The following is a 144,179-nucleotide window of genomic DNA, read 5'->3' as shown; positions in this document are numbered from 1 at the left end:
AGTTGATTACCATTTTGTCAAAGAGAAAGTTGTGCACAAGGAGCTTTGTGTTCGATACCTCAACATTAATGTTGACACAATCAAGGCTTTCCAAATCTGACCCTAGCTAGTCAATCACATAGCATTTCCAATTTTCCAAGATTTATTTTCCTTATAGAGTTTTTTTTTTTAATTTTTTTCATTTAATTTGAATATGTTAGCTTTGTATTATAAGTAGACTTGTAAATGAAATACAGTACTAGGAAGGTGAAGCACATAATTTTAAACCTATCTCCTTATTTTGTTCACCAACCAGACAACCATATTGTCATGTACCAACAAAATCCGATCCGACTGTCATTGGTCGGGCTTAGCCTAGCCCACAGAGTGGGCCATTTTTTGGCCTATTTGAATCTCAAATTTAACTTGCTTTTTATTTTTTCCACAAATTCTTAGATCAAACAAACTTAAAAATGGAGATGGAGACATGCCCAAGCTGTCGGTCGACATGGTCCCATTATGCTTAATTTCTCACTGGACAAAATTTTTTTTCAAACTGGTCGGGATAAAATATCTTTCAACTTACGTAAAATAGTACTAAGCATTTATAAACATTTGAAATATACATTAAATTATTAACCTCGTTAATAGCAATTTATTAATTTAGACTAAATTTAATATACCTTTTAAATGCTTACGTCTTCTAGCATTATTTTACATAGATAGGAAGATAACCGATTTAGTGGAAATTTCTGTCTTTCCTCATTGGCCCCAGAAATGAATTCCGTCCTCCCTATACGAAATTATCACAGCTGGGATTGGGACTTGGGAGTGAAGGGTGAAGAAGGTGGTGGAAGAGATAGGATAGGGCTCCTCATTGCCAATTTAGGAAATTAATGGTGAATAAAACGACGTAGGTAGAGAGGATAAGCATGTACGACAGAAACTGGCATACGTTTTAATGGCTCGACTGTCTGGGTCCATAATAAAAGTAAGGCCCAACCACTAATTTTTCGTAGTTTGAGTTGATTTTGATTGATTGAGCCCTATTACCTATGGCTATGTGTGATGGACTGCAGTCTATTGCAGCTATAGGCCCCTAAATAAATGGGGAAGTTATGATTCAAGAGAGAGGTTGGTGCTATATATATGTATAGGGGAGAGGCTTACATGCTATATATATATGTATAGATCCATTGGTCCGAAAGGAGTTCGAAATTATTTAAAAACACTGGGTACAAACTATATATATGTATAGATCCATTGGTCTGAAAGGAGTTCGAAATTATTTAAAAACACTGGGTACAAGCTATTTATATGTATAGATTCATTGGTCTGAACGGAGTTCGAAGTTATTTAAAAACACTAGGTACAAAATTAGTTGCTCCCAGTCCTGGCTAAGATGTTCAGGATGTTCATAATTATGGGTACCACATATACCGTGTAGAATAGGTTGGTTGGAAAAATAAAATCCTCTTTTTTGTTACCTTGTTACTTGGTTTCGTTTTGATTGTATCTACATTGTTTTTTGTAGGGGTGTCAAAAATTACCAGGGAACCGGAACCGGAACCGGAAAACCGGAAACCGGGGTCCCGGTTCCGGTTCCGGTTTGAAAAATCTAAAAACAGGGTACCCCGGTTCCGGTACCGGTTTTTGGTACCCGGTTTTTACCGGGAATACCGGAACCGGGTTTCCATTTTATTTAATAATATTTATATATTATTATATTTATATATTAATATATATATTATATATATTAATATTTTTTACACTTAGGTTTAGGTTTAGGGTATTTTAAAAAATTAAATTTTTATGTCTAAGGCTCAAATAGGCAAAAAATAATGATTTTTTAGGATTTTTGGACTTTTTAAGGTTTATTTTTTAATTATTTGGAACAATCACAACAAAGCCCTTTTAATTTAGACAAAGAAACTAATAAATTTTTAAAAAAATGGGCCAACTTATAAAAAAAAATTGGCTTATTTTAGGCCCAATACCTAAAATAAGCCCAAAAATCAATTTTTTTAAAAAACCGGTTACCGGACCGGGTAATACCGGAACCGGCCGGTAACCGGGACCCCGGTTAACCGGGGTCCCGGTTCCGGTTCCGGTTTCTCGAAATTGAGAACCGGGGTACCCCGGTTCCGGTTCCGGTTTTAGGCCAAAAACCGGGAAACCGGACCGGGTTGACACCCCTAGTTTTTTGGTTAGTTTTGGACTGTTGTTTGAGTCATCTACCCTTTTTGTTTTGTATCCTGTTGTAATTCTCCATTTCTCACTTTTCCTTATTTGATTAAAAAAAAAAAAAAATCATCTTTTTATTTAGGCTTTTGGGTAAGCTAATTAAAGAGATTATGGGAATTTATTTAGAAGACCAACATCTCTTTTGATAATATATATATTTTCACTACACACTTCACACTTCGACAAATTTTTTATTCTTCTTTTAGCTTTTTTAAAATATTATTTTTTATTATATTATTGCCAATACTCATATTTTCTAACTGGCGTGCCCCGTTTTGAGAATAAGGGAAACGCGAACTTAGTCTCAAGGCAACATAACAAAGCAGGAGATTAAAACTTTCTTATATACAGATTTTGTCATGTTAGACAGTACTACAGAAGGCAAGGGGCTCAAAATACATAGTTGCAATACTATGTTGAAAGTAATCTAGGGTCCATAGAGAAGAATTATTGATGCTACATTGTATCTTCAATAACAAAATCTCTGAGCACCTAAGAAATGAACAATGTTGCTACAAGGAAATTGTTGGCATCTACTCCTTAGCGTTTGCTTTACATTGTCTAATTAAAGTTGTACAAAGACATGAGTATCGATGCCTGTAAACAGAGTTTACGAGTGAAAATTGTAGGTTTCACAACTCCAGTAAGTAAACACAAAATATAAGTAGAATTATATAACAAAATATTAAATTGAATGAAAATTTGAATCACAGGTATCATAAATACCTTTGGATGGAGTAACATCATTTGCTTGCAAAACAAAATCACATAAGTGGAAGATTAAATCATAGAGCAGACTGTTGAGAATAAAGCCAATATTTTTGCTATAAAATATTTCAAGACTTCATTCCATTTATTTTCATTTTTGTAAACTATTTATGTTTTACTCCTTGGGCCATCTCTGCACTTCTTAAATCATGAGTGGTGCAGGTTGACTTGTTCTGAATGACCCTTGTGAGCTCATCCTATGGCCACAAGAATGCTGTCTGCCGTGGAGATTTTTTCAGATAATCAGAAGAAGGACACCTTTGTGTATCTATCATTTGATGTGATGTGTTATGCTATCTTTTGATAACAAGTGTCAAGTGATCCAAAATATGTCATAGACATGTCATGTGGTGCCAGAGGGTTAAACTTATAAAATATAGTACACCTGCAAAAATTTCATAAGAGCATTTTCAGTAGTACTGGCTATTTTAGTTATTTAAAATACATATTTTTCAATTTTAACTACTCATTTTTAATACAAATTTAAACTTTAAATATTATTTTTATTAAAAAGAAGAAAAGAGAGAGAAAAGGGAGAGGAAACGAAGAAAGAAAAGAATAAAAAATTACTTCAATTTGTTATAGTAACACTTTATACCGAGACGTTTTATGTAGCACAAAGTTTTTATTTTGAAGCATGTATTGGAGACTAAAAATGACCCATAATATTTAGTTATTATCAACTATAGCATGTGCAAATTCATGTATAATGAGAATTCTCTTTTCTAAGATTCATAAACAATTGTAGTATGTGCAAAGTGTTGTTGAGAATGAATAAAATAAATAAACATTTTGCTACAGTAATTACCCAAAAATTACTAACCATTATAGCAAAAAAAATATGTTTTACCTAAGCTGAATAAAACTGTTAAACCTAATTTTTACCTCATATTAACTAAATATATATACAAATTTTTTTTAAAAAAAGGAGCTTGGAACTTGTGGTGATCCGACCATAGTATTACTACCATGGACACAAGAGACAGAATGTCATTCCATGTGGTCTCCACTCACCCACGCCACGTGCACTCCAATTAAACCAAACAAATAGAAAGCTGTGTTTGGGGGAGAATCAAGTTGAAACGATCGAGTGACATTTGCAGTCAATTCAAAAAAAAATTGAAGGGACTTTTGTATCCTTCTGGCTTCTACTTTCGATTTATATGATCAAAAGCCCTACACCGACAATGAGACCACAGATATATAGCATTTTTAATAGCATTTTCAAATTTGTTATGTATCGTTTTTAACATGTGAGAAGCATTTTTAATAGCATTAATAAGAAAATATGTGTTTCTCATATGTTTTATAAACATGTCATTTTATTAGACTGGCGGTTTGTACCTAAATTTTGTCATAAAAAAAAAAACACACTTCAAAATCATCAAAATTGTTAATTTCTTAATGGATAATTAGTTAGAACCGAGTAAATCACTGTTTGTCCTAATAGTTTAAGCTAATAAAAGATATTAATTATGTTTATTAGGTGATGCCCGACTAGTGAAATATTTAATTAAAATTACGATGAATTGTGAAGTCAGAATATAAACTCATAACCTATCTCTAATAACATGTTATGTTGTTACTATGCACAACAATAATGAATAATATGAAATCGAAGAGAAAGTCGAGATATAGATTTATATGGTTCGGCAATGTGTCTACATCTACATGAGAGTGACTATATTTTACTATTAATGATTCAAGGTTTTACAATATATACAACCACTAGTATATAAGAAAACCCTAATTGTACGAACGTATTTTGAAAATTTTCGTTTTGTCTATTCGGCAAACCACTAGTATTTCAGTATTACTCTCTATACTTAAAAAAATATGAACCACTAATTTCAACATGTTAAACCGTCACTTGTTCCGAAAGTAAGACCGATAAGAAGAGAAGAATTTGTCATATACTCCCTTTGGCCGTTTATGAGTAATCTGATTCCTTAGGTATGCTATGGGATAAATGTCCAAGTGTATGTTTTTTTTTTTTTTTTTTTGCCTGGTCCTTACGGAATATGAAAAATATCTTGGTGGACCCAACTAGGAGACACAATTGAAAGGCAACGGTTGAAATGCCCTATTCATGAGAGAACCTCTCCTCCACAATCTACACTGTTGAAACCAGCTCAACACAAGAACCACCACCCATCTTTGGTCGACGCATGTGGACGAGATTTCAACCTTAAATTCTTCCACCTTTTGAAACTTGGGGAGCCCAAATTCTTGGGCGCACGTGGCTGTGGTCCTTGCTCTATATTATAGACCGTAGGGGGGGGTGTAGACTAGAGGGAGTAATCGCATTCATGACGAGCAATGGCTGGAGAGGGAGTAATCGAATCGTATAGGTGTGGTGGGTGGCAATCACCGTATACTGTCTGGCGCGGGTTCAGCGCTGCAGGTGGGAGGGGGAGGAGAGGTTGGGGGGGGGCTCGTGGGCTTGCCGGGGATGACGTGAAATCCGCGTGGGTTTCTTTCAACAATCTTCAAGCCTTCTGACACGAACAGAGAGTGGGATTTGGTTGAATTTCCGGGGGGCAAAGTTGATTTGTTGGAACTGTGTTTTATTGCGTATGTGCAAGAGGGACCATACAACAACTATTTTTGTATTTCTGTCATTGCGACCAACCCATCAAACAAAACCAGAACAAAGCAAGGGAACATGTGTATCTAGTTTTCTAGCATTTCTTTTTTCTCTCTCTTAAACAATCATTTTTTTTATCCTTAATCCACGTGCTAATAACATTTTACCATAATGATGGTACAAAATCGTTCATCTTTATCTAAAGGGTGTTCTTTAATCATAACACGTATCCTATGCTTGGAAAAGACAGGCCTCACGAGCCAAATAAAGAAAAGCGCGTAAACAATTTCTACTCTCGCACTTTTAAGTGCATTTTCTTTTATATGTAAATAAAATTTGTTGTTAAATTCAAAATTTAATAATATCTTTTACTATTCTGTTAAAAACAATGTGCATTTAAAAATCTTCAAATGTGTAGCGTTTTTGGAAAGACTAGGGCATGTTCAACAAAAGAAGTTGAGTGGGCCGGACCCACCTGGTTCCATCGGTTTGACTATCAGGCCAATAACCGACCGGGAAAAGGAAATGGAAATCTAGAGTCTAGAGTGTAGACCCTAGAGATGCTTTCTTTCAATTAATTTAATGGGCCCGCAGTGAGACAGAAAGAAAGGGCACTGCAGTTTCGCGCTTCTGTTGGGAGCGTGAAGACAACGCTCTACTAACTAAACACTTCCTTAGATTTTTATTTTTCTATACAACCGCTGTTTTTTTTTCTCTTTTTTGATATGTTCACATAAAGGAAGGAGAAAGATTCGAACTAATGACCTTCGCTGCATGAGACGTGGTCCATAACCGATTGAACTATCCCTTTGGGACCATACAACCGTTTTTTTCTTTCTAGTCTGGGCAAAGTTTTCAAAAAATTGCAATAAACCCAAAAAAAAAAAAAAAAAATCTTGCTTTTACCTTTATTTTACTTCTCCCTCTTTCATTAATTGTTCTCATTCTATGCAAACCAAAAAAAAAAAGCACAACAACAACAGCAAAATCTTGCTTTTACCTTTATTTTACTTCTCCCTCTTCCATTAATTGTTCTGATTCTATGCTAAGCAAAAAAAAAATCTCAATTTTGAATATGTTATTTACAAACAAAGTCCATAATGGCAAGCGAATAGTTTGCTTAAAATTTGAACATGTAACAGGATTAATGGTAATTTTTGATACAACGTGAAAATTGAGCAATCTAACTGGTTTAATTAAAGAATAATACTATAAATAAAATTTTTGTCCTACTTTTATCCTCCAAAGTTTATGTTGTATATAACTTTTAAAATTATGATAAAAAAATCAATCTAATGATGGTTTTGACATGAATTTAATATAAAATTAGTGAGTTAAGGTCGAACAGCAGCTCTCACTCGTTTTAATTAAGGGAAATTATATATAAACTTCTTAGGTCAACGCGCTTTTTTTTTAAAACTTCCTAAATATTTTTTTTAGAAATTTAGTCTTTGGGTCACTCAAAACTACTAAAAAAACTCCCTACCATCAATTTTTGTTAACTGCCGTTAGTCCACTCAAAACTCTCCGTTTTATCTGATTAAAATATTCATTTTTTATTAATTTAATTTAAAAAATTAAATCTTAAAAAAAAAAAAAAATTGATGGAACCCCTAACGGCCACCCCCAGGTGGTTTGGGGTGGCCTTGCCCACCCCTGGGGTGGCTTGCGGCCACCCACAGGTGGTTTGGGGTGACCTGCGGGTCACTGCAAACCACCCATGGGGTGGCTCGCGACCACCCCCATGGGTGGAAAGGGGTGGCCGTGAGCCACCCCATGGGTGGTTTGGGGTGGCCCGCAAGCTACCCCAAACCACCTGGGGGTGACTGCAAGCCACCCCAGGGGTGGGCAAACCACCCCATAGGGGTTGAGGGGGTGGCCAGGGGTGGCGGCCACCCTTCAATTTTATTTTATTTTTTTTAGATTTAATTTTTTTTAATTAAATTAATAAAAAATGAATATTTTAATCAGATAAAACGAGAAGTTTTGAGTGGACTACGGCAGTTAACAAAAATTGACAGTAGAGAGTTTCTAGTAGTTTCGAGTTACCCAGGAACTTAATTTCCAAAAAAAAAAAAAAAAACTCAGGAAGTTTTTTAAAAAAACACATTGATCTAAAGAGTTTATATATAATTTCCTTTTTAATTAAATAAGTTGAATTAAGATTAACTTTATAATCTTATATATTTATCAAGACATGATTTAAATTTATCATGTGAACATGAATTGTCACCATTCACATCCACAAGGGTATCAACGAATACCCGATATTGAGTTCCAAAGCATGAGATTCATTCAGTTCCCAAAAGCATTCATAATTTCGATGGAATAGAATTCTGTGTGTTTCAATCCCAATTGAATTTGAGATTCACCGACAACAAAATTCGGATGGAGAACAATATAGTGTGCGCAAAGTCACGTGGCTTTAATGCGCGTGGGTAGCTTTAAACAGGGTAGTGTTGGGAAGGTTCAGAAAACAATGAACAAAGGAAACATCCGGGCAACTGGGTCGGCCAAAAGTGGAGCATTGATACGGACCCCTTTCCATTTGTTTCCAACACCCTGTCCCACGCCCCGCCCGCCCCGCCATTCTCTCCCTCTCTCTCTCTCTATATTAAAAGCCCCACTACCAAGAATCCTACATTGCTTAACTCGATCCTTCGCCCTTTTGCTTTCACACTCCTTTCTAGTTTGCTCTTGCTGATCGATCTCCTGATTATATTATTGCCTTCTCCTTGTTCTGTTGTTGTTGTTGGATTATAGCCATGGAGCTTCAGCTGGGTCTTGCTCTTCCGACCAATCCGACCAAAGGCTTCGATTTAAATTACTATGGTTACGAGCCTAAGGAGGTCGTGGTCTCGGGGCTCTGGTTCGATGGCAATAATTGCTACGTGTCTAGCCACCAAGACATCAATATTGACGACAACAAAAAACGTAGTTTTTCCCAAGCCTTTGAGAATAGTAGCACAGATAGAGCCGTGCCTCGAACGCTTCCTTTGCTGCTTTGGAACAACCGTCCCAACGAGGAAGACGATCCCAAAGACCCCAACAATCATCACTCTTTATTCGCTTTTAACAAGTACGTTAACTGTCATCTCTTTTTCTTTTTCCTTTTTTTAATTTAATTTTCATTTGATCATGGGATTCAATTAAATATATGTGTAGAAATGATGATGGGGATCGAGATGGTGTGGTGGGGTGGCCGCCGATCAAGTCATGGAGGAATAATAATAATAAGAGGGTTTGCCACGACAACCAAGGTGGTCGGAGGTTATTGGAGAATGCGTATGCTTATTGTGGAGGCAGAAGATCAAACTCCATGTACGTCAAGGTGAAGATGGAAGGAGTTGCAATTGGCAGAAAAATCGACTTAACCCTCCATAATTCCTTTCAAACGCTCACGGATACCCTCATTGACATGTTTCAGAAATGTAAGTATAGTTAATTATAATTCATTTAATTAAATATGTTAAATTCTTGATTTTTAATTCATTAATTTTATATTAGATCATGTTAAATTGAAAATCTTGTAAAAAATTATCAATCCCGGAATCGAAATTCATTTAATTCTTTGTAACTTATCAAATTAGTGAAAACTGTCAGCATTACGTGAAATAAGGAGGCATGGGATTGACACGTGCGTTTTTGGTTTTGTTTTTAAGGGTTGTTGGAAACAGGTCAGAAAAACTCGAACATCTACAAGCTCGCTTACCAAGACAAGGAAGGAGACTGGCTGTACACTGAAGACGTATCTTGGAGGTAAGCAATTGTAGGAAAGTTACAGTACACAAACCATTTTCCTTCTTTATTATTGTCGGAAATATTTCACTTAAAAGTGGAAAGGGAAAATAAAAAATCATAGATACTGTTTGGGTTATGCAATTCTTTCAATTAACACCTGAAATTTCTGGGTTTTTTTTCTTTTCTTTTCTTTTCCAGGGCTTTCATCGGGTCTGTGCAACGTCTCAAGTTGCTGAAGAGCAGCAGTAAATGAGCAACAGTACTTATCGTAACCCGCAGCGTTTTAGCTCTATATTTAAAGGGTCTGTAGACTCTCGTATGGATTTTGTGACATGAATTTTGGATGACTACGTAAATATAGTTTATTTAGAAGTAGAACATCCTAGCTAGTGCTATAACCTATGGATAACCGTTTACCCCAAAGTAAGAGGGGAAAAAAAAAAAAAAACATAATTATAGTTAGATCTGCTTAAAATTTCTTTCTTTCCTTCTTGTTAATGAATAATTAGCTGGAATTTCTTCTTTATTCTTTTATGCATTGATAACTTTCATAGAATACTTTGACTAACCAATGATAAAAACGGTAGTGACATTTACGCTATTACTTTAAAATGACTAATTAATTTAAAACTTCGTTATAATCACTTATTAAGTTTAGGTTTATCTAGTACGTAAGTAATGTGAAACTTAACACTCGTAAATATCTTTATAAATCATTGAGTTACTTATTTTTTCAACATGAGATCGAGGTGTTACAAAGGCTCTTTGAGCTGTTTAAATTGCATGTAATTTGGACGGTTTTGCAATCATTTATCTCTATTGAATTGCTTAAATTACATGCAATTTGAATAGTCAATCGTAGAGAATTTCAAACCTTTTCGAAGTCTATCAAGGAGGACTTCTTTTATCTTTGAATGTCTTCCAATGAGGACATTTTCTTTTCAATGTTCACCTGCCTAGGGATTATACGCTCAAGATAGGTGGGTCTGTAATTCCTTTTGCGTAGAATTACTTAGATTAAGAGAAAACTTCACTTATTATCTCTAATGTTTTATTGCAAAAAAAATGTCAACCATTCCGTTTAAATTTAACTTTAAATTTTAACATAATAGTGAAATTTCCAAAATACCCTCATCTAAATTCAAGATTTTTTTTTTTTTTTTTTAATAACTTTATAAACATCTAAGGATATATTGTAAATTTCACTTATCAAACTATTTGATTTAACCCTGAATTTTGACGGAGTGATTGACATTGCAAAGTGCAAACTTCAGAAAGATGATAATTTCATAATGACATTTTTAAAGTTTAAGAGTATTCCTGTAAAAAAAATAAAAGATTATAAGTAGTAAATGAAGTTTTCTCTCAAACTAATTACTAGAGATTTCAATCCTTTTAATGTGTACAAATGAGTGCTCTTTTTTTTCTTTTTCTTTTTTATTTAAATTGTTAAGAGACCTCAACCCAATTATTCTTAAATTTTAAATATTTCAATCACATGTGTACGATACTCAATCATTGTACTAGGTTATTGTCGTTCACTTTCTATCAAAATCATTCACAAGAATTGGCCATATGGTATATGTGAAGGATGATTGATCATTATCCTTAACAGTATCTCGCAACTCACTCCCTCACATGTTTCTATAATCACTCTTAATAAAAAAAAATATAAATATATAAAAAACTTAAAAATTTAAAAATTAAAGAAATCAAAAACTTAAATTTTTTTTTTTTCCTAAAAATTAACTTTGGACCATAGGCTTATTCTCATATAATTGTTATAAGCCATGCAGAGATGAAGCCAGCTCCGAAAATGGGCAGGGGCCATGACTAAAAAATTTAGCTAGTAAGGGCCTATTAGCAAAAAAAATAAAATTTAACCATAAATTTTTTTTTTACCTTAAAAACTTTTTTTTCTTGTCATTTGTGCGGGGGCCTGGTCCCCCCTTCCTCCGTCACTGAAGCCATGACTATCATATATACGTAGCATACCAAATCATATGCTCGCACGATGCAACATTTCATTTCCAAACTTTCTTTTTACACTAAAAGCAAAGTTTACAATGTTCGGAAAGTATATATTTCATGTGAGTATTAAGCATGCATATTTGATATATATAATAAGCATGCTATAAAAGAGCGAGAACAAGTATTTGTGTGAGTTTAATTAACTCACCGTAGTTGTAAAAGTCTCCTTAATAACCGCCGTCCTTGTTGTAATCACCAAATTCAAAGTCTGCAAAAGAATCTAGCATTATTCTAATTCGTTTTAAGCCGTAAATTGATTGCCCAACAACCTTACGTACAACTCATTAGTGTAAAATACGAATGAGATAAGCCAAACCCTAAAAATGAAGAGAAGGTTTAGTTTCCATCAAAATAGTGATTGGTTTGTTTTAGAATGACCAGCTAAAAGAGGCTTAATTTTAAACCTAAAATGTGGTGTGGGCCGTGTGGCCCCTAAATGATGCTATAAATTGCAGGTTTTGTGGGGTGCAGTGATCATACGAGAATTCAATGCCCCCCACAAAAATGCAATAATGTAATTCATAAATTTAATAATATAAATTGGGCAATTGTCTTCGGTCATCGCCATAGCAAATCTAAACTATGTTATGGTGGAATGATAACGATACATATATTCTTATTTTTATATTTATTTTTATAAACTTATAGATGATTTTTTAAAATCATTATTAAATTTAAATTGGGAGAATAATTTCAATCAGGTCATTATGTAAATCGAGTGTCTTACACCCTCGAATAGAAAGGACTAAGGAGACTCCTAAGCTTAAAATACCAAAAACTATTTAACCATTCATACCAAATAATTTTTTTTCTCTTAATTAACAAAATACACATTGACAAAACCACCGACAAAACCATCGGATCTATCATTTTGGTTAGTTTTAAAAACTTTAGTGTCGGGAGTTCAGAGGTGGGTGGAGGGTTCAGTGGTGGGAGGTGAGCGTTGGGTTACAATGAATGGAAAAATCCATGGTATTGATTTGAATTAAAGATACAGTGTTTTCATCTCTATTTTATTTAGTATTTTTACCCAATGTGTTAAATTTTTATTAAAAGCTATAAAATGAGGTTTTGCACCACATCCCAATAAAAGAGACTCTAAAATCTAATAAAGATCTATTGTGATGATAGTTTTAAAAGCCACCTATGAATGTGAAAATATTGGTGTAAGAAAGTGAGAGTATATATAGCATTTAGGGGTATACAACCAGTTGCGGTAGCAGTTATTTCCTCATAATTAACCACAACTGGTTTAGGTAGTTATTCCATTTTGAATAGCCGCAACCGCTAGCTCCAACCGGCGATTATAAAGTTATTGAAGACTGGTTATTAACCGGTTTTCATAAATAACTTCATCATTTGTTTTGTTAATATAAAACTTTAAATTTGTTAATTCAAAGGAGAAACAATGTTCATATTTCTTAATATATTGTTAACTCAAACTATTAAAGTATTAAGGCCATTATTTATCTGTGATTTATTTCATATCTCATATCTCAAATATGATCCGAAAATTATATATGTTAATTCATAATTCAAAACATTTACAAATCTAAAACAATTACAAATTCAAAATCAATCTAAAACCAATTTCCTCTACAAGGCTTCCATAAAAACATTAAAAATCCAAAACATAAAACAACATTACAAATTCAAAAGTGGATGTTGATGACAATGGATCTATGGCTATGGACCTACGGTTTTAAAGTAATTTTATCAAAAATTTTGTGTATAATAATAATAGTAATAATAATAATAACCTGGTTACCCAGTTATTAACCGGATTTCTAAATGCCTATAACAAGTACCACAACCAGCCTAGGCAGTTATCCGGTTATTCGGTTGCAGTTATTTCCAGTTATCTAGTTACTCGATTATCTGATTAGTAGTTTTAGGCGGTTATTTAGCGGTTAGCGGTTAATAACTGCCTCGCTTGTACACCCCTTAGCTAGGTTATTACATAAATTTATTATTATTATTATTATTATTTTTAATATGGTATAATTATTACATAAAATCTCAAACTCGAGAACAATATGAAATGTGAATATGGGCCAAGAGTAATGCTATAAGTCTTTCTAAAGTCATCCAAATGTAATGTGGCTTTTAAAATCACCAATAGATCAAAAGTCAATAAATCATATCTCAAATTCAACGATGATTTTAAAAGCCACATCACATTTGGGATAACCCTAAGAAGACTTATAACATTACTCCTGGGCCAATTTGAATCTTATGAGCAACTAGACAGACTACTGCTTACGCTCGATCGCTTGTTTGCCTGATATGCTTTAGTGCTCTCTGGAAGTGCGCTCGAGTTCTCTGATCTTGCGCTCGAGCGCTGACACGCTTGATATCCTTTAACACAAACAGTGGCCGGTTTATGATGAATGTATGAAGTACTAAGTTTTTACTCTAGAAATTTGTAATTTTTTTTTTCTTCTATTATCAGTAACTTAATAATTTTGATGAATTATTGAAAATGTTCTCTCAAAATTATTTTTCTTTTTCGTTGTAAAATGTTTATTAAATATGTAAAAAAAATGTTCATAGAAGTGTTTTCCTATCAGTCAACGGTCAAACCCAAACAAACCATTCTCCAAGCCAAACAATTAGATAAAAAGAATTGATTATAACAATTGGATAGTATAGGAAATATGATTAAAAATTGAAAATTCAATCGTACCAGTCAACGGTCAACCCAAACAAACCATTTTCCAAGCCCAAGGCATGCAGCTAGGACCATATAATTCCTGGCATAAAACGCTTGCCGGAATCCATGCGCCACTGTGGGGGCGACTTCAACAGCTGTCATTGATCCTCATGCAATGTGGCAAAAGAAAATGGCATGTGGCATGTCCTAGTTGGATTTTCTAGACACCGTATTTGCTTTTTATTAGACATTCGTCACCCCATAGCCACTTAAAAACATTAAAGAGCGAGTTATTTGATAATATTGCAAACCTTAATAAGCCATAATTTGATAACTTCTAAACATTAAAAATAATTTTGATTAAGGATGAAACCTTGTGGACCACCCGAGTATTTTTTTCTTATTTTACTACTCTTAGTGTTATATGTATAATGGATAATTTGAGTTATGTGTCGGTTACGTGATGAACTTTTTGTCTAAATTAACAGAAAATGCTATGGATGCGATAAGTTGAAAATACTTGGTAATTTGTTACTTTTTAAAATTTAGTAGAATAATAGTGAATAGGGTGTCAATTTGAGGAGATAAATGTAACTTCTTCATAATCTTTTACATGTATAATTGATATTTAGGTTAAAGATATTTCGGGTATATGTGGTTTAACGCAAAATCTAACGAACCCCTCGGTTTCAAACATATCACACATATTACTTGTATATATTCAATAAACGCAAATGATGCTTTCGTATAATAATTTAACGATTCGCCATGTCAAACCAATAAGCAATTACCAAGTGTATAACAACATCATTAATATCATTTTAATATAATTTAAAATATATATATATATATGTAGCCACCCTAATCGCCAACCAAGGGGTGGTCTCCCCCTATCCATTTGGTGGGTAGTTTTGGCCACGCTGATTTGTCCATTTGTGGGTAACCGAAACCTTCCCCAAACGGTCACGAGTGGTTTTGGCCATCCTATTTGATTGGTTTGGTAGTGGCCGAAACCACCACCAAATGGCTAAAGGTGGTTTCGATCACTCATAAACGGCAAAATGATGATTTGGCTACCCTCATTTATTCATTTGTGGATGGTCGAAACCGCCCCCCACTTGGCGAGCTCCATCTTTAATAGATTTGCAAACATGGTTATACATTTATTATTATCAAACACAGTTATACATTTATTATCAAAAAAACTTGCAGTAAAAATGAAACTTGCAATAAAAATGTGTTGTATTCATTGACTTCTCCTAAGAGGTTATTATTTCGTCTTATCAAATATGTAAACATTTGGGCATGGTAGAATTTGACGAAAATGTATATTGAGGCGGACAGAGACGGAGGGAGGGGGGACGGGGATGGGCCATGGTCCCCCCCAAAATAAGGAAAAAAAATATTATAAGTAAAAAAAATAATTAAAAAATTAAAAAAAAAGTAAAAAAAAGTAAAGTTAAAGTTTTAATTTTAGTTATTTGGCCCCCTCAAAAAAAAAAAAAAAAAATTGGCCCTATTTTTAATTTTGTTGCCCCATACCCACTAAGTTTTTTTTTTTTTTTTTTGGCCCTTACGGTAGTCTTTAGTTCATAAAAAACAACCAAAATAATTTTTTTTGATAAAAAAAATTCTAAAGAACCGAAAAAAAAAATTTGGTTGGCCCCCTCCCATAAAATTTCCTGGCTCCGTCCCTGGAGGCGGAGTTAAGATAAAAACTTGAAAGACAAAAATTAAAATCTTTGCAAAAGTTACCTATTGCTTTTTGCTGATTAATGATTATGTTCATATCATTGCAATTGGAGACTGTTGAAGTTAAGAATAAAAATAAGAAACAACTCTACTTCAACTCAAACTCAAGAGATAAGAATGTTAAAATGGTATGAAGACCTCTTTCCTATTCTTGGTATTGAGATCTTAGAGATATTTCGAGATCTTATTAAGAAAAGAGAACTCCCTGATCAAGGCTCTTCTGTTAGAGAGGTTAAATTGCAATGGCATACCCTCCCCTTTGAAATTTCTCACTAGGCTTAGTAATTCATTTGAAGAGGTCAAGTCAAATTGTAAGGGATGGGTTAAACTAGATGGGTGTGCAATGTCAGTGAAGGTAAGATACACATTTGAAAGAAAAGCAAAATCTTTCCAATAGTGACCCATTGTTTATGTTAATTAATAATTATGTCCATATTACTGCAGGTGGAGACTTTTTGTGATCCAAAACTTTATGTGGATCGTATTGGATCAAATGAAAAATATCCGGCGGTAAAGTGTTAAATAATTCATTTCATTCATTTAGTTCGCTTGAATTTTATATTCCAAAGATGAGTTTGCAAATATTGGTAAAAATTCAATTAATTAAATTTTTGTGATTTAGGGAAAACATGGAATGATACAATGGCTTAAGGACCAAAAAATAGAACATTTCAGCACTATTGTTGTCCTTACCAACACAACGTTCGAATCATTAGTAAAGTTGAAACTACTGTTTAATTGAATTTCAAAAATTACAATTAATTATAATTATAATTAGATATTAATTTGTATAAAAAATATGTATTAAAAAAAATAATGTAGTGAGTTAATTTTAATTGGCATGAAAAATTAATTTTAATTGGATAGAAAAATTAATTTGATCATATATGTATAAATTAATTGGTATATATGTATACGTATATATCACATGCATGCCAATTAATATCTCACACACACATATATATCTATATATTATCATATGTGTACATGCATAATCATACTATTAATGTATACCAATTAATATCATATATATATATATATATATATATATATATATATGTGTGTGTGTGTGTGTGTGTGTGTGTATAGATGCATAATCATACTATTGTATATATACCAATTAATATAATTATCACATGCATGCATATAAATCAACCATTTCATTAATATTAATTTGAATATGATATTACCATGCATAAATCAGTCTAGTAATATTAATATGATAGCCATATTAATTTTTAAAAAATATATAAAACATACCGAATACATTTATTTTATATGACCCAGTAACTTCACATGAACTCGGCCAACACAAAATATGTGGTCGGTGAGTGGATTATTGAGACCTCATTAAAAAATGAATTTAATTATTTGTACATCTTGAATATTAATTTATTTATTCTCTAATTAGTTTTAAGTATATTGTATGGATAATGTATTATATAAGAGAAAAAAATGATATAATAGAACAAATAAATGATATAAATTAAAATTTAAAAGTTTAAAAATTTAAGTTGGTATTTTTGATGTGTCAGATATGACACGACAAGAAGTTCTTGACGTGTCACATGTGGACACATCAATAAATTTTGACGTGTCAAAATGGCATGTCAAAATTTTTTGATGTGTTTCATAGGCACATCAAAAAATTTTGACGTGTCATTATTAGACACATCAAAAATTTTAATTAACTATAATTAAAATTAATTAGGTAGTAAAAAATTAAAATTTGAATTGGTATGAAAAATTAATTTTATCGTATTAGTATAAATTAATTGGTATATACGTATATATCACATGCATGCCAATTAGCTAGTATCATAATCATACTATTGTACAATTAATATTATCACATGCATATGAATCAAATATTTCATTAATATGATATGATATGATATTATCATGCATAAATCATTATAATAATATTAATGTGATAGCCATATTAATTTTTAAAAAATATATAGGACACACATAATACATTTATTTTATAAGACCCGCAAATCCCACATGAACTCGGCCAACACAAAATACAATGTTCGGTGAGTGGATTATTGAGCCCTCACGAAAAAATGAATTTTATTATCTGTACATTTATAATATTAATTTATTTATTCTTTAATTAGTTTTAAGTATATTGTATGTATAATGGGTTATATAAGAGAAAAGAAAATGATATAGATGAAAATTTATATCATTTTATCTTGCAGTTCTTGATGTGTCACATGTGGACACGTCATAAAATGGTGACATATCATTTGAGAACTAAATTTTGAAAAGAAAATTTGGGATATGTAACACTCATCTGTTTTGCAATTAAAATATATGTTAATAATAAAATAATTTAAATAATTGAAATACTTAATAAAATATATGTTAATTTAAATAATATAATAAAAAAATATATAGTTGCGCCTTCCCTCTTTTTTTCTTTTTTTTTTTTCCTCTCTTTCTTTCTCTCCCCCGCGCACGTTGCGTACCAGACCTCCGGTCCCTCCGCCATTTTTTTTTTCAGCTTCGACCGGCCGTGCTTCACACAACCCTCCCCTCTGCATTTCTCTCACCCCCGTTCTCTCTCTCTCTCTCACTGCGTACCTAGCTCGCTACCGGCCGTCCTCTTTTTCACGTTCTCTCTCTCACCGCTCGTCACTGCCGCTGCTCCCTCCGACAACCACGAGCTCAAACTCCGGCGGCCTCTCACGGGTTCTCTGGCTCTCGAAAATTAGGTATATATATATATATATATATATATATATATATATATACTAATTTATTTATTTATTTATATATTATATAAATAAATAAATATATAATTTACAGTGTATATTATTATATATTATTGATGTAGTTATATTAGCAAATTAATTTTACATGTTAGCTAATTAATTTATTTGTTTGAGATATATGTTTTGTATTATTTGTTTGACATATATGTTTTGTATGGTGAGACTTTTATGGAGTTGGGCTAAGCACGTCATTTATCATCACTGTTTGTTAAGTTTTATATATATTTTGTTTATTGGTTTGTATATAGCCGTTTGTTGATGTATATAGTTAGATCAAACTATATGTTTGTTGAGACTAATTGAAACTTATTTGTAACAGATAGTCCAGAAGTGTTTGATTGTTGGAACGTAGTATATGTGTTGAAATTTTGTTTAATGAAGTTGTGTTGAAATTTCATATGTATTGAATGTATTAGAAATTGGATAAGTATTAGATATTGGATATTTGATATGTATTGCATATATATTGAATATTGGATATGTATTGGATATTGGATATGTATTGAACATATATTTGATATGTATTAGATATTGGATATGTATTGGATATTGTATATATGTTGTATATGTATTGGATATGTATTGGATATTGTATATTGGATATTGGATATTCGATACTGGATATTGGATATTGTATATTGGATATGTATTGAATATATATTGGATATGTATTGGATATTGGATATGTATTGGAATTGTGTTGGATATTGGAATTGTAATATTTAATTGACACGTCAAATATATATATATATATATATATATATATATATATATTTGACGTGTCAAACGGAGTGACACGTCAAAAAACATCTTCAAAGATACTGCCACGTCAAAAAAAAAATTTGACGTGCTAAAATTCAACACGTCAAAAAAAATTTTTTTTGACGTGGCAGTACTACCATGTCAAATTTTTTTTACATTGCACGGTAGACACGTCAAAAATATGAAATTTTTAACCCCTCGTTTTAACCATTGAGAAACGTCAAAAGGGGTTTTTGACGTGTCAATACCATTAACACATTAAAAACTCTAGTAAAAAATTCACTGCATTTTTGTAATGTCAACCCTCTCCAATTGCAATGATATGAACATAATCATTGTGCAATATAGTACGAACAAGCACCTGACCAATCACCTATATACATTGTAATAATACATGAGCCCTAAGAAATTATCCAATGGAAATTTGTCACATTTGAAGCAATCGAAATTCCCAACCTCGCAAACAATACCGACTTCCAAGGTGATGGTGTTGGCAAAAATGAATCTTGTTAAATACGTTTTGGAACTTCAAAAATAAATCTTGCTTTAAGTACCTAGTGAATGGTTTCAAACAATTCAAAGACATAAAGAGGAATGCTATGTCCGAGCCTCGTATTGTATGCGTTTTCTCACTGTTTGTTTGTCCATAAGCAAACATAGTGCCTACAACAAAACAAACATATATAAATGATAAAATAATGCCAATGATTAAAAAAAAAAAAAATTATTAAAAAAAAAAATCACAGCCAACGGAGCAGAAATTGTTGTTCCAAAATAAATAGAAATAGCTCGGCGTACCGTTGAAGCCACGAACTGCTGTGGCGACTACTTCTTTGGTTCGAGCCTGATAGAGTCTTGCAATTTTTTTTAAAAGAAATTATATTAATATTTTTATGTTGTGAGTGAAAATTAATTTTATAGGTTAATATGATTGAATTGAAAAATATATATAATATTTGTAAATTTTTATACAAGCGAAATGCCAAAACATATTTTATGGGAAAATATTTTTTTAAAAGAGGACAATTTTTTTTTTATTATAAAAAAAAAAATTCATATAAAAAAACAAACAGAGCCTAGGTTAATTCCTAACTTTATTTAGTCTTCTTTCCTAATTATCCTCTGGGTCATCCTTATCCTTTTTCTTGTGAGCTCCTCCTACAGAATTTCCTTGTAGGCATTTGATTTTCTTTCTTAAATGTTAATGGTTTCCTTCATCCTACTGCAAGCGCTGCAATTATTATTATTTTTTTTCATCTGATTTATTTTCTTAGATACAAAAATGGTTTTGCCCTGCACATGGAGCTAAGACAAAAACTGGAACCAAAAAAATTAAAATCTTTACAAAAGTTACTGATTGCTTTTTCCTGATTAATGATTATGTTCATATCATTGCAATTGGAGAGGGTTGAATTTTAGAATAAAAATAAGAAACAACTCTACTTGAACTCAAACTCAAGATATAAGAATGATAGAATGGTATGAGCACTTCTTTCCTATTCTTGGTATTGAGATCTTTATATCTAAGTGAGATCTCAGAGATATTTTGAGATTGTTTTTCTTTTTTTTAAAAAAAAGAGATATTTTGAGATTATAGTAAGAAAAGAGAACTCCCTGAGCAAGGCTATTCTGTTAAAGAAGTAAAACTATAAAATGTAATTTTTATTCGCAACATAAAAATACTAATATACAATAATTTAAAAAATCAAACTAAAAATTATGGTTAGTTAAAATATACAAATTAACTAACAATAATCATATAATTTCAATTTAAGAGAGTCATAAATAACATTCAACAATACATTTAAACTACTGATAAAAGTTCAATCATAAATATCAACTTTAATTCAAATTCAACCACAAAATCTTATAATGTTTTTGCTTGTGCACTACCATCTAAGTTAACTTAATTAGTATCGTATTACATAGATAATACACAAATTTTAACTTTCATGGCTTCTGAAAAAGTTGTCCAACCAAAACTTTCTAAGCTTAGCATTCTTTGCCAGAAATGCTCTTGCAACTTTCTCATTTCCCATCAAATGATCAAATGCAGATGCAAGCATAAACTTGTCATATCCTTCAACCTTCATCACTTTCTCACAAAGTTGATTTGCATCGACTCCCTTATTCAGAACTTTAAGTGTTAATGCAACATCTTTCAACTGTTTAGATATCGCACTATGACTATCTTCACTATCATCACGGCTTCCTTTCTTGTGAACTTTTGGTTGAAGCTGAATCGGAGGAAGCATCCCCCTTTCCAAATATTCATGTTCTTCAAGCTCTATATCATTAAAAGACTTTGCGAAACTGCTTGTCGCCATATCTTGACCAACAACTATGGCCATCTCATCATACATTTCAATTTTTTTTATTTAAATATTGCTCATGCTTAGGATATGCCTCTTACAAGAAAGAATATAATTTCAAAAAAAAAAAAAATTCAAGACTAATATAACTTTTATAATAATAATAATAATAGGAAAAATTACAGTTTACCCCCCAAAGTTGATAGCGTTTTTCAATTCAAACACCAAAGTTTCAATTTTTGCAATCCACCCCCACAAAGTTTCATTTTTTTTTTCAATTCGACCAATATTATCCCAAAATTCCCATATTACCACTAATTTTTATTTTTTATGAAAAAATAAATAAATTTGGGTATATAAAAATGGCCAGATGGCTAAAGAGGTGGCTACGGCCACCTCGAATTTTTTTAAAATTTTTTATAAAAAATAAAGATTAAAAATTAGGGGCAATATAGGAAGTTTTGGATACAATTAGTCAAATTGTAAAAATTTGGAACTTTGGGGGGTGAATTGCAAAAATTGAAACTTTGGTATTCGAATTGAAAAACGCTGTCAACTTTAAAAGGGTAAACTGTAATTTTCCAATAATAATAATAATAATAATAATAAAGTCACGTACCATCAATTTCTCATCATACACATTCTTCTAATAAGTAATCATCATCAAATTTTCATACTATTCAAAGCCACTTTGGTTACGGAGGGTGTTGATGATATTGCACATGTTCATGATGGTTCGAAGGCAGTTGTCCACATGGTCTATTACTCATTTAATTCCGAATTTCTCACTAATTGGCTTGGCAACTAGCGCAAACGACGCAAGTTTGAATGTGTTTGAAGGCTTATTTCCTTTAGTAGCCTCATCAGCAAGAATTTCAAGTAACAAGTTATGCATAGGTTTTGACCACCTAAATTGCTTGTTTGCCATGTCCTTATCCTTTCCTTTGCCCGTTGCTACAATCACAAACATATGAATGATAATTCAAGATAAAAACATACAATATCTCATAAAAGATAGAAATATAATGCAAGATAAAAACAAACTCATATCATAAGCTATATTAATTATCAAATGTGTATCATACAATTAAATCATTAAAGATAGAAACATAACTGTCTTTAAATATGACTAGTTCAAAAAATATACATTATAACATCAACCATATGAAATCTATAAATTTTTTCTATTTTTATAATCATCCCACATTGCGTGACATATTATATTCATTTTGATTATCCATTTTTTACTTTCCTCTTAAACTTTCCTTCGTGTTTGGTAGACTCTACCACTTTGATTTTGAGATTCAACATCACAAACATCCTCTTCCATAATATGATTGTTGTGAGTGCACTTGTGAATGTTGTGTCCCACATTGAGAAAATATAAAAATAAAAAATGAATAAATAATAAAAAAAAATAAAAAGAAAAAAGAGGGCTTAATATACCTAAGTGGACCTTAGCCCATTAGCTTAGGCTTTTGGGCTAGAGTTGTGTTTAGTTATGTATATTAATGTACTCTTGGTAAAAAAAAAAAAAAAAACTCCATAATCACTTCATCTCCAAACAAATGGTATCAGAGCCATGGTTACCTTCCTAGGAGGAGTGTTTGGACGCATCAGGTTTAGAGTTGTGTTTCCATCCGCAACTCAAATTTAGAGTTGTGTCTCCATCCGCAACTCTTGATGTGAGACACTTTTGAAAATATAAAAAGACTCACAAGCGAGGGGGAGTTGAGTCAATGTGAAGAGACTCACAAGTGAGGGGAAGATTGTTGTGAGTGCTTTTGTGAGTGTTGTGTTCCACGTTGAGAAAATATAAAAGAAAAGAATACTTAATATACTTAAGTGGACCTTAGCCCATTAGATTAGGCCTTTGGGCTAAAGTTGTGTTCAATTATGTATATTAATGTACTCTTAGTAAAAAAAACTCCATAATCACTTTATGAGAACCATCTCCATAATCGCTTTATCAGAACCATCCAACACACGAAAATGTTTCTTCAAAATTTCAAATCCTTAAATGGTAGTTCTTAAGGACAAATGGCGAAGATTAAATCACATACAAAATAGAACTAATAACTCTGAATTTACAGTTCATAAAGTTAAATTTAGAACGCACATATAATACATCCAGTTCTATGCTAGAACTCACATACAAAATAGAACTCACAATTCTCTTCAGGTGACCATAAACTCCTCCTATTATGAACCATGCACCCAACTCAGTGAGGGTGAGTGCACTAATTACACAAACTTATTGTTTGTTGGATAATTATGCAGGTCATTTCCTTCCCGAGAAGGATGACAAGTTTCTTGAGAGAGTTCAAGCTGCGGTTGAAGAAGAGGAGCGTCAGGCAATTGCTGCAGCTGACACAGATGCTGCTAGGGATCGATGCCATTGCAACAGCTGAGGAATCTAGGAAACCCCTCCAAAGTCACGGGCCTGACTCAATTCTAGTTTAATTAACTGCTTCCTGGATGGTCATGTAATAGATAGCCCATGCGCATACCAGCATCTGATTTTGTTTAGATTTAAATCTAATTACACCAAGCACCTCCTCTCTCATTTTTAGCTTTCTTTCTCTCTCTCTTTTTTTTTAGCCTGTGTTCTTTGCAAGAAGTTACCAATATCCCTCTGTTTTATCCTCTACTTTTTCTTTTCCTCTCTCTCTCTCTGATAAAACCCTGCTTTATTATTCCCTTTGAACTCACCCCTAAAAAGAGGACGATCCTCCCTCGATCCTCCTTGTGTTCACAAACAACATCCCCACCCTTTCTGATCTGTCTCTCTCCCTCTCTCTACTTCAAACCTAAAGAAAGAAAAAGGCCAAACACTCTCTTTTGCTCTTGTTTGTTCCCGCATAACTCTGTTCCTATTTGTGCTATTAGCAAATAGTTTTTTTTTTTTTTTTTTCTGAAAAATCTATCAAACCACCTTAATCATCATCAATTTTGGATCCAACAGTGACATCCCCAAGTCCTTAAAGCTCTGATTCTGAATCGAAATGAATGACTATCTAACAAGTATAGATCCGAACTATGCAATTAAACCCCACAGTATCCGAAATCATCAAGCTCAAACAAACTCCAACACAATTTAATAATTTTAAGCAAGAATTACAATAAACTTCTCAGAACAACCGATTCATTCCAAAACCTGCATTTACTTCCTACCGTCAGAAGTCGGTTGGTAATCGGCTAAGAATTTTTATACCGACGTCAGTTCAATTTGGTTAATCGGTATAAATATTTTTTTATACCGAATTAACCGATAATAAATATTTTTTTAGTAGAATAATGATTACGAGGGCATTAGCTAGGTTTTTTTTAGTAGAACATATTAGTTGGTGGATTCTATGACCAATTTATTAGTAGAACATATGTATGGTGAACTCTTATTGTGTTAATTAATGGGCCTATTTAAAATTTTGCTTGGTTCAATAAGCTACGTTAGCCCAAAAAAACAATTTGGCCTCCAATATAATCAATTTTTGGCCCAATTAAAGAAGCCTTCGGTTAACCGATTAACTAAATCGATTTTAACCGAAATATCCATTTAACCGAAACTTTTGAAATAAATTCTTATTGAAATGTAATAAATTCTTATCGAAATGTAATCAATGAATTAACCAATTTAACCATAATTTCGAAAATGGCTATACAACAATTTTTTTTTTTCTTCTAACTAAACCCTAATAGTCTTAAATGGAAAGGAATCCTCTCTATTTTAAATCATCTATATTTTCTTCATTTAGTGCATTTTGAATAGTAGTACATTTAATGCACTACCATCACTAAAATTTTTGGACAACACTATCCTTCAAAATGCATTAAATAGAAAAAATTGAGTAAATTTTAAAAGGAGAGAATCTTTTTTCGTCTTAAATACTTTCAATGGGTTCATTAATCTTTCAATGGAGTTCATTAATGAACCGACTAAAAGTATTTAACACACCAATAAGTTGTATTTACTCTAAATGGGTTCATTAATATATGGAGCTGTGGGTATTGGGTAATAATATATAATAATTAGGGAAAATTTCAGAAAGCCCCCCTAAACTTCCAGCCAATTTGAAAAAACCCCCTGAATTTCCAAAACTCTCATTTAGGCCCCCTGAACTTTGATTTTCTCTCACTTTGGACCCTTTTAACATTAAATTACGTCGTTTTGTATCCTAAAATTAAACACCTACCCAGCTCAAAAACGACGTAGTTTAATGTTAAAAGGGTCTAAAGTGAGAGAAAACCAAAGTTCAAGGGCCTAAATGAGAGTTTTGAAAATTCAGAGAAAGTTTTTCAAATTGGTTGAAAGTTCAGGGGGGCTTTCTGAAGTTTTTCCTAATAATTAAGTAATTTCCTTGCTTGTTTGAAGTCTTTGTCGAGTGCAAGTCATTCCTATGGATAATGTAATATTGCACGCGGCGTGCCATTCCTAAACGTCATTTTTTGGCTCCCCAAGTAAACAGACAGACTAGTCATTCATACTTATACCGACTTTTGGCACCTCCCACAGCATATACTCCAAAATATTCTTCTTCTTCTTGTTTTTTTTAAAAAAAAACATAATGATTCGTATAACGTTGGACTTCCGATAGTATCAAACAATATAAACCGTTGGTAGCATTAAACCTTAACAACACGTTAGCATGTTCGCGAACGTGGAGCCACATGAACGTGATGTGTGGAAGTGGCAGTGTTGACTGGGTGGTCGTGAAGAAAACGCGGTCAACTCGCTTGGGGCCGGGGTACGATAGTTGGTGCTTAAGATTATGTCCTATAATGTTGTATAAAATACTTATTAATAAATTATTATTATTAAAGTCTAATCCTCTATTTTAATTACTATTTTTCTATACACATTTTGAGTTTGACAGATTTTTTTTTTAAAAAAAAATTATTTCTTCATCTCTCGTTCATCTTTTTTTAAATCAAACAAATCCAATGTTGATTTGAAAAATAAAAAATAAAAAAAATAAGGATGAATGAGATATGGAGAATTATCAGGTCTCTTTTAATTTTTTTTTTTAGAAAACTTCATTTAAGACCTTTGAATTACTACATATTTTGAGAAGACTTTCTCAATTTTATCATTTGTCCTTTCAATTTGATGCAATGTATTTCTTTCAGTCAAATTTTAAACGTTAAAAGTGATAAAATAACCTTTTATGTCTCTAAATTTTTTATAAAATTTTAAATTTATCTTTAATTTCAAATTAAAAGTAAAAAAAAAAAAAAAAAAATCGAAAGGTAATTTAATCTTTTTAATAATTTTCGTTAGAAATTAATGACTAAATCTGATATAATGTCTCGCAAACATAGCCAAAAAAACAAATTAGGTCGTCTTACATTAGTTTTGATTTCAGCTTACATACGGCTTTAATGGGTCAACAACCTTCTTATCGATGAGGAGTGCCGATTGAGTGATTTTGCTAAAGTGTTGTAAAGAAGAAAAATAATAATTAAAAATAATAAAAACATTTGTCTGTATTAAGTAAATATATAAAATATGAAAAATGTAGAGAATATGGCGGAGATGCTCCAATAATCCGATCCTTCTGCGACATCTCCAACAGCTAATGTGGCCGCTGCCCAATTCCTCTTAGGTCTTGGGTTCATCGCCAGTCAGAAACAAGCACGTGACGAGCAACGCGATGAGACGTCGATCTCTTCCACGCGTCGTCTCCTTACTGCAGTAACTGCAGGGTTGCAACTGCAGAGGATGAAGACTTTCCTTAAGTTCCCGATGTTCGTTGCTCGGTCGTCTCTCTCTGTCTCTCTCGGTGGAGCTGGCGGGAATGTTGTGTTCAGGGCCAAATGCCGAAAAGCGGGGCCTCTGCAACTCTGAAAAGTAAGCATCATCTTATGGCCTAATGTTGGGTACCCTTTACGGAGTTATTGAAAAATCGTTCATTAATTGCACGAATTTATTTGTTGTTGTTCCTACGCCCATTTCCATTTTGGGATGAGATATTGACATATAGTTAATGATTAATGATTGTTTGAAATTTTGCTCCTTTATTTGACTGTTAAATGTCTTCATTAATGTTGGGAAACAATTTCCAAAAAAGAAAAAGGGTTTTATTTCCTTTTTGGTGCCTTATTTTGCTAATTTTGATTAACTGTGCTTAGGAATTGGAAGCATCGGTTTCAATGCCTTGCGCTTTGAGCTTAATCATTGTACATTAAGGATTGTTTGTAAAAGATTTGAGCTTTGTGTGGTCAATTATACGTTGAAATTGTGCGACACACAGCACAAATTCCAACTCGGGCTAAAACGCACTGGTTCAGCTTGCCTTATTTATTATTATTTTTTTTTTTTTTTTTTTTTGTGGTGTGGAGGATATTTATTGGAGCCCCAAGGTTGTTTTACACGAACATAAAGAAGGGAATAAACATCAAAGGAAGAATTCTCTTTAGTCAGAAGAACAGAGTAACATATTTACTGAAAAAGATAGCAATAAAGAGGGAGTTTTACACATAATGATATAAGGGTTTCAGTACTCTAGCACTGTTTTGATGCTTCTCTCTCTTTTCTTTTGTTCTTTTTCTTTCTTCTTTTCTTTATGAGCTATAGTAACCATGTCGAGTCAAATTTTTCTTTGTGATTAATGGCATTTAGTCGGTTGTTCCTTCAGATGCCTGGTAGTTTATTGCTCCAATCTCATCACTTGGGTCACTAAGAATCCTGTGTGCATGTAAAGTTGGAGTTGATATTTAAGTTTATGTACCACATGATCCACTTAATGACTTATTGCTGTAGAAGGAGTATCTTTTCCTTTTTCCTCTTCTTTTTGGTGTCAGGATTAAATCCACTAGCATATTACACTTTGTTGTATTCATGATAGAAACACCAATGGAGTCAGGTATAATCTGATTCCTTGCTGCTTGTGTTTCAAGGGTAAATTTTTGTCTCTTACGGAGATTATTTCCTTGCTTGAAATAAGCAGATAAGGCACCATGGTCTATGTGAATCAATCATACTCTTCTGGTTGGTTGAGCATAATGCCTAATAGTCATCTTTTATGCAGGAATTATCCTTGCAGTTGTGAGAAGATGATAGGAAGCTTGGTATTTGTGAGTACTTTTTGAGCATAATAATAACATATCTTCAGTCTCAAAAAGGATGGTTCTGATAATGCAAACCATACAATCATCACTCATGATAATTTGGATCATGATATTAGAGATTCCCTTAAGTGGGTTGCATGTAATAATGGGTCGTATGAATTAACTCATCCTCAAATTGCATCAAAGGGACAAAGTCTTAAATCTTTCTTTATCAACATTTTTCAGTACTTTCATCTAATATTAGTCTTGACATCTTTCAGCTCAAACAGTCTTATTCAATTATGCAATTGCGGTCAAACACAGGAAGTAGGCTAGCAACTAGATTTAGAAGGTCGAAAGAACTACAAAAATGAGTCTTTACCCTTAAGTTGCAGTTTGTAGTTGCACAAGCTTTCAGGCTTGCCAAGAGACTTTGGAGCACTGTCAATTAATTTTAAGGAGTGCACGGTTGAGAAGGATGTTTTTTGAATAGATAATTCTAAGCTGCTGAACTGTGTGCTTTCAGTTGTTGTACTATTGTTTCAGTCGAAAAAAGTCAAAAAGGAACTTCTTTTGCAGTTATAACGAGAATTGCATCATTTGTTGTCTCTGGGGGGAAGAAAAGAATTAATAAAATGAAATCATGAGAAAATTAATAGACCTCAGTTCCGTTAACTTGAAACGATATTTGGTTTCTGGTGCTAACATTGTCTATATCTTATTATTGGCAAGGACATTTAAGTTCTACCTGGATTCCCTAGGAATGAGGGATATATGTTAGGTTTTTAGCGTTGGCATATTTGATGCTCAAAACAGTGGTTGTAAATATTTATGAATTAGAGTTTTGGTTGTCCTCAAAGTGTTGTGCATTTATAAAGAACAGTGAACTCCGCCAGCAAGCTCGTCAGTTGTGGCATCCTGACAAGGTCACATTTGAAGGCTACCCGAGAGCCTCGTCAGCTAAGGTGTCAGCAAGTCGTCCTAACAAGATGGATTTTAGAAGAACCACAGAGAACTTCATCATCTAAGGTGTTAGCAAGCTGTCCTGACGGGATCTTTTAAAGAAGCCACATAGAGCTTACTTAGCAAGACATCCTAACAAGAGCTGTTTTAATGAACTTCCCGAGAGTTCGCAAGCTAGGTCGTCAGCAACCTGTTTTGACGTGAGCTGTTTAGAAGGACTCCCGAGAAGCTCTTCAGCTATCTCATCAACAAGGACGTCTTGACGCCGCCACTGTTAAGCTATGAAATCCTAAAGTCGTCCTGACGAGTTCTTTATCTGTCCTGACACTATTGTGATATCTACATGTTTTGAGGTTTCACTTGACATGTTACACTAGGGTTTTTTTCTTGGGCTATATAAGGACTACTAAGCACGACTTCGAAGGTATTAGGCTGTTTGTTTATTTGTGCTAAGAGAGTCCTTTGTTTTTTAAGATGTGACTGTTAATTTTGTCTTGGAGTTTTGTTAAACCACACCAAAACACAAACCATAAACCTTCAGCCATCAGAGTTCCAGTAAAGGAGATCAAGTAAAGAGTTATCCAAAGGTTCTAGAGATGTTACTGTGGTAGAGAGCGAGTGAGCCACCTGTCTAGTACAAGGATGTGTTAACTACAACCTTTTGTAAGTGTAAACAATTTGTAATCTCTTAAATTTTATAGTGGGTTGATTTCCTGAGTTTAGTTACCCCAAAGTATTTTACCTTGGAGGAGTTCTTCAAAGGGTTTACGCCATCACCAAAATTGTGTGTTATATGATTAGTTTATCAGTTTCATTATTTTGGCGATTGTTTATGTGTGGTGCTTATTCTGCTAGTGGTGTATTGCTGCATAATTTTTTTAATTGGGCATAATTACTTCATAACGCCTATTCACCCCTCTTTAGGCTTGGTTGGGTCAAAACTGTGTTTTTCAATGTCTATCACTAGATGAAGCTTAACTTTATATCACTATACTAGGTTAAGCATATAAAGAATAATCAAAGATGTTCTACCATTTTGTAGAGGTTCCTGTTCAGCTTTGGTTGTAGAGTATCTGCTATTACATTTTCTATCTTGTACAGTTATGCTATGTGTGGTAACCAATGTAAACCTAAAAATTGGATGAGTAATTCTCGGCTTAGGTGGTAAAAGATAGGATGGGATGGATTGACTTTAGGTTGAAACACTACCAACAAAATAAAGAAGTATCAAGTTGTATTACCTATTCCAAGGAAAGGCGCAAGCAGAAATGCCAGAGGATCACGGACTGCATAGGGCTGCATCTAAATATTGTTCAAATAACTAGTTAACAGATTTCTGGCTTGGCCTTAATAATTAATAAAAAATAATGGCCCTCCATGGAGATCTCATTTAAATGGCATCCAATGTGATTGATAAGATAAGAGGCACTAAATAGATATGGAAAATTCAAAATTATTTTGATTGGCAAACTGTTATTCTATCTCCTTTTAAGGAATTGCTACGAGATTTTGAATGTTCTCACCTATGTAATCTTTATGGTATAATTTGATCTGTCCTAATGTTGAAAAAGTAATCTGTGATTCCTACATTTTTTGCTTTGCACTGGCATTTGGGTGTGTGCACCAATTATTATTCTGTAGATCAATTTCAAAAGAAACACACAAAGGCTGGTATGCTTTATATAGGATTTTAATCACTTGGCTGTCTAGAATGTAGGAATGCTAATATATTGTGAATTTTTCCGTCCATATTGGAGAAGAGATTGCTTGTGCTTTGATGATTGGACGATATTGTACCGGAAAAGTTCCTTTCTGTAGGCATTTTCCTTTCTTTCTACATATTTCCAAATGCTGGTCATACTGGCTAGCTTCTACGTAATTTTATGTAGAGGTAATTAGTAGTCTCTGACATACATGTTTTTATGCAGGCTAACGATATTGGACGAGCCTTGATTTTTTCGGTAGTTGAATTGGCACAAGCATGTTAGGTACTTGTCCTCCTAATCATTCTCCTTCAAGTCATGGCAACAAGACCTTTCCGTCTCTCCTCCAGGCGACCACCACCTAAGTTCCTATTCATCATACTCCTGATACTTGTTCCTATCTGTGTGATTGGAATTTTCACCTATGGCCAGAAAATATCCTATTTTTTTCGTCCACTTTGGGACAGGCCCCCGCCCCCTTTCAAGCGCCTCCCGCACTATTATGGAGAAAATGTATCAATGGACCACCTTTGCCGCCTCCATGGCTGGTCGTTGCGTTCCCAACCCCGCCGTGTTTTTGATGCTGTCATCTTCAGCAATGAATTGGACATACTGGAGATCAGGTGGCGCGAGCTTTATCCCTATGTCACAAAGTTTGTAATCCTCGAGTCCAACACCACTTTCACAGGCATTCCCAAACCTCTCTTCTTTGATTCAGACCGGTCCCGATTTGCTTTTGCCGAGGGAAAGATTGTCCATGATGTATTCTCCGGCCGAATTGCAGCTCGGGGATCGCATGAAGACCCTTTTGTACTTGAGTCTCAACAACGCCGGGCTATGAATGGATTGCTTCGCCGTGCCGGGATTTCCTACGGTGATGTTCTCATCATGTCAGATACTGATGAAATACCAAGCCCACAGACTGCAAAACTAGTGCAATGGTGTGATGGGGTGCCGCCGGTAATGCATCTTGAGCTCAAGCACTACATGTACTCATTCGAGTTCCCTGTGGACTACAGCAGCTGGCGGGCGACAACCCACATCTACGATCCATATACCTTCTACCGGCATTCACGCCAAACTGATGTTCTCTTCTCCGACGCTGGATGGCATTGTAGCTTTTGTTTTCGGCACATTCAGGAGTTTGTGTTTAAGATGACTGCTTATAGCCACGCAGATCGTGTGAAGCGGAGAGAATTTTTAGATCAGTCCAGAATCCAGAAGTGCATTTGTCGAGGAGATGATCTCTTTGATATGCTACCTGAAGAGTACACCTTCAAGGACTTGATTAAGAAGATGGGATCAATACCTCGTTCAGCTTCTGCAGTTCATCTTCCTTCCTCCTTGATAGAAAATGCAGATAAGTTTAGGTTCCTTCTACCGGGAGGGTGTATAAGAACACCGGAATGAAGGGTTTCAGGCCAGCCAAGTTTTAGATTTAGTTCAGTATGGAGCTTTTAGCTTTCATAAGGGGCATTAATGCTCTTGAAAAACTAGAGTTGGCCTGAATTTTTTTTTCAAGTAAATTAGTGGGCTACAAAAGGGAAGCCCTTTGATCTTAAACGAAATCCTCTCTTTATAGATGATTTTTTTTTTTCCAAATAACTTGTACTGTTGAAAGGTATATGACTCGCTTTGTTTAGTGTATATTTCACTCCATCTGCAATTTGATATGAGCATACGCACTTTTCAGTTCTTGCAGAAAATTGTTACTCACTGACTTTTGTGCCCCAAGTTTTGGATTACTTTGTTTGACTTTTTATTCTCTTTTAAAAACACATAATTTAAAAAACAAAGCATTCAAAATTATTTTTACTTTTGATTAATTCCCTCAAGTTTGGTCGTTCAGAAAATAAAATGAAAAAATCCTTATTTTCCACTCACTAGTGCCACAGTGACAACCATATCTCATCGTTTCGACTTATGCACCAAATTCTCCTAGAATTTTTCAATCGTTCATCTCATTTAAGTATTTAAAATAAGCAATGCTTTAGCATTTAATGAGGAAACGTAGCTTATTAAATTTTTTGAGGGTAGCTTCCTCATTAGATGATGAAACATGGCTTATTAAATTTTTTGAGGGTAGCTTTCTCATTAAATAATAAAACGTTGCTTATTTTAAACGCTTAGATGAGATGAACGGCTAAGATTTATGAATTCGAGAATCTCAAATTTAAAGAGAATTCAATGGGATCTCAATCTGAAGTTGGGACCCATCGAAGTTACATCGAAATCATTGGAACATAAGGGGAAAATAAGCTATTGGAGGTGTTTGGCTATCGAGCTACAAATTCAACTCTTTAGATTGATGTAGGTTGATTAAATAGTTTACGAGAATTCAACATTAGCTCAGTTGTATAAAAATTGAATAAGAGATGAGTTTTTAGAATTACTCTTAGCCGCCAGATGATTTTTTTTTTTTTTTTTAACAATTTTTTTTTTTTTTTTTCAAATTTGTAAAAGCATTTTTGTCTTTTGAAAATTTTTAGGGTTTTTTTTTTTTTTTTTGCCAGCCTTGAGGACATTTACAAAATTTAAAGAAGACAATGATACTGATAGTTTGGAGGGTACGTTAACTAAAAAACAAAAAAGGTAACTTCACTTACCCATAAAATTTCACGCGTTTTGCAAACACTCCTCAAAGTTTAAAAACTCTTATTTTGATGTATCAATCTTTTGATTTTTTTTTTTTTTTTTCAATTATCCCCCTACATTAGGATTTAACATAGGCGTGTAAAATTCTTAAAATCCCCTCATTTTCTATTAAAAACTATATTTTAAAAAAAAATAAAAATAAAAAATACTCCTGACTCGTGGGCTCACTGGTGGATTTAACCCATGCACCTTGTGACCCATGGGTCAGGAAAAAAGAATTTTTTTTAATAGAAAATAAGGGCATTTTAGGAATTTTACACCTCTCCATTAAGAATTAAAAGAAAATCCTAATGAGAGGGGATAATTGAAAAAAAATCAAAAGATCAATACACCAAAGTGATAGTTTTTAAACTTTGAAGGTGTTTACCAAAGTGATAACTTTTAAACTTTGTGATGTGTTTGCAAAATGTGTGACATTTGAGGGATAAAATAAAATAAAAAAAGATCGGCTTGCACTAGCCTACCCATATAAGACAAAAAAAAATAAAGGTCAATATGGGATTTCTTTTGTTTTTTCACCTTAAAACCGAATACCCTCACCCTTCTCTCTGGAAAATATTCAGTTCATGGCTAATATTTCTTCTTAGAAATATTAGATCCACAAATGAGACACATGTCTCACTAACAAAAAATAATAATAAAATACTATTTTACATTAAAAAATATATAAATAATAAAATAATAAAATAATAAGGGGAGGCCGGACCACCCCAGTTGGGGGCCCCATGGCCCTCCGGGGTGGTCCGGCCACCTCCAAGTGCCAAATCTAAAAAAAAAAAAAAAAAAAAAAAAATGTTTGGCCACCCCCATGGGCCAAAGGCCCAAGGGGTAGATTTGGCCACCCCAGACCGGCCTCTTGGTGAAACTTTAGGCAATAACATTATATAGATCGTAAGACAAAAGAACAAAGTAAATGGGAATTCCCTTTTGAACTATTTGTTTAAACATAAATGATGTACTCACAGGAGATGAGTTGATCTTTTACATAGCTTCAATAAAAAATGCCGAGATCAAAATTGAAATTCGGGTTTTATTGCATTGGTATTTTTTAATATTGGAGTGTCAGTTTTCTTACCGTTACCTTCTTTAAATATTTGTAACAGTTTTTTCAATATTCAAACATTGTTATTCTCCACAATATGTTTACATATATATTGATGCATGTTCCTTTTTCGGTTGTTATTTCTTTGTAAAAATTGTTTAGCGTAAAGCTTGATTAAATATATTTTTTATAAGCTTAAAATTTTAAAACAATGGATGATTTAACATAATATTATAAGATACGTCATGAAATAATGCATTATCCACCGCCCAGATTCCTAGAAAGACACTTCTATTCCAAAAATTTAGCTAAAAAAGAATCAGCAATATTACAGATCGAATACTACAGTTTTATCAAACAGCCAATTAATCATTGTACCTATCTTTGTTAAATAAAAAAAAAAAAATTAGTTAATTAATAATTCATTAACAATGACATATCAAATTTGCTGAATAAATATTGAAAAAAAAATTATAAGGATATTTTTTTCTTATTGAAATTTTTATATGAGTCATTTTGTCGTTTTGCTAGCATTGGAAGGCACATTGTCAATTTTTGGTAGTTTGTGAGATATTACGACAATTGATAATTTGGAGGGAGGTTGTGAATATGGTCGTAGTTTGAAGAAATATATATTTTTTTTTGTCAAATAAGAATTGGTTTTTTTTTTTTTACTATGCGTCCACGTGTCAAAATGAAAGTCCATTGTCTGCCTACGAATCTCCCAGCTAGTAGCCCAGCTAGGCTACTGTCACTCCGCCCCCCTCTGGCCCAAAAACCACCGCTGATGAAAACTGCCCAATAATGGTAATTTCCAAAGCCCTCAAGTGCACCACCAACGTAACAGCCTCTCCAAGCTCGGAATCCATGCCGATTGCGCCGCCTCCGCGCCAAATTTGCAGAAGAACCTCCTCTGCCTTCGCTTCCTGGAACAGGTGCCTATGCGTGTGTGTATGAAGTGTGTTGTGGAGTGTGATTCTGGTGATTTGGATGGTTTAGTTTGGGAATGGTGGCGATGTGGCAGATGGAGCTGGCAATGATGCTGTTGGAGATGGGGCTGCAGAGTCACTTGTTCGAGCACCATTGGGCTTGGGTTTGTTCTATATTCAATGATCTAGAGACCAATTCAACGTATCAAAGAGTGACGTGTTTAATTACCAACCAGGTGATGTTTTTATTAGCTCTCATTTTAACCCCTCTTTTCTTTACAAGATGTTACCTCAATTTTCTCACCTTTTTTCTTTCTTAATTAGCTCCATTGTCTCTCTGTGTTTCAGCCTCTTCTATTGTCATTTTATCCCCAAAAGTTAGGGGGAAAAAAAAAAAAAAAAAAGTGTATGAAGAGTAGAAACCACATTGGGTGACCACAGCTACTTGGGAAGATCATTTGTATGGGCCGAGGCTATATGGGCTTAGGCCTTTTGATTTAGTCGGATTCGTCATTTTTATGCATGGGAAGGTTGTTGGAAGGATTCGTCATTTCAAGAGGTTACCAGTTTCTTGTCGCAAGTTCATATTTTACAATGTTTCTCGCTGAAATTTTACAGCCTCATTTGTATATAACATTAATTACCAATAGAAATTCGTAGATCTATATAGATAGATATATATATATATATATATATATGGATTGAATTAACTGCAAGAATTTTGCCATGTACAGTATTGATACCTGGTTTGCTTTTGCATACCACAATCTCCTCCATGGCCGGTAAGAATATTGTATTGATTGGATTTTTATTATTATTATTTTTTTCTATTCAATAATGGGACAATGGTTATAGGGACAAACACAAATGAAACAGGGTGGGTTCCCCGACAATATAACCCAAACGAAAAAGGCAATACAAAGGTGGTAATGAAAACAAACCGTAAGCAATGGAACCGCAAAAAGGATCCAGGCCTCTCCAAGAACCAAACAGTAGGCAAATTTTTTTTTGGTTCCACCCCTATCTGTATGGTTTGTGTGGGTTGTACACTTGTACATGTACATATATAATATATTTGGGCAAATTGGTAATCGATTTCAAAGAAAAAGAAAACAACGATTCTTGTGGTTCGTTTTAGAAGTAGTGAAAATGATGTGTTAAAACTTGGCAGATACGAAATGCGTTAAAAAGAAGAAGTAATCTCTCTTTTAATACCATGGGATAAATGCATGAATATGTAAATGGGAGCATTAAAATCATTTAACAATGTCCTTTCGTTATACTTATGACATGTCTTTTAGGGTTGTTCAGTTTCGGCGCCTTAAAAGCCTAGTGCCAGACTTAACAAGGCTGGTAAGAGCATCCATAATCTATTTGAAGAATCGTTGGTGTCAGCATCCGAAGAGAAGGCACAAGGAGAGGGAGGAGATTAGGGGGGACAAACAATTTTGAGACGCTGAATTAATTAGGTTTAGGTTTCGAATTTTTATTTCATATAACACTGCCAATTTGTTAACCTTAGAGAATTTTGTGTCTAAGGCCTCTACTTGATCTAATTGTGTTTTTAAAAGTTACATTAATTTTAAACTAGAGTACCTACACCTTTGACCTCTCTCTAGCTTTTCCTCTTCGGGAGTTCTTTTAGAAATGAGGGATGGCTCCCTCATCCCCCTCCCCCATTTTTTTGCATTTATGCACTTGTTTTTTCTGTTTTTTTGGTCCCCGTCACCAGTTTCAGCAGCAGCCACACCACCCCCTCCACTTGGTCGACTCGTTGCCTCATCCGGTCGTGCCTTTTCCTTTGTTCTGGTCGCCTTGGGGGTTTTAGATCCGGTATGATCTAAGCTAGATCTATTCCTTTCGGGCTTGCCAAGCCAACAACACGCCTCTTTTCTGCCTCCTCCAGCCTCTCCGCCACTTGTCGCCGCCCTCCTCGTCACAACACTGCCACCACGCGCCAGTGCGTGGCCTACACGCGCTAACGTGGGAGCTTCACTCTCTTGCACGTGCTCCACACGCGCGATTGTTGCTTCACCTTCACTGATGCTGCTGTCTGCTGGTTTTGTGTTTTTTTTTTTTTTTTTTTCAATCTGTATTTTAATTTATTTTTGCAGTTTCATTGTAACTTGTTTGAATAAGGATTGTCCAGACCCAAAGAACTATCCATATTTTCTCATTTACAGTTTCATCTCTTTATAAATTTTTTCAAGAAAAGTTCTTTAAACTTCAATTGCAAAACACACACATAACATGCACCTGTAACTCCAAAGTGAAATTTCAAATCTGGGATGAACTACTACTGCCCACGTGATGGTGATTAAGGGAGGAGGTGAGCAAAGAAGATGAAGATAAGAAATAAAAACACAGATTTGAGGTAAAGAAAGCTTAACTGAATTATGGGTTTGGGGAACAAATTTTGTGATTTTCTTTTGCCTTTTTTGTTTTCTTTGAGTTTCAAATTAAACTGTATAGGAATTTCTTTTGTTAACTAAAAAATGCAATTGCATCTCTACCATTAGATCTTTTATCATCTCTAAGAGTTTTAGACAGGAGAGTCTAAGAATTTGACACAAAAACTCCCCTATATATATATATATATATATATATATATATATATAACACAATTGAAATAAGACTTCCATATTTCCCATTTGTAAAATATGTATTAAAAAATTAAAATGTTGCCCACTTCTACCAATCTTCTAAGAAAATGTTGTACCTAAACTCTCAAATATATAATATATTTAGTTGTAAATGCTTTCAATCTTAGAAAACTCTAAAAGTTAGCCAATATAAATCAAGAAAATTGACAAAATTATCCTTTGTGCTGTGCTGTCTTACTCCTTTGTGTTGTTCTATCTTATGTGAACAATATAAAGTAAAAGGAATACTTGGAAGTAAAGCTGCTCATCATTTATATAATTATCTTTCTATATATGTAAAGACGCTCATCATATATTTTATTCATTCACTTTGTAGGATGTCGTCGAATTTAGTGTTTGAGGTTTGTTATGGGCGTAGGTTCGACAGGAATTCTGGTTATGGGGGTAGGTTCAACAGAAAATATATATATATATATATATATATATATATATATATATATATATAGTATCTAAAAAGTTGTGCAAAATAAAAAAAAATAAATAAATAAACGGGTATATTTGATAAAAAAAAAACTATAGAGCATGTTTGAGATTCAGTCGATAACTATAGTTTTTAAAGCCAAAAAAAAATTTTAGTAAAAGCTTCATTTTTAAGATTTTTTTTTATATATATATATATATATATATATATATAAGTTTGTTTTAACCAGTTTTAGAATAAAAAAGTCAAAAAATTACTTTTACAGTTTTTTACTAAACATACTCGCTTTTTAAACTCTTTAACGCAATTTCAAACATACTATAAAAAGAATTGGGACGTACTTTCAAGAGAAACTTAAAAAAAAAAAAAGTTTTCTTCTAAAAACTCTTTTTAATTTTAAAAAAATTATATTTATCTATACAATTCCAAACATACTATAAATTTGTATGTCCGACCTTAACAGCGGAGAAAACTCCATTGAGGCATTGAAAGTGACATAATTGAAATTGCATCTAACAAGTTTAGTGCCTTTTTCTTTGAGCAAGGGACCCATTGGAAAGAGAGAATTATCTCTCTTGGCTTGGGTGCTAAAGTGCAGAATTTTGTAATATTATATAATTAGTTGATAATAAAGAAAAGTCAATTGACTAATAATATTATGGGAATGTGGGGTAATCGAATTCATTCCGAAAACAAACAGGAAGCTTCTAATTAAGACAGCAGCGAAGTGGGTAATGCAATAATTACTAGTAGATTAAAAGCCGCCGTCCAATTAATTAAATAAATTAAGAGAAATGAGCCGCCGGTTAACGTATATGATAAGGCCATTGCGTAAGCTAGGAATAAATTCCATTTGAATTTTGGCAACGGGGAAGGAATAGAATTGTCTTCGGTCCATTTTAGACTGAAATATCTGTCCTATTAATATAAATAATAATAAAATATTATTTATATTTTAAAAATAATTAAACATTAAAAAAATATTTTAAAAAAACCTAAGGGCCATGCATTGGGGGTGGTCCGGCCACCACCCCAAGGCCCAAACTCAAAAAAAAAAAAAAAAAAAAAATTTGTTGGCCCTTGGGGGGGACCGAACCACCCCCAATGGTCATAGGTGGCTTCGGCCACCCAGACCAGCCGTCCAACTCCAAGCAAGTGGGGGTGGTCCGGCCACCCCCTATGGAGTGGCCAGCTACCCATATTTTTTTATTATTTTAATTTTTATTTATTTTTTAAATATTAATTAATATTTTTTTATTTTTTTATTAGGAGGACACGTGGCACTAGGATTTCTTTAAAGAAATCACAATCATAAACTGGATACCCTCTAGTCCATAATGAACTAAAGAAGATCCGGGTCCACAGAGAAGATACTGCGCACTTGTATTGCATTCAATTTTTTTTCTTTTCTTTTTTAATTTACGTATCTCATAATGTTTCTCTCAAACTTTTGGGTCATTTTTAAATTATTAAAAAATTGTCAATGTTTCTCTAAATGTTAGCAAAAAGATAAAAATAACCATAAATTTTTATCAATAAGACAAAAATACTCCTATAAATTAAGAAAAATAAATAAATAAATTTCCACTCTCTAACAATGCGTCCAATACCAATTAATGATTTGTGCCTAGAATGTGTTGCAAGATATGTGCAAAAAGTCATATAAGATACTCATGATATGATAAGGATACAAATTTGGGCAATTTAAGAAAAAGGGATTCAAAACTCACTTGCTCGACCAGCTTAAAGATGCAAGATTCACTTCTTTGAGACAAGTTATCCAGGCAACTTTCTCTCTTAAGTTGTTCAAATTTTTGTATTATTTGAACAACTTGATACCATAGTATTCCAATCCAACATAATATATGGTACTTACATTAACATTTTATGACAACATGGAATTTCTGCAACTTCTTTGAGACAAATTAGCCATGCAATCCTCTCTTAAGTTGTTCAAATTTCTTTATTATTTAGACAACTTGATTCCATAGTATCCCAATCCATCATAATATATGGTACTTACATAAGCATTTTACGACAACATGGAATGCATGTAATGTATTTTAATAAGTTGTACGCATTAAATCTCGATTTTGATGTAATACTAGCATGAAACATTGGCAAGCCAATGACTAGCAAACTTCCATCCATGTGATGATATTGAGTATTAATGCTAGTTGGGAGGACCATATTATATAGGCTTTGGAGCAATAGAGGGGTGATTAATAGAATTATTCGATGATATTGTCTACAATATTAAAATATAGCAGTCAATAATCCACACTTTTTTTTAGAGAAATATTGTAGATATCATTATAAAATAGAAAAGAAACAATTTGCTCAACAATTGTAATGTCATGAATGAAAACAGGAAAATTCATCGTCCAAACTTGTTTCGAAGATTGATAAATAGCCTCTTTTGTTAATCTGTGTTCAGTTTCAGTTGCTTTCTTTTTTATATGCCGCACACTCCGTGAAACTTTTTAAAATAAATTTTGCATCTTCAATCAATTGCCCATACCTACTCTATCGTTGAATATGGGGAGGGGACCGAAAGAGGATAAATGAACCCCTCTCGTGTTCAAAATTTTTAGTACACAATACATATAAAATGTCCTGCCCACCATTGGAAAAAAATTGCCCCATGTGACTGCTGACATCATACACTTAAATGCCCTAGGCCTCCAGCTATACAAAACCAAGCTAGTTTTAAAATTACTTTTAGGGTTAATAATCTTTTTAGTGCATACGTTTTCACCTTTTCTTTTTTTTTCACTTATTATAAATGATACCTAATTTATGGGTAAAAATCGGTTTAATACTCTCACTATTCCGTAAATCAAACTAACGGACTGACATGTGTTATAACAAAGACATGCCACGTGTCCTAACAAAAATTATAAAATTAATTAAAAAAATTAAAACTTAAATGAGAAAAAGAAAAAAAAAGAAAGAAAGTGAAAACCTACTTAAAAAGGTTATTAACCCTTACTTTTTATACAAAAGTAAAAGAAAACTTGCCTACACTCTTGATGCTGATGCTGATGCTGATGCTGATGCTGACGTGAGTTTTATACAAAAGTAAAAGAAAACTTGCCTAGTCTACTTTATGTGAGAATGTAAAAGGTACTCTAAGTTGTTCAAAGTAAATTGCGATTGCAGTCCCCAATTAGGCATATACCACTATAAAAAATTATTTATTTTTTCTTTATCCTTACCAGGCAATGTTTTTTCAATTATCAATCTATTGTCTCTTACCAAAAAGTAATTTTTTTCTCTCAATTTTTCATTTTCACACAATCTCCATTAATAGGTTGATTTTACTGCAAATGGTTGTTCTCTTTCTTAAAAAATCTAAGAGATGTAATCAAAGTTTTATATGGATTTATTTTTGAATTTACTACCAAGAATTGTTTATATGAACTCTATTTTTTAATCTTGCCCCATGTGAAACAAAATCATGTCTCCGCCATTGGCTCTAATTAACAAGACCCCTCTTTCCACGGGACATTAACTATTTTCAAAACATCTCCCTCAGTCATGTCATAGCTTCTTTTGCACTTCTGACGAAATGAGACGGATGCAGCAATTCACCTCCATGGACCACTGTATTTCTTTGGAGAAAAAGAATACCAATTCTAGATCTCCATCGTCTAATTTTTCCATGAGTTGCTTAAGGATTTTCAAAAAGTCCTCTTCCCCCGCCAGAGCATTTTTGAATCTTTCTATTACATTTATTATTTAGCCTAAACATTTGCTGATGATGAACAATTCCATAAAATATGACCAACGGTCTCCGCTTTCAAACTATATATGTGACATAATGGATTCTGAACTATTCTCCTTTTGTAAAGATTTTCTTTAGCAAGAAGAAAAATTGTCACAAGCCATTCATAGAAACATCTTAACTATCCTGTGACATAAATTTTTCTTTCCACCCATTTAGCCTATTCCATATTTTTTCTTAAAAAAGTTCTTGTCTTGGATCTTCCAACTTGCCTAATGTAACTAATTATATTATAGGAAGAATAATTCTATTTTTCTAATAATCTAACTTTATTAAAGAATTTAAAATTAAATCTAAACGGTTAAAAAATTATAATATTTTTTCCTAACATCTACGCTAAACCAAATATATATATATATATTTGTTTCCAACATCTACCTCTTGAAAACATATATATGTTTCTAAGAGGTAGTTCAATCGGCTAGGACCATGCCTAATGAAACGGATGTCACTAGTTCGAATCTCCTTCCCTCTTTTATCTGGACATGTCAAAATAAGTGCCACGTGACACACAATAACTCAATTAATTAGGACCATGCCTAATAAAACGAATGTCACTAATTCAAATTTTCTTTCCTCTTTTATTTGGACATGTCAAAATAAGTGCTACGTGACACACAATAAAGCCACATACTCGAATCTTGCAAGTCAAACAAAAACTTGGAGCAAAGGGATCAGGATCCGGAGCAAAAAGACGCTCCTATTTGAGAGTGTAGGAAGTTAATGTTGAAGCTCTTCCCATGTGATCCCTACCCGCTAGACAATTACAAAATCATCTGATTAGAATTTCAAACCGTTTAAAATGTCTTGCGTCACCGAAAATAGACAGTTGGTTTTACACCCAAAATGACTTTGACGAGTAATAAGCCGCGAACGATATACGAGACGATAAGTTGTCGATATATTACAGTACGACTTTTTTTTCCTGTGGGTTCATATTTCGCACTTTATCCAATTCCACTGACGCCTGTCGTCACACGCCTGTACGATAGGCTAAAGCATTGCCGGAGCAAGTCTTCCCACTCGCTCAACTACACGATCAGTTGTACTCGCTATTTACGTAAAAGTCGTAGTCAATTGTCATCAAAAGCGACTTAGAAAAGTTTAGTTGGATTGTTAAAATCATTCTCTTTCTTTTCGTTTTTTTATTTGTTTTTTTTTAAAAAAATATTAACAATTCACTTAAAAATATAAAACACTAGCAAAAATATTTCAAATTGATTTAACTTTATGGCACATTAAAATATTTTTTTTAAATAAAATATAAAGGACACTCTTTAGAAAGCATTAACAAATGAAACTATGCCCTCACATTTATTTGACCATTCTAGGCTTGACCGTGGCATTTGTTAAGTCTGTTTGGGATTACAGTTTTAATAAGTGTAATTTTAAAAATTGTAATTTTTAAAAATTACATTTTTAAAATAGTTACTTTTTAAAATAAAATAAAAAAGTACCTTTTAAAAATTATGTTTGGTAAAACATGTTAAAAAATATATTTTTATCAAATGTTTTTTATGCAAAATCGTGATTTTGGTTTAAATTCGCACTTTTTCAAATAAGTACCCTTTAGTCTGCTTATAGAAATCGCAGATTTTTTTCTTATTTTAAATTAAATGTTTTTTAAATTGTAATGTCAAACGCCTTATGTTTTGCTATATTTTTTAAAAACACAAATTATTCTTACGAAATCGCAATCTCAAACGCACTCTTAAGCAACTTAGGCGAGCGCTTAAGGCCCCTAATTAATAATTATAAAATAAATTTTTTTATTATTAAAAAAAATTGTTTAAGGCTCTAATATGGTAAAACTACCTTCTTTGGCAGCTGACTCAACTCAAATTTGGATCCTAAATTTTTAAAACTCATGTAATTATGAATGTTTTTGGTGTTTAGAGGTTGTATCGAGTGTATATTTCATGAGAAAAAAAATATGGAAAAAACACTATAGGCATGTCAAAAAGACAAATTGTTTGGTTAACAATTAGCCCAATTGAGTTTAGATTATTTGGAGAGGGGGCAATATACACTCTCTCATTTTCACTCTTCTAAATACACATTACATAACGTGTACTAGGGAGTGTGAGAGTGAGAATAATATTTTTCTCGTGTTAATATTCTAAATGTTCCCCTCTTCCACCTTTCTCACTACTCTATCCATTTAAATGAAATAAAATGGGTTGAAATGAAATGATTATTAATTAAAAAAAAATTAAATATAATGGCTTTTGTTAAGTATTCTTTTTATGTTATGCTAGAAGTGAGTATGAATTTTTTATTTTTTTTAAAAAAATGAGTTAGTATTAAAAAAGAAATATAATCAGCATGAAAAAAGTATTATTTTCTTAATCATAATTCTTTGAACTTCATATTTAATAGGATTAGATGAATAGCAGATAAAGATTCCTTGAAATTTTTTGGGAATTCAGACATGAAATGAGAGAGGGGTTTCGGACCCAGGTGCCCTGAGTAGGTGGACCAAATTTCCTAAAAATTGGACAAAATATTTTAAAGGATTATGGATATTGAATAGGTATTCTACAATTTCTTACTTTTTTTTTTTTTTAAAAAAAAAAAAATTATTATTATTATTATTATCACTTTTAGAAGTGTTAATAAGACACTGCCGAATAGCTAATGATGTAAGTCAAAGGGTAACATCATAGGCCAAATTTCACTTTAGCTAGGGATACCAATTTTCGACATGACAACCCCAACATAAACTCGATACAAGCTCAATGGGTTAAAGTTTAATGTACTAAAATTTAGGATTGATCCGATAAGACATGATTAATAAACGGATCAATCTCAGGTCAACTTATTTAACCAACAATTGACCTGTATAACTAGTATAAATTTAAATTATATTTCAACTCAATCTACTTCACATTCTATTTATAGTTAAAGTTGATGCTTAGTGAGGAGGATTTATCATGTTATTTTTTGGAATGTAATCTTATTTTCTTTATTGTTATGTGTTTGTTTATGTAATGGAACTTTTATTGAAATGTAATATTAATTTGATTGGATATTGTGCTTATAAGGTGTGTTATTTTTATTAATTATGATTAAGGAGAATTAGATATTGATTATTAAATTGATTGTCATGAATCTAATTGTGAAAATGTATAATGAATATAATGTATGCTTATAAGACATGAAATTGTGTGTGTTAGTTCATACCAAGTATTTGAGTCAATTAAAATGGGTTGAAATTGGTTGTCTTCGAGTCAACCTAGTACCATATGTTTGTTAAACGGGTTATAAGGTCGAGTAGGGTCATTGTTTATTTAAATAGGTTGTGTCAGGGGGATTGACTCATTTAATTAAATGGATTGAGTTGACCCATACAGTTGTATACCTATAACTCGGCACAGCATGAACCCTACCTATGAATCTGAATTGCCACCTCTAGCTCAAACTTTAACTTTCTCACTTCATAGAAAATGTTCAATTTATTAGGTCTTGGGCCTACAAAAGAGAATGTCCAAGAGGCCGACTCTGAAAAAACCCCAAAAGAGGCTAATCATATTCAATGAAGCCCACCGGCAGGCCTGGAATACTAAATATGAAACCAAGTGCAAAGCAAGGAATCTACTTCACTTGTAAAACAAATTAGAATCAACCTGTATTTACACTCGAGACCCGTATCACAAGAAATCGTGATGTATGTTGGATATATGGGAGTCAATTGTAATTATAATTCTTAGGTCAAAGACAACTTTAATTGATGAGCCCAAAGACTATATAAGGGGAGCTCCGGGTATGAGGGACTTCTACCTACGTAAAAACTCTATTTATTACGTTTCTTACTATTTCTCTCTTATATGAATACTTTGATGACATACACATCAGAGCTATCTTATTTTGGCTCATATCGACAAACTCTTTTGCTTACATCCTTTTGTTTTGCAGGTTATTACTTCTAGTGTTCACCACCCATAAAACTATATCAATACAATTATTTTTCCACACCGCTCACTAGCACAAAAATAGTCTCGAGTTGAGCTTACACTTCACTTGTTGCTCATATAATAATCATGCCTATAGAATGATTAGCATTCAAAAAAATATTAATAAATAAATAAAGTTAAACCAAAGAAAAGAAGGACTATCCAATAATCCAATGGACCCTTTTCTGAAGTGAAAAACTTGAAGAAAAGAAAACTTGATCTCATGCTATGCCAATTGAACTAAACAAAAGTTGTTTTAAGTAATGACGAAAAAGAAGGTTTTATCTCTCTCTCGGCTCCATGTGGGTGATGCAAGTTTGAAAAGTTAGTGGTAACACACCGAATGAATCAAGATTCTCAGAGCATTTTCAGCAAACTTTCTTATAGGGAATCTGTTCCCTAAGTTTATAAAATATGTCCAAAAAATAGCAAAAAATATCCTACAGCTGACTTTCTAAATGAACCTTAAGTTTTAGATTCCACTATTGCAATCCTTATGATTATTAAAATAATAATAAAAAATGATTCTCTCTCTTCTTTTCCCTCTCCTCGCATGTCTCACAATTCTCTCTCATCTCTCATCTCATATATATATATAATATAATTAAAAAAACAAATATTTTAATGATATTGGAAATGATTAAGGGAAGCTATTGGGGTGTATTTTGACATAGGAAAGCAAAAAGTAGTTTTCATCCTTAAATGTAAGGAAAATGACGAGAAAGCTGCTGAGAATACTCTTAACGGATCTAAAACAAAACCTTAATGAAAAGCCAAACTAATTTTAATAAGTGCTAAGCATAATTTTCAGGCTTATATATATGTGCCCCTATTAACAGTTAATATGTGTCACATGGTGTGTAATTGGTCTTAAAACCTAGATTTAACCATATTATTACGAATTAAAATGAGCTTATTTAGCCATAAAATTAAGATATGAGCCTGAAAAGACACAATTTTCATTGCTTATTCCGTTGCAATCTATTACTGCTTGCCTAGCTAGTCTTATCGCCACCATCAACTACCTCAATCATTCACAAACCTCATATCTTATGCATTGAGTTGTTCTGCTATCTTGCACAAACCGTATTCCAAGTTCTAGAACTAAGCTTTGTGATCATCATCACGCACATCATCTCGCGCAGTCCTTATTGCATCACCATGATCTGACCATCAACATGCCCATATCACCATCTTTTTTTTTTTTTAGAAATGTTAGGAGTGAATATTTTCTTTAGCGGTGAAAAGACGGTTACAATAACCGCTAACTGTAACCGCCTAGGCGATTACTAAATTTCACTAACCGCATCCGCTAGGTAGTTAGCGAATAGCAGTTAGCCGACGGTTAGCGGTTAGTAAACATATAACCGCCTACTATAACCGCTTTTTTCAAAGTTGGGCCTAGAAGCCCATATTGAAAAATCTAAAATATTTGACTCTAAATTTACATTAATTTACATGTACTTGTACTAAAAAAAAAAAAAAAAATTCCTTAAGTGTAAATCATAACTTGTTAAGAATACAAGTTATACTAATAGAAAAAAAAAAAAAAAAAAGATATTATTATTATTATAATAATAATAATAATAATACATTAATACTTCAATTGTAGTTATATGTATAATTATAGTTTATAACATATATGGACTTATAAGTTTATAACATACATTGGAACTAAGTCTCTAGGTGCTTAATTATTGTATTAGTATGAATTTGTATACTTATGACTTATGTCATATTATATATGTATAATTTGTTATTATATAATCATATGATTTAATCATCAATTGATCATGTGATATAATCATATAAATTATAATGATAATACATTAATACTTCATTGTAATTATAAGTAACACGTTGTTTAATCAAATGTCAATTACTTAATTTGATATTATACGTATATGAATAATATGGTTAACTTGATTAAGTATTTGAATTGTCATTGAATTATATGATTAAGTATTGATCTTATACATTTATATTATTCAATATGCATATATGTATGATTATAATTTATAACATATATGAACTTATCTTCTAAAAAAAAAAAAAAAAAGCATTTATGGACTTATAAGTTTATAAAATACATTTGAACTAAGTTTTTAGGTACTTAATTATTGTATTAGTATGAAAATGTATACTTTTGACTTATGTCATATTATATATGTATAATATGACCATATGATTTAATGATCAATTGATCATGTGATATAATCATATAAATTATAGTGATAATATATTAATACGACTTAATTGTGATTTAATTCTCTAAAAAAACTTTGTGATTTAATGGTCAATTGATCATGTTATTATTATTATTAGTATTAGTATTATATATTATAATAAAAGCAGTTAGCGGTTGTTATTAACCTTCCGCATTTTCACCCATAATTTTCTTCATATTTAGCTAATCTCATCTTACAAATCAACCATGTGAACTTATATGAACCCTACATAAGTTAATAGTGGACCCCACAAATCTAATGGTTGATCTATTGAATTTATAAGAAAATATGATAAACTTATTGAACCCTAACATTTCTCTATTTTTTTTCTTCTTTTTTTTCTTTTTTTCATTGCTTTTGATAACCCTCTTTTTCATTGCTTTTGATAACCCTCAATCCTACAAGCACTTTCCAAGGAACAATGTCGGCAAATTCCTTGAGATCTTATAATACCAGATTTTGCGCGGCTGGACAGGTCAATAGATTCTCTGCAAAATTTTTTTTTAAAAAAACTACCAAACTGGCGCTGACTTGGGGCCAACGGGGGAGCCTTCAACGGTCAAATAAGTAATTTTGTATAAGAGAGAGAATAATAGTGTGGAGAGAATTCATTTTTTTGAGAGATGTCTTGCACCATAGCTTGGAGAGCTTTTATTTGAGGCTTTCTAGTCTTTTTTTTTTTAAGATTTTATTGGGGTTTTAGGAGAATGAACATTTACTTTTAATTCATCCATAGGCTGGCTTTGGACCCTGTCCTATTTTTTATCCACATTAGTAGCCCCCATTCCATTGGTTGACAAGCCCAACTAGTCCGGCGTAAGGAATCTTGTCTTTATTCGTAACTATAGGTTATTTACACAACTCATAATGCCACAGGTGGTGACCACCATCCATGGATGGTTGTACGGGTCACAGTAATCTTTGGATCTAAGGTAGATAATATTAAAAATTAATGAGGTCATATGGTCAATTTTTATAGTCTAGTATGCACATGTCACATATTTCTTTCACAATAAGTTCCACGTCATTAAACAAAAGTGGCTGTGTCACGTGAGCACATTATCATTTCATTTCCATGCATGAAAAATGGTATTGAGAATCACACAATTTTTCATTTTGAAAAATCATTAGCTTTAATTAGAAACTAATGGTTTATAACATTGAATTACCAAATTGGTTATAATATCATTTATAACGATAAAGAAAAAACACTAACTACATCTGTCTTATCACCTCAAAAAGATGGACACAAATTTCTTTCAAACCAGTTTGGAGAAAAATTTCTTCAACCTACTTGAAAAGGTGACAAGTGTTATCTCTCACATTTTTTTTAATAGTTTAAGAGTTATTTATTGCTATCTTACTAACCTAGGAACCTAAACATTAATTTTTGAGAAACTCAAATATGTTGAATGACACTTGTCACTTATTCAAATAGATTTGAGAAATTTTTTTACCAATTGGTTAGGAGGAAATTTGTATCAAAAAAATGATTAGGCAAATTAAAGTTTCATTACAATCACTTATAAAATATAATTTAACCAATTTAACCCAAGAAATAAGTAGTATGTCACTTAAGGTTTATGAATGTTTTTATAAACGACCAACTTTGTATTGATTATTGGTTGTGTTTGGCAATGAAATGAAAAAAGGGAGTGAAATGGTACTATAACAAATTTAATTGATACGAGAGAAAAAATAAGAATGTTATGAATAAAAAAGTAAAAAAATTTGTTTTGTAGTGATTTTTTATTTGAATAATAAAAAAAAATGATTAATGTGATGTAAAAAGTAAGAATATTAGAGTTGATTTTGAGAAGAATTTTTTTGATTTTTGAGTATGATGGATCGGGCCTTTTGCCAAACACAGCCATTAATCTTTCCAACGTAAGACCCAATGTTAGATGATGTCTTCATTTTAAGCTCCCATAATTAGCAATGTTTTTTCTTCTAAAATTAACAAATTATTCCTTATAGAACACGTGACTAAATAGCAAAGGTCCCCCTCTCCCTACAAAGGCGAAGAGTAGGTGAACTTGAATATAGGCCACCTCATAATAGCATTCCCGCTTTAAAAAGCGTGAAAATACCTGTAATTATTAATTAACAATAGCCGCTCTTTGAAAAGCCCGCAAATCCAAAAATGCATCCAAATCCCGGCTTATTTATTGCCCCTATATAACTCATTTGGCTTATCGATCTGTATAACCATGTGTACTTATCATTTTATTATTAAGTTCAGTGAGCTGTTGCTGCTCTTATCATTCTGATCCATCTCATCTCGTTCGCCCACTCACGGTATTTAAATCTGTCGCATCCCTTTTGTTTCTTGGCTTCAAACCTCTCTCTCTCTATCTTTTTCTCTCTCTCATTTCCAAATCCCTAGCCCTTTTTCTGTGTATAAATACTTACCAGAATAGCTCCACAACGAAGAAAAGCTAGAGAGAGAGAGAGCCAAAGCCAAAGCCAAAGCCAAAGCCAGAGCTACAGGGCGAGGAAAACCACCAGAAACGCTCAAAGGCCTTCCGATCTGCGCGACCAATCTCTGTCAGGTACGTACCACCTTCTTCCTCCTCTTTTCATTTTTTTTTCTCTGTATTTTTCTGTGGTTTTTGTGGTTTAATTTTTAGACTAAGGCTCGTCTTTTCTGGTTCGTGGATGTGTCTGGTTCGTAATTTAGGGTTTTGATGCGGAACTGTTATCGATCTGCGAAGCTCTAGATCTTTCTTGTACTTTTATTCAAGCTTTTGAGAGACACAGCCATGTCCTCGCTTAGCAGAGAACTTGTATTTCTCATACTTCAGTTTCTCGACGAAGAGAAATTCAAAGAAACTGTGCACAAGTACGCTAAAATTTCCCTATTTTTTCCTCCTTTGTTGTTGTTGTTGTTCATGTAAATTGGTGAGGTTTTGTTATTTAATTTGGTGATTGGGGGCGTGAAGGTTGGAACAAGAGTCCGGTTTTTTCTTCAACATGAGGTATTTTGAGGATATGGTGACAAATGGGGAGTGGGAGGAGGTGGAGAAGTACCTCTCTGGCTTCACGAAGGTTGACGATAATAGGTACTCGATGAAGATCTTCTTCGAGATTCGCAAGCAGAAGTACCTCGAAGCTTTAGACAAGTAGGTGTTAACAGTTTACTGAATTGGGTTTAAGTAACTATGGCTTTTTTAGCTTGTCATTTTGTTTGTGCCACCTGGTAGTTTGTTTGGTTCCGAAAGATTGAGAAATGAAATTAATAATAATTGTAGGAGGGATCGTGCTAAAGCTGTGGATATTTTAGTTAAGGACTTGAAAGTGTTCGCGGCATTTAATGAAGAACTCTTCAAGGAAATTACGCAACTATTGACTTTGGACAACTTTCGGTATGAAGAACATATTTGAGATTAATTTGTTTCTGTATATTCCTAGTTCTTGAATTTCATACTGACTATTGATCATGCTTTTTTTATTTAATTATTTATTTTTATGTTAAGTTAAATCATTTCATTGGTTTCTCTGGGTTTGTATTAATTTGCAGAGATAACGAGCAGCTATCTAAATATGGAGATACTAAGTCTGCGAGGGGTATAATGCTTGCTGAACTGAAAAAGTTGATAGAGGCTAACCCTCTGTTTCGTGATAAGCTTCAATTTCCTACATTAAAGAACTCGAGACTGCGAACACTAATTAATCAGAGGTCCCTAAGAAATTCTCGCCTCTCTTTCGTATCTAAAATCAATAGTAGAGCAACCTTTTCAGTGATTGATATATTTTCTATTTCCTCACATCTTTGCGTTGAATTGCAGTTTAAATTGGCAGCATCAACTTTGTAAGAATCCAAGGCCTAACCCTGACATTAAGACATTATTTGTAGACCACAGTTGTGGAACACCGAATGGTGCAAGGGCCCCTTCCCCTGTCACTAACCCCTTAATGGGTGCTGTCCCTAAGGCGGGGGGTTTCCCGCCACTGAGTGCTCATGGTGTAAGTGAATAGTAGATAAAAATATTCTGCCATGTTGGCAATTAACCTATTTTGAAGTTTGAATATCTGAATTTGACTCTGGTCTATAATTTTATAGCCATTTCAGCCCACACCAGCTGCTCTTCCGACATCACTTGCTGGATGGATGGCTAATCCATCTCCTGTCCCTCACCCTTCAGCATCTGCAGGACCCATAGGTTTGGCTGCACCTAACAATGCAGGTAGTTGTAACATACAAAGCCTTAATGACCTGCTGCATTTGGAACTGTTTTGCTAACTTTAAATGATCTTGCGCTTTCCTATCTCTAGACTGGCTCACACTTTTAAATGCATTTCTATTTATTATGGTTGGGTATAAATTAGAATGCACAGTATGCATGATGAAGCGAATGACATTGGTATTGGCTTTTTGCATGAATAGTTTTACATTAGGATACTTTTGCATGCTGCTTTTCAATGTAACTTCTTTGTTTCCATCTAAACTGATGTGTTTCTACCTTTTTGTATCTTTTATCATGGTGGCAGCCATCTTGAAGCGCCCCAGAACTCCTCCAACCAATAACCCAGCCATGGACTATCAAACCGCTGATTCTGAACATGTGTTGAAGAGATCAAGACCTTTCGGAATATCAGATGAGGTACCATGTGTCTGCATTAACTTAAATTTGCCAAGGAAATATTTGAGTCCTGCTACTAAAATTTAAAGCTTTTGCCTATCTGATTCTGGATATATCTTTTAACTTGTCTTGAGAATTGTGTTGCTATCTCTTTTGATGCTTGAGGATATTGATTTATGTGGTTGGAGATGTTAGGGTTCTCTTTTTACACAATTGGGAGTTAAGTCTTGTTTTTTTCTCAATCACAGTTGTGCCGCAGTTGCAGTGTAATTCTTTTCCTTGGCACATTGCGAGGTTCACTTAATGCACAATTCGGAGTTTAATATATATATTTTTTTGTTTCTTTCATTCCATCAGTCTTCTTGGTGTTGCGGTATCTATTCTTTTCCTTGGCATGTTGTGATTAGAAGATAGATACCATGGTACATCTGTGCTAGTTGTCTTACAATGTGGGGATTTTTTTGTTGGTGAGAGGGTTGATTTAGTTTGTTGAAAATGTCTAAGTGGGCCTGTTTTAATTGAAGTGGAACGAAATATTTTTGCTTCAGTTTTAGCATTAATAAATATGATTCACTTCCTAATTGAATATCAATCAAAGGGAGATGGAAGATTGAGATAGAATTTTTTTTGGATAAGTAAAGCAAGTTCATTAAAAGCCCAAGGGCATGTAAAGTATATCAGAGAAAAACACCCAGTGAGATCAAGAACGAGGAGAGAGAGCTAAAATAGCTACAAAGTTAGAGACATCGAGAAGAAAGTTAACAGAGATCTACTCGAAGAGGGATTTAAGAAAACAAAGCGGTAGATCTAAACTCGTCTTCTCACATTCATTGAAACTTCAAGCATTCATTTTTTTTCCAAATGCACCACATTAAGAAGGAAGGTTTACATTCCATACAATATTAAAATCACTTTGACTAAGCCTTCCTTTCCAACACTCCAGGAGCTCCACCACTTGTTTGGGCATAGCCTGTTCTACTCCAAACATCCCAAAAACCAGATTCTACAAGTCTCACAATATTACAATGAAGGAGGTGATTGGGAGTTTTTCCCACTTTTTTTACACATACAACACCAATCCATCACTATGATGTGACGCCTGTGGAGATTATCCATAATGAGGTTTTTTTCTAAAGATGATGTCCAAGTGAAGAAAACCACCCTCAAAGGAGCTTTAGACCTCAAGGTGCTCTTCCAAGGGAATGAGGAGTCTATTGGGAAGGAGAACTTTGTAAAAGCTTTGACCTTAGAAGATCATCTTTTGGAAGGAATCCAACAATACTTGACCCAACCTAACATACAGAGCATTGAAAAAAGAAGATACAAAATCTGCCTCTTAATTATGCACCAATCTAATAAAATTCATGTAATGCACCTCGTGAGTAAACATATGGTTAGCTACTAGAGTATCCCTCTCTCTAGCGATGCAAAATAAATTTTGAACGGGTTTCTTTAGAGAACAATTCTCGCACCAAACGTCGTGCCAAAACCTGGTCCGAGAGCCATCACCCACCTTGATACCAACAAAACATGTGGGCAATGTCAATAATGTTGATGGTTGGCCGTTATTTTGGGCTACATGGTTTCTTTTTTGCCTTTGCAGTATCTTGGTCTTCCGTTGGGAGCCTCATTTAAGGCTAAATCTATTTGGGATGGTGTTATTTAGAAGATAAAGCATTGTTTGGCTGGTTCGAAGAAGATGTACTTGTCTAAGTGTGGTAGGATTACCTTGATCAAAAGCACGTTATCCAATTTTTCTATGTATTTTATGTCTCTTTTCCCATTCTTTGTTGGTGCTGCCAATCATATAGAGAAGTTACAAGAAGATTTCTTATGAGGTGGGCTAGGTGAAGAGTTTAAATTTCACCTGGTAAGCTAGTTTAAGGTTTGTTCTCTAATGTTTGAGAGGGTTGGGGGTCTAGGACTTGCTGTTGTTCAATCGTGCTTTTTTGGGGAAGTGACTATGGCACCATATGCATGAGAGGGAGGCTTCTTGGTGAGTCATACTCGTGGGTGGGTGGTGTTTCAATAAGGTTCATGGATCTGTGGGGTCATGGAAAAGTATCAGGTTGGGTTGAAAGGTTTCCAAGTCATATCATACTTGAGGTAGGAGATGACGCAAGATTAGATTTTGGCATGACCTTTAGAGTAGAGATTAGGCCCACAAGGACGCTCTTTTTTTTTTTTTGTTGGTTCCTGGATTAATATCGTATTGCTTGCATTAAGGATGCTTTCATAGCAGATCATTTGAAGCATTTTAGTAGCTCTTGTTAGTGGAACGTAATCTTTGTTAGAGCGGTTCATGATTGGGAGGTGGATGTCTTTCCTTCATTTTTTAATTTATTGTACTCCTTTAGATTGAGATGGAGAGAAGATAAGCCTTTGTAGGCCCCCTCCAAGAGAGGGTTGTTTGGTGTTAGATCGTTCTAGAACGTCCTTGTCCCTCATGATGGCACTCCCTTTGGAAGAGCATTTGGTGGATTAAGGTCTCCTTCAAAGTGGCTTTCTTTGCTTGGTCGGCCACCTTAAGAAAGATCCTCGCCATGAATAATGTAAGGAAGCGGCATGTCATTGTGGACAATTGGTGTTGATTGTGTAAGAGAAGTGCGGAGCCTATGTATCGTCTTCTTTCTTTATGGTTGAGGTTGCTAGTGCCTTATGGAATATTATTTTCGGTCGTGTTGGGGTGACTTGGGTTATGCCTAGACAAGTGGTAGATCCATTTACTTGTTGGAGAGGGTTACATGCCAGTCCTCAAAGTGTACCAGTGTGGAATATGGTTCCGTCATGCCTTTTGTAGTGTCTTTGGTGGGAAAGAAATGATAGAAGTTTTGAAGACCGCGAGAGGACGGTGGTGGAACTAAAGTCTTTTACTGTTGGACAATTGCGTTAGACTATCCTTGTTTCCTTGGTTTTCATGATTTTCTTAATATTTTTTTTTTCTCTTTTTTGTGTACTTGAGTTGCGCTTTTTGCGCCTTTTAATGATATTTCAGTATTTATAAAAACAAATATGTTTCCACACACCCCATAAGATATAGAGCACCAATCGCCCAACAAACTACCATATTTTTTATACATAACCTGCTGCCGAAAAGCCTCTCTCTCCGCAACATACCTTCATAACACTTTCCAAAAGAGGCCAATTGATAGTGAGCAAACTCCTAATCCCCAAACCTCCAAAATTAAGGAGAGTACAAACGTTCTTCCAATTAACAAGATGGAACTTAGACTCGTTATCCAAACCACCCCACAAGAAATCACTCTGCAATTTTTCTATTCGATTAGCAACATCTACAGGGATTGGCAAGATAGAAAGGAAATATGTAGGCAGGTTTGAAAGCGTGCTCTTTATCAATGTTAAACAACCACCCCTTGGATAAAGAAAGCCTTTTCTGGCCCGCTAATCTTCTTTCCATTTTCTCAATAATTGTATTTGATGCAGGATAACCAACAAAAAATTAGAATAGATGAGAAAGTAGAAGGAAGAGAGAAGATGAGGAAAACAAGAAGAAGAAAAAAAGAAAGAAGCAAAAGAAGCGAGAGAAGGAAGAAAATTCAGGAGGAAGAAGACGACAAAACAGTTGATCGAAATATTATTCTTCAAAAGCTAATTACCACAATACAAAGTTATGCTTAAATAGCCTTGTGATTAAACCCCAATCCGAACCCTACTTGGAGTCTCTGAAGGATGAGAACCAACTATGTAGCTATACTTGGGCTAACGACTGCCCACTAAATAACATAAAGCCCAAAATAAATTAAAAAACATAACCAGTCTGCAAAATAACTAACAAAACAAATAAAATGCGAAATTTTTTTTTTAAAAAAAGCGTGCACTCACATATAATAATTCTTGTTCTAACTTTTCTAAATTTGTGGATTTTTGTTCTTCTTTTGGCCTTTAGTGGGGACTATCTTTGGGTACATTCTATGTACTAGGATTAGCCTCTCTGCGCTTTTCAATGAAATGAAATACTTCTAAAAAAAAGATTATCTCTATGCTCTTAAGGCTGGGTTGTCCTTGGATATTAGGGTCCAAACACGTGTAATCAATGGCCACTATTTGGTGTCCCCATCAGTATCCCAAATAAATTTAGCCTTGTTTGGAGCACCCAGGGGAAGGCCTAAGTTTCAAGGGCAAAGACGAAACATGCAACCTAGAATGCAAGCCAAAGCATTCACATTCGGCACATCACCAACATGAACCATTTAGATTTGGCCACATTAATATTCAATCCAGAAACCACTTTAAAACAATGGGGAGTGAATCTCCGGTACTGAAAATTATCTAGTGCAACCCTACGAAAAATAAGGGTATCATTCGCAAAAAGGACATGAGAGACAAATATAGAATCATCATTCCTATCCCCCACTGAAAAACCAGAAATCAAACCCCCAGTCATCACGGCTGACATCATTTGTCTTAGATCTTCCATAATAATCACAAAAAGGAGGGGAGACATAGGGTTACCTTGTCACCTTGATGTAAATAGTTTCTAAGAGAATGTTTTCAATCGGAAATATTTTCGGGGGAAAATCTCTAATTTTCCATTGTTTGGTTAAGACCTTGAATATAATATCGAATATATTTTGCATTGTTTATTTGGTGTGCAAAATACTCACCGGAAAACATGCAATGTCAAATGTTGTCACCAAAAATTTAAAAAAGAAGAATGAGAAAAAACACCCAATGAAAACCCTCAGCAGATGGGAAGAGCAGATGAAAGGGGAGATAATTTTTCTTTTTCTTATTTTTTTGGGAGGTTGCAACACAGGGATGGGGGCAATTGTTGGGTGGAGGGTGAGAGATTATGATGGGGGCAATGAGGATGGTGAGCGACGAATGGGGGAATTTGGTGTGGCAGAGGGGTGGCTGGGTTCTTCTATGGGGGTGGGGATTACCATACCATAAGGAGGGATGGTCGAGTGAGAGACGGAGGGGATGTCTCTAAGGGTAGGGGTGGCCTCTGGGCTCTTCTGTGGAGTTGGTGAAAGAAGGGGAGACACCTGAAAATAGGTTACGCATCTCAAGAGGTGTATGCCATTTCTCCTTCATAGTGGTAAATTTGCTATTGACCTGGATATTATTTTCTGCTGACCAGAATTTCTCGCCCACACCCGACACTGGATATTTTTTTTGTGAAAATTATTCTATACCATAACGAATGCAACCTTAATGTGAAGATGTAGTTACTTATGAGATACTCCGTACTTCTTATTAAGAAACAATAAAATGACTTATCCTTTCAAATGCACTTGTTGTAGTATCTTAGAAATACCTGTTAAAACAAATTATCCTGTAAATGTTATATGACTATATACAAATTCATTTGAAGCTAATTTAAGACCATATGTATTTGAAGCAAACAAAGGACATGGGTGATTTATATGACTGGGATTTTTTTGGGGTGTTCTGTTTTGTCATTTTATGAATTTTTGATACCAGTCTAATAATTTCTGAACTTGAGGTTCATGTCCTCTGTCTTTAAGTGTATCTTTTAGTATTTGCCTTTGCTTGAAAATCAATTCGATGTGTAGGTGTTGCCTTTAAAAGAACAATAACAAAGAGTAAGTTTATGCAATTGGTGACGCTTACATGATTTTTCAACAGGTCAACAATCTACCAGTAAATATTCTGCCTGTTGCATATACCAGCCAAAGCCATGGTCAAAATTCCTACACTGCTGATGACTTGCCCAAGACTGTTGTTATGACTCTAAATCAGGGATCATCTGTCAAGAGTATGGATTTCCATCCAGCACAACAAATTCTACTTCTTGGTGAGTGTGCCCCCCCGGAATGCAACTTCTGTTTCTATTGCTGTGGTGGAGTTTGTTGTTGTTTTTTTTTTTTTTTTTCTTAAATTATTTGTGCCTCTATAATTTCAGTTGGCACAAACATGGGCGACGTCATGGTATGGGATGTAGGAGGCCGTGAAAGGATTGCACTTAAAAATTTTAAAGTCTGGGATCTTGGATCATGTTCAATGCCTCTGCAGGTTTGGCTTTTGATACTGGACATTTTTTTTTGGCACATAGCATACCTATTTGGTGCTTCTTAAGATACGCTAAAGTGAAGTTCAGCTTATCTTATTCTCTTTTAGGCATCTCTGTCCAATGACTATACAGCATCAGTCAATCGTGTGATTTGGAGCCCTGACGGATCCCTTTTTGGTGTGTTCACATGCTTTTGTTGCTAATTGTATTGTTTACTTGTCTCAACTTTTGGTATTAGAAACCTGAGAATCTGGGCCTTATACTGGAGCAAAGAATGTTATAAGAAATGACAATGGGCTTATTGTGACCGGTGATACTTGTCCCTACTTCAGGTGTTGCATACTCCAAGCACATTGTTCACATATACTCATATCATGGCGGTGATGATCTACAAAACCACCTAGAGGTTTGTGCCATCAACTAATTCCTCTGATATCGGTTTTCTTTTCTAGTCCTTTAATCTTATGTGCCTTCAATGTATTAAAGTGCCTTTTTTCTCCCTTTTTTTTTTGGAGTTTTTTGTTTCCTTATAAATATTCATGTGGTTCTTTTTTCTAATTAGCTACATTTTTCCATGAATTTGTTCTTGGTTTCTCAGATTGACGCTCATGCTGGCAGTGTTAATGATCTTGCTTTCTCTTATCCAAACAAACAACTCTGTTTTGTCACTTGTGGCGAGGACAGGGTCATAAAGGTTTAGTTTTGTTATGTCTCAAAAAAAAAACTATTTCTGATGTGATTGTGTTGGCTGGAAATCATAGATAAGACTTCAAGATTATGCAGGTGTGGGATGCAGGCACTGGGGCCAAGCTGTATACTTTTGAGGGTCACGAAGCCCCTGTATATTCTGTATGTCCACATCACAAGGAAAATATTCAGGTGATGTTTGCCAATCTATTTATATTGATTATGAAGCAAGCCAAATGTGGTGTTCTTGTTCTATTATTTTTTTCCCTCCTTTTCCTTGTTAAAGGAAGAAATTAGGTCCTATATTTAGAAAAGGAAAGGGTTGATGTTATATATATTTTAACTCTATCACAAAGGGCATGTGGATGAGTCAGTCTGTATTAATCCAAGAAATCTAAAAAACCAACTTAATCCAATTACTTGAGATTTTAGTCACGCTTAATTTGAAATATTAGTACCCAAGTGTTTTTTTGTTTTTTTTTTGGCCTTGCTACTTAAAAAGTCTAGCCATCTACTGATAAGACATGGGTAATTATAATCTCTTACAGATTTGTCAGTGTCCCGTTTCGGGCTTTTGTTGTGACTGGATAGAGCAGTAAAAAGCTTCTTTCATAGTTTTTAGGAGAGACTTATCAAAGGGGGAACACGCAACCACAAATTGAACAGGGTCTTTTTTGTTCAAGTTATTTTATTGCATAATTATATACCTCTTGTTATCAAGAGTTCAATTTTCTTACTTGTTTTTCTCTTCAGTTCATTTTCTCAACTGCAACTGATGGAAAGATAAAGGCTTGGTTGTATGATAACATGGGTTCAAGAGTTGACTATGATGCACCAGGCCACTCATCTACCACAATGGCATACAGTGCCGATGGAACAAGGTACATATATGAAAGTTGTACTTCAGTGTTCTTATTTCCCTTCTTTTAGGTTGATTTCTGCTGCCATATGATGTTGCAACTGAAATGTTTTACTGTGATTTTTGGGAACTCAGATTGTTCTCATGTGGGACAAATAAAGAAGGAGAATCATTCTTAGTGGAATGGAATGAAAGTGAAGGGGCTGTCAAGCGCACGTATCATGGTCTTGGGAAGCGATCTGTGGGGGTTGTGCAATTTGATACAACTAAAAGTCGATTCCTAGCTGCTGGTGATGATTTCTTAGTCAAATTCTGGGACATGGACAATGTTAGCTTGTTGGCAACTATTGACGCCGAGGCTGGTTTACCGGTAATTATTGGTTATGCTTCATTCCATGTTGATTTGTCTTGTGAAAAACTTCTTACCAACCAAGTATCCTTGTCTTAAAAACCTGCAGGCTTCTCCTTGTATTAGATTTAGCAAGGAAGGAATACTGTTAGCTGTCTCAACAAATGATAATGGTGTTAAAATCCTAGCAAATGGGGATGGAATTCGGCTGCTAAGATCAGTGGAGAATCGCACATTTGATGCTTCTAGAGTTGCTTCGGTTAAGGTACTCTTTTTTCCCCAAACTTGGCAGATACGTTCAATTATATTTCCTAATGGCATCATTATATAGGTCCCCACCATAGCCACTTTTGGATCTGCAAATGTAGCTGTTGGAACAAGCATTGGAGATCGAGCTGCTCCAGTAGCAGCCATGGTTGGAATGGTGAGTGTTAATGTCCTTCTGTGGGTAACTAAGATGCTTGATGAGAGTTTTATTAAAAGATTCAATAGTGTTAAATGGGATTTATGCATACCATTTTATTCGATTGTGTATGCTTGTTACTGCATGCATCTGTGGATTAACATTTATATGTCGAGTGATTAAATATTTTCCTTTTTTGAGTTTGTGTAGAGCAGCGACAGTCGAAGTTTAGACATAAAACCCAGAATTGCGGATGAGTCTGTTGATAAATCCAGGTTGTGGAAACCGACAGAGATCAATGAACAATCACAATGTCGCTCCCTAAGGCTCCCTGATAATTTAACAGCTATGAGGGTAGGGGTACACTCTGTGTAATCTTATTGAAAGTTAAGTTAATTTTTGTGGCACATGTTACTTTCAAATGATAAAGGGCTTCTAGTAATACTGCTGACAGATTGTATATGCTTCATTACTTCCTGTCATATCCTTTCACTTTTCCCCCTTTTTTGACCACATGCTGCACCACTAAATTACAGCTTATTGTTCATCCAAGGATATGTGTGCGCGCGCATGCATGTGCGTGCACCAGTAATTGTTGTCACGCATGCTCGTCTGTATGAGTGTATTTGTGTGTTAGAGATCCTATTAACAAAATTCTTATTCTGTTCTCATGTTTGTGTATCATCATGCATGCTATGGCTACCAGCGCGTCCCTTATAGACAATATTTCTTGTTACTAGGAACGTAGTCGATGATAGATAGAGTGCGTACAACATTATTTTCAATAGACTTGTCCTTTGGAGCATCTGATTTTTATTTATAGATTTATTGGTTCTGTGAAACTTTTAAGATGTGTTTATTATAAATTTTCCAAATATTCAGTTTCAATTACTATGGAAGAATATGATGCTTTCTAATAAAGTTTTGCTATTTATTCCAGTAATAATAATAAAAAAAAGTGTACCAATTATGGCACTATTAGAACATTGCTTGGACAGACACTAAGCAATGATAAAATGCAATCAATTTTTTTTTCCCTTTCAAAACTAGTATAAGATGTAAACAAATTACATTGGTTGAGTAGATATGATACTTTACTTTTTGAGTGGCTCAATAGTGGAGAATTGGGGTCAATGATGCTGACCAGACCGGGCATGGCACCAGTTCTTGTGCTTTACAACAAATTATTGCTAATCTAATTGGTTTAAATGTCTTGCATTTGATAAAACACACAACTTGCATAGATTTCTTTGAATTTGAGGTAGAAGTTTGTGAGTTAGTTTTAGTTTTCACTAATGGTTCTGACATATTGACAACTACTTCAGGTTTCTAGATTAATTTATACAAATTCAGGTTTAGCCATACTGGCCTTGGCATCGAATGCTGTACACAAGCTCTGGAAATGGCAGAGAAATGATCGAAATCAAACAGGGAAGGTATTGAAGTCTCTCTTAGAAGGTTGCATTTTCTTTTCTAATTTTAATAGCCATAAGCTTACTATATACGAAGAATTTGTCTCTTGTAGGCCACGGCTAGCGTAGTACCACAATTATGGCAACCTCCAAGTGGAATATTAATGACAAATGATGTAAACGATACGAACCCTGAGGATGCTGTTCCATGCTTTGCGCTTTCAAAGAATGACTCCTATGTCATGTCAGCTTCAGGGGGGAAGATTTCCTTATTCAATATGATGACATTCAAGGTAGATAGGTGGCTTTCTCTGCATGCATTTCCCATATGGGTATATGCATTGCACTTGGTTGATTACTTCAGGAAACTATCAAACAGTTATGAAATATGGAAGCTGTTTCTGAGGATAATCTACCAAGTCACTGCAGAAGAAACTCTTCCTGCTAAAATCCATTCCTGTCATTTTATTTTGGTTTGAAGAATCATTAGAATGAATAGTTTTCTAATGTGGTTTCCAGGTTATGAGCGTAGGAGTTCTTTTTTGAAAGTAATTATGAAGTTGGGAAAAAAATGAGAAACTAGGGGAGAATTACTGATACAGATGTTATATTCGATGGGTTTTTAGTCTTATTTCCTTTACAGTTTCATAAATTTTTGCTCTACATCTGTGGCTATATTTATTGTGATCCTTCCTCAATTGCAGACAATGACAACATTCATGCCTCCACCTCCAGCAGCTACATTTCTTGCATTTCACCCTCAAGACAATAATATCATTGCCATAGGCATGGAAGACTCTTCTATTCAAATCTATAATGTTCGGGTTGATGAGGTCTTACTCTGTCTACCTGAAGCTTGAATGTCTTGAGTTAAATTTGTTAGTGAATAACTGGCATATGGGCTCCTTAACAACCTGCATGCTCTGTTTTCACAGGTTAAGACAAAGCTAAAAGGTCATCAGAAAAGAATTACAGGCCTGGCTTTCTCTCACGCTCAAAATGTGCTTGTATCATCAGGAGCTGACTCGCAGGTAAAACATATTAAAGTTTTGTGTTACCATAATCAAACAGCTTCTGAAATACTTTCAAGGGCTAAATTCCCTTCATGGTTAGTTGACGCTTGGCTCCTTTTCATCATTGTTTACTATTCACTCTGGGATAATTTAGTTAGGGAGACTGGGGAATAGTACTGTAGGATGAAGTTACTAGAAACATTTCTATTTACTTTTCTTATGTCAGGAATTTGGCAATGCCTTTGCACGAATAATACTAGAAGTCATTGTGTCTCTTTAGTGTCATTCTAAAAATAAGGTGACTTTTAAAATCACCATTTGATTAAAATTCAATAGTGGTCAGTCATAAGCCTAATGGAAATTTTACAAAAAGGATACAAGAGGGACTTTTAGCATTACTCTCTTTGCATATTTGTTTTTGTCCTGTGGAACGTAATTTCTTCTCACAAAAAAAGGGTTAAATCATTTTGTTTTTCTGTGACTCTTTCATTGGAGAATATATGAATAATTTGACCAAGGGGTATGTATTTGGATTACATCAACTCAAAAATCCAGAACCCCCCCCCCCCCCCCCCCCCCCCTTCCGCTTCTCTCTCTTTCAACCTCTTATTTTCAAGTTATTGATTTGACTTTTCTTGACAGTTGTGTGTTTGGAGCACAGATGCATGGGAGAAGCAGACTAGTAAATTCTTGCAGATTCCAAGTGGGCGAGCTGCAGCTCCTCTTGCAGAGACTCGTGTTCAATTTCACCTAGATCAGATGCATTTGCTGGTTGTTCATGAAACACAGATCGCTATATATGATGCACCAAAATTAGACTGCCTTAAGCAGGTGTGCCAGTTATATAAATACATGCATTCAGATGTAAAACATAGATCCATACATGCATGAAACAGAATAGGAATGCTATATTGATTGATGGATTGGTCTTGTATGTGTAAGAGGGGTGTATAGTTTATAGATTATCTTCTTCTTCGATCTGAAGTTGCTAGAGAATTATGGGTTTCGATTTTCCATCTTTTTAGTATAGAATGGGTCATGCCTGGAAAGGTATAAATAGAGTTGTTGGCGAGCTGGAGCGATTAGTTGTGTAGACGTCTTATTTTAGTAGTTTGGAGGGAGAGGAACGCAAGGAGCTTTAAAGATTGCTAGATTTTGCTGGAAGAGCTAAACAATGTTATAGTCAAATTACTTTATGCATGGATAGTGGTGTACAATAGTTTGCATTTTTTTGGATTTTTGTTCTTTTTCGCCATACTAGGGTTGTGCCGCTATACAATTTCTAATAAGATTGAATTACTTTTATATATATATATATATATATATATATATATAAAAGATTATCATTTTCACATATGATAATTAATACGAGGCCAGTGTGGCCTGCATACATAGATACTAAATGCATGACACATGCATAGCAAACTAGACAAGCACATTGTATTTTAGAAATTATTATTTTGTTTTAATTTATTCTGTGACATTTGATAATATGAGGACATTGGGTATTTATGAAGCTTTGCTGTTTGTTCTACATCAACAATGTGATTATGGATTTAGTTGTACTTATTCAAGGTCACTGACATTTTCATTATGGATCGTGTTTTCTCAATAGTGGGTCCCCCTTTCAACTAGTGGTCCAATCACACATGCTACATATTCCTGTGATAGCCAGTTGATATACGTGAGCTTTGAAGATGGAAGCGTGGGTGTTCTTACTGCTTCAGCACTGAGACTGAGATGCCGAATTTTTGCGACTGCTTATCTACCTTCCAATCCAAGGTTTAAACTCTATATCCATTAGATTTTAGCGAATTGATCTGTATTTTTTCTATTCTTTATCTAAGCCCAACTCTTAACAGCATAAGAGTACACCCTCTTGTCATTGCGGCACATCCATCCGAACCCAATCAGTTTGCACTAGGCCTTACAGATGGTGGAGTCCACATACTCGAGCCATTAGAGTCGGAAGGAAAATGGGGCACCTCCCCTCCAACTGAAAATGGTGCTGGACCTAGCACCACTTCTGGCGTTGCCGGTTCGGATCAACCCCAGCGGTGACAGACAGTTCCATGCCTTTGCATTTCAGCAACGAACCTCAGTGTATGTATTTCTTCCATGTGATTCCTTACCTGGTCCCAGTATATTAGATTTCTAGGGAAGCTGCGGAATTTAGGTAATTATAGTTTTAGGATACTTCTTCTACTCAACCTAGTAAGAGTTTGCTAGTGACATCTTATACCGATTTGTGGTTGAGGAATTATGGCAAGCAATTGATTCCCTTCATTTAGCATTATTTGAGAAGTACGAGTTTATGATGTAAATTTAGAGTAAGGTTCAGGTCTGACTATAGAGGACTCAAGGTCACTGGCCCTGGCTGTTTTATTCATTTTCCTTTCCACCAAATTACTAAGAATTTTTGTCATTCCCCCTCCCCCCATCTTATTCGAGTTGCGAAGACAGACATTGTTAGGTCTTTCTAATGACGAAATATAATTTTGGTTACTCTGTTGATTTGTTAATCTTCTGTGAACATTGATTTTCTAGTACGGTTGATAGCAATAAGAAAATTGGATACGACTCAACAAAAAAGAAAAGAACAGAAAAATCAATGATTGGCTAGCAATGGTGCAGCTAGTTCTATCGGTTTGAGTGGCATCTCGTTTGAATATTGGCTTTTTGGCCTCGAGTTTTTACTGTGGAAATTAAAGTTATTACACTTCTTTTTTCATAACCCACTTTTATTTTGTAGGTAAGATGAGAGTGACGTTAAGTAGAACGAAGAAACAAGAAAGACGAGAGACCACGAAATACAACAGTGGTAGGGATTCCGACACACATATAAGACTGGTCAAAATGGTGCAAATGAAAGTTAGAAATAACTGGAAATGGTTCAGATGCTAGTTCAATAAATTCTTGACTTGTAGGTCAAGAAATAGGTTTAAAGTGAAAGCTGGATGGACAGAGTCCTTACCATCTGGACAAGGTAAAGGTAAATGGAAAGGAAGTTTACGTTGGTGTCCTGTAAGAAAGGTGTCCAACCATTGGTGTGCGACGAACATCTATTCTCTATTAAGCTAAAATGAAAATAAAAAGAAAAAGAAAAGAGAAAATATGTTCTTGTAGTTTTAAATCTGTTCGGGTTAGAATTAATTTACCTAAACTTTATTTTTTAAAAAAGACAGATGCTTCAAATGACTATTGGGGATGTGTAGAAAGCAATATCAGAAAAAAATTTGGTTAGATTACAAGCATCCAACTCAACAAAATTATTTAGAAATTAGGGCTAAAAAGATCCTATTCCTAAAAAGATTCAAAACGAAGAATTAAACCATAAACCATATGAAGAGAATTACGTCATATTTGAAAAAGAAATTTTAAGTATTAAATTAGCAATAAAGAGTTTTAATGGTTATCTAGCACTTGAGAATTTATTATCGGAACATAAATAAAATTGTCAAAGATTTGTTCACCAAGGAATAGGAAGAAGATTAAAATTGTATAATACTATTGCAAATTATTCCTAACAGGCGTCTTATATATATATATATATATATATATATAAAAGTGGAATCACTTTCAGTGCCTTAATATTGCGACATGTGGCGTGAACCTTTTTTTCAAAAGGAAAACTTCATTAAGGACCCCCAAACTTTCACCCGTTTTGAAATACTCTCATGAACTTCAAAATCTCTCAATTTAATCTCTTGAACTTTCAATTGCTTTTAATTTGGACCCCTCCGTCAGATTTTAAACGTCACATGACGTTTATACTCCTGATTTTTGTCTAAAATTTCAACTTCTAAAACGTTTTTTTTTTAAAAAAAAAAAAAACAAAAATCAAGGATATTTTGGTCTTTTTTTGAATTTTTAACGACTAAAATTAGGGCTGGCAATTTGGACACGACCTGACAACCCGACACGAACACGACATGAAATTAGCAGGTTTGGGTTTACATTAAACGGGTTTGGGTCATAAACGGGTCGACCCGTTTATGAGTGTCTGGCGGGTCGTGTCACGGGTCGACCCGCCAGACCCGTTTACCCTTTTTTTTTATTTTTTATTTTTTTTATTTTATATATATATATATATATATATATATATATATAACTTTTAGCCAAAAAAGTGAAAAACGCATACTCTCCTCTAGATATTTTTAACTTTTAGCCTACAAGAAAAACCAAAAAAGTGAAAAATGCATACTCTCCTCCAGATCCAGATTGACTTCCAGGCACCTCTAGAGTCCAGCCCCTCTTGCGTGAGTGAAGAGTCCAGACTCCAGATCCAGACTTCCAGAGTCCAGTCCCTGATTGGCCTCACTCCTTAGTCCTCACGCAACCACGCCCACACCACCGCCACGCCACCGCCGCTCCTCTTTCTTTCTCCGACCTTTTCCATTTTTCCTTTCTTTCTCCCGCTTGCCGCTCTCTCTCTCCGCTCACTGCCGCTCTCCCCCTCTCTCTGCTGTGCCCCCGACGTTGCACTGCCGCTCTCCCCCTCTCTTTGCTGTTTGGGTTTTTTTTTTTGGTTTAGCAAAAGCTGTCCAGGCTCCCTCCGACAAAGCAAAGCAACAGAGCTTTTGACACGGGTCTCACGGGTCGTGTCGGGTGACTCGTGAAAATACCCATGTTGTGTCGTGTCGGAGGGTCCGACCCGTTTATTAAACGGGTCGTGTTTGGGTATTATGTAAACGGGTCGCGGGTACCCACGGGTCATAAACGGGTCGACCCGCAGACTCGTTTTGCCAGCCCTAGCTAAAATTAACAGAATAGTCCAAATTGAGAGCAATTGAAAGTTCATGGGACTAACTTGAGAGATTTTAAAGTTCAAGGGGGTATTTCAAAAAGGGTGAAAGTTTGGGGGTCCATAGTGAAGTTTCCCATTTTTTAAAAGGATAAACCAATTTTTTAAGGCATAATTTTTTAACCGGTTTTTCAATAGTGAACCGGTCATTAAATAAGCTTAATTAAATGCATTTAATTATATTTCAATAATTTTTCTTATATGTGATTTCATTAAATTCAAACATTTAATGCACAATATTAAGGATTATTAGTGTCTAAATCAAATAAGGAAACAAATAATACAAATCAAATTATTATGTATTAATACTTTTAGTCACTTTAATATTTGTAATTCAAATTTAGAAAAGGATATATAGAAGACGATTTTTTTTTTCTACATATACTTGGTGCATGTAATAATAGATAATTTATAAAATAAGAATTATTTTATTTCTAAATAATAAGCTATTGAAAAACAATTTTATTAATAATAGATTATCTACAAAATAAAGATCTACCAATTATTTCAGATTTTTTTCTCTCTCTCTCTCTCTCACCGATTTTCTCTCTCTTCCCTCTCTCTCAACTCTTCAAATATAATAACCTAAAAAATCAACCTGAAATAATTCTTCTTCTTAATCTTCGATGTGTATTTTTTATTTGAGAAAAACTACAAACTTTGTCCAACTTCAAGAATTAACTTTTTTTTTTTTTTTTTCTTTCTTTTTTCTCACTCCACTCTTCAACAATAATTACCTAAAAACTCAATCCCGAAGTAATTCTTATTTTTAACCTTTTAAAAGAGCATTTTTTTTTAAAAAAAAAATCAATTTTTAAAATCGTACTTATTAAAACTGCAATTTCAAACGAACCCTTAATAAGAATAACACAACCCTCCCCCCCCCCCCCCCCCTCCCCCCAAACAATTATAATTGAGTATTAACTGTTTTTTTTTTTTTCTTTTCTTTTTCAGTTTGTTCTTTGAAGAAAATTGCAACTTCTGAATTAAGATAATAAATTGTTTGAATTTTTAGTAGGCTAATGGAAGATTATAGTGTGTTTATTTGACTTTTGTGCAAAAAAAAAAAAAAAAAGAAGAAAAGAAAAAGAAAAAGAAAAAGAATAGAAACTCTTTTGAAACACTAAAGAGATAATTAAACATTGAACCTAAGAGGATTTATCTTATCGCGTTAAATGCTGAGTGCAATATTTTGTTTGATAAAATAAAAAGATTTTGTTTATTTTTGCACTGTATTTGATTCTATCTAGGGTTTCTATTTAATTGAAAATTTTGTTGCTTGGATTTATCTTTGTGTATCTATGTATAAATTTTTACTGTTGAATGTTTGTTTCTCTAGAAAGTTTCTTTGTATTTTTTTTTTTTTTGAAAGGGATTCCATATCAATCTCATTCATAGAAATCATGAGCATAAAGCTCTTACAAGCAACCATAGCCAAAACTACGAGGTTACAAGCGTCATAAATGACGTATTATATTCCAAACCCAAATCTAATCCACTAACCTATGACTAATCTTCATATTAAAAAACAGATTTGTGCCAAACAAACTTAAACTAATGCATAGGTAGTGCTTATTCCTCGAAACTGAGGGTAAATAAACCCCCAACCGAAACTCTTCCTCCTCGACCCGAAAGCCAGGATAACATTCACATCCACAACCTAAAGTTCTGGACCATAGCAAATAACCCAGAGGGCATCACCCATGCAGATCGAGAGGGGATAGAGCCTTATTACAAGCAAAAACAAGAAATAAAAGCGTACAGGAAAATAAATGGACTAAAACAGAAGAGGAAAAAAAAAAGAAACGGCAAACAATAAATGAAAACCAACAGAACAGGGAAAAAACCAGAGAATCACACTCAGCGGGAAACGGCAGCCGGAAGGAAGCTGATTGCGTGCTGGCCAGAAATCGACGAGGAAGGTGGCGTTGGAACGCATCGCCGGGGGACATGAGGAAAGACCCAACAACGGACGGTGGGCGGCAAAGCGGGCGTGGAGGAGATCGGCGTCGCACACAAATCAAACTGGAGGGGGGGGGGAGAGAGAGAGAGAGAGAGAGAGAGTTTGAGTGAATCCCCCAAGAGTGTCACTCATAAAATGTGACAAACAGGCAAGGCAATAAAAACAACACACCAAAATATACGGCAAATGACAAACATAAAGGAAAGGAAAATTAGGAAATAAAACAACCAAAAACGAAATTAAAAAAAAAAAAAAAAAAAGCTGGAGAGAACCAAAATCAAACCACATCCGAAGAGACGGATCCAGTACAAAAGGTGTGATGGGCGCTGGCGGATCCGGGTAGCAAGGTGGCCAGTGGAGCATGCGTCGGGGTGAACTAGGCGACTGGGGGTTGATCGGGCAGGGACGACACGAACCTGAGCTAAACCCGACCCAACAACCGGCACGACGGACAGAGAAGGGTTGAAGATCGACCTCCAAAAACACCCTAAAATCAGAAAAGGGGCTGAGAGGGAGGGAGAGGAAGAAAACGCTCAAAGAGCAAGGGACATCAAGTAAATAGGCTAACTCTAGGGCGGGGGGAGAAGACTCAGAAGAGGATGAGGGGGGTGAGGGGGGAGGGGGAGAATAGGGGTTCTCTCCCTCCGACGGCACTCTCTGCTAACGATGAAACCCTAGCTCACAGTTGTCAAGTTTTTAGATAAAGTTTCTTTGTATTGAAATATAATAGGTATCACACCAACAAGATTTTATGTTTTAATTCATTTGAATTTTTTTTGGATTTTTTTTTTTTTTTTTGTGATTTACTTGGATTTTCTAGCATTTTTTGAAAGTGTTGAAGATCTCCCAATTATTTCGGATTTTTTTTTTCTCTCTCTCTCTTCCTACGTCTCTCTCTCTCAACTCTTCAAATATAACAATCTAAAAAATCAACTTCAACTTCAATAAAAACTACAACTTTGTTTTTCTCTCTTCCCATGTGTATGTTTTTTATTTGAGAAAAACTACAACTTCAAGAATTAATTTTGTTTTATTGTTTTTGTTTTTGTTTCCTCTCGACTCTTCAACAATAATAACCTAAAAACTCAATCCCGAAGTAATTCTTATTTTTAACCTTTCAAAAACACAATTTTTAAAACAATTAATCTATAAAATTGTACTTATTAAAACTGCAAACTCAAATGAACCTTTAATAAGAATAACACAACCATCTCCAAACAATTATAATTGAGTATTAACTGTATTTGTAGGTTGTTTATTTATTTATTTATTTATTTCAGTTTGTTCTTTGATGAAAATTTCAACTTCTGAATTAAGATAATAAATTGTTTGGACTTTTAGTGGGCTAATGGAATATTATAGCGTGTTTATTTGATTTTTGAACAAAATATATATATATATATAGAAACTCTTTCGAAACACTAAAGAGATAATTAAATATTGAACCTGAGAGGATTTATCTAATCGTGTTAAATGCTGAGTGCAATAAGAATAACTTCTATAGGGTCTTGACACAAATCAAGGCCTTTGTACCCTCTAATAAGAATGCGACACATCAGCGTAGAACACTATAACAAAAATATGGTGTTCCACCTAATCTTTTTTTCTAAAATACCTAAAACAAAACACCTTTTAGAATAACCTTTTCATATTTTTCTCCAAAACCACCCCAGCCACCAACCTGCCACCGGAGACACCGCCGGAGACAACGCCGGCGACGATGCCGGAGACGACAGAGAAAGCCAGAGATTGAAGTTATGATTATTTTTTCTGATCAGTAGGGGGATTTTTATGCGCAAAGCTGTGTTATATGCCGGAGATATTCCTATAACCAAAAATAAAAAAAGAACTATATTAATATATTCATTTCTCTTGTAGTTTTGGGCAAGAAAAAGAGAAAGAAAAGGAAAGGAGGGTGAGAGAAACGTGTGGCCGGAGAGATTTGTGAATATGTGTATGATCAGCTCTTGTTTCTAATTTTTTTTTTTTTTTGTTTACTTCTCCCTTCCCTTCCCTTTCCTTTTTGCCAATACAGTGTGAATAAATAATGAAAAAAAAAATCTGGGTGTGAGTTCATTCAGAGTGATAAATCAACCTTTAATATTCCTTTGCAGGAAGAATGAGAGCAAAATTAACGTACCCGGCGTCGTCTCCGGCGTTGTCTCCGGCGGCATCTCTGGCGTTAGGTTGGTGGCTAGGGTGGTTTTGGAGAAAAATATGAAAATGTTATTCTAGAAGGTATTTTGTTTTAGATATTATAGAAAAAAGATTAAGTAGAACACCATATTTTTGTTATAGTGTTCCACGCTGATGTGTCGCCTTCTTATTGGAGGGCACAAAGGCCTTGGTTTGTGCCAAGACCCTATAGAAGTTATTATCGCAATAACTCACATTAAATTCTTAACATCATTAATAGCAGTTTCCTAACTTAGACTAAATTTAATGTGCGTTTTAAATGTTTATAGACACTTGTCACTATTTTAAATGGGTTAGAGAATATTTCCTTCAAACCGGTTTGGAGGAAATTTCTGTCCTTATTTTTATGTTTGTTTTTCTAGAAAGTTTCTTTGTATTGAAATATAGTTGGTATCACATCAATAAGATTCTATGTTTTAATTCATTTGAATATTTTATTGGACTCTTTTTCGTTTTGTGATTTACTCAATTTTCTAGCATTTTTTGAGAGTGTTGAAGAGATTTATTTGATTGCATTAAATATTGAGTGAAATATGTGTTTTATTTTGTATTAAAAAGAAGAGAGAATATTTTGTTTATTGAGTTAAGATTTTATTTTGATTGTATTCCAGACATTGTAACGATTGATTTGTTTTAATGAAAAAACAATGATTACTATTTCAAAAAAGAATGAATGATATATATTCTTTGTAAGATTTTGTTTATTTTACTCTGCATTTTTTTGAAATGATTAGAACTTTATGGGTTTTATTTGTATTGAAATATAATAAGTATCACATCAACAATATCAGAGTTTCCTCCTAATTTTTTATTAATATTTTGATAATCATAATTCAAGTTCTCTTCTTGCTATTTTTTTTCTTTTTCTTTTATATTTTTCATTAAGAACATGCTCGGTATACTTCAGAAAAGAAAAAGTACATATTCAGTAATGTATTGATGTATAACATTTAGTATGTATTTTTATAAAAAGAGGCGTGATAAATTTTTGAATACACCTATTTTAACTTATAATGAAAAGTAAGATAAGATGCGTTTAAAGTTTTTAAATTAAATTATAACGAACAATCCCGCGCTATTATGTGCTAGTTATTATATAAAGCTTCAAAGAAAAGTATAAGTTATCTCATGTATATGTAAAAGGTCCTTGGACAAAAAACTAAAAGCCACTTTTTTTTTTAAATTTTTTTTTTTTTTTTAAAGCTACTTTATTCAAAAGAACACCCAAAAAAGAAAAAAAGAAAAAAAGAAAAAAAAGAAAGCCATAATTAAAAACCATCTAATTTCGAGTCATGCGTTGCGCCCCTCAGCTGATTCCGGCAATCATAGTGATAGTATGAAAGGTGGCAATAAAAAGATAATCAATTTGCAAATTGAATCATGACATTGAATGAACTCAGAAATCTGAATATAGCTCTATTGCAATATTACTGTTAATGGCCAAATCTTGCTATTCAAATATCTGCCAGGTTGAGGCCTGCAGGTTAGGAACAGGATTTTTTCGGTTTATTTGAATTGGATGATATCCATTTAGTTATATTAGATAGGTATTTTTGTCTTTCACTTTTTGATAGGACAAAAATATCCATTCAATATAACTAAATGAATATTATTCAATTCAAATGAATTGGAAATTATCCTAATTCTACAGGTTAACATGAATAAGGCAACTAGCATTTATGTTATGCTGATCATGCCACATAAAAGAGTTTGGATCTGGATCCACTAAAATTCTTACTAGAATTTTAGTTTATGAAATTTCAGATCTAGGACGTCCATTTTCCATCAAAGGGTCATTGTTCTACCACGTGTTTATTAGTAGTGGGACACGTGACAGAACAATGACCATTGGATAGAAAATGGACGGCCTAGATCTGAAATTTTAGAAACTAAGAATTTCAGTAGATCCTGATCTTAGAAGTTCACCAGAAGTGCCGTAAAGTAGCAACCGAAATTATTCTTAGAGAAGAAATGCTACGTATACTTACTCCCACATGAAACATTTCTTGAGGTGAAAATGAAAATCACCATTAAATCCAAAATTTAATAGTAATCTATCGAAAGTCTATTGGTAATTTTTACTACCAAGTCAAGGAGTGTGCACTCTTGAAAGTACAAGAGAGTGTATATCATTTCTTTTTCCCAAAAAACCTTTTCACGGTGAATGATGTCCAACATCATCAGAACATATCCCAAATTTTGCCTTGACATGAAATGCCGACATCGTTGTATAATACAGTTATTACTACATCTTCTTACAAATGACAGTCCAAATATTAATAAAATGAAGGAAAAAAAAAATATATACATATTCAATTCATGTGGTTTACATAATTTACTATTAGCCAATAGTGATGTCAAAATGAACTCAGCGATCCATTTGATATGCCAAAAGAAAAAAAGAGAATGGTGGTGGCCTACGAGCCACCCCAAGAGGTTGGGGCGGCCACCCCATGCCCAAAAACAAAGTCACTTTAGGTTCCAAATGCAATCAAATAAAATAAAGCAGCGCAATAGGATCCAATACCCAAAGCAACATCATATAACCCAATTGAGACATTGTACAATTTGCTTAAAAAGAAAAAAAATTGAGACATTGTAGTTTGTAGAATAGGCTAAACTTCTCTTAGTATCTTTTTGATCAAGAGCAAAAGTAGTTCCTAAATCCTAATAGTAATGTTATTATACCTATCAAAACTATCGCATTCAATATGTAAGGTATAGCTATGAAAAGAGGAAGAAGCCGAGCTACAAGAAAAATTCTGCGGCTACAATAGTATTACAACATCAATGAACAATCCACACTATCCGACACTAGACAATATGCTAATGCTCTCACTATACATTACACGAAACATCATTCAACTGTAGACATTGTGCTGATGCTATTGACTAAATGAGATGAAAGCCATCTAATTTCGTCTTCGACCTGACTTTGTCTGCCTTTTACGGTTGGTCGGGGATGTCTGCTTATTAGGTAATGGTAATAGCGTACCTTCTCTGATGCCATCTGCATCTGACATATTACCAAGTGTTTTTTGGGCTTCAAGGTAGACAGTAAGATCTCTTATCTGCGATCATCACCATCATTCAAACTTTATAATGAAACTGGTGAAAATAACTTCAACATATATAGATTTGCTGCCGTTTCTTCTAAGAATAAGATTTAAGGTAACTGTAGTACCTGTTCTTCCAGATCAAGAATCTTCTCATCTCTCGAGCTGAGTGTTGCAGCTTCCCTAAAAGAATAGGGAATTTAATACTTGGTTCATCCAGGAAGTAATATAAGGCAAGAATTAGGTGCTAGTGTCAAGAGAAAGACCATAGTAGTTATTCCTTGATGTTGGAAATATAAAGATCCCCAAAAATCATTTGACATTTTTAAACAGACTTTATGCACTCAATCTTCAACAGTAATAGTTATTCCTTGATGTTGGAAATATAAAGATCCCCAAAAACCATTTGACATTTTTAAACAGACTTTATGCACTCCATCTTCAACAACAAGATGCATTGTCAGCTGCCGCTCTCCTCAGGTATTCTCTCTCTCTCTCTCTCTCTCTCTCTCTCTCTCTTTCTTGCACCTAAATAGCAGATCATAGTCACCCCTTAAACAGGGATGTTGTCCTTCTCCACCATAGTCAACTTCTAGTAAACCCAACCACCTCCACCCCTAAACATACACGTCGTCCCTCTCTAAACCTCCATTACCAATGCAAAGAATCAACCAAAACACCAAACCTCCACCAATCAAAATCCCCCATCTCAATTGCCACCTTAGCCCTCGCTTTCATGTGAGACACATATGCTATCCAACTAAGGGTCGCAACATTTTATCCAGCCAAAGAATATGGATTCAAGTAAGGAATTTTAGACCCAGAAAATTACAGTTATTTCTTGTATTAGACATTGTATGCAATCATGTTGTCCATTTTATCTTGTTATATCATTGACAATGTACATAGTTTAAAATGATCTTCTAGGAACCATCCCATTGCACATATAAATGCATGGAAGAATAATTGACAACTTGTCCGAGTATTCGATAAATAAAATTCAGTGTGTAATGAAACGTAAGCACATGAAATGATTCATATCTTAAAAATCTAAGAACTTTCTGGTTGAATTGAATTGCTGGAAATTCAGCCACTAATTTGCTTCCTTTTCCGTAAGAGATTTGTTTTAGATTTGAGAAAGTCTGAATATTGGCTAAAGCTTTTTCATTTTGTTACAGCAACTTGCTCGGCTTAATCATTGCTGCTGGTAAATTTGGTCTGAGAATAGAGTTTTATGAATATTCTGCTTGTTTTCTTTTCTCCCATTGTTTTAAAATTTAACTCTATTGTAAATTAGTTCAGTACTTTTATTTGCATTTATGGTGCATTTGAGTTTGGCCACAGGGAATATGATAAAGAAGAGGAAGTTGGTATTCTTTCTGATGTTTTGGTTGGAAGTGTTGCATGCTGTTAGTCAGTTTTTCCAATTATTATGTTTTATCATACAGTACCATGTTCAAAAGAAATCCTTGAGGGCTGCATATCTTCATGATTTTATTCAAGGAGATGGGACTTCACCACTTAATCTAGAGTGACACAAAGCAAGTTAACATATCTTTTACATGTCCAAGCTCATCATTTAAAAAATCGAGTAAACACTGATTTAGGTTTAGGGGAGAAATGAACAGTAGGCATTTCAATGATGTCTTGTATGAAAACCTCCAAAGAAGAGTTTCTTTTCCGAATATATGGCTCTCTATAGCAACATTTCAGATGCCAGTAAATCCCAATTTCCCTAATTGTCTCATGCAACAATGTCAATATAAAGATAATTAATCAGAAGAATAAAGCTTATGTACCTCTCTTCAGTTTCCTTGACCTTCTTTCGCCAAATTTCTTGGTTCTTGATGAGATTTCGATTCACCTGAGGACAAAAGGGGCTCCTTTAGGGGTAAAAAAAAAAGAAAAAAAAAAAAGGAATTGCTAAAGATTGAAATAGAAAATTTAAATACAGACCTATCTATGCCAAAAGCTAGAACAAACTACTAAAATTTGCTTAGTATTAAATTGAATTTAATATCCAAACTTTATTAGTATGAAATTGAAAACTTACTTCTGCAACAGCATTTTTTTCTTCAATGCGCTTTTCCAATTTATTTTGGATGTCATGCATTTTCGAAGTCACAGCCTTCTCCACAGCTTCCGAAATAGAACTTTCCACTTTACTTTTGGCCTCCACAAGTAGAGATTCATAATGCTGGAACAAAACAAATATTAAACAAAGAACTCTCATGAAAAATATTGACATGGTAAGACGACATGTAGAGTGCCACACAAATCTATAAGAGCATCACATGGCTAAGGTAGTAGGTAAGTCTTAAGAACCCCTGTGAAATATCCCAGACAAAAGCAGCCCAAGTAGAAACTCCTAACTGTTCAAGCAAATTACATACCCTTTCCATAATGTATGACAGTCATATTTTGGATTATTTATTTATTTATTTTTTATAACTTTCGGGTTTGGGTATTTTGGGGGCAGTTGGGGGGGAAGTCCACTTGGGCCTATGAGCTACGCAGTAAAGGGTAGACCCAGCACCAGCCCCACAGCTATCATGTCAAATGATTTATATATATGCATGTAAGTAAGTGTATGGAGAGACAGAGAGAGATGTTGAATATATATATATATATATATATATATATATATATAAAAAGAAGAAGAGCTCAGCTCAGCCCAAAAACCAAAAGAAAAACAAGCAGGAAGAAATTTCATAAACTATATAAAAACTAATGAGTGAATATCACCAGTCACATCCAGCAAGGGTTGGGGAGATATAGGAACGAAGAAGGAAAAGAGATGGGATAGAGAGAGGAGGGTGGAAGGAGTAGGGATCAATTTAGAGAGAGAGAGATGTTCAATATATATATAGAAAAAAGAGAAGAGCTCAGCTCGGCCCAAAAACCAAAAGAAAAACAAGTAGGAAGAAATTTCATAAACTATTTAAAAACTAATGAGTGAATATCACCAGTCACATCCAGCAAGGGTTGGGGGAGATATAGGAATGAAGAAGGAAAAGAGATGGGATAGGGAGAGGAGGGTGGAAGGAGTAGGGATCAATTTGTTAACTTACTAGTCTCTGATTCTCCAGTTGAGTTGCAAGAAGACCGTTGTACTCATCCATAATCTGTTGTCAGGCATGTAAATTGAAGATAAATGCATGCCTATAGGAAAAGAGTAAAAGGATAATCCTTTTTATTTTTATTTTTATAAGTAATCAAAGTACCATTAAAAAGAGAAAAGCACAACCTGAGTACACAAGAAGTATACAAGAAAAAGATCTAACTAGAAGGAAAAAAGGAAAAGAAAAATCATGAAAACTAAGCAAATTAGGAAAGACAAATGCAATTGTCCAAAAGTAAAGAGCATTGAAGAAAAAAGACTTAAGCTCCACCACCGTCCTCTCGCTATCCTCGAAACTTCTATATGAAGGCACAATTTTCCATACAACTGTACTTTGAGTGCTACAACTGTACTCGACTAGGCATAACCTAAGGCAGCCCAACATGACTAAAGATACCATTCCATAAGGCACAAGCAACCTCACAATGAAGAACATGAAAGTTTATAGTACTAGACATGAGAGACACCATCACCTCAAAATATCATGGATATTAGAACTTCATATTGAAAAGGTCCAACTCAGTCCAACCACCCAAGTTGTATCAAACATATGTACAAGTGTAGCATCACAGATCAATGTCCGAATAAAATATATCTATAAGCATATTAGCATATCACTTATTAAAAAAAAAAAAATTAGCATATTAAAAGCTTTAGAAGGCAATTATAAGAAGAGAATCATACAGCATCAACTTTGCTGCTAAAGAGGGCCCCACTTATTCCAGAATCCTCGCTACATTCACAAGTACCACAATCTCCTTCAAATGACATACAATGAGAGTTCATCTCTGCCAACTTGCCATCAATTTTTGACTGATTCAGTCGGTGAACATAACCATCACCAGCATAATCCCAAATTTGTTGTGTTCGTATATCAAGAGAGTAGCAATGCTGTGTATCCTCCCAATGCCTAATGGCATGGCGTTCCTTATATCTAACAAAAGGGAACAAAATTGATTGCTATGATCATGAAGACACCAGAAGAGTTTAGTCAAATATATATAAAAAATAATAAAAAAAAGGTTTAAGTGCTTGATCGTATTATATCTAATAGAAACTGTATAAAAGCACAGAGGCATACCCCAGCAGAATGAAACTCGGTTAAGAGGGCGTGCCTCGTCACCACAACTCAGAGACAAAATACCCAATAATCTATCTAAACACCTCCTCTAAGAACCCTCATGATCCTTGAAGCCATCTATTAGCCTGAGATGGTTCAATGCCCATAGAGGGTTTGATTCTAACCCTACCAGAAGGGAAAATATCCTAAATAAGAAGCCAAGAGTTTACCTTCCACATCCCACAAAACCACATATCATACACACCCAAAGATTCTCCGATGTTCTACAAACAGAGCAAGTTGGTTTCTCATCTTGCTGTTGACAGAATCGGCAGACCTGAAAGTAAATTGAAAACCTTTTTCAATATGGTTACCCCAGCATCCAGCCACTTCTATTGGACACACAATTATTGATATGCACTAGATAAGGCAGATGGTAGGGCTATCAACTCAAAATAGCATGCACTATAGGCTGAAACAAATATGTCAGTATTGTATCAAGATTTCCATAAAATAATGCAAGTTAAACTCATGGCCATGAACTCGCATAAAACATTTTCTTTTAATCCAAACAGTAATTTGAGCAGCAGTAAACATGATAGTTTGAGCCTAATTCCACTATAGTTACAAAATTGTGTCAAATACGCTATATGAGATATGCACCCCAAATAAAATACAGCATGACAGGGACAACGAATTGTGGGCTTCATAATCCTCAAAAGGCTCTAAGGATATTGGAGCTTCAAGATTAACACAAAAAGGCCAAGCAGACCCTGCCTTGTAACAACACCTTCTTGGCATCCATAAAGCATTTGAGAATTCCCAGAGTCAAGATACTGGATTCAATAAATTGCTGGTACTACATTCTCATAAAAAACTAACTTGTTCAGTAACACTAACAGTACCTTTATTTAATTAAGTTCTCCAACCCAGAACATAAACACCAAAGAGGAGACGTTCATGGAAGTGAGAATCAGCTCACCTGGCAAGACATATAAGTCCATTTTGAAATGCATGGACACTGAAATGAATGGTCACAAATTGTACTCAGTATTCCACTAGTGTCTGGGTCCAATCTCTCTAAAATTCAAACACCAAATTCATAGAAACCATACAAACATCAATTCCCAAGAGTCTCATTAATCTACAAAAAAAAAAAAAAAACGAAAACGCAGCACAATATGCAACTTTAATCCAAACCAAAACATAAAATCAACAGAAAATGTAACTCACCAAGACACACCGGGCAAGTAGGTAACTCTGTACACCCGGCAGGAGGTGTCCCAGCTATCTCCGCCAATTCCGTGTACTCCACAGACATCATAAACAGAATATGGCATACCTCAGCCTAAAAATTCAATCATTATAAAAATGAAAAAACCAACACACATATTCAATGAGTCCAATCTACAGTGCTTGCAATCAAAACCAATAACATAAGCAAAGCTCATCATCTACCTCGCCTGGTGAGAACTTCTTCCCATTAAAATTCCTATAAAATCCATCAGCTGTTGACTGGTCAACAAGCCTTATCAAGACACTGTACCGATCCTCCATCCCATCATTCCTAAGAAAATGCAAAAATTCAAAAAATAAAAAAGAATCAACTTTGGTGTACCCAAGAATAGTCCCCTGGTAACGGCCCTCAAGTTTGGGGTTGGCCTAATAAGGCCCATCTTACAAGCAACACTAGTATACTAAAATTAAGTCAGGCCTGATCAAGCCCTAAGCAACAGGCATAACGGTCCCAGGAAAACAATGTCTACAGAAGATCATAAAAACAATGTATACAAAAGATCATAACGAGCAATGTGAACGCACCGATATGAGGGAGCAATCACCTAATGGGGTGGGGTATATAGAATCAAATCGGTGATTCATGGATGCCCCCCCTGAAACGACCCTCACCCGAAAATAAGAAGAGTTCATTAAGGAGGTACGCACTATTCTCTCCCCCCAAACTACTCTATGAATTTCATCCCCTTCCTCACTAAGAAAACCCTGACTTAGCATTGGAGTGTTTGGCACACCCGATGAGCAGTAAATTACGACTTATCTCAAAAGTTTAAGTTGATAAGAAGAGATTGATGCATTTAATCATTTATTTTATATTCTAACACTCCCCTTTTGTGTGGGATCAAACATTCCTTTAATATTTGAAGACCAACAAGTGAAATATTTTATTGAAATGAAAAGTGAATGATAAGAGGCAAACTTATGATCCCTCCCATATTAAATTATCACCCATAGAAAAGGATGAATTTATTCATCTAATTCATATTCTAACAGTGAGGTCAACCGCCCTTGTTTTCCTTCCCTTTGCAGGTTCATCGGCCTGGAGTAAAGTACCCGATCAACTAATTCTTTAAATTTCTTTCCACTTCATCAATTTTTCTCAGAAACCAAACACAGAAATTAGGATTTGAATTGAAATTCAGATTCAAAAATTGAATTATAAAACAGAACTTCGAGCAATTGGGGAAGAGAGCGTACCTGATGAAGAGGAGCTGGGAGACGTGGTCGATGCGGGAGCCGCAGAAGCGGATGAAACCGTCGAAGGAGAGGTAGTTGGGTACGGAAACGATGAAGAGGACAGTGGATAGGGAGCTAGGGTTTGGAAGCGACGAGTGAGACGCACTTCGGAAGAGGTGCGCTATGCCTCTCCGTTCGCTGAATTTGGAGTCAAGGTTAGGGTTTGATGGACTAGTGGTCGACCTGAACTCGGTGATTTCCAATGCGGCAGGGTGCTCGCTGTCAACCGAGTGGACTCGGAGGAAGAACATGGTCGCTCGGCTGACTCGAATCGGCCAGCAGAATCAGTTGACCGAGAGAGGGAGAGAGAGCGGGAACTTGCAGTTACCGTGATGGTGAAATGAGAAATGTTAGATAGATAGTATATCCGATATTCAGGGTCAATATTTATCTATATTTGAACTATATCATCTTACAAATTAATTATTAAATTTGTGGACTTACTTAGATTCAATAAGTCAATAATAAATCCCACAAATCTAATGGTTAATCTATTAAATTTATAATATAGTCAAATATAAGAAACTTATTGATCCTTAACATATATATTACCGTCAGGGGTGAAAGCTTCTAAGTTACCTGGTAACTGAGGGCGGGTGGGGTCAGTTACCCGTAGGAGTTTGATTAACGATGAGGATTGTTGTACAGTATGCGTTTGCGACGTGCAATTAATCTGAATAAAGTTCTCCTACGTTATCAAAAATATATATATAAATTAATTTTTGAATTAATCCTTATAAAATATCTGGATGAACCTTAAACAAACTCCGTTTTGAGTGGCTTACTCAAAGTAATTCTAGAAAGCCTCTTGTGTTAATAGTCTATTCAAGAATAATGTAGCTATTAAAATTACTATTTGATCAAAATCAAATAATGATCAATCACAAGCCTAATGGTGATTTTAACAGCTACATCATTCTTGAAGGGATTCAAGAGAGACTTGTAGTATTACTCGACTTACTCATGCTGGTCATGCTACATTTAAAATTTTGAATTTATCGGTATATTCTTATTAAAAAAAATAATTAAATCATATTTTAAAATAGAAAAAAAAAAAAAAAAGATTAGGTTGGATAAAAAACACCTAAAATTAAAGATTTTAAACTGATCAGGTATGCTTCAAATATACGTGAGAATAAATATTTATTTGATAGGTGGCTGAGTTGTCTATTCTTTTCATAGTTTTAGAGGTAAAGAAAACAAATTAAAAAGATGAAAACATAAACATTGTTCTGGTTGTTTAATTGTTTGTTAAAAGAGTTGAAGTTTATTAGTTGTTAAGTAAATTGATTAAGGAAATCTCCAGAATTTTACTGAAACTTATGCACGAAGGAAAGGTTACATATAATAAAAAAAAAAAGAAGCAAAAAACACAATCAACTCAGATTCCATCTGATCAGTGTCCCATCCGGCTCTTTAAGGTGCTAATTGACGCGCAGGCGTGACGTGTCCGTTGTATTTAAAGAACCCTCAAAAACGACGCCGTCTTGTTCCTAGGAAATTAGGAATATCTAGCGAAAAGAAATTAAGTAGATAACCCGTCAAAATACGCGCTTTGTATAATCTTTTACCCGCTTTACACTTCAATTTACTCGCACAAAGAGACTTGGCTACCACTACCGAGCCGTGCCCATCTTTCTTCGATCCAGTACGGTAGAGTTCGCTTCTCCGATCGTGCGGAGACCATCTCCTCCGTCACCAGCACTGACCCAAGTCAACAGATCTCCCATTTTCTCCACCAGATCCGCCTCTGCGCGCCTCCAAATTGAGCCAAAGAGCAAGGTAATCCCCATTTCCAATTCTCTCATCCGAAATCTTGAAATCCGGGAAACCCACTTGTACTTTTGCATAGATCACAGCAATGGCACCCAGTACGATCCGAAAGGCTATCGGGGCTGTGAAAGACCAGACAAGCATTAGCATAGCCAAAGTGGCTGGCAACATAGCACCAGACCTCGAAGTCTTGGTCGTAAAGGCGACAACCCACGACGAGGACCCCGCCGACGAGAAGTACATCAGGGAAATCGTAACCCTGACCTCGTATTCCAGAGGGTATGTCGGTGCGTGCGTGGCTACGATAACGAAGCGGCTGAGCAAGACCCGCGATTGGATTGTGGCCGTCAAGGCTCTGATGCTTGTGCACAGAGTCTTGGTGGATGGGCACCCTTCGTTTGAGGAGGAGATGGTCTATGCGACCCGGCGGGGCATGCGGGTCTTGAACATGTCAGATTTTAGAGACGAGGCGCACTCAAATTCGTGGGATCACTCCGGATTCGTGAGATTTTACGCGGCGTATTTGGATGAGAAGGTCGAGAGCGTGGTCGTTGACAAGAGCTTGAAAGGCGTGGATGAGAGGGAGGATAGGTACAAGGATGAATATGATAATGGAATGATGGGTAGGAGGACGAGGTCCTATGGGGATGTGAGTGAATCGGCGGGAAGAGAGAAGAAGAGAGAGACGCCGATGAGGGAAATGCGGCCGGAGAGGGTTTTGGGGAAGTTGAACCAGTTGTTGAAAATTCTTGACCGGATATTGGCTTGCAGGCCGACCGGTGCGGCTAAGACTAGTAGGCTGGTGCTGGTAGCTCTTTACCAGGTTGTAAGGGAGAGTTTTGGAGTTTATGTGGAGATATGTGAGGCATTAGGGGTGTTGTTGGATAGGTTTATGGAGATGGCATATGCTGATTGTGTTAAGGGCTTTGATGCTTATGTTAGTGCGGCGAAGATGATTGATGAGCTTGTGGCGTTCTATAATTGGTGTAAGGATATGGGGATTGCGCGGTCGTCGGAGTATCCTGAAGTCCAGAGGATTACTGAGAAGCTTTTGGGGACCCTCGAAGGGTTCTTGAGGGAAATGGCTGAGCGGCCGAAGAACGCGGAGACAAGTAGGGTGGAGAAGGAGAAGGCACCCGTGAAGGAGGAGGAGGAGGTGGAGCCGGATATGAATGAGATAAAGGCTCTTCCTCCGCCAGAGAATTATAACCCTCCACCCCCACCTGAACCTGAGGCTAAGGCTAAACCACAGCCTCAGAAGGTGGCTGAGGACTTGGTGAATTTGAAGGATGATGCAATCTCAGCTGATGAGCAAGGCAACAAATTGGCTTTGGCTCTGTTCTCTGGACAACCGGCTACGAATACAGATGGTTCATGGGAAGCTTTCCCGTCGAATGGGGAGCCTGAGGTGACATCAGCATGGCAGACTCCTGCTGCAGAGATTGGTAAAGCAGATTGGGAGTTGGCATTGGCAGAATCAGCTAGTAATCTCTCGAAGCAGAAAGCTACATTGGCAGGCGGGTTTGATTCATTGCTATTGAATGGAATGTATGACCAAGGGGCAGTGAGGCAGCATGTGAGCACCACTCAATTGAGTGGTGGAAGTTCAAGTAGTGTGGCACTGCCTGCGCCAGGCAAGACTGCTACACCTGTGCTGGCTCTTCCTGCTCCAGATGGTACAGTCCAGGCAGTAGGGCACCAGGATCCCTTCGCCGCATCGCTTGCAGTGCCACCACCTTCATATGTTCAAATAGCGGATATGGAGAAGAAGCAGCAGTTTCTTGTGCAGGAGCAGCAGCTCTGGCAGCAATATGGAAGGGATGGGATGCAAGGCCAAGTGGCTTTGGCCAAGATTGCTGGTGGTCCTGGCTACTATGGCCCGACCCCTCAACCAATGATGCCTTATGGGATGCCACAGCCAGGAGGGTACTACTACGCACCCTATTGAAATACCTTTTTTATCAAATGGCTTGTTCTTCCCATATTGCGGATAACTATTTTACTTCCTTACACTCTTTCGGAGGATTTTCTATGCTCTTCATTGTTTGCCAATGTGTTCATTTCTGTACTTACATTCGAAGGGAGTGAAAGACATATGGGTTTTGAATAATAGAGAGTATATACAATATAATGAAAGTGCTTGTTATTAGTTTCTCTTTCTGCAATGTAGTTTCCATACAGCTATGAAACCATCAGTTTTTCTATCCCTTTCTATCTCCTTAGCCATATTTTCGTTCAGACTCTATTCCATCGAAGTCTTTTTAGCAATTGCAACAGAAAATCTGAGCTTGGCCCTCTGTCAAGCTATTCTACTATGGAAGATGTTCATTTCTTGAAATATATATCATATAGATAGGCTGGAGCAAAGGTATCAGATTTATCTAATCCCCCCCTTACAGCAAGAAAATTATACAAAATCTCTCACTCTTCTCTCACTTCTTGAAATATATATCATATAGATAGGATAGAGGAGCAAAGGTATCAGATTTATCTAATCTTCCCCTTACAGCAAGAAAATTATACAAAATCTCTCACTCTTCTCTGAACATGTCCACCAAAATTATACCCTTTTGCAACCAAAAACATTCACTGCTCGTAGCAACAACTCCATCGAACCACATGGCCCACTCCCCGGCGCACGTTGCAACTCCATCTCCAGAAGCAATGACATTCCACACCAACGGTTCGGAGTGGAGCCACTTGACCCAGGCGGAGCGCCACTACTGTCCATTGCAACCTAGCCGCTTGGAGTGGAACCGATTAACCAAGAAGAGGCGCCAGTTGCTCCCCGGACCCATATTGGGTTGCTCTGCCGCTACCGTGAGGAGGTGGAAAACATTGGAGCTAATCGTGAGGAGTTGGGGGAGGAGAGAAGATAGTCTGAAAATTTGGGAAAAAAACGAACTCTTGTAACTGACACTGTAAGGTTGTTGAAAGGGACCCGATTAAAGACCCCAATTTGAATTATAGGTCGGATCCATTGGGTGGTGTTGGGAAGAAATGGGTGGGCTCAAGGCAAATGGATAGTCTGAAAATTTGAGTTTGCTTGAAAATCAACTTGCAAAGAGAGAGTATCCAATAACATTTATAAACACTTGAGATTGTAAGATTAGGAGCAACAATGGGTCAAGTTGATCCGTTTCCTGAATTGACTGAGCTCTTTTGCTGGATTCACAATCCAGTTCGCATATATTTGACTCGTTCATATCGGGGTTTTGGTCAAACCCTTTTGTCTATATATATATATATATATATACTTTTCTAAGCCTCGTAGGACATTTTGGTGGCCACGAAGTTTTACGTGTTGAATTTGAATGAAATGGCATGGAATATTGGAATGGGTAGGGGATAATGACGGGTCTTGCATGCTTTCTTCTGACTTCTGCTATTTGAAATTTTGAATGAGTTTTCTAGAACAACAGCATTTCACCATATCTTTATTATTGTATCGTGATGATGGTTGTGAATATGACCATCCGGTATTTGTAGTTTAAAATATGTATAAAAAAAAATTCATTCTCCAACAACTACTACGCCATTGGTAATTGCTAAGGAAAAAAAGAAAAACTAAAACTATTAGTCATTTCCGAGATGTTTAGGGTATGGCTTTGGTCTCACTGAAACCCTATTTCAAAATGGAGTTTTTGTTGGGGGGTGTTGACTAAGAGCACTAGCTTTAGGTTCAACCTTGTGATCTTCCTCAATTGATTAAAAACAGAAAAAGAAAATAGATTTGGCTTAGGTTTTTTTAAATGCATGTTTGAGATTGTGTTTGATAAATAGAGTTTTTACGTCGTTTTTTGACAAAAGTTTTATTTTTAAACTTTTATTAAAAGTGCGTTTTTGCAATTTTCAATTATTTTTGCCAAATAAATACGTTTTTTTTTTTTTTTTTTTTGTTAAACGAACTTTTTGAATATTAAACACACATTTATTAAGCCATTCAAACCCACACCCAAATAGGCCTAAGGGTTTAGATATAATTAATTAATTTTTTTAAAATTTTTTTATAAAAAGATTAAAATTAAATATAGATGGATAAAAAACTACAAAATCTCCTGTATTTATACTTTTTGTATATATATATTTTTTTTGGGTCTATTTAGGTGATCAAAATCATTAGGGAAATCATATCTAAAATCGTTAGGTAAACGCGCTTTTATTAAAAATTCCCTGGGTATTTTTTTTTTTTGAAAATTTAGTCCTTGAGTCACTCGAAACTACTAAAAAACTCCTCACCGTCAATTTTTGTTAACTTCCGTTAGTCTACTCAAAACTCACCGTTTTATCTGATTAAAATATTATTTTTTATTAATTTAATTTAAAAAATTCAATCTTAAAAAAAAAAAAAAAAATTTGAAGGTGCCACCCCCCTATGGGGTGGCCGTAAGCCACCCCAGGGGTGGTTCGCCCACCCAAGGGGTGGCTCGAGCCACCCCATGGGTGGTTTGGGGTGGCCCGCCTGGGGGTGGCCGCAAACCACCCCTGGGGTGGCTTGCGGCCACCCCATAGGGGTTGGGGGGTGGCACTGCCACCAGTGCCATCCTTGGCCACCCTTCAAATTTATTTATTTATTTATTTTTAAGATTGAATTTTTTAAATTAAATTAATAAAAAAATAATATTTTAATAATATAAAACGGTGAGTTTTGAGTAGACTAACGAAAGTTAACAAAAATTGACGGTAGGAAGTTTTCTAATAGTTTCGAGTGATCCGGGGACTAAATTTCAAAAAAGAAAAAACCAGTGAGCTTTTAATAAAAGCGTATTTACCTAAAGATTTTAGATATAATTTCCCAAATCATTAAACATAAACCTTTCTCCATTCGACGGAAAAAGAAAGAAAAAGCAAAACCCCATTTCATCGTCCCGAAACTCCAAAATCTCGTCAGGGCGTAGGAGACATGTGGAATCCTGTGGTGGTCCTTGACAACGGAGGCGGCCTCATCAAGGCCGGACTAGGCGGCGAGCGCGACCCCTCCGCCGTCCTCCCCAACTGCCTCCTCCGCCCCGTCTCCTCCAAGAAATGGCTCGTCCCCCCCTCCACCACCACTTCCTCCTCCCACGACGATTCCTTCGACTTCACCTCCGCCGCCGTCCGCCGCCCGCTCGACCGCGGCTACCTCATCAACCCGGACCTCCAGCGAGACATCTGGGCTCACCTCTTCTCCTCCCTCCTCCACATCACCCCCTCCCAGTCCTCCCTGTTACTCACCGAGCCCCTCTTCGCCCTCCCCTCCATCCAACGCGCCACCGATGAGCTCGTCTTCGAGGACTTCAACTTCAAAGCCCTCTACGTCGCCGACTCCCCCGCCCTCGCCCATCTCTACGAGGCGAGCCGCCGCCCCCATGTCGGCTCCCGGGCGGCCCAATGCAGCCTGGTGGTCGACTGCGGCTTCTCCTTCACCCACGCCGCCCCGGTGTTCCAGAACTTCACGCTCAACTATGCCGTCAAGCGCATCGACCTCGGCGGCAAGGCTCTCACCAACTACCTCAAGGAGCTCGTCTCCTATCGCTCCGTCAACGTCATGGACGAGACCTTCCTGATGGACGACGTCAAAGAGAAGCTCTGCGCCGTCTCCCTCGACGTTGCGCGTGACCTCCACATGGCCAGGTTCGTATGTTTATTGATTTGTCGGGAAACATTTGCGGTGGCTCGGAGTAGTTGAAATTTCGTTCTGTGTAGGACGTCTGGGAAGAACAACTTGTTGAGGTGCACGTATGTGCTTCCAGATGGTGTTACGCACACCAAGGGCTATGTTAAGGATCCCGACCAAGCACGGAGATACTTGTCTGTGGCAGACGTTGACGGTGACCCACCTGCAGAATTGGGATCTAAGGAGGGCATGGATCACTTTGAGATTACAGAGAAGCATGAAGATCGAAAGAGAGTTGATTTAACAAAAAATGTACCAGTGTATCCCATTTCCTTGGACAAAGTCATTTCCTTTCTCTTTTCACTAATTTTGTTTTTGTTTTTGTTTTTTGATTGTGTGCAGGAATTTGAATTGACAAATGAGCGCTTTCTTGTCCCGGATATGCTCTTCCGTCCTTTGGATCTGGGTCTGTATCATATTCCAATCTCTGTAATGGTAGAGTATGTTTTCAGGTTTCTTTATGTGAAGCAAATTTTAGTGTAGAAAATTTGTTGATGGTGAGATTGCTGGACGGTTATGAATGATTGGATTTCTGCTTGTTTTAGTGTTTATAGTCTAGGTAGTGACTATCTTGATTGTTCAACTTTCTTTAAGTTACTGTTACATGCTTCCTTGAAGGCAAAGAATTTGATGGTGTAAACTCTCTTAATCTTTCAGAGAGATTCAAGTGTATATATAATATCTGCTGTACTGAGAATTGGTTACAAGGAACTTTACAATATCAAAACTATCATGCTATCTTTTTTCTTTATCACACATATAGTAGCTGTACACTTTGATTTTGAATTCATGGTATCATCATTCCTGATATGGTTGGAAGATGATACTGTCATTATAATGAGAAACAAAATCTTAATCGCTTTTTAGGTTTGCCTGTTCTTTTTGATGTTGTTTTAAGAATTGCTGACTTGAACCCGTTTATGCAGGAATGAACCAAGCCGGACTAGCGGAGTGTATTGTTCGGGCTGTCAATTCTTGCCATCCTCATCTTCACCCTGTGCTTTATGAAAGGTGTTCTTACAAAGTCTTGGGTGCTCTTAAACATCTCAATATTTTCCCTCCCTTCTCTCTTTCATGTTCAAATACCAATGTTTGTGTTTGAATTTTGTGTTTGGGCAGCATTATTTTAACCGGTGGAAGCACATTATTTCCTCGATTTGCTGATAGACTGTAACTTCTAACAACTCTTATCATTTCTTTATAGCCAGCATTTTAAAGCACCATTCAGAGTCCAGACTTTTTGTCTTTAATGTTATTGATTTACTAAATTTCAGAGAGAAGGAGCTCCGGCCTCTTGTCCCTGATGACTATCAAGTGAAGATAACAACTCAAGAAGAGTAAATTTCCATCCTAAAGTATAGTATTTTGTTTTCAGAGGTTCTACTATATCCTTGGGTTAAAATTCTCCATTGCTTGTTCAGTCCCATACTAGGTGTCTGGCGAGGGGGATCGCTTTTGGTATCTAGTCCTGATTTCGAAGCAATGTGTGTTACTAAATCCGACTACGAGGAGCTTGGATCTGCTCGATGTCGGAGGAGATTCTTCCATTGAGTAGTTGGTATCTGAAGGTTTGTGATCTCGGTGACTATATCTGTCAACTGTCATGCATGTTAATTAAAATATGTGCTGTAGAAATGAAGTCTTTTTCAAAGCTTTTTAAATTTCAAAATGTTTTTACTTGGCGGACTTTGAAATTTTGTTGATTTTCCTATGCGCTTCTTGGCAAGCAAATGATTCACGACAAAAATTTCAGGTAAGTGTCAACTGTCTTATCAGCATTTCTCGTTACCACTGAACCAAAGAGAGGTAGAAGTTTGTTTGGTGGCTTATATATGCAAAGAAAGCAACCTGAGTGAAGTTGTTCAATTCATTGCTACAAATCCAAGATATTTTTGGCTTCTTGGATCTGTCAGCTCAAGGATGCTCTGGGTGATTTAGAGCTGCTATCCCTCTGATACAGAGCCAGTTAAAACGAAGTAGTTCCACCGGAATCCAATGCAATGCATGCGAATCCAGAGGAGCCATATCTTGTGTGAAAATGTTTAGCTCAAGCAGAAACTACAAGTTGTGAATGCAGGATAGCAAGTTCTTATTTTTTGATTAAGAAGAGACCGTAGAGATGGTGATATCCTGATATGCTCCTTAATGTTCTTAGAAGTGCAACCTAATATTGGCTTGCTGCAGCAGAAATTCCAAACGATGAGTCATGTGTTTCTAAATCAAGGATGTTACATTAAAAGAATGTTCATTCAACTTCAGTTTCTTGTCTCCAACTGTTTGCATGGCAAAGTAAGCGTTGTTTTACATTTGTTTGTTTGCCTTAAAACAATTTATGTCTGTGTTTTTGGGCAAAGCTTCCACTGCCAATGAACAAGGGCAATTAATATTATAACCTTTCTAGCTTAGCGCTTGTGCTGCAGAATTTGTACCCAAGATTCTAAGAAAGGAAAGGAGACAAGACAACCAGCATGGCTAAACTCTTCTGCATCACCTTCAAATATCACACTCAAGCACACCCTTTTCCTCCGCCCATGCTGTTTCTGTTGAGGAATTAGTCCTACTCAAATGCTTCTTTGTTTTTTTCTTTTTGTTTTTTTTCTCGGTAAGGGGGTTTTCACCATAAGAGTCGGTTAGTGATAGTGCTATTTGATATGGTTGCTTGAATGTTGGAATTTTTATTTTTATTTTATTTTTAAGGTGAGAAAAGAAACACTAGTAGATTGAGCAGCAATCTCATATTTGGTTTTCGGTGGTTTTTGACAGCCGAACTGACACTGTTCATCATTGGAAGATGTCCCTCCAAATGAACTAATCAGTGCTTCAGTTCCAATACTTATCTCTCATCCATCTCCATTCATTTTTTTTCTTTTTTCTTTCAAAATTTACCATTGAATTTGGGTCCTACAGTCTACAGATCTAATAGTGAATTTCAAAAAAAGATGAAAGAATAACATGTCTCTTATTAAAAAGGGAAATTTTTTTTTAAGGATCAATGAATATTATCCTATCAGCCTAGTGGTATGAGAGATTGATATTTAGAGTAACTCAAATGAAAAATGGACACAACCCAATGGTTAGGTGTCCAAATATTAAAAAATGAAACTTCGGTAAGCTTGAAACAAACATTAAATTACTGGCCTTTGTATTAATAGATAACTATTGCGAGCCTCACCAAGTTGGCTCCAATATTGAAGTTCATCATCCTTGAATACTAGGTCTAACTATCACAGATATGGTTTATAAAGGATAAAATTTCTAGTTTCATGGATGAAAAAAAAAAAATGAAGAAGAAACTTTGCTGATTGCTACACTAGGCGAAAGGAAGTGAGTGCTTGGGAAGAAAATTATGCAGAAGCAACAATAGCTCAACGTTTGAATAAAGCTTTGGCTATTTAGTCATTCTTGTTATATCTTATCGTTATCATTCATTTATCTGTCATCAGATAGTCTTATTATTACCTTTAGCTGCCTACCTATCACTCATCAACATATGAATATGAGTTGGAGAGCTTGAGAAATTGAGCATCTAACACATACTTATTCATTTCTCTCCAAATCTTCTTTCATTTTGTACATCCTCATTTATTCTTACTTTATCTTTTTTTAGGTCTCCACATCTCCTTTTCGTTTCCTTTATCTCCAAACATTCTTTCCTTTTGTACATGCTCATTTATTCTCTTACTTTATCTTTTTCTAGGTTTTCACATTTCCTTTTCGTTTCTTTTTTCTTATTTTATTTTATTTTTTTTCATTTTTCTCCAAACATCCTTTTCATTTGTACATGCTCCTTTATTCTTTTGCTGTGTCCTTTTTTAAGTCTCCACATCTCCTTTTCATTTCTTCTTTCTCATTTTTTTTTTTATTTTATTCGTCTCCAAACATTCTTTCCTTTCACACATACTCCTTTATTCTCTCACTTTATCGTTTTCTAGGTCACCAAATCCCATTTTCTTTTCTTCTTTCTCATCTTTTTTTCTATTTTTTTTTAATCGGTACATGCTCCTTTATTCTTTTCCTTTATTTCTATTTCTACACCTTATTTTCTTGCAAGTTTAGATATCTATTTCAAGCCTCACCAAAGTTAGCAACCAATATTTAAGTTTACCATCTTTGAGTACTATAGGCCTATTCAAGCAACCACTCTACTAACCCGATGCAACCTGATAGGTCGGTCGGCTCCTAATGGAGGTCAAACCGGCAATCAAAACCTTTTTTTTATTTCTTAAGTCAAATAGGAACTCAAAAGTGACTATATCTGTCATGATAGTTAATTAAAATATGTGCTGTTTGATCGATTATGGGGGGCTAGAGATGAAGTCTTGCTCAAAGCTTTTTAAATTTCAAATTGTTTTTGCTTGGCAGACTTAGAAATTTTGTTGATTTTCCCATGCCCTTCTTGGCAAGCAAATGATGCACGACAAAATTTCAGCTCAAAGAGAGGTAGCTAGAAGTTTCTTTGGTGGCTTCTATATGCAAAGAAAGCAACCTGAGTGAAGTTGTTCAATTCATTGCCACAAAGCCAATATATTTTTGGCTTCTTGGATCTGTGGATGCTCTGGGGTGATTTAGGTTGTGAATGCAGGATAGAAAATTCTTATTTTTACTAAGAAATTACTCAAATTTATCCAGTTATGCGGTTGAGAAATTGAACACGTAACTCATATTTATTTATTTCTTTTTTTCTTTATCTCCAAACCTTCTTTTCTTTTGTATATGCTCATTTATTCTCTTACTTTATCCTTTTCTAGGTCTCCACATCTCCTTTACGTTTCTTCTTTCTCACTTTTTTTTTTTTTTTTTTCCTTTGTCTCCAAACATTCTTTTCTTTTTTACATGTTCCTCTATTCTCTTACTTTGTCCTTTTCTAGGTACATGCATCTCCTTTTTGTTTCTTCTTTCTCACTTTTTTTTTTTTCCTTTGTCTCCAAGTCCAAACATTCTTTTCTTTTGTACATGTTACTCTGAGGGTGTTTGGCAAACCCCCTAAGTTTACACAGCACTGTAGACCTCTGAAGTGGCGCCGAAGTATTAGGTACAGTCTGAATGTTAAACAAATTGACGCAGTCAATAAGGCTCGGTTTGAAAATTAAAAGTGGACATAATTCCCATTTTGCCCCTTTAGAACATCTACACAAATATACCCAAATTGGTTTTCTATTTTTCATAAGGGCATATTTGTCTTTTAATATAACTTAGCTTCTCCCATACATACGGTTAACCGTGTCTTACTGCAGCATGGTCAGATATCCCTGCTCGAGGAACAGTGCAGTGGAAGTGGGGGAACGTGTTGTCACTTAACAAACAAGGCCTTTATTCTCTTGCTTTGTCCTTTTCTAGGTCTCTGTATCTCCTTTTCGTTTATTCTTTCTCATTTTTTTTTTCTTTTATCTACAAACATTCTTTTCTTTTGTACATATTCATTTATTCTCTTGCTTTGTCTTTTTCTAGGTCTCCACATCTCTTATTTTTTTTTTTTTTCTATATTTTGTTAATATGTACATATATACTCCTTTATTCTCTTCCTTTATCTCTACACCTTGTTTTCTTGCTAGTTTAGATATCAATGTGTCTATGTGTCCTGAAGGAATAATTGTATTGAATTTATCATCTGTACAGGATATATACACAGGAATTAATTTAAACATAACAACTTTAATTGAAGCTAAGATTTACTTCTTCTGTTTGGTTTAAACATTTCCAGCTAGGAGAACATTAGCAATCAACTTGTCCAAGTTCTGGTAAGCAGAACCACCAGGCTTGACAACCTCTTTTCTTTATCACCCTCCATTAACTCCCTCACAAGCTTCTCAACATCATCTCTCTTAACATCATTATCTATCTCCATCCCAATGCCCCATTCACTGCAAGAATACCGGCAGTTTATATGTTGCTCGACAAAGAATTAGGGCGAGGAGATGATTGGCACTCCACCGCACGCTTTCGAGAGTTGAATTCCACCCACTATGCTTCTTGGTGTCTTCAATCTAATAACACATACTTATTAATTTCTTTTTTTTCTTTATCTCCAAACCTTCTTTCCTTTTATACATACTCATTTATTCTCTTACTTTATTCTTTTCCAGGTCTCCACATCTCTTTTTCATTTCTTCTTTCTCATTTTTTATCGTTTGTCTCCAAACCTTCTTTCTTTTTGTACATGTTCCTTTATTCTCTTGCTTTATCCTTTTCTATGTCTCCACATCTCCTTTCGTTTCTTCTTTCTCATTTTTTTTTTTTTTTTTTTCCTTCATCTCCAAACATTATTTCCTTTGTACATGCTCCTTTATTCTCTTGTTCTATCTCTACACCTTGTTTTCTCGGGAGTTTAGATATCCATTTCAAGCCTCACCGAAGTTAGCATCCAACATTGAAGTTTACCATCCTTGAGTACTGGGCCTATTCAAGTAACCATTCTACCAACCCGACGCAACCTAGTAGGACGGCTTCTAATGGCGGTCAAACCGGCAATCAAAACCTCTTTCTTATTTCTGAAGTCAAATGGGAAGTCGAAAGTGGATCGTTGGAATTCTAACAAACCCAACCCAACATCGTTGTTTTACTACAATAAACTTGAAAGGATATTGCAAAAGCTACCATCGACATGCCTCCGAACAACTCTTCATTTTCAATAAACTTTAAGCTAAATTAAATGTCCCGACTCCTCTAGCCCTTTGTATTGCTTAGACAAAATAAATAAATAAATAAAGGTAAATTATATTTCTAATAATTTATACTAATAGCATTTGAAACAATATTAAAAAGTGGGGAAAAAAAGGAGTGAAAAACAAGGATAAATCCAGATATCATCAGCAGAATTTGCACAAGGTTCCCACAGTCCACAGATAGGAATTTACGATTTGATGTAGTCTGGTTCAAAATCAAATAATACCATTCGAGTTTTCTGTTAAAAAAAAATGATATAATTAAAATATTTAATGTCGTCTTGTTCAGACTCGAGGAGTAACACCGAATTTTTCTGTGAAAAAAATGATATCACTAAGCATTCCTACCAGCCATATACTGTTTCTTTGCCTACAAAATTTTCTACAACAGTTACAACACTCTAATCAACCTTCCTGTAACACTTTTTACACACCAAAAAATAAAAATAAAAGGCTTTGCCAGAAACCAGTCAGTTAAATTTTCAGCATTAGCATATGAACTTGATACACTGGCTAGCGAATCTCAAGATCATCCACTGCCAACTGCCGATTATAGTACCGAGTCATCTTTTTGATAGTGAATCCAGCAGATAACAAGTTCGCCAGTTTTTCAGCAAACATACTTGAAAGAAGGAGAAACTTGGAGGCTTAGGGCGATGCCCAGATCTTTCAGTCGGAGAATGGTTGAGAGTCCATGCACAGGTGCACCAATTTTCTCTGGTATTGCCCATAAAATTCACTTACTGCTATAACGTCTTCATTCTCTGGGTCCAAGCCAGGTAAGCTGTGCAGCTTATCCTTTGTCAAAGAACTTGATTCATCATCTGAATTTCCTAAATCAGCAATTATTTCTGCATGGATTTCACGACAAGCGAGGATGAACATGGCGGCTGTGTCTGGTTGCTGTGCCTCACGAAGCGCTACCAATACCTCTTGAAGTGCACCAGCTGCAACATACAATATCAAAGCCCTGCATTTGGCCATATCAAGCAGCTCAGAACAAGTCAGATGAGAGAATAATATGATAAGGAGAGTTGCAGAAGAAAAATGGTCATACCTCCAAAGGTTGTGTTCTGCGTGAAGAACATGCTCAGCCCACCTTTGTAACACCCTGGATAAACAATAAATAGATTCAGGAGAGGATACTAGGGCACTCAACAATCTTCTCAATGAAAAATATAAAAACTAAAATTAGAATTTGAATTTTAGAATATATGGTAGTTCATTTTTCAATGAGAATCAACATTTAAAAGCCGAAACGCCTTCAGAAATTGTAGCACAAGAAGCCAGAAAGGGGCGGGGGAATCCCTAGGGTCCTGTTTCACTTATAAAGATATTGTTTCTTGGCGCAAAGCATCTATATTTGAATGCTTAAATGTAATAAGCAAGAGTAGGGCAAATTCTAGAGATGACTCTTAATTGTTTGTCTACCCTACTGACACTATCAAATCATGAAATGTGGTAGCAAAGGGCTGAGATACTCACGTTACACCATATACCACTAAAAGATGTTACAGAAGAAAAAAAAAATCAGGCTTCTTTATTAAAACAAAGGCCGGGAATCAATTAAAAAGGGAAAAAAGCTTACTCCTGCATGTATGATGAAATATCTTATCCATAAACTACAGAGGTGCTTGATTTTGGGTTTTGATGGCCCCCATGAGTGGGAGGGGAATGTTTGAGATAACTACTAGGATTAAAATTAGAGAAAGATCACAATAACGTCAAGGAACTAGTTTTGAACTCATCTAGTCAAAGGCCATGTCACTAAACTGGTAGACAAGCCTGTGATATCAAATGAATCCACATATCGAGCTACCACAAGGAGTAAGCAATAGAGCATGAAAGGAAAAATGATTAATAAGATAAAGAAAAACAATATGCATGACAGAAAAGCAAACTTGCATTTTTCAATGATCAGATTAAATTACAAATCAAAAAAGAAAAAAGAAAACCTTGAATAATCAGACCCCTTCAAATGTGTAGCAGCTAAAGTTGCAGCATCTGTCCAGCATCCAGCATCTTGTAGCTGTATAAGAGATTATATGATTATATGTCAAGCCAAAACAAAGTGTAGCATGTTGTCCAATTCTAATTGTGCTTGTAGTTTGGAAATAATAGCATTTTCCTTGCACCCAACAAATTATGAAAAATTCATCTCTGTTCCCTAGTTGCAAGAATCTTTCCTTAACCTGCAGGCGTGCTTCATATTCTGCTCTATCTTTTTTAATTTTTTGACTCTGTTTAGCTAAGCAAATGCGTGTTTATAAAAGTGTACGGTATCACCTCATAGCTAGGGACACCAGTATGATTGCATCACTAATTGTCAACTTGTTATCACTAATTGTCATCTAAGTTGTCTAATTCTATATCCAATAGCATCAGACATTATGAATATTTAAAAAACTGACACTTACTTTCTGTATTAACACATCAATGACAAACAGGATCAACTCCCACTCATGAATGATGAAGCACCATGATGTACATAGATTTCTATGGATTGTTCTATCATTTAACAATTTAACTGTCATGTTTCTCTTATATGCCAAATTCAGGCACTTAATTGGATAAATCTAGGGTACACAGGGATGCAGGGTCTTCCCATCTTAGGTATTTAGCTATTTTATGCTCATGTTCCTTTTTTCCAGATGAAAATGTCTCCATTTGTAAGGTCTTTCTCGAATTTAAACAATCCAACTAATGTAAAAGGTGTGGAGAAGAGGGGGGAAAAATGATCCTTCAAACAAGGCCAACATTCTGCAAAGTTTTATGAATATATCTTTAGAGCCCAACCACAAGCTTTGAAAAAAGAAAAAAAGAAAAAAGAGTTGCATGCTTCTGAAATCAAAGGCAACTTTTACTACTAGTTCTAAACATATGGAAAATGACTAGAGAAAAATTCCTACAAGACAGAGATCCTAACCTGAGAACAAGCTTCCTGATACCTTCCAACAGCGCAGAGAAGATGAGTGCCCGACAGTGACCTATCAGTCCTGACCATGTTGGCTGCAACAACCTAATTGATAATATGGCAGTAAATTAGTAACTAAAATATGTGGAAAATTATACCATTTTGATTTCCATCACCACTTCTGATTTGATACTGAACAGAAGCATAAAATACTCACCTTAACAGCAAGTTCAAGAAGAGACCTTGACACAGCAGAAGAAAGAGCAACTGCACGTAGAGCATTTGCATAGAAGTAAGGGCTCTCTGGAGGAGTGGAAAGTAATAAACTAACTGCCGCTTCCAACTTTCCAACCGAGACAAGCCTGATCATCAAGGAGTACAAGTATCAGAAGATAAGGATCTCCAACTAAAATGCAGGAGCCTAACTGAGACAAGCTAGAAGTAATATGAGGTTAGACAATTCACTATTTGTAGAAGAATGTAATTGTCATGTGTGTAAAAGGACCTGCATGTCATGGGAACAGAGCTATTACCTTTAAAGAGGGATGTTGATTATCTTAACATTTAACTTAATTTGCACATATCCAATGTCAGTAGAAGGACAAGGCCCCTTTTATTTCAGATTGTTATTTGCTGAAATTCTCGAAGCCAGTGGACACAGCACAAAGAAGCTCATGCAAACAGGAAGCATGGCCTGATAAATTTAGGAAGTCCAAGGCTATGTTTGTCACTCCAATTGTTTTCTGTTTACAGTTTGAAAAGCACACATTTCTCAAATACATTAACAAACAACTCAAAACGCAAAGCACCTTTTATGAAACTTGTTACAACTTCTTGCAGGAATATTTTGAGAAAACAGGTGCTTAACTTTTTAATCAATTTTTTTTAACAGGTGTTGTGCGGCCACCCCTCAATGGAGGAGAGGGGTGGCAGCACCCCTCCTCCACTGAGGGTGGCAACACAACCACTTTTTGAAAAAAAAAAAAAAAAAAAAGGGTTTACGAGTCAGCTCTACATCCGTATGTGTTTTTGAGAGTGTATTCCATAGAAATCATTTTCTCAAATGTGGACCTCACCAAATAACACTTCTCAACCACTGAATAACATTTCTCACCTTTATGTCATGTTAAAACACTTTTTCAAATGAAAAATCAAAAACACCTATCCAAATATACTAACAGCCTAGAATTCTGCTTTCTTCTTTTTTTCATTTTTATTTTAGAATGTGTGTTGGCAGATTGGGGGGACAGCAGATGGTATTCATAGGCAAGCATTGATCTATCCTTGAGATATATGTCCACATGAAGCATATCCTTGTAGCATAGCGAGTGATCGTAATTGGCCAGTATATGCATGGTCTTACTAACTACTCAAGTTAAGGCAGCCAATAGGAAGCTCATATAACTGAAGTTGATATGCATGATTTTCTCCGGAAAGGAGAAAGATTTAAAGATATGGTTACTTGAAAAAGTGCATCTCTGCCATAGAGATACGGGTTCAGCTCTATGTTTAGCAGCAAGGACCTTGATGCAAAGTCACTTCAGAGATTATTGCTTTCACTCAAGATAAACTTCAGGGAAGCATTATTGTGAAAGATGAGTCATGAAATGGTTACTATTTTCATTTGGAATCCTCTAATGCTATCCCTCTGGTTTCAACATTTAGGCTATGTTTGGTACTGAATGGTGATTCCTTAGGAATAAGAATAAGTATTACTAAAAATACAAGAAGCTGGAATGAAATGATCATTCTTATTCTTTTGTTTGGTGACAACAAAAGAATGACCAATTTTTTAACTGAAACTTAATCATATTTTTCCCAAATTTCCTAAAATACCTTAACTCCAACTTTTTTGTTTCCCAAAATATATATATATTGGGCAAGAAAAAGAAGAAGAGGGAATTGTTCAGTGGCTGGCACGACTACGCCCGATTGGCACAAGGGGTGGTCGGCCACCCATCACGACCACCCCCGATTGGCACAAGGAGTGGTCAGCCACCCATGGAACACATTTTCTTTTTCTTTTTTCTTTTTTCATATATATATATTATTTTTTTTTTTTAAAAAAAAAACAATGGTTTTTTTGGACAAATTTCAAGGCTATTTCCCTCTCCTTTTGGGAATGAATAGCTATTACTCAAAATGCGGAATAGCCATTCTTGTGGAATGGTTATTCCTAGGAATAATAAGGAGACCAAACAACGAAATAGCTATTCTTATTGTCAAATTGCAACAGAATAGCCTTTCCTAGACCCAGTCCTATCTACCAAATGTGACCTTAATGTCAAATTGCATCACTGAGGATAAACTTCAGGGAAGCATCATTAAAATCCTCTTAAGCTATCCCTCTGGTTTCAACATTTAATGTCTGATGTGTTGAAAAAGATAGAATACAGACTCCTATGTGGATCATAAACAGTTGGGTTCTGGCCAGACTCATGGTGTTCTCAAAGATCCTGAAAGGATCTCTTCTTTTATTTACTATGGCAAAGACAACCCCATGCTTTATCATCATAGCCAATGGCACACAACGTTTGTGAGGTCCTTGATCTTTAATTTCTTCGAAAAACTAGTAATGTTATGATATGCTTTGATAATTTAGAGTCATATATCCAAGATGTGAACTTTCTTGGTGGTGTTGCACAAAAGTAGTGGTGGTTTTTAGACAAAAATATAATTTTCTCTAGACAGTATACCTAAGTGTTGTATTAAAAACTGATCAAGAAATCATCACTAAGAATATGTCCATGCGAGGCTACCTCACATGAAATTGAATGTCCATAATTTGGATAGGTGAACCCTACAAAGCCATTTTTGGCATTGGTTACAAAACATTTCTTCATGATTAAACCAAGCATATAGCTGTGGCTCCAAGTTATCTGTCCAAAACCAAGCATATAGCTACCATCCAAAGAAATCTGTGCAGATGTCCTTGGTTGGCCAGATAAACTTTTTTTTTTTTTTTTTTTTAATTAACAAAAGGAAGGGTAACACTTGAGGCTTCTACTTGGACTAGGCTGGCTTTCTAAGCTCCTAGCCATGGTCTGGCCCAAAGATTAATCAAGTGTAATTTTTAAGTCTAGTCCTGCTTATTAGACCTTAAATGTGAGCTGAATCCTGTCCAAACGAGGACGGGCTCTCATGCACTGGGCAGACCATCTGGCCCATGATTAGGTTGAACATAGAGTAACAAGTTTAAGTAACTTGTATTAGCATTACATAGAACTCATGATTATTCAGCATAAATGTTAACCGGCACAAGTGAAAAAAAAATATAAAAAACTTATGGAGCACTCACTCATGTACACGATTCTGAATAGCCTCTTCTCCCTCTAATTTCTCATGCCATGGCAAACGCTCATTAGCAGTTTCCCACAGCTCTTCTTGCTCAAATGCCATCAACCTAAGTTGACCCTGACTCTGACCAGATAGCACAATTTATGATAGAGAATATCAGAACTTATAATGTAAGAAACAACTGTCAAAGTTGTTTGAGATTTAGAAGATGACAAGCTGCAGTAGATATATCAGGTAGAAACCTAACTAAAATCTGTAACGCCATGTATGCTTTGAAAGAAGACTACAATACTCTAAAAAAGCCGAAAATAGTTATACAATGGATAATACACAAAATGACTTACAAGTGCATCCTTCTTCCCTGTTCCTGGCATTGATCTGTCCTTTGATGTTATCCTCTTCAGCATAGCTGTGTCATCAAGCTCTGAATTTGATGCTGCTACATGGGCTTTTTGTGCAGACTTGTTTACTGACTTGTTTATCAAATATTTGAGAGCATGAGGCAACTGTAGCCAGAAAAGTGCTTCAGAAGATTCACCAAAAATCGCAGCTGCAAAGGCAAACCTTGCAGCACAACCCTCATTCACCACCTTAGCATATAATTTGGCCCTCTCATCATCAAGTATGCAGCCTTGGACAAGGAAACATTGGTAACAGGTAAGAAAAGGCAAATACTAGTATCAAAAGCTCAATTGCATAGTTCTTCATAATTAGAAACACCACATGTAAGACAAATGATCACCTTCTTTTCGATAAGGTTCTAAAACTTTTAGGAGCATCTCTGGCACCACAGAGTCACCAACAGGTGGTAACTCAATCATGTAACTGCGAAGATCTCCTGTGTATGAAGTGGTTCCAGGAATTAGGTGAGGCCTTTTCTCCATAGTTGTACTGCTAGTATTAAACCATGAGGACTTTACCCCCAATTGCAATATCATTCGCAGTGCCTGTAGTGAAAAATTAACAAAGAAATTCAGTGAGTCACAAGAACTGGGCATCCATTCTCCTTCTCTAAATTATGATTTTATTTGAGACAAAGCAAAATTTGCATTTGGTGTCAAGACCACAGCATTTTCTCTAACATGTTTCTGCCCCTGCAGAATAAATAAATGAGATGGAAACCTTTTCAGCAGCTCTCTCTCTCTCTCTCTCTCTCTCTCTCTCTCTCTCTTCCTGAAACCGGAAGGGAAGTTGAAAAGGAAAAAAAAAAAATATATATATATATATATATACCTGCTAATGAGATATGCATGTCAATTTTATTAAGAAGAGAAAAACTATTCATTGATTGTCCTATTTCTTTTGGTTTGCTTCTTAAAATGGTACAACTCTCCTTGTACCTTTGTCATTAACCTGCCAGATATATAAAGCTACATGATCCACCATTCACATCTCAACCAGAATAGGAATGTATATGATATTGTTTTGACACATTGAATCAAGAAGTAAAGTGGGAACACAGTATGATTATTACCAGGGCATGTGGTGTAGGAAGTAGAATAGGAGAACATATAGGCATTGGCCGGAATCTCTCTTTAATATTTCTTGACTGGGGTCCATAAACAAGTTTTTTGTCATTTCTGCATGAAAAAGAAGAAAGAAGTTAGCAAAGCACAAAACATTACCATATTCATGACAAGCTATCAATTTCCAGCTAGAATGACATTAGATATATCAATATTTATTGAAAACTAATCCACCAGTTAAATATGACAACACTTCCAAATCTGATAGTTGGCACTTTTCAAATAATTATGTTACCTTAAAGAAAACCAAATGGTTAGGCACATAGATGCAAAAACGAGAGGGTGAAACCCAAATCCAAAGGAAGTAGACAAGAGAGACATCTAATCAGAGAAAAAGAAAAGAGAAAAAAAAAAATCATGATAACTAGAAATATGAAGACAATTATAGGCAGCTGTCCACTGGTGAAGAGTTTTGAGTAAGGTCTTTAGATCCACCACTGATATCTCTCAATCCTCAAAGCTACAATCATTTATTTCTCTCCAGATACACCACATCAAGCAAGACGGGATCATCTTCCACTCGGCTACCTTTGGAGAAGAACCTCACTGCCCTCTCCAACATGCAAAGAGATCCCCTACTCTCTGAGGCATAACCTACTTTAACCTATGAAGGTCAAAGATAGAACTCCAAAAGGCATAAGCAGTCTCGCAATAGAGTAGGAGGTGATCTACAAATTCCTCCCTCTTCTTCCACATACAACACCAATTTACTACTATTAAATTTTGTTTTCTTAAATTGTCCATGGTTAGGATCTTCTCTAAAGCGACCAACTAAGTAACGAACACCACTCTCAAGGAAACCTTATTCTGCCAAATACTCTCCTCCAAGGGAAAAGGTCACTATCATGGGTGGTAAGGGCACTATAAAACAATTGAACATCAAACAACCCTCTCTCCAAAGGAGCCCAACACAACTTGTCTTCTTCACCCCGTCTTAGTCTCATGGAGTACAAAACATCGAAGAACGTAGTTCTATCTTTAACCTGTAAAGGTCAAAGATGGAACTCCAAAAGGCATAAGCAGTCTCGCAATGGAGTAGGAGGTGATCTACAAATTCCTCCCTCTTCTTCCACATATAACACCAATTTACTACTATTAAATTTTGTTTTCTTAAATTGTCCATGGTTAGGATCTTCTCTAAAACGACCAACTAAGTAACGAATACCACTCTCGAGGAAACCTTATTCTGCCAAATACTCTCCTCCAAGGGAAAAGGTCACTATCATGGGTGGTAAGGGCATTATAAAACAATTGAACATCAAACAACCCTCTCTCCAAAGGAGCCCAACACAACTTGTCTTCTTCACCCCGTCTTAGTCTCATGGAGTTCAAAACATCGAAGAACGTGGTAAAGAAATCTACCTTTCAATCTTGTGCCGCTCAGATAAAATTGATATTCCATTGATGAGTCACTAGCAAGCTGTAAATGATATACTGCAAAAGCATCTTTGAAGTGACTTATACTAAATAACTCAGGAAAAGCTACCGTAAGGGTTTGCTTCCCACACGACACATCACGCTAGAATCAAATTTTAAATCCATCCCCCACCTCGAGTCTAGTGTGTCTAGAGAACCCCCCCCCCCCCCCCCCCCAACCCTTTCTGATAAACTTCCAAAGCTCAACCCTATACGATCGATTAACCTCACAAGAACACCATCCAACCCACAAGATGACACCTCGAGTCTAGTGTGTCTAGAGAACCCCCTCCCCCCCCAACCCTTTCCGATAAACTTCCAAAGCTCAACCCTATACGATCAATTAACCTCACAAGAACTCCATCCAACCCACAAGACGACATATTTACAATCTACTATCGCTCACGACAAAGCCTCTCTCTTAAAAGCATAACGCTATAACTACTTTCTCAAGAGGGCTCGGTTAAACAAACTCAACTTTCTTACCCCCAGCCCCCCTTCCAAAATCGGAGAAACAGGATAAACTTACCAAGTAAAATTTGAACTCTTCACCAATGCCACCTGGCCCATTAGAAATCCCTTTGTAACTTCTCAATGCAATTGGCAACGCCAACAGGGATGGAGAAAAGAGACAAGAATTAGGTAAGCAAATTTGACAAGCTGCTCTTTAAAGTAATCCTACCACCTTTGACAAATACAATCTCTTACAACTGGCTAAGTGACACTCTATCTTCTCAATAATGCCATCCCATATAGACCTGGCCTTAAAAAGAGCTCCCAGTGGAAGACCAAGATACTTCAAAGGCAAGGAAGAAACCCTACAACCCAAAATGTGAGCCAAGGCTTCTACATTACTGACATTACCGACAGGGACTAAAATCTGATTTAGCTAGACTGATCTTCAAACCTAAGACAGCTTCAAAACATATGAACAAACAACACAAATAACGGAAGAGGCCAGGGTTTGCCCTGCAAAAAACTTGAAGTGTGATCCGCAAACAGGAGATGGAAGATGTTAAGCCCACCAACATTCCTAGACCCCACAGAGAATCCTAAAAGGAAACCCCCATTCACTATAGCGGAGATCATTTTGCTGAAGGCCTCCATAACAATGACAAACAACGGAGACAAAGGGTCTTCCTGTCCTAAGCAACGAGAGCTGCTAGAGAAGCCTGTCGGAGTGCCGTTCACCAAAACAAAGAAACACACCAAAGAGATACGTACACTTAAAGAATGTTCTCACGAATTATTTTTCTATAGAAACTGAAAAGCAGGAACAAAAAGGATGAAAAATCCTTCAAGGAAATGATCACCGTAGAAAATGGTGTGGAAACGAAATCCAACAACTATCATTCTTATTTGGAACAATACTTGTTCAAAATGGTGAATAAGTTGTTGAATATAGAAAATTATTTTTTATAAGTATATAGAAAATTATTTATTGAATAGAATCAATTTTGCTCTTGAGAATGAGTAATGTTTTAGTGCTTTGTTTTGCTTTCCTGACATATAAGAGATCAAAGCAGTTTCAGCTCTTTACTCAATTGTTTTAGAACCAGTACCATATCATAGGCTGCAGAAATTACATAAGGACCCAATTTGACACCAAAACATGTGCAGCGAGGCACTGTAGCAATGTGAGATTCTCCATAATAGGTCTAAGTGTCTTAAAATTGTAATTGCCTTTCTTCCTTATCATAAACAGAATACGCATGTTAATGTCACTCTCATGGGCATCATCATCATCAGTGCTCTGATTATTAGCCACTCAAAACCTTCCACACCTTCTACTCTAACCAGAGCCATAACAGAGCACCATCTAAACTCAGCCAGATCTCATCAAGAACATCCTTTAATGAAATCTTGATTACTTATAAAAAAAAAATAATAAAAAAAAAAAAAAAAAATCTTGGTTACAATTACTCTTGACATATCAAAGATATAATCTTGACATTCTTAAGCATATAAAAACAATAAGGACATAGAAAAGAATCCAAAAACTCAAAAACAGTTCTGGCACATACATATTAACCTCAACAAGGCGAAAGCTACTATCAGCTCCAGCAATGCACAATACCATAGGGTCATTTTTTTCAGTTCGCAAAGGCAACCAGTCAAGCTCCAGTACAAGGGTCCCTGGAAATTGAGGTTGTAAAAGAGAATTGGCTAATGGGTCCTGAGAATCCTGCATTTGAGAAACATGAAGAGAATCAGGATCAAACAGGATCAAACAGAAGAAGAATCCTCAAAAAGTAATTTATTTAAACAAAACAAAATTTACATCATTCAACAGAATATGCAGCATGTACATGCTGGATTTTGAAAATTGTCCAGCTAAGAACTCAACAAGAGTCTGAAGAAAGTACATACAAAATGCACTACTAGTGACCAAATTTTAGAAAACGCATACTACATGGACAAAAAGAGTTGTCAGCACGTCAGAGAAGTTGCAGTTCATTTGTTACCTAAATTACATGGAAAATAGGCCAAAGAAGTATACTAACATGCACAATGAATCTTTCCTATTCAAGTGGCTTATAAGAATTATGCATGGTATTAGCTCCATTTGGTAATCTCAAGATTGCAAATCACCAACTATAATACATAGAAAACTGGCCCTGTGGCTGAGTAGTACTTCTCCACTTTCGCAAGGTGGAGGTATGACATTGGACCTGTTATGTGTGCGAGTTTGAGTTTGTGGAGTTGGGGACCTTTCTATAGTTTGGCTGTTTCGCCAGAACAAGAAATACAAAATATGCATTACACCTATCAATAGTGCAGTATAACAACATCAAATCACAAATTGAAGAAGGAAACAAAATTAACAATCTCATCTTTCATACTCACAAGATCAAATACAGAAAATGTGTTATCATAAAATAGTACAGCAATACGCCCTCGGCTACGGTCTCCGGTAACTACAGGTGAGAATTTGATCCGCCGGATTCCTTCTCTATGAGTGTTAAATGAGGAAGAATATCCAGTTGTTACATCCCACCACCGTATGTTCCCCGACCTGTCCCCCATAACCTGAAAAATGAATTAAGCAGCTGCCACTCAGTAGATATATCTATTGGAATGATCAATTTCCTTAGACTACCAATGAGATCAAACAATTCCAAAAGATATGATGCATACCACATGAGGCAAGCGGTAGGCCATGGCTGTAATCAATCCATCAGAAGATACAAAGGAGGAAGAAGGCCATTTTGGTCTAGAGACAAGTAACAAATAACCTCTATGAGATATAAAAACAGACCAAATCATAAATTTATGTAAATGTATGCAACATAGGTAGTCAATTCAAACCAATGTTTAATATGTCATTTCATTGATATAAAAAAACTGTTGGAAGGGTATTAAGAACTATAAGATAATTTTGTTTTTTAAAAAAAAGAATCAAAGTATAAGGAAACTATGCATGAGTAGAATAAGAACTATTGAAAAGAATTGATACCAATATCCCAACCAAAGGGAACATAACAAACAGAAATTTTTTTTATAGCTATCATATTCAATCTCCATATTCATCTTTGGACAACAGAAAAACTATATGCAACAAGGATGCTGCCAAATGCATGGATGGTACAAGTGCAGGTTCAAGCGCAACCACTTCAAATCCTGACTTGCAAAGTAATAACAAGGACTCAGACAAGGGCGCAGACATCCCTTTCAAAGAATACATACATATTAGGAGAAATCCACGAATGTAAGATGAATCAGACAGTGATTCAGCACAGCTAAACTATTGAAAATAAATATGGCCAAGGCTTTCAAAGAGCGACAAAATTTTTCATTATGAGACATGCTGCCCCAATGTGTGATAGTTGCTTCCAGAAAACAAGGAATTTGATTTCTTAAAGTTGCAGAACTGCAGCCAACAGAATGTTAACCTATAGCACAGCCGTTTCTATATGAACCACCTGGCAATCCAAAAATCATCATCTATTCATACTTCCCAGAAAAATAAATAGAGAAGAAACGTAAAAAATCATACATTTTTTTATTTTTTGGAGTAATGTTGTATATCAAAAGCGCAAAGGGGCGCAACTCTAGTACACAGGAAGTATACAAGAGAACACAGGAAAAAAGAAAGAGACAAAAGATCCCAATAAAGAACCCTAAAACCCAAAGAAGCCCTAAACCCACAGAACAAACCCCTAAACCCCAAAGAAGCCCTAAACCCGCAAAACAGTCCTGCCTTTAAGCGGACTAGAGCCACTGCCTCCAGCATGAAAATTAAGGGAGTATTCCAAAATTTTAAGCTCCCTCTTCCCCTTAGGTTTAGAAGCAGAGACCCCATCTTCAAGATACCAACCCTCTTCAATGACAGAAAAAAGATCCGTAAGTCTTTTCTCGTCGCCCCCAAAAGACAACCCCATAATGGGAACAGCTCCCATCGCACTAAGCACAAACTCGGAATAGCCCTCAACCCCCACCTCACCATTCTCTCCATCCCCTATCCTTGCCAAAACACCCCCCTTTGAGGATTCGCCCTCCTCAAGGCCTAAAAATCATACATATTCAGATAACTAACATGTAGACCGAATGCAAAGATACAGACTCTAAGTGCACCTATTCACACTTAAGAATTATTATACCTGAAGTCTCGGATCCTTCGCCCATGAACCTCAAAAACTCCAAGTGCGCCATTTACAAGAGCAAATGCGAAACTTTCGGATGTGTCATCTTGAGATCCATCGGAGCTCACTGCCTCTGCATATTAAAGTTACCTTCATTTACATACAATTAATTATCCAAGAAAAACAAAAGCAATTACATAGACCAGATACTATCTACATCTTTGCAGCTGAAAAAGAAACACCGTAAGAAATATGTAAGCATTTCAACTAAAGATGCTCACTAGAATCTGCAGATGATGTCGTTGATGGCGTAGAAGCCCCATCTGATGCCACAACTGTACGATCTCCAGACAATAATGATGATTGCCTAGAAGAACCATTTTGAACAGGCCTTGGAACTGTCGGAAGAGTCCATTCCAATACCGTAAATGGAAGAGCTAATGATCTAAGCTACATGGAGATATAAAGTATAGTAAATATCTAACTCAGAAATTAATAGTCTTAACCAACATTGATAGATGTGTGCGCATGTCCACAAATCAATACACGTACATATTTTATCTAAACTGCAAATATTTAACTGGTTTTAGATTAGGAATTTTTTTAAAAATAAAAAAATAAAATTGAAAGCAATGTAAATATCATGAGGAAATAAATTATAAATAACAATAAAATAATAAATTATTATAAACAAACACCTACCTAACACCTTTTCAATGTATTAGATGAACGTGTACAAGATATGTGAAGACAGAAAGTATGATACATATGTAAGCATTAAAACTTCCTTGGCACAATCAGCAGAAAAATATAAATGGAATCCATAAGATAAATTTTTTAGTCCACAAGGCATTCTCAATGACAGAGGATAAGTAAATAAACACACTCTGATATTAGATTCAGAAACATCCAAGCAATCCAGACGGAATTTTCAGGGCCAGGCATAATAGGGAAAAATAAAAAAGAAAAAAAGAAAAAAATTAACAAACTGGAAAATAGATGGGTGCTTAGGATGACATGTTCCAAACTTGGTTCTAAAATTTTTATCATAAAATTTTAATTAGGTCACTTGAAACCTAATAAGACCATATTATAACATAAATTTTATGAAATCTAATGAACTCATCCCGAGAACTGTGAGAGCCACTCCAACTCTATCTGAAAACAAGAGCCACAAGATAAACAAGCAATTACCTAATCCTTTTGCTATCTAGCCACACTCACAGGTACATGTATCGCAGACCAATTGACATGACACCTTACAGATGTTTCATACATCAAAATCCATGTTTCTCTCTAGATTATAAAGGGTTTTTTTTTGGATAAGTAATCTCTATATTATACAGGTTTAAAAGGTCTAAAAGGCACATACTTAAAAAAATTACGTAAAATCCATTAATGTCAAAATGTTGAAAAGGGTCTAATTGTTAGTTAAAAACAAAGAAAAGAAATGAAAAGTAGAAACACTTTTAACACCCTTGGCTAAAGAATCCAGCAATGACTTTACACATCCACCTCTCACCCACCCATGTTGACCCCAAAGATGAAATATATAAAGCAAAATCCTGTGACTGTGAGATATACATCCTTCATTCGTATAAAAACAAGAAAATATTAATCTTTCAGTCTAAACAAATCTTGACTTTCCTGCTATTGTGACTCCACTTGCTATTTTGTGAAGCGTATCTCTTAGGAAGAAGAAAGCCTTGGATGTAATAGGTAATAAATATCACAACCAAATGATATTAGTGCCCTCATACACTAGGTCCATGTCATTCATACATCAAATCTTCCAAAGAAAATTACAAAATAGATATCTTTTCACAAACAAAAGTAGTTGCGGGAATTGTATAAGCTCATGGACATAAACCCATGGTCCTCTAGTCCCATAGTCCATAGATGACAATTTCAATTATTTGAAAATATTTAAAGTAGGAATGGGGAAAGAAAAGGTAGCTGACAGATTACCATAATGGGAGTTTTCGTCATTGCCCAAACCTCTACAGGTGCATCACGGAACAAAATTAGAAGATACCTGCAAGTTTGTTAACATGATATGAGAGAATGTTACCTTAAACTGCAGATGAAGTTACAAACACCAAAAATCAAGCACAGGAACATTCAAGAAAGAGAAGAGCTACACTTTATGAAGTAAAATCTCAAAGAAATTTAAGCTCCATGAAAACAGGCAGTACAAATTAAAGAATATCAATAAAAAATTCGCTATGAGAACTTTTTCAATGAAGCTATAGTAAGTACTGATAAATTATATCTACTCTATACAGCTATAGTAAGTACTGGAAACATTCTTTAGTGAATCATCGTCAGTCCTTACTAAATAAACATGGCATATTAACTGCTGCTCTGAAAGAAAATAACCACACTTGCCAAAAGTTCTCCAACATTTCTCAACATTCATTTTCCTTTGTCGCCATTTCTCTTTGTTATTGTGATGGAGGCTTTAAGTAGAATGCTTTCTACCACTGTTAATTGGGGCCTTCTCTATAGATTTTCTATGGGTTCTATGCACTCTGGTGTGGTTGACATCTCACATATGCTGTTTGCATATGACACTTTGGTTTTTTATGGGGCTAAGCCTGACCAACTTCACTTTCTGTGTGCTTTATTTCTATGCTTTGAAGCTGTCTCTAGTTTGAAGATTAATCTGGCCAAGTCAGAATTGGTTCCGGTGGTTAATGTGGAGAATGTGGATGGGTTGGCAGGCATTCTGGTCTGCGGTGTTTCTTCTTTGCCTTTGAAGTATCTTAGTCTTTCGTTGGAGGCCTCCTGTAAGGCCAAGTATATTTGGGATTGGGTGATTGAAAAGATAGAGCGCCAGTTTGCTAGTTGGAAAATGATATGCTTGTCTAAGAGCACACTTTTCAATTTGCCAACGTATTTCTTGTCCCTCTTTCTTCTCCCTATGGGTGTTGCTAAACGCACAGAGAAGCTTTTATCGAGATTTATTATGGGGTGGGATAGGAGAAGAGTTCAAAATCCACTTGTTAAGCAGATCCAAGGTTTGTTCACCAATCACTAAGGGAGGGTTGGGGGTTCGAAACTTAATGATGTTTAATCGTGCCCTCTTAGGGAAATGGTTTTGGTGTTAGCGTTATGTGCATAAGAGAGGCGTGGAGGAGAGGTGTGGTAGACTCTCAATCTGGCAGTTCGTGAGGTGAATAGCATTCTAATAAACTACTCGAGTCTTATGGGATGGGGTTATGGAAAAATATTAGGAAATGTTGGGGGTCGTTTTCAAGTCACGCCAAATTTAAGGTGGGAGATGGCGCCAAGATTAATCATTGGCATTATCTATGGTGTGGGACAAGGCCCTTAAGGCTTTTCTTGGTTTATTTGGCATTGCTTGCGCTAAGGATGCTTCGCAACGGCGCACTTGGATCTTTCTAGTAGTTCCAATCAATGAAACGTAAGCTTTGTCAGAGCGGTTCATGATAGACAGGTGGATGTCTTTACCTCGTTTACAATTCGTTGTACTCAGTTAGAGTAAGATGAATAAGAGAAGACAAGCTATGGTGGTCCCCCTCTAAAAAAGGGTTGTTCATTGTTAGCTCCTTCTAAATATGTCCTAGCTTGTAATGATGCCTTCTTGTCTCTTGTGGTATATCTAGAGGGAACGCATGGATATATGCTTCGAAGACTACGAGAGGACATTGGCGGAGCTTATGTCCTTATCTTTTAATACTTTGTATATTTGGACAGCTACGTGTTTAGCTCCCTTTGTGCTTAGCTTTCATGATTTCCTTATTCTTTTTTCTCCTTCTAGTTAGGTGTTTCTTTTGTATACTTCTTGTGTACCCAAGTTGAACTTTTTGCTTTTAATGATATTTCGATTACTTATAACAAAAAAAAAAAAAAAAACATTTCTCAACATTTCAATTTTTTTTCTTTTTTTCTTTATGCCCTTCTTAGAGCAATTTGTTCCAGATTTGTACGTAGAAAATACCCAACATTTACATTTCGATCCATACTCAAGTATCACTGCTTATATTCCTAGCTACCTACTCAAACTATAATTTGAAAAGAATTACAGTTTTCATCAACCAAGATAAGCTGGAATATAATTGTTGGCAAACAATGTAACAAGCATAAGTCCTTTACCCTCCAACCTAATCCCATAAAACTGCTCCAGCAACAACTCTCAATCCTCCCCCACCCCAGGCTTAGTGATGGACACCCAAACGTTCAATAGAAAAGGGATTGCTCTGTTTTAGTATTTAATTAGGAGTTTATCGTTTCAGTTATTTATCATTTTAGTTGTTGAGTCTTAGCTAATTTTATGTGTTACTTTTGGCAGGAATCTAGTTGTCGAATACCTTTTTTATAAAATGATGTTATTGTTCTTTTTTCAATAATGACAGAGTGATTTGGTTTCTTCTGATATCTTTGTGAAATGTGAGGTGTGACTCCGCTAAACCAATAGTGGTGAGACTACGCTATCATCTTTGCCAAAGCTTCGAGAGACTCAGGCCTCACAGTGAAGCTTAATTTTTTTCTTTTCTTGTATTGTTCTGCATCAAAGTGAGACTCCCTTTCTATTCCTATTGGTGAGACGCTAGTATCATTGTTTGTGTAAGATTGTTGTAGCTCTGATCTTTGCAAAGTTGTTTCTTTAATTGTTCTTGTCCAACATCAAAGTGGTATCAGAGCTAGGTTCTTTTCTTGGGATTTATTATTACGTGTGTTGTTAATTATGAGTACAAGAACTGGACAATCCTACGTAGGTGGAAGATTTCTCAATCCCAGAGAGATGATATCTTACTACTAGTTGTCCACCAAATCTCCACTCTTACGCAATGCCTGAATCCGGATTTATATGAGATCTATCAAGCCAAGAACTTGTTGGAGTCGAATTCTTTTAAGAGAGAGAGAGAGAGAGAAGGGGGTTGGGGGGGGTGGTTGATGGAGACTGGAAAACTCAGTAAGAAAGGGATTGCTGTGTTTTAGTATTTAGTTAGGAGTCTATCATTTCAGTTGTTTAGTCTTAGCTAATGTTATGTGTTACTTTTAGTAGGAATCTAGTTCTCAATGACTCTTTTTTATGAAAAGGATTTTATTGTCTTTTTTCAATAATGAGAGTGATTTTTTTTTTCTTCTGATATCCTTGTGGAATGTGAGGTGTGAATCCTCTAGATCAATAGTGGTGAGACTCCTCTATCATCTTTGCCAGACGTTTGTGAGACTTGGGCCTTACGTTGAAGCTTAATTTTATTCTCTTCTTACATTGTTTTGCATCAAAGTGAGACTCCCTTTCTATTCCTATTGGTGAGACGCCAGTATCATTCTTTGGGTAAGATTAGTGTGACTCTGATCTTTGCAAAGTTGTTTCTTTAATTGTTCTCTTTATTTACTTGTCTTGCATCACTTAGGTAAACTGTCATTGATGCTATGGGATTGATTAGAACCCCTTTTGGAATTTTAATAGCCTTCTCCTTACCTTCACAACCAGTAAAGAGCTTCCACTGTGTTCACATAACCTATGCGAAAATACGCCAACTATTATGTTAACTCTTTCACGAGCTACATGGTTAACATGGGTTGCCAAGATTTATATTTTCCCATAAATATAAGTATTCCATTGCAATACATCAGCTATGGCCCCATTTTTTATCAAGTTATACATATTGAATAACTTTAGAACCCAAAATGTCAAAAACCAGATTAATCAGAACACCTATAAGCTACCAATGACAAGGTTTGAATATATTTGTCTACTTTTGTATGCACAGAGAGACCAATGAAAGCACACGATATACAATATATGTTAAATGATAGGCATAAAAATAAAGATGAGAATCAATGGTTGAAAGTCAACCTTCCAGATGAAGAAGTCCTTAAAGCTCTTATAGGTGCACGTTCTGGCTTTTGTAAAACCCGAAACGTTTTATTAAGACCACTTCTAAGACAGGTCACAACAAGCCTATTGATGTAGCCTCCAGATTTTTCATTCACCTGGATCAACGGAAGTGCCAGTACAAATAACATTAAGTGTAATAATGGAAATGGAAATGTTTGAAGAAAAAATCACTAACTGAATATAACTACTGACAACCAAGATCCTGACAATAACACAGAACCGATGCATGCAAATTAAAAAATATAAATATAAATAAGGCAAAGGGGAAGCATGTGAAATTTTTTTTTTTGGGGGGGTGGGGGGGGAAGGGTGGTGTTGGACCAATGTATTTGAACGAAAAATAACATCCTAAATCAAACGTAATATACCTGAGAGTAAGAAAATGAGACCAGTCTAGAATTTCCAAGCCACCGTAACCCTCTAACTGTTCCATTATGCACAGAAAAACTTGCAGTAACAGCATTAGCTGAAACATCAATGACATCAATTGTCCCACTTTGAGTTCCCAGAGCAACCAGTGGAACAGCTACAGAAGGATAGTTTCCCCCACCTTCAATAAAGTCATCCTACTAATCAGCCTAAAAAAGAACAATATATCTGTGTATGTATATGGTTGTGCATATATACGTACATAAATAATATATAAATGCACACACGTGCATGCGCACACACATAAGCTAGTAGGAAATGGCTGATCTAACTATTTAATTAATATGCTAGCACTCACACCACATGTGGGCTCAAATTCCCCTTAAGAAATGAGGCTCAACATGTGGAACATTTAATTAAAATATAAAGTAAATAACGACCAAGGTTCAAACTCCTAACCTTTGTTTTGATACTATGTTAAATCACAACTTATCCCAAAAGTTTAAGCTAATAAGAAATTTTAAATTTAATTATTCAACTAATATTTTCACTCGCCCTCGTTGTGGACTCAAACTTTCCCTTGACAAATGAGGTCCAATATGTTGAATATTTAACTGAACTAATGAGTAAATTGTGGAATCAAGGTTCGAACTCAGAACCTTTACTCTAATTCCATGTTAAGCAATCAATTACCCCAAAGGATTAAGCTAATAAAATGATAAATTTAATTATTTAATTAATATTCTAACATGTTAAATCATCAATTATCCCAAAAGCTTAAGCTAATAAAATGATTAATTTAATCATTTAATTAATATTTTAATATGTTAAATTATCAATTATCCTAAAAGCTTAAATTGCTAAAATCGATGAATTCAATCATTTAATTAATATTATAACATTCTTCCTTGTGTATGGGCTCAAACTCCCCCTCAATAAGAAAGGCCCTACACATGAGGGGTGAATTCGTGACCTCTGCTTTGATAACATATTAAATTACCACTTATCCTACAAGCATAAGCTGATAGGAAATTGATGATTTAATCATTTAGTTAATATTCAAACAATAAGCCTCAAGGGGTTGGCTCAAGTGGTAAGGGCATTGGTCTTGGTGGCATTTCCATCAAATTTAAAGTTCGAATCCCCTTGAGTGCAGACAATTTCTTGGGGCCAGCCCGCCAGATAGGGCGCTTTAGACGGGTTCAAGGTTTACCCAACAGAGGTGAGTACACGAAATATATATATATGTGCGTGTGTGTGTGTGTGGATATAGATATATTTTCTTCCGATGGATGCTAACTCCTAATTAGGAAAAGTAGAAATATTACAGATATAGTAAATTAGTGACATTAGGAAACTAACGGGCCAAAGTAGCTGTTAAAGAAGGCGATGGTACGGCCAGCATGGTCACTGTTGAAGAAAGAAGTTGAAGCTGTCCAACTAAGCTAATCTGCATGAGTGATACGGCTCGTAAGTATAGATGTATGACGTAAAGAAAATATTCAGAACAAAAATAATGATATTCAGCAGTGTATGCCATTGTTCAATGGATAAATGGCTAACACCAGAAAAGAAAAATAAAGGTGCTACGTCCACTCTTGCAATCTTGAACACAGAAAGAAAGAAACTCCAAACACCATAGGCAGATTATACCACAACAAAGTAACATGTGCATATCAACATATCATCAATCAGACAACCCGTAACCTCCATTCTAGTACTTCTACATATCTGAAGATTATCAAAAGTAATGAACTACCATTCATTAAATTCTGTCAGACTTGGTACAAATTATGTGTCCAGTTCACAGAAATTCCAGAACATTGTTCTCCTGTATTGCATGGTCTTTGGCCACGCAACTTTTCAACTTTCTCTTCACTCTCTCCAAGAGAAACAGATTTTGATAAAATAAAATTAAATTAAAAATAAAAAAATAAAAAAAGCTTCAGTACTCCATGTGCGTGTGTGTATGTGTTCACACAAGAGAGAGAGAGCTTATACTGAATTGGTTTTTTTTCCCCTTTATCGTGTCATAATGTTACTGCTTTCAATTCATTAAAAAAGTAATAATGTTACTGCTTTCAGCCAACAAGTAAGAGCATCCAGGAAAAAAAAAAGGCAATAAGTGAGAGCATTGACAATTATGCAAAAAAGATCGGAGAGGAAATACTTATAACCAAACCTTAAATAACATATCTGCCAGGCTGGAGGTAGAGCTTAATGGGCGGCTTCTGCGACCACCCATACGCTCTGGTTGTTTACTTGCTTCCATGGCAGGTCCGCTAGAAGAAGAAACTACGACCTTAGCATCGATCCCTGGAACTGGCACTTCACTGACATCAGCAACCAAGCCCAAGTTTGTATCATCTTTCGGAATACTTTCAGCTCCTTCAACAGTCAAGAGCCAGTTCCATATTTTTCCATCATCAGAAATGGAGATTAAATGTGTCTTAGAAACAAGAAGAGGTTCATCACAAAAATCAAAAGGAGTGTCAAAATCCACATCCGGGGAAGGAGAATGAAGTACATCAGAATAGAGCCTGCCAACATTTTCGAAGGTAGAATCTGATTGGCAGATAGTGGCAGCAAGAATTGAAGGAGAAGGGACAGATGTGCCAATTGAGGGAATCAACTCTTCCATTGAGCACATTATGAGCACCTGCTCTCCTCTGTGACAATATACAAGTGAGTATATTCCCTTGGGACCAGAAAAAACATTTCTGGTCTAATCTACCTTATAATTATGTTAAGAGAATATAGAACTTAAGTTCAAACACTTAACCGAAAGGAAGCATTAAAACTTGTTATAAGATTCAAAACCTTCTAGTTGCAGAGATAAGCATACACCTGTTAACGTAAAGATATTGCAGTAGAAAACGTTGCCAACAGTGATGGTAACCATACATATCATCATCTAGTCTCTGCATACATTCAGAACTCTAGTAGCCTAAAGATAAGAGCCCACTCTGCACGTCCAAGATGCCCTTAACCAACTTAGCCAGAAATCTCCAACTTACTCTCATGGAAAATCACAATGTCTGCTCGAGCTTCTGTAAGTACCTCAAAAATATTTTCACAAAAACCACACACTTCCAACTAAAAATTCATTAAGAAAGCCATGCCTTAGGAAACCCGAAGTCCTGACAAAGGAATTAACCAATAGAAATTGCGACATTTTTAGGATTACACAGCTTTCTAGAAGCCTTAAAGTTTATTCCTTTAGGGAACTTGGACTCCTTTAAAGGAATGCAAGTTTCCCCATCGAAGAAAGGCAGGAATCTAGTACACAGCTCTTCTAGCCCAAGATCCATCTTATGCAACAACTCCTTTAGTTATTTTGGGGGCAAAAAATCATAGGCAAAACCAACTTCCCCAGGTTGCTAACTAAGAGGTGAAGTTGCAATTGAACCAAATGCCCCCTCACTCCTCCACTACCAGACCCAAAACAAGAAGGGAAGTCAATGGGCAGCTGAATGAACTAAACTGGTATGAGACGTATTTGAGGTTCTTTAAGCTTATACGATAATCTTCTTTCAATCATTGCTGAAAAACATACACTTAGTAGTAAAAGTTCCGGTAACAATGAATAGTCAATACGGTTGCAAATTAAACTAAGCCAGCCATCTCCGGAATTGTAAGAAGTTATGCTTATTAAATTATACTGCACTTCAATGTAAAACCCACGAATTTTTCATACATAGCTAAATTCTTTGACTTTCAAACAATGTATAATGGCCCAAATTGGTATGTCAAAAATTCAAGCATGGCAGATCAGAAAACGGAAGAATACAATCATAGTTTCAGAGAAACAAAGGTCCAATTAACACTTACTCTTTCCGTCGCCAAGTGCTGAGCTTCCCATCGAGGTGAACGCAATAGAGCAACTCCTTATTCGGATCCGGCAACACGTCGAGAAACTTGCCGCAGCCACGAGGCAGCGCCGTGGTGAAGAGCACCGTCTCGTACTTCAAATCAAATACCACTAATTCTCTCGGGAACGTCACGTAAACAATGTGCTTCCACAGCGGCGAGAACGCGACCCTCGCCATGTACAGCGGGAAAACTGCCGAGGCGGGGGACGCGGAATTGGAGCCAGCGGCGGAGGCAGTGGCATCTCTCTCCAGTCTCTGCAATTCGGCGCAGTCGGTGGGGATCTGTAGCTCCTTGAGGACGATATCGTCTTCGGTCTCGCCCAGCACCTTGACGGATAAGAGGAAGCCCTTGAGGCCGAGGGCGCAGAAGTGGCGGGAGTCGAAGGGGTCGCGGCGGAGGCAGGAGAGGAACTCGGGCGCGGCGTCGTATTGGAAGACGCAGCGGGCGGAGGAGGCGCTGTAGAGGGAGAGAGTGGAGGGCCCGTTGATGGCTGCGAGGAGACAGGAGTCGGGCCGGGCCTGGACCCAGCAGAGGTCCTGGATGCCGGGTTTCGATGCGGAGTCCGTCTCGAACCAGAGAAGCGGGGATCGGGAGCGGAAATCGAGGAGGCAGATGCGTCCCTGGCGGTCGGCTGCGGCGAGGAGGAGATGGGACGATGAGGGCTCCATGGAGAGGAGGTCGCGGCGGAGGGGGAGAGGAGTCCAGCGGACAGAGGTGACGAATGGCGAGAGGGAATTGGAGTTAGAGGGACTGGGAGAGGGGAGGGGGATAGTGGAAATGAGCTGGAGAGAGCGGGAGTCGACGACGGATATGGAGCTGCCGGCGGCGAAGGCCAGGAGGCCCGAGGGGCTCAGGTCCGCCGATCCAAAGTTGTTGCGGCTCGGCGGCCCCGGGAGCGTGCAGTCCCACGAGTCTAGGCCTGCTGCTCCGGCTGCTGCCGGTGCTCCTCTTGGGCTCGACATTGCCGCTTTTTCTGTCGCCGTCGCAATTCCGAGTGTACAGAGATCACTCTGACGGTTGGGAGAGGTTTTTATTTTACTTTTTATTTGGTCTGACTTTTCCCTCCGGGGGAACTTCCGGTTTGATCGCTGGGTTGTGCGTTCAACGGTTGGTTTTTTACTTTGGAAAATGCACTCGCTCAGACACAAGAGCGCTCGCTTTTACGAGTCGTGCGTTCCGAGTTCCTTGTTATGGGTCGGACTGTTTTTTTTTTTTTTCTTTTATTTTCTTTATTTTATTTTTTTTATTTAGGCTGCTGCTTTTAATTCATCTGTCAGTACTCAGTACAACGTGTCTGTTGTGGAAATTAATTTCTGCGGTTTTTTTTCTTAAATTCCACGTGGTATATGAAGGTTTGTTTAAGGATAAAAATATGTTAATCTTAGTCTTATGTATAACATGATTGTATTATTATATCCTTTATGAATGATTTTTTCTGTTTTCAAAATTATTAATAATGACTTAAAATATAAAATATAATTTTTTAAAAAAAAAATCATTTCTTCTTATAGGAATATTTTGTAGATGGTCGAGTGGCTGTTACTTAAAATTTACAAAACTAAAAAAAATAAAAGGAAAAGTTTAGATACTCCTCAAACTATCACCCAATTTGATAATGTCCTTTTAAACTTTTAATTGTGACAATGCTAACTTTAAACTACTAAAAATTTGACAATATCCCCTCAAGGCCAGCAAAAAGACAAAAATGATCATAAATTTTTTTCAATAAGACAAAAAATACTCCAATAAATTTGAAAAAAAAAAAAAACAGAAAAAAAATTAATAAATAATTTTTTATTTAAAATAAAAATACAAAATTTTAATTTCATACCTTGGTTTTTTTAAAATATATATATAGGTTTTTTTAAGGGTATTTTTGTCATTGAAAGGAATATTGACAAATTTTGGTAGTTTTAATAGAATATTGTCATAACTGGAAAAAAAAAAAAAAAAAAAAAATTGTCAATTGGATAGTAGTTTGAGAAAGGTATGTAAATTTTATCCAAAAATAGGTGGTCACACAACCACTTTTTTTTTTTTTAGTTTTTTATAAATGAAAAGCCCACTCTATTTATTTGTATTTTGGAAAACATAAACATGTTTAATATTTATTCTTTAAAAACACAACCAAATTATTTTCTTAATGGATCCTACACTTCTCACATTTTTCCTATTAAAAAGCTTTTTCAAACCTAGCAAAGTAGCAATAAAGAAAAAACACTTTTCAGATTTATTATCAAACATCCTCTTTTATCTTTGGGTCGTGGCATGCCCTTTTATTTTATTTTTTAATTTTGTCTTGTCATTCTTTGCATGCTTTGCATTAATGACAATACCGTAGAATCATGGTGGACCATTGTACCATTTTGAGGTGTTTTTTTTTTTTTTCCTAAGCATGCCATCGAGTCAATCATGCTCTCAAGTGGCTAGATTGGTGGTTACTCTAACATTCTTTTTATTGTCCTTTTATTGATGAACCTTTGTAATTAATTTTTGTTATATTTTTAGCGTTGACCTCTTTGGTTGGTCAAATATGAATAGTAACTCTATAAACATGTAAGTGTCCTGATGGCAAAGGGAAAATTTGTTCTTTTTAAATCATATGATTTAATAATCAATTGATCATATAATATAATCATACAAATAATAGTGATAATACATTAATACTTAAATTGTGATTTAATTCTCTAAAAAAAAATTATGATTTAATGGTCAATTGATCATGTTATAAGTATATATATAAAATAATGGCGGTTAGCAGGCAGTTAATAACCACCCGCATTTTCATCCCTATGTGGTTTTCTTCCATAAATTTAGGAAAAATGTCAAAAAAATCACAAAAAATCACCCACAGCAAACTCTCTAAATGAGCCCTAAACATTATGATCACTATAGTGGAACCCAAAGTATTGGGTTCCATTGTAGCGATCCAAAGGCTTATTAAATAGATGAAAAATAAATAAAAAATAAAAAACGCATCCTCTCTCCTATCACAACACGCCTTTACTCTTTTTCTTTCCTGTCACAACACAGTATGCCATCCCCCTTGTTCTCTTAATGCAACCTCTTTCTGCAAAACCTCAAAACTCCCATCTTCAACGTGTGTCTCAACTTTCATCCATGTTCTACACAAGGTAGAGAGGGAACTGAAAAGAGAGAAAGATTGAGAGAGAGATTGAAACACGATGGTTGAGCCACCATCGTCGTGTAGTGGACAGCGCTTGGGCAAAGCTGAATCAGCTCTCTGTTAGGTGTGACTTGCCACCCATCACACGTGGGCCCCACTAATTCTCTACTCCTTTTGGGTTTAGGAGACTTTTGTCCAAGTTTGTTTTGGAGTCCTTCTCCTATGTGTTATTGGACTCCTTGTTTGACTTATAGTAGGAGTCCTAGACCAACATGTAAAAGGAGAGTTAAAGCTTCTATATAAGGAACAAAGCACAAGGTGAATTTGTGTGTGCCAAAAACGTGAAGCACCAAAGGGAGGAGAAAAAAGAGAGAATTTGAGAGGAGGTACAAGGGCAGCAAGGGTGTTTTCTTCTTGGTGGTTTTTGGAGGAGCCAAAAACAAGTGATTAGAAGAAAAAGGGTGCTGCAGAGTGAGAGAAGAAAATAGAGATCAGCCGCCATCCGTTCCAGCAAAAGAAGAGTTTGTACATCTGTCTTTTGTATTCTATTTTGGGAATAATCTTTCTTGTGTGATAGTGAGATTTGGGTGTATTGGGGCTTTGGGATCTGAGTGATTTTCTCTCTACTATTCTTGTACTCATCTTTTGATAGTGAATTTTCTCTGGGTCGTCTCCGCCAGTGGATGTAGGCTTGTTAAGCCGAACCACTTAAATCTTTGTGTCGTGTGTGATTGCCTAATCTTTGTTATTCCGCATTCTTCTTATTTTTCACATCTCACGGGTCTTGGGAAATAGGATTAATTTCCTAACAACTGGTATCAGAGCTGTTGGTTCGAGTGGGAGCGATGGCAGGTGAAGAAGGAAAGATGGGAATCGAGAAGTTCGACGGCAAAGATTTTGGGTTTTGGAAGGTACAGATTGAAGATATTCTTTATGGGAAGGATCTTCATCAACCTATTTTGGAAGAACAACCCGACGACATTGATGATAGCGAGTGGGCTCTTGTTGATCGTAAAGCCCTAGCAGTTATTAGGTTATCACTGTCAAAATCAGTTGTACACAACGTTGTAAAGGAGAAGACAGCAGCAGGTCTAATGGCGGCTTTGTCAAGCATGTATGAGAAGCCATCGGCTAACAACAAGGTGCATTTGATGAAGAAATTGTTCAACCTAAAGATGGCGGAAGGAGCTTCGGTGGCACATCATCTCAATGAGTTCAACACCATCACAAATCAATTATCCTCAGTGGAAATTAATTTTGATGATGAGGTTCGTGCGTTGATCGTCTTGGCATCTTTGCCAAATAGCTGGGAAGCAGTGAGGATGGCTGTGAGTAACTCTGTAGGAAAGAGTAAACTGAGCTATGAAGACGTCAGAAATTTGATTCTCAGTGAAGAGGTTCGCAGAAGAGATGCGGGTGAAGCCTCTTGTTCTGGTGCTGCTTTAAACCTCGAGACTCGGGGCAGAGGACAAGATAGAAACTCTGGTCAAGGCAGATCAAATTCCAAAAAAGGGAGAAGCAAATTCAGATTCGAACGACAACGTGAGTGTTGGAACTGTGGCAAGACTGGCCACTACAAGAAGAATTGCAGGGAATTGCGGAAGGAGACTGAGAATGATTATGCAAACATAGTGACAGAAGAAGTATATGATGCCCTACTTCTTTCTGTTGATAGTCCCCTTGATTCTTGGGTCTTAGACTCAGGAGTATCTTTTCATATGACAGCGATCCGTGAAATTCTCGAGAACTATGTTGGTGGAGATTTCGGGAAGGTGTATTTGGCTGACGGAACGGCGCTGGATGTTGTGGGCTTAGGCGATGTTCGCATTAGAGTTCACAGTGACTCGGTATGGAAGCTACAGAAGGTCAGGTATGTTCCGGAGCTGAAGAAGAATCTAATTTCAGTGGGACAGCTTGATGAGGAAGGGCATTCAATTCATTTCCACGGTGGAAAGTGGAAGGTCAGCAAGGGAGCTAGGATTTTGGCTCGTGGTCATAAGACGGGTACTCTCTATATGACGACGAACAGCAAGGATACAATTGTTGTTGCAGATACAGATGCTGACTCAAAACTATGGCACCTAAGGCTTGGGCACATGAGCGAGAAAGGGATGAAGGTACTTATGTCAAAAGAGAAACTACCGGGGTTAAAGTCAGTTGAGTCTGATTTGTGTGAAGACTGCATCCTAGGGAAGCAGAAGAAGGTGAGTTTCGCAGAAGTTGGCAAAGCACCTAAGCTTGGAAAGCTGGAGCTGGTACACACAGATTTGTGGGGTCCCGCACCAGTGACATCTCTTGGAGGCTCGCGGTATTACATCACATTTATTGATGACTCAAGCAGGAAGATATGGGTTTATTTCTTGAAAAGTAAATCTGATGTATTTGAGACTTTTAAGAAATGGAAGGCCATGGTTGAGACTGAAACGGGCTTGAAGATCAAGCGTTTGAGATCAGACAATGGAGGAGAATACGAAGACAGGGGGTTTAAACAATTTTGCGCAGTGAATGAGATTAGAATGGAGAAAACTATCCCAGGAACACCACAGCAGAATGGCGTGGCTGAGCGCATGAACATGACCCTCAATGAGCGTGCTCGAAGTATGAGGTTGCATGCTGGGTTACCAAAGACTTTCTGGGCTGATGCAGTGAGCATTGCTGCATACCTGATAAATAGGGGGTCTTCCGTTCCCCTGAGCCATAGACTACCGGAAGAAGTCTGGAGTGGAAAAGAGGTAAATTTTTCACATTTGAAAGTTTTTGGTTGTGCTTCGTATGTCCATGTTGAGTCTGATACCATGAGTAAACTAGATGGTAAATCTAGTAAGTGTTTCTTCATTGGATATGGAGATGAGGCCTTTGGTTATCGATTTTGGGATGATCAAAATCGGAAGATCATTAGAAGTCGGAATGTGACTTTTAATGAGTGTGCTATGTGCAAGGATGGGTCAAGTGCAGAACCTGAAGTTACAGAGCAGGAACCGAAGAAGTCTAAGTTTGTTAACTTAGATGACCTTTCTGAAAATACAGTGCAGAAAGAGAAGCAATTCGTGGAGGTGGAGCTTGATAAACAGTGTTCACTCACGGATGAATGTGATGACAGAGATTCTTCAAGAAACTTACAGCACCGGGAAGAGTCTTATTCTTTAGCAAGAGGCAAAGAGAAACGTGATCGAAAAGCAACAAAGAGGTATGGCTTTGAGGATATGGTTTCTTTTGCTCTAGCAGCTAGTAGTGGAGATCCATCATCTGTTCAAGATGATATGCTGAAAGAGGTGGAGTTACTACGGAAAGGTAAAGCTTGGGAATCAGCAGGATTACCCAAGGGAAAGAAGGCTAAAGGGTGCAGATGGGTCTACAGGAAGAAAGAGTCATCGGATAAAGCTGTACGGTCGACGAGACAGATAGGGAGGCATGGTGTTATGTCTAAATCAGGTCCTATGCTCAAGTTCAAGAGACGCTTGGACTTGAGGGACACTTGTGGAGTGTGATTGCCCTTGGGGGCTGAGGCGGAGACATCTGGAGGAGACACCTTTTGGTAGACTTGATGGGATTCAAGTCAAGGTGGAGATTGTTAGGTGTGACTTGCCACCCATCACACGTGGGCCCCACTAGTTCTCTACTCCTTTTGGGTTTAGGAGACTTTTATCCAAGTTTGTTTTGGAGTCCTTCTCCTATGTGTTATTGGACTCCTTGTTTGACTTATAGTAGGAGTCCTAGACCAACATGTAAAAGGAGAGTTAAAGCTTCTATATAAGGAACAAAGCACAAGGTGAATTTGTGTGTGCCAAAAACGTGAAGCACCAAAGGGAGGAGAAAAAAGAGAGAATTTGAGAGGAGGTACAAGGGCAGCAAGGGTGTTTTCTTCTTAGTGGTTTTTGGAGGAGCAAAAAACAAGTGATTAGAAGAAAAAAGGTGCTGCAGAGTGAGAGAAGAAAATAGAGATCAGCCGCCATCCGTTCCAGCAAAAGAAGAGTTTGTACATCTGTCTTTTGTATTCTATTTTGGGAATAATCTTTCTTGTGTGATAGTGAGATTTGGGTGTATTGGGGCTTTGGGATCTGAGTGATTTTCTCTCTACTATTCTTGTACTCATCTTTTGATAGTGAATTTTTTCTGGGTCGTCTCCGCCAGTGGATGTAGGCTTGTTAAGCCGAACCACTTAAATCTTTGTGTCGTGTGTGATTGCCTAATCTTTGCTATTCCGCATTCTTCTTATTTTTCACATCTCACGGGTCTTGGGAAATAGGATTAATTTCCTAACACTCTCTTCCGTCGAGCGTAATGCATTTGGTTATTCCCAGTGTCCAGATCAGAATCGGCTAAGAAATGTTCATTCTTCCCTTTTGTTCGATTTCTCCTAAATTTGTGTTTGTCTTCTCCTAAAGGTTCATTGCTTTGTAATCAAGTGTTTTTGAAATTATTTTGGATGTAGAATTATTATATTTATTGAGAAGGTTTGAGAAACCATGGAGAGGAAGAGAAATTGATTTCCTCAGCTCAATCGTAGCTTGAGCCTTGAGGTATTGCTCTTTATATATAGAACTTGGGTGCATAATACAATCAATCAAATTAAAGATAAATTACAATATTCCAGAAATAAGATAGATTGCTATTGTGAGTTGTTGGTAACAGTAAATTTTCTCCATGATTCTTGCCATCTTGCATTTCATAGAAGGGATTTGATTGTGGCTCACCCAAAGCTAGAAGATATTTCCTCAACATTCTACCATCTTGCCTTCCATATGAGTGACTTCATTGTGGTTCATTGTCATTGCCATATCTGGAAGATATTCCCTTAACATTTCTTAAGTGCATTTTTTTTGTTTAACATTCAACTACTTGTTCTTTTATTTATATTTTTTTTCCCCTTTTTTTTCTTTCTTTTCTGCTAAGTTCTCTTGTTGGATGTAGAAGTTGTGATCACAAGTAATTGAGATCCTTTAGTTAATAGAAAAATCCTCATGATAGAGACCCAATTCAATTCATCTATTATGTATTCAGTTTCTTGGTCTCCATAAATTGACATTCTCTGTCAAACTTTGATCTTGGCCCTTTTGTAGATTGTTAGAGTCTAAATCCTCAACTAATATCTTTGCTTGTATTGTTTCGATAGTTAATATAAATTTCATAATTCATATTACTCAAATATCTGCTATTTCTAGTGCCGAGTTGAGTTCCAATTGATTTCTTTCTTAAGGGATTTGTCCCCCACTTTAGTTTTTTTAATGAACTGAATTATGAATTGTAACTTATTGAATTTATATGATTGGAATAGATTATATTGCTTGCACTCATGGATTTACAAGAGAGGTTGCAAGAGTTCAATGAAACTCCTACCCAAAGCTTCACCATGCTCTTACAAGGCGGCGTCAATACAACAATGAAAATCAACCCCAACCTAAAAAGAAATCTACTACTTAAAAAAGAAATGTCTCAATAGAGGAAGGCATTTTACTAGCAAAGGCTTGGCTCAATACTGGCCTTGATCCAATTCAAGGGATTTCTAAAGAAAGCACCAATTTTTGGGATAGGATTTTGAAGAACTATAATGAGAACAAGAAAGAAACCACTGTAGAACAGATTGCGCATTCTTTACCAAATCAGTGGTCTTTCATCCAAAAAGTCATCAACAAATTCTGTGGGTACTCGGACCAAGTTGAATTTAGGAATCGGAGTGGTATTGGTGAGCAAGATAAGATATAAATGATTTTTTACTAGTAGTGTAAATTAGTCATTTATTTGATTCAAGATTTTAATTATTTTAATTTTATGAATTTTCTTTTAGATCAATATGTCAAAGGCTATGTACCGGGAGTTCAATAACAATGCCGTATTTCAATTTGAACATTGTTGGAATATGTTGAAGACAAAACCAAAATGGAAGAAATATATGTTGGCTCAATCAGATTTGAAAAGGAAATGCATTGATACAAGTACTTCTTATCCTCGAGATGTTATACATTTAGGAGAAGATAACGATGTTCAAAATGTACATGTAGACTTGGAGAGACCTATAGGCAAGAAGGCCGCGAAAGAGAGAGAGAGAGAGAAAAAGAAAGAGCAAAGATTATGGAGAGAAAGAAATTGTGATGAAGGTTTTGAGTGGATTAGCAGAAGTGAAGAAGAGATCACATGAGGAGAGAGAAAGATATCGATACGACAAAGGAGGAGATCATTTGTACTGAGAAACAAAAGCTTGAAGTTAAACTTTAGAAAGAGGAAATAGAACAAAAGAAAGAAGAAAGTTTAAGGTTGAACTTAGGAAAGAGGCAATGGAACAAAAGAAAGAAGAAGGGAAATTATGATGATGGATACAAGCCACTTGTCTAAAGTGTAACTTGAATATATTCAATCTCTCCAAATGGAAATCATCGAGAAGCGTAGGAGTAAATAGTCATTGGTATTTGTTTATGAATGTATTTAAGTGAACTAATCATATAATTTTGTAAATAGTCATTGATTTTGTCATCTTTTTGTTCAAGGACTATTTTGCTATTGAAGGGTTGTGTCTTGTTATAAACTGAATAGCACTGACCTCTTTGTTGCTCACTGATTAATGCTAAGAATGCTTGTGTTGTTTACATATATGAAGATCCTTCTCCGATGATTGTTTTGTTATAGGAGTTTTTCTCTCTTCTTCATGTTTTATTTGCTATGTTTTTCAAAAAAAAACACTAAATAGATAAATGTGATATCTTTAGCCTGGGTGTTGTAATGTAGGAGCTCTGCACTCTAAAAGTAGGCCATGGGAAGAGGTACCACCAGAGAGGGTAGTTTATATTGTTGCTTGTTAAGGAAGGTAATTCAATCAATGTTAATTCAGGCATATTGTCCAAACCAGAAAGTTATGATTATGTAGTAATCAAGCCAGCATGTCATTGCAATACTACATTAGATAAGGCAACTTATAATTCTAGTATAAAGCTCAATGCTGTAAATAGAGATTTGATAGCAAGCCACAATAAAAGTCGAGCCTTGAAGAAGGAAAGTATTACAAAGGATCTTATTCAATACAAGTAGGAAAGGGAACTCATTCCCACATAGAAATCAGATCATATGTTAAATAGGAATACATAAGTGTGTCGAGTATCTTTGTAATTGATATGTAATTGACAATTCCTCATTCTGTGGAATTATCTTACTGTCCATATGTGATGGCACCTGTATATAATGAGCTAGTGTACTCATACGATTGTATAATACATTGAGAAACATAGTTTCTTCCATTCTTATTCAAATCCTTTTAATGCTAACAAACTAATTTCAGATTCTTGAAGGTCCACAGGACCACAGGCAGGCTAATTTCATATTGTTGGGCAGAACCGCATGAACGGCCAAGCTGTGAGGAAACACTTTCCAGATTGCTTGACTATGAGTGCTCACTCTACCGATGCACTCTGTTTGTTTGTGTATAGAAAAAAAAAATTACAAAAAAATAGCCATTATATGAAAGTGCAATCATACGAATTACAATTTAATAGGCATAGTGTAATCATATGAAATTATAGTTTTTTTTTTTTGGAAAAATGCAGTTTACCCCCCCTGAAGTTTCAGGGGTTTTTCAATTTTAACCCCAAAGTTCAAAAATTGGCAATTTACCTCCCTGAAGTTTCAAAAATTGGCAATTTAAACCTTCCGTTACTAATTTTCGTTAAATTGGACGGAAATTTTTTTAAAAAAACCTAAGGGTAATGATGTAATTTCATAGATTTTTGTCCATTTAGACGGAAAAATTAAACGGAGGGTTTAAATTGCCAATTTTTGAAACTTCAGGGGGTAGATTGCCAATTTTTGAACTTTCGGGTTAAAATTGAAAAACCCCTGAAACTTCAGGGGGGTTAACTGTATTCCCCCCTCCCCCCCCCCCCCCCCCCTTTTTTTTAAATATATTTGTTAATAGACAGGGTATTGAAAAAAAAAAAAAAAAAAAAAAAAACAATTTAATAGCCATAGTGTAATCATACAAAATTTAAAATCAAAAGTTCTTATTGGCCATGTATTTGCCATAAATGCTCGACAATGTCTGACTGGAGTTGAGAATGAGTTTCTCGATCTCGAATACGATGATGATTTTGTATGAAGTCCAAAAATTCAATTGTATGCTCATATAATGGTGGTTCGAGGGGACTCTCATTCATAATCGAAGTCATCTGCTCCATGGTATAATTCTCGTTGATCTTCAACGATCATATTATGCAATATTATGGATGCCATCATAATCTCTTTAAGCATTTCAAGTTTGTGTAAATATGCAGGTCCACACACAGTACCAAATCTCGCTTGAAGTACTCCAAATGCCCGCTCTACATCCTTCCTTGCTGACTCTTGAGTTGTAGCAAATTTTTTTTCTTTTATTTCCTTGTGGAGCATGAATTGTTTTTATGAATATTGCCCATAAAGGATATATACTATCGGCAAGATAGTATCCCATCACAAAGTCCTGACCATTGAGTGAGTAGTTTATCGAAGGTGCACGCCATTCAGCTAGATTGGTAAATATAGAAGACCGTTCTAACACATTGATGTCATTGTGAGACCCTGGTAACTCAAAAAATGCATGCAATTTCCAAAGATTATAAGATGCCACTACTTCCAAAATAATGGTTTGTTCATGGATATGCCACAATACACATACATTTCCAAGCATTTTGACAATTATTCCACTTCCAATGCATACAATCAATGCTTCCTAACATACCTAGAAATCCATGACTTTCGCCAATTGCTAGCCATCTAACAACGTCATCCTGGGTTGGCGACCTCAAGTACTCTGTGGAAAATTTTGAATTCATCGCTTGAACAAATAGTTTAAAACTATCCATTGCAGTAGCTTCTCCAATTTGTAAGTATTCATCTATAAGATTTGCCGTTACTCTATAAGCGAACATTCTAAGTGCGACAATCATCTTTTGTAGGGAAGAGTGCCCAAGTTTGCCAGTATCATTTCTTTTTTGGACAAAATATGGCTCATGATCTACTATTGCATCGTAAATGTAGATAAAAAATTTGCGACACATACGACACCTCATCTGAAATTTATTGGCAAGATAAACTGGTGCGGCAACAAAATAGTCGTGGAAAAGGTTTTCTTGACCTTGCAAAGAATTACAGCAAATGGTATTGCAGCGTCAACCAGAACCACGACGTGATATTAATCCTCTTTCGCTATCAAATCGTTCTTTTGCCCTAGCAATTACTAAAATTATTTATAACTCATCATTAGAAGAAGAGTCATATAAAAGGTCATCGAGTTTAAAAATATGATTCATAGAGAAAAAAACAAAGAATGAATGAAAGAGAAATTTGGGTTCAAATATATGGAAATTAGAAATAATGGTTGTATGTTAAACCGCCAACAATATATATATATATAAATATATATATATATATATATATATATATATATATATATATTGGTAGAATAGTTCTATGTTTTACACTAAAAAGTTGGAAAAAATATATATATAGCCGTTTGCTATAAAAATCTACCGGTCAAAAACTGGCCATAAAATACTGCCATAAAATTTGCCAAACAACAAAAATCAGCCATTCAACGTTCATAACCAGTCACAACGTTCAAAAAAATCTGCCACTACCAACAATAATTTATTTTGCCATGCTTTTCAAAAATATAGCCGTTGGTTCATAAAAAAAAAACAATCAGATAATGAAACTTGACAAAATAGCTATTGGTTGGTTGGTTAAGAGAATCATTAAAAAAGTAGAGAAATAAAGAATAAAAAAAATAAAGAAAAGTAAAGAAATAATATTTAATTGATATAGGGAAAGATAAATGGAAGTTATTGTGGAGTATATGCAGATAGAGAAACAAAAAGTAGTTTAATTCCTTAAACTTAGAGAAAATCAACGGGAAGCTACTGAGAATGTTCTAAGATAATGAATTTGGAAAGGTTGTTAGTTCAATACTAGATTGAGTGTAAGGACGAAGCTTGCCGATGAGTTAGCTGATGCTAGTTCAGTACTTTGTAATTCCAAATCCTAACTTTTACCATTGAGAAAAAAAAAAAAATAAAAAAAAAAAAAAAAAAAAAACTCCTTTAATTATCAACCATTTTCAATAAGAGTCCCATAAAGTGGCAAGGGTGACAATTTGATACATCAAACTACTATTATGTGACGAAAGGTCACTCCATTAGCAATAACCGTTGAAACAAAATTTGACCGTAATCTTCTAAAAATAACCCTACTTTGGCAATTGAAAAACTAAATTGACCATTTTTAATTATTAATACTAAATTTAAATTAAAAAACAAAATAAAGTGGTCAAATGAGAAGGGAAGGTGGTTGAGCCACACCAACGCCATGGGGGTGGCTAGCGGCTTCCCAGTTGATTGGGGGTGGCATCAAGCCACCCCATGCCTAGGGCTGGCAAAACGGATTGATAGGTCAACCCGTTTACGACCCAAAATGACCCGTCACCCGATTAGCCTCTACTCGGAGGCAACATGTTTAACTAAATAGGTGGAAACCTCCAACTCGGACACGACATGCCAAAATAAGAGACGCGAGCTGAGAGAGGGATGCGGCAGCGGTGGTGCGAGAGAGAGAGCAAGAGAGAGAGAGAGAGAGAGAGAGAGAGATGGAGACACGAGTGGCGACGGCGCGCACGTGAGAGAGGGAGAGAGAGAGAGGCGAGGCTGGCGAGTGGCGTCGTGTTAGGGTTTAATATGAGGAGTTACACCTAAGAGATGGAATTAGGGTGGGAAGAAAGGAAGATGAAAGAGACCTAAGGCTAAGAGATGGAATTAGGGTGAGAAGAAAGGAAGAAGAAGGGGATAGACGACTATGGTTGGTTTGCAAAAAGAGAAAGGCCCAAAAACATTCTTGATGAAGTGAAAAAAGATTTGTAGCTTATTCAATAAAGTTTTATTTATTTATTTATTTATTACCTTGGACACGTAGAGCACATTGCATGGGGTAAAATTAACAACTAGGTACAAATGAGTGTTGTAACCGTTTCGCTTAGGTGGTTAGCGGTTATTTTATAACCGGCGGTTGGTGATCGTTTATTATATATGGGCTTTTGGGCCTATTGATCGTGTTTTGGGCCTTCATTGAGCCTTTTTTTAAAAATAATTTTAGTTTTTTGTTTTAAAATAATAAGATTGTGTGTGTGTGTGTGTATATATATATATAAGAGTATGTGGTTAAAGGTTATTAATTGCCTCCACCTATCCATAAAACTGCAAACCGCCCCGCCTTAGACAATTAGTGGTTATTGGGCAGTTATAATCGCTCGTTTGTATTCCCTTAGTTGGGGGTAGCTGTGAACCACCCTCAACCACCTTTTGGAGCAACTCGCTAGCCACGTAACCCTCTAGGGGTGGCTAATACTCCCTTTGTTTTTTTTTAAGAATTTAGTTTAGTTTTTATTTATTTTTTTATTTTATTAGTGTTTTTTTAAATAAAAATATTATAGGTAGAAAAACCAAAAAAAAAAAAAAATGGTAACGTGCAAGGCACTAATATTTTTCCATATATGTTATAAATTATAATTATACATATATGTATATTGAATAATATAAATGTATAAGGTCAATACCTAATCATATAATTCAATGACAACTCAAATACTTAATCAAGTTAATCATATTATTCATGTACAATGATAATATGATTTGTATAATATCAAATTAAGTAATTGATATTGGATTAAACAATGTGTTACTTATAACAACAATTGAAGTATTGATGTATTATCATTATAATTTACATGACTGCGGATTTTTACTCAGGTTGAAGTTGAAAAAGCACTATTCCAAAGCATCCACTAAAATCTCCAAGACCAGACGGCTTCTCCACATGTTTCTATCAGAGGTCGTGGAGTACTGTTAAAAATGAGGTTTGCAATGTTGTTCTTGATTTCCTTAATAATGATGTTTTTGATATAGATGTGTATGCAACCAATAGTGCTCTTATACCCAAAAATAATAGTCCGTCTAGTGTGACTAAATATAGAACCATTAGCTTGTGTAATGTGGTGTATAAACTCATCTCCAAAGTGTTAGCTAACAGGTTGAAAAAGGTGCTACCATTTATTATTGCATCTACGCAGAGTGCTTTTATCCCAGGTAGATTAATTACTGATAATATATTGGTGGCTTTTGAGGCCTTACATACTATGAATAGTCGCATGAAAGGACGGGAGGGATTTATGGCCCTTAAATTGGACGTGAACAAGGCGTACGATAGGGTAAAATAGAACTTTTTGGAGGCTATAATGAGGAAAATTGGATTTGCGAGTCGGTGGGTACAATTGATGATGATGTTTATTCAAACGGTCTCTTATTTGGTGTTGGTCAATGGGCAACCGTATAGAAAAATTGTTCCAACTCGGGGCATTAGGCAGGGTGATCCACTGTCATCATATTTTTTTCATCTTGTGTGCAGAAGGTCTTAGCTCACTTCTCCAACAGGCTGAAATAGATAGAAGGATTACAGGGCTTCCTATTACTATGGGGTATTCGCTTAAACCACCTATTTTTTGCTGATGATAGCCTGATTTTCTACAAGGCGAGCATTTTTTAGTGTCTATGTATTTAGGAGCTTCTTGAGATTTATGAGAAAGCTTCAAGACAAAAATTGAATAGGGAGAAAACTTTAGTCTTCTTCAGCAAGAATACTAAAGAAGAGGCGAAAGAACTTATCCTTTCTAATGCGGGTGTAAGTTCAACTAGAAGATATGAGAAGTATTTAGGGCTACTTGCTCTCATTGGTAAGTCAAAGGTGAGTGCATTCACAAGCATTAAGAGGAGAATATGGGATAAAATTAATGGGTGGAAGGATAGATTTTTATCTCAAGCAAGGAAAGAAGTTTTGTTGAAGGCGGTGGTTCAGGCGATTCCAACATACACCATTAGTGTCTTCCTTTTGCCAAAAACTTTAAGTAAAGACATTAATTTCATGATGTCTAAATTTTGGTGGGGGCATAAGGATAATGGGACAAAAATGGCATGAATGAATTGGGAAAAAATGGGGAGGGGGAAAGAGAAAGGTGGTATGGGCTTCCAGGATTTAGGGTGTTTTAATTTAGCCTTGTTGGCAAAACAAGGGTAACAAATACTTCAAAATCTTGATTCTCTAGTGGCACAGATATTAAAGAAAAGTATTTTCATAATGATTCTTTTCTCACATCCAATCTTAGCAGTAGAGCTTTGTATGCTTGGAGGAGTGTATGGTCAGCGAAAAGGCTTCCTCAAGAGGGCTTAATATGGAGGGTTGGGGATGGCAGTGATATCAAAGTCTGGAAAGATAGATGGGTTCCTTCACCATTGACATATTCTATTCAGTCTCCAATTATTATGCTTGATGTTGATGCTCGGGTCAGTTCACTTATAGATGTAGATACTAAATGGTGGAATCAAACTTTGATCTATGATATTTTCATAAAAGAAGAAGCGGATCTCAAATGTGGTATGGCTATTTGTCCAAGACAGCAGAGTGATAGGCAGGTGTGGGTAGGAACTATGAATGGTGAGTTCTCGGTAAAAAGTGCATATCACTTAGCAAAAAATTTTGAAGAGAGGGCAAAAGGAAGTTGTTCTAGTTCAGAAATTGGAGCAAAGGAATGGAAGAAGATATGAAAAATAAAGGGGCCTCGAGTTGTTAAAGCCTTTTTGTGGAAAGTTTGTAATGAAATTTTACCAACTAAGGGTAATCTGCATAAGCATGGGATCATTGAAGATGCTCTCTGTCCCATTAGTGGGTTGGAGGTGGAATCGGTGGCGCATGCTTTGTGGAGCTGCACGGCTGCGAGAGACGTCTGGATTGAGAGCTCTTCAAGAATTCATAAATGCACGAGCGATGAAGACAACTTTATGAGTATCTTCCTCAAGTTGCACGATAGAGTTGGGGAGGAGGACATGCGGCTGGTTGCTAATATTTTTAGGCAAATTTGGTTACCTTGTAACAAGTTGGTTTTTCATGGTATTTTTACACCTCCGGAAACGGTAGTTCAAATAGCCAAGCATCAACTAGAGGCTTTTCCTAATGCAGAACAAAGTTGCAAATAGCAGTTGGTTCATCCACGGGTTTTGTTGGAGAATGCTTGGAGAAGACCTGGTAGGGGAATTATAAAGGTAAATTGGGACGCTGCACTTGATCACAAACAAAGGAGAACTGGAATGGGTATTTTGGCTCATGACCATGATGGGAAGGTGATTGCAACTATGTGTAGTTCCAAACCATTTCTTCTTGACCCAGCTTCTGCAGAAGCGTTTGCAGCTTGGAGAATGGCTGGCTTTTGTGGTTCTTTGGGTGCTCAACATTTGGTGGTTGAGGGGGATTCTTTAGAGATTGTCAATGCCTTACGTAAGGACTCAGCTTGTTAGGGGAGGTACGACAATCTTGTTGATGATGCAAAAATTCTTCTCAATTCACTTGATCAATGGGAGGTGCAACATGTTAGGAGAACAGGAAATGACGCTGCTCATATGCTAGCTAAATTAGCTCTTACTATTAGAGTTGAAGAAAATTGGAGACTTGAATGTCCACCGTGTATCCAAGAACTTGTTCTTGCTAAATCTGGCAATCTTTGAGACTTATAAGATTTGAGTACCATTTCAAAAAAAAAAAAAAAAAAAATTGATAATTAAATCATATGATTATATAATAACAAATTATACATATATAATATGACATAAATCATAAGTATACAAATTCATACTAATACAATAATTAATTACCTGGAGACTTAGTTCCAATGTATGTTATAAATTGATGAGTCCATATATATTATAAATTATAATTATACATATATACATATTTAATAATATAAATGTATAAAATCAATATTTAATCATACGATTCAATGACAATTCAAATAATTAATCATATTATTCATGTACAATGATAATGTGATTTGTATAATATCAAATTAAGTAATTGACATTGGATTAAACAATGTGTTACTTATAACCACAAGTAAAGTATTAATGTATTATCATTATAATATATATGATTATATCACATGATCAATTGATCATTAAATCATATGATTATATAATAACAAATGATACATATAAAACATGACATAATTATACTAATTCATACTAATCAAATATATATTTTTTTCTATTAGTAGAAGTTGTATTCTTAACAAGTTATGATTTACATTGAAGGACTTTTTTTTTTTTTTTTTTTAAATTTATTTTTTAGTACAAGTAGATGTAAATTAATATAAATTTGCGGTCTAATATTTTAGATTTTTCAATATGAGCTCCTTTTGGAGTAATTTGGCCTAATGTGGTATATTAAAAAATAAAAGCCCAATGCTGAAAATTGGCCCAAAGGCTAACTTTGAAAAAAGCAGTTATAGCAGGTGGTTATATGTTTACTAACTGCTAACCGCCGGCTAACCGCCTAGCGGATGTGGTTAGTGAAATTTAGTAACCACCTAGGCGGTTACGGTTAGCGGTTATTGTCAATAACCACTAACCGCAACCGTCTTTTCACCCCTAAAACCACATATAGGGAGTCCCAAACTCAATATGTTGATGTTTATAAATAGAATGAAAACACTCTTGTAAACTATGAGAGAGTATACGATGTTGACAAATATATTGACTGAATTTTATAAATTTACATAATGGAATAATATTCTCACATGCTAAGATAAAATAGGAAACTTCATTTTAAATCCTGAATTACTACGTGTTTTGAAAAGACCCTACAAATTTAAAAAACTCTCAATTTAACTCCCCCTGAACTTTCAATTTGATTTAATTGACATCCTCCGTCAAATTCAGCCATTAACCCTTAACGGAAATTACTAAAAAGACCAAATTACCCTTCAATTTTTTTAATGTTTAATTTGAAATTAAGCGTAAATTTGAAATTTTATGAAAAAATCAGGGGTATAAAAGGTCATTTTTATCATTTTTAACGTTTACAATTTGATGGAATGGGGTACATTGCATCAAATTGACAGGGAGTGAAATTGAGAGTTTTTAAAATTTAGATGGAGTATTAAGTGAAGTTTCCCCTAAGATAAAGAGTAAGGAGGCATTTGGAACACGAAATAGTTATTATATTAGAAAAATGATTAGTTATTCTTAGGAATAGAAGAAAGTGTAATGAAATAACTATTCATATTTCTTAACACATATATTCTCACTAGAATTAAATCAAAATTACTAAAATACCCACTTTTTATAAAAATAAAATAAAATAAAATAAATTGAGGCTCCGTTTGTTTTAGATGGTGGAACTCCAACGATGGATTCAAGCAACCATCAAACTCTAGAGGCCAGTGGTGGATTTTGGCTAATTTCGATAGCGGCTAGGGACGGATTTCGGTGAACTAGGTGACTGATTGAGGATTCCAGTTAACTCCAGCAACCAACAATGGATTCCGGTGATTCCAATTTCCAAGCAAAATATTGTGGTTTTTTTATTTTTTTATTTTTTTATTTATGAAAGTATAGTCTACTCCATAAGGAATGACTATTCATAAATTTAAGGATAGCTATTCGAACGTTAAAAATCTTACCAAATTATGAAATTGTTATTATATTTCATGAGTTTAATCCTAAATACCAAACCAAACGTACATTATAATATTTACTGCAATAACGAAATCAATGCATGTCCATATACAATCAATATATGTGAACATATATATATATATATAAGCCGAATTACCCTTAGAAATGCTTTAATATTGTGACATGTGGTGTGAACCATATTTATTTTAATTTTAAACCAGTTTTTTAAGGCATAATTTGTGAATTGGTTTTTTAAGAGTGAACTAGTTTTTACTTTAAAAACCGGTTTATTAAATTAGCATAATTAATTGTGTTTAATTATATTTGAAGAGTTTTCCATACATAAATTATTCAATAAATTAAGTATTATTAATGTCAAAATCAAATAAGGAAACAAATAATACAAATCAAATTATTATTATGTTTAATCACTTTAATATGTATATAACATAATATTATATGTTACAGTTGAATTATTATTATTATTATTATTATTATTTTATAGTTGAATTAGATGAACTAAATGATAGGATGTAGAAACAAAATAGAAAAAAAATTTCATTGCATTATTTTTGTTTTTTTTTTTTTAAATATATAATTGTATATTAATTATTAATTGTATAGATTGTTGTATTTTTACTCAACATAATGATTAGGTATTTATTTTTGATTTCATTAGCAAAAGTAATCTTTATATATATATATATATATATACACACACATATATGATTAACAACTTATGAGCTATTATATATTCGATGTTCAAACCAAAGTGTAAAATTACAACGGTCATTTTGGGGCTTATTTTTGCTTAGTGCCCATTAGTTTATAAAATCGTTAATTATTCGATATAACATGCTTCTTATTTGATATTTGCCCGATGCCTTTTTGCCTATGAGATTTTTTGTTTATTTATATGATTTACCCGGATTTTCAGATTTTTTTTTTAAAGTACTTTTTACGCTTTTTATTTTTATGCTTTTGAAAGCAAAAGAAGGCAAAAATTTATTTGATTATTATACAAAAAAGGAACTTCGGATGTGATCATTATTATTGCTTTAATAATCACAATCCAAGTTTTCTTTTCGCTATTTTTTCTTCTTTATATTTTTCATTTTAAACTATACATATGAGAACAAAGATTTTAACATATTTTAATTTATATTTATTAAACTAATTAAAGTTAAAGGCCTTATGATATATAGTAAAATTTCATGCGACTTATACATTTATACAATGTTATGTGTATGATTGTGTGTCACTATGTTGAGTAATATATTAGTATATAACATTTAGTATGTCTTTTTATTTAAAAGGGTGTGATAGGCTATTTATTTATTTATTTTTTATTTTTTACAACTTATAATAAAAAGTTTGATAGAGATGTGTTTAAATTTTGAAATTAAACTATAACAAAAAATCTCGCGCATACTTTTTCTACAACCAAAATGCTTTTTCGAATGTTCATACTTTTGAGTTTTATTTGCGTTGAAATCTAATAAGTATTACACCAACAATATTAGAGATTCTTTCTAATTTTATATTAATATTTTGATTAAGCAAAATTCAAGTTTTTCTCTTGCAATGATAAAAAGTAAATTTCATAATACTTATGAAAAGTACGATTATAATATTTTTAAATTTTATAATTAAATTGTAATGAAAAATTCTGCGCATGCACGATTTATAATCTAGTCTTAAATAATAGGGAAAAACCATGAATATGATAAAAATTTGATGAGATAAAAAATGAAAGCCTCTTCAATTAACACGTGAGTAATGTGTATTAGACAGCTCATTGCAATATATTGTATTTTATCATATATTTATCATTGAATTTCATCGTTAGTAAGAAAAAAATATTGGCGTTTATAGTGAAAGGCACTTTTGTATTGGCGCTCTAGAAAGGAAATGAGCAATGTTACATACTTTTACTTCTTTATACCAATTTATTTACACTAATAGTTAGCTTTTAAAACCACAATTAAATTTGTGATGAAACTTTATTGGGTTTTGTTGTATACGTAACTAAATTCAGGATCCTAATGAAGTAGAAAATAAATTAATCACATAAGACATTAAGATTTAATAGGTTTGGCTTAACAAGCCTATATTTACTGGCGGAGACAACCCGAAGAAAATTCTCTATCAAAAGATGGAGTATAAAAGATAGTAGGAAAATAACTACTCAAAACTAAAAGCCCCAATACACTAAAATTTCACTTTCACACAAAAAAAAGAAAAAAAAAAAGAAAAAAAAAAAAAAGAAGAAAAAACTTTATTTTTCACAAAGTGCTCGTGCGGCACAAACACCCTGAGAAGTCTAAGTGTGATCACACAGCCTCTCTCTCTGTTTCTTTTGTTGTGCAGTAGCCGTGGCCCGTGGGTTTACACATATTTTTCTTCACCGTCCAAAAGTTGAATCTATGTCCTTTCATAGAGAAAACAAATTGGCTAAAAGCCAAACTCCCAACTTGACTAGTAAAAGGAGTCAGTAGGGTGTTTTTTCCTCTCCTACATAGAGAACAGAAAATCTAGTTTGCCGACTTATAAAACCAAACCAAAACTAAAAAAGAATAGTGCACAGGCCCACTGTGGCTTGATATACACAACAACTTTTAATCCAATGATGGTTTAAAAAGGTACATATGGGTGTCGAGAAATATGTATAAAAAGTGAAAGTACGTATAATATTACTTAAAAGAAAATTGTGAGGAACTTTATGAATATATAACATTGCTTTTTTTTTTTAAGTAAATTAGAAAAAGAATATACCGAAAAATTGGTGACTCTCCAACAACGTACCCAAACTAAATTTTACAATGAAGAAAATACAATAAAATAGTAGAAAATATGCCAAAAAAAAGAAAAATGACACGTCCTCTCTTTAAAGGCCGCATAAAGCGGTAGCTTAAGCAAAAGGTGCACTAGAAGGGGCATAAACCTTGAAATGTCCCTCGGCCATTCCCGAACCCCCATAAGAAAATAATATCCATTGAAAAGAGGTTAAAGCAAAGAGACATCGTCAAAATCCGATCAAAAGTTAATGAAGAAAGATAACAAACTCCGATTATACAAGTCCCCACCAAACTTTGAATTTTTAATTTTTTTTTAATAATTAATTCAAAAGTTAATTGTGATTATTACACAAACTTTATGCTATAAGAATATAGTTTCTAAAATTACTTCTCCGACCTATAAAAAGCATCAAATCCAACTAATTTTCCACACCGACCCATACAAGTCACCATAACCTGCCACGCACAAAATGGCTACAGCTACCACCGCACATACTGCATTAATATGTTAATAAAAAATGAAAAGATTTTATCATTTTCTTCGCTCTCAACTGTAGCAACTTGCAGCATCTCTCGGAAAAGACTCAGCCACCACAGAAAAAGGGCCACAACTTCAATAAATTATCCGATGCCCACTTTGAATTCTGCCTATTTCTTCCCATTTCTACCGATTCTCTTATGCTGGTGTCGTCTTAGCTGATGAACATGAACAAGGCTGTGACTGTGGACGGTGAGAACAAATTCTGCTTCCATGAAGAGACCCATC

General features: G+C 35.4%; 8 protein-coding genes and 2 pseudogenes across 14 annotated transcripts in view; 6 read left to right on the top strand and 4 right to left on the bottom strand.

Annotated features, from left to right (window-relative positions):
* The first annotated feature begins 8,217 nt into the window (after positions 1-8,217).
* LOC132166029 (auxin-responsive protein IAA11) lies at positions 8,218-9,845 on the top strand. 2 transcript variants are annotated; one of them, XM_059576771.2, is made up of 4 exons: positions 8,218-8,657; positions 8,744-9,009; positions 9,256-9,337; positions 9,518-9,845. In XM_059576771.2, exons 1-4 carry the CDS (start codon positions 8,344-8,346, stop codon positions 9,570-9,572), a joined length of 717 nt encoding a protein of 238 aa, XP_059432754.2. In that variant the 5' UTR covers positions 8,218-8,343; the 3' UTR covers positions 9,573-9,845. The 2 variants fall into 2 exon arrangements, with proteins under 2 accessions (XP_059432754.2, XP_059432753.2); XM_059576770.2 differs by having other exon boundaries at positions 9,241-9,337.
* An 11,398-nt stretch (positions 9,846-21,243) lies between these two features.
* LOC148583029 (uncharacterized) lies at positions 21,244-22,336 on the bottom strand (annotated as a pseudogene).
* Positions 22,337-27,147: 4,811 nt separating this feature from the next.
* LOC132165702 (beta-1,4-N-acetylglucosaminyltransferase family protein) lies at positions 27,148-33,018 on the top strand. Of its 2 annotated transcripts, XM_088511732.1 has the most exons (3): positions 27,148-27,460; positions 28,641-28,686; positions 31,551-33,018. In XM_088511732.1, the coding sequence occupies exon 3, from the start codon at positions 31,644-31,646 to the stop codon at positions 32,733-32,735; it is 1,092 nt and encodes a 363-aa protein (XP_088367858.1). In that variant the 5' UTR covers positions 27,148-27,460; positions 28,641-28,686; positions 31,551-31,643; the 3' UTR covers positions 32,736-33,018. The 2 variants fall into 2 exon arrangements, with proteins under 2 accessions (XP_088367858.1, XP_059432350.1); XM_059576367.2 differs by lacking the exon at positions 28,641-28,686.
* An 18,336-nt stretch (positions 33,019-51,354) lies between these two features.
* On the top strand, positions 51,355-67,432 carry LOC132166786 (topless-related protein 4). Its single transcript, XM_059577672.2, has 27 exons — positions 51,355-51,555; positions 51,684-51,845; positions 51,946-52,125; positions 52,255-52,368; positions 52,524-52,682; positions 52,792-52,969; positions 53,067-53,190; positions 53,495-53,607; positions 59,200-59,368; positions 59,477-59,586; positions 59,692-59,761; positions 59,917-59,990; positions 60,183-60,278; positions 60,368-60,463; positions 61,025-61,152; positions 61,266-61,500; positions 61,589-61,744; positions 61,811-61,903; positions 62,093-62,236; positions 63,208-63,318; positions 63,408-63,587; positions 63,999-64,127; positions 64,230-64,325; positions 64,950-65,138; positions 65,923-66,089; positions 66,170-66,410; positions 67,060-67,432. The coding sequence occupies exons 2-26, from the start codon at positions 51,766-51,768 to the stop codon at positions 66,366-66,368; spliced, it is 3,390 nt and encodes a 1,129-aa protein (XP_059433655.1). The 5' UTR covers positions 51,355-51,555; positions 51,684-51,765; the 3' UTR covers positions 66,369-66,410; positions 67,060-67,432.
* An 8,360-nt stretch (positions 67,433-75,792) lies between these two features.
* BRIZ1 (zinc finger (ubiquitin-hydrolase) domain-containing protein) lies at positions 75,793-83,385 on the bottom strand. Of its 3 annotated transcripts, XM_059576439.2 has the most exons (11): positions 83,001-83,385; positions 81,966-82,074; positions 81,741-81,855; positions 81,490-81,587; positions 80,738-80,844; positions 80,132-80,381; positions 79,398-79,451; positions 78,380-78,523; positions 78,126-78,190; positions 76,455-76,509; positions 75,793-76,341 (listed from the first exon to the last, which is right to left on the bottom strand). In XM_059576439.2, the coding sequence occupies exons 1-11, from the start codon at positions 83,288-83,290 to the stop codon at positions 76,183-76,185; spliced, it is 1,446 nt and encodes a 481-aa protein (XP_059432422.1). In that variant the 5' UTR covers positions 83,291-83,385; the 3' UTR covers positions 75,793-76,182. The 3 variants fall into 3 exon arrangements, with proteins under 3 accessions (XP_059432422.1, XP_059432423.1, XP_088367951.1); XM_059576440.2 differs by lacking the exon at positions 79,398-79,451; XM_088511825.1 differs by lacking the exon at positions 81,966-82,074 and having other exon boundaries at positions 83,001-83,080.
* Positions 83,386-84,617: 1,232 nt separating this feature from the next.
* LOC132166001 (putative clathrin assembly protein At2g25430) lies at positions 84,618-86,922 on the top strand. The gene is made up of 2 exons (XM_059576737.2): positions 84,618-84,821; positions 84,892-86,922. Exon 2 carries the CDS (start codon positions 84,901-84,903, stop codon positions 86,758-86,760), a length of 1,860 nt encoding a protein of 619 aa, XP_059432720.2. The 5' UTR covers positions 84,618-84,821; positions 84,892-84,900; the 3' UTR covers positions 86,761-86,922.
* A 2,715-nt stretch (positions 86,923-89,637) lies between these two features.
* On the top strand, positions 89,638-92,726 carry ARP6 (actin-related protein 6). Its single transcript, XM_059577490.2, has 8 exons — positions 89,638-90,425; positions 90,498-90,720; positions 90,811-90,874; positions 91,395-91,479; positions 91,588-91,638; positions 91,743-91,805; positions 91,890-92,036; positions 92,222-92,726. Exons 1-7 carry the CDS (start codon positions 89,716-89,718, stop codon positions 92,017-92,019), a joined length of 1,326 nt encoding a protein of 441 aa, XP_059433473.1. The 5' UTR covers positions 89,638-89,715; the 3' UTR covers positions 92,020-92,036; positions 92,222-92,726.
* Positions 92,727-97,370: 4,644 nt separating this feature from the next.
* Positions 97,371-122,160, bottom strand: LOC132165252 (Transducin family protein / WD-40 repeat family protein). 3 transcript variants are annotated; one of them, XM_059575736.2, is made up of 20 exons: positions 120,942-122,158; positions 119,293-119,779; positions 118,473-118,560; positions 117,110-117,291; positions 116,700-116,836; positions 112,835-112,901; positions 111,148-111,316; positions 110,885-110,999; positions 109,422-109,497; positions 109,131-109,313; positions 108,308-108,468; positions 104,816-104,921; positions 104,084-104,288; positions 103,686-103,972; positions 103,343-103,464; positions 100,262-100,406; positions 100,057-100,149; positions 99,086-99,159; positions 98,188-98,241; positions 97,372-98,100 (listed from the first exon to the last, which is right to left on the bottom strand). In XM_059575736.2, the coding sequence occupies exons 1-20, from the start codon at positions 121,943-121,945 to the stop codon at positions 97,800-97,802; spliced, it is 4,056 nt and encodes a 1,351-aa protein (XP_059431719.2). In that variant the 5' UTR covers positions 121,946-122,158; the 3' UTR covers positions 97,372-97,799. The 3 variants fall into 3 exon arrangements, with proteins under 3 accessions (XP_088368060.1, XP_059431719.2, XP_088368061.1); XM_088511934.1 differs by having other exon boundaries at positions 97,371-98,241; XM_088511935.1 differs by lacking the exons at positions 97,372-98,100; positions 98,188-98,241; positions 99,086-99,159; positions 100,057-100,149; positions 103,343-103,464 and having other exon boundaries at positions 100,276-100,406; positions 120,942-122,160.
* Positions 122,161-132,095: 9,935 nt separating this feature from the next.
* LOC148583028 (uncharacterized) lies at positions 132,096-133,127 on the bottom strand (annotated as a pseudogene).
* Positions 133,128-143,898: 10,771 nt separating this feature from the next.
* Positions 143,899-144,179, top strand: part of LOC132166049 (protein LURP-one-related 5) — a 2,272-nt gene continuing 1,991 nt past the window's right edge. The window contains exon 1 of the mRNA XM_059576797.2: positions 143,899-144,179. This exon is cut by the window's right edge and continues 170 nt beyond it. Coding sequence (XP_059432780.1) covers positions 144,113-144,179 — 67 coding nt within the window. The 5' untranslated portion in view covers positions 143,899-144,112.

This window comes from Corylus avellana, chromosome 11 (genome assembly GCF_965113065.1).
Source record: "Corylus avellana chromosome 11, dhCorAvel1.hap1.2, whole genome shotgun sequence".
NCBI classification, from domain to species: domain Eukaryota; kingdom Viridiplantae; phylum Streptophyta; class Magnoliopsida; order Fagales; family Betulaceae; genus Corylus; species Corylus avellana.
This window is presented reverse-complemented; position numbering and strand designations above follow the sequence as displayed.

Coding starts and splice junctions, on each gene's coding strand:
- LOC132166029 (XM_059576770.2), top strand. CDS start 8,344: ATGGAGCTTCAGCTGGGTCTTGCTCTTCCGACCAATCCGACCAAAGGC. Junction 8,658..8,743: donor TCTTTATTCGCTTTTAACAA/GTACGTTAACTG, acceptor ATATATGTGTAG/AAATGATGATGGGGATCGAG. Junction 9,338..9,517: donor ACTGAAGACGTATCTTGGAG/GTAAGCAATTGT, acceptor TTTCTTTTCCAG/GGCTTTCATCGGGTCTGTGC.
- LOC132165702 (XM_059576367.2), top strand. CDS start 31,644: ATGGCAACAAGACCTTTCCGTCTCTCCTCCAGGCGACCACCACCTAAG.
- LOC132166786 (XM_059577672.2), top strand. CDS start 51,766: ATGTCCTCGCTTAGCAGAGAACTTGTATTTCTCATACTTCAGTTTCTC. Junction 59,991..60,182: donor ATCTACAAAACCACCTAGAG/GTTTGTGCCATC, acceptor TTGGTTTCTCAG/ATTGACGCTCATGCTGGCAG. Junction 62,237..63,207: donor ATAATTTAACAGCTATGAGG/GTAGGGGTACAC, acceptor CAACTACTTCAG/GTTTCTAGATTAATTTATAC.
- BRIZ1 (XM_059576439.2), bottom strand. CDS start 83,290: ATGTTCTTCCTCCGAGTCCACTCGGTTGACAGCGAGCACCCTGCCGCA. Junction 82,075..83,000: donor TCCCAGCTCCTCTTCATCAG/GTACGCTCTCTT, acceptor GCATTTTCTTAG/GAATGATGGGATGGAGGATC. Junction 79,452..80,131: donor TTAGCAGCAAAGTTGATGCT/GTATGATTCTCT, acceptor GCCTGACAACAG/ATTATGGATGAGTACAACGG.
- LOC132166001 (XM_059576737.2), top strand. CDS start 84,901: ATGGCACCCAGTACGATCCGAAAGGCTATCGGGGCTGTGAAAGACCAG.
- ARP6 (XM_059577490.2), top strand. CDS start 89,716: ATGTGGAATCCTGTGGTGGTCCTTGACAACGGAGGCGGCCTCATCAAG. Junction 90,426..90,497: donor CGTGACCTCCACATGGCCAG/GTTCGTATGTTT, acceptor CGTTCTGTGTAG/GACGTCTGGGAAGAACAACT. Junction 91,639..91,742: donor CCTCGATTTGCTGATAGACT/GTAACTTCTAAC, acceptor ACTAAATTTCAG/AGAGAAGGAGCTCCGGCCTC.
- LOC132165252 (XM_088511934.1), bottom strand. CDS start 121,945: ATGTCGAGCCCAAGAGGAGCACCGGCAGCAGCCGGAGCAGCAGGCCTA. Junction 119,780..120,941: donor AGCACTTGGCGACGGAAAGA/GTAAGTGTTAAT, acceptor ATATTGTCACAG/AGGAGAGCAGGTGCTCATAA. Junction 103,973..104,083: donor AGAACCTTATCGAAAAGAAG/GTGATCATTTGT, acceptor TCCTTGTCCAAG/GCTGCATACTTGATGATGAG.